The sequence below is a fragment of the Leptopilina boulardi genome, unplaced genomic scaffold (assembly GCF_019393585.1).
Source record: "Leptopilina boulardi isolate dan_hultmark-lab unplaced genomic scaffold, ZJU_Lbou_2.1 LbouV2_216, whole genome shotgun sequence".
NCBI lineage: Eukaryota > Metazoa > Arthropoda > Insecta > Hymenoptera > Figitidae > Leptopilina > Leptopilina boulardi.
Genome location: NW_026137770.1, coordinates 144,561 through 261,700, shown reverse-complemented (window position 1 = coordinate 261,700; position 117,140 = coordinate 144,561). Strand labels below are relative to the sequence as shown.

At 27.3% G+C, this 117,140-nt stretch overlaps 2 protein-coding genes across 2 annotated transcripts; one reads left to right on the top strand and one right to left on the bottom strand.

The window, feature by feature from the left end:
- The first annotated feature begins 44,675 nt into the window (after positions 1–44,675).
- LOC127279387 (proline-rich protein 36-like) lies at positions 44,676–59,167 on the top strand. Its single transcript, XM_051301708.1, has 9 exons — positions 44,676–44,834; positions 45,086–45,716; positions 46,907–47,085; positions 48,517–48,581; positions 49,157–49,428; positions 52,816–52,866; positions 54,563–54,610; positions 56,386–56,528; positions 58,765–59,167. Exons 1-9 carry the CDS (start codon positions 44,823–44,825, stop codon positions 58,783–58,785), a joined length of 1,422 nt encoding a protein of 473 aa, XP_051157665.1. The 5' UTR covers positions 44,676–44,822; the 3' UTR covers positions 58,786–59,167.
- Positions 59,168–63,943: 4,776 nt separating this feature from the next.
- Positions 63,944–96,717, bottom strand: LOC127279505 (dopamine D2-like receptor). Its single transcript, XM_051301902.1, has 7 exons — positions 96,645–96,717; positions 90,847–90,985; positions 88,512–88,764; positions 87,430–87,530; positions 83,616–83,792; positions 73,618–74,096; positions 63,944–69,619 (listed from the first exon to the last, which is right to left on the bottom strand). Exons 1-7 carry the CDS (start codon positions 96,715–96,717, stop codon positions 69,411–69,413), a joined length of 1,431 nt encoding a protein of 476 aa, XP_051157859.1. The 3' UTR covers positions 63,944–69,410.
- Between the last annotated feature and the right edge of the window lie 20,423 nt (positions 96,718–117,140).

The window sequence follows — 117,140 nt, the reverse complement described above, 5'->3', positions numbered from 1 at the left end:
CTAATTCGAATTCAGCGTTAAAATTTACCTTAGAAACAGGTTTTCGTCTAAAATCTTATAAACCTGTGTAATTATTAACGTCTTTTAAGTCGTTAAAAACTTTTTTTCCCTATCTGTTGTTACGGATATCTACTCAACATCTTTGGGCAAATTAATAAAGATTTAAAATTCTTAATATATAATTCTACAAATTTATATATATATATATATATATATATATATATATTAGGGTGGTCCTTAAAAAACAAATTTTCGAATTTTAAAGTTCGTAACCCCTCATTTTGTTAAGCATGGAAAAATAAGAGACACGTATTTTTTTTTTTTTTTTTAAATTAATATTTAATGGTGCCTCATCGCACTTGAATTTTTACATGCATTTTGCATGGGGAAAAAACGTTTTTTCGTAGATTTGCTATGAAATGATGAAAAATGAATATTTTTTTCTCGGACCACTTTGTTTTTCTTCATTTATGTTCAAAGAATAAGATCCAATAATTTATTTATGAATTTTTAATAACAAATATTTTTTAAACAGCCCCTAAAAACCCTCAAAAAATGCAAAATCAGGGAAAAATCGTTAAAAAATGTTTATTAATATTTTTTATAGTCTTTTTTGCAAGATTTTTTATTTACAAATTGAACAAATACTATTAATCGTATTTTTCAATAATTTGCAATTTGTTTAAACAATATATTGTTGTTACTGTAAAATTGTTGTTAAAAATATCTGGAAAATGATGTTTTTTTTAATTTTATAACTTTTATTGACATGAACTGCAATAAATAACAGTTTATTTAAAAAAATGTCAACAAAAATTGTTTAAACAAATTATTTTTGTTATTTTAAAACTAGTGTTTAAATGTATCTACAAAGTTGCTCTTCCCCCTTAATTTTGCAAGTAGTTCTGCTGTTTACAATTGCAATAGTATCTTAAATTTCAAACTTCATTTTCGACAATTGTTTAAACAATTTAATTTTTTAATCAATTAAATACTTTTATATTTTCTAAAATACATACAGTGCGAATTATTAACTGCGGCCCAGCCTAATTCTGACAGTATAGTTTTATTTATAATGTTGCAAGTCGATGTGCTACCTGAACAAACCCGTCTAAACTTGTCGTAGCACATCGACTTGCAACATTATAAATAAAACTATACTGTCAGAATTAGGCTGGACCGCAGTTAATAATTCGCACTGTATGTATTTTAGAAAATATAAAAGTATTTAATTGATTAAAAAATTAAATTGTTTAAACAATTGTCGAAAATGAAGTTTGAAATTTAAGATACTATTGCAATTGTAAACAGCAGAACTACTTGCAAAATTAAGGGGGAAGAGCAACTTTGTAGATACATTTAAACACTAGTTTTAAAATAACAAAAATAATTTGTTTAAACAATTTTTGTTGACATTTTTTTAAATAAACTGTTATTTATTGCAGTTCATGTCAATAAAAGTTATAAAATTAAAAAAAACATCATTTTCAGATATTTTTAACAACAATTTTACAGTAACAACAATATATTGTTTAAACAAATTGCAAATTATTGAAAAATACGATTAATAGTATTTGTTCAATTTGTAAATAAAAAATCTTGCAAAAAAGACTATAAAAAATATTAATAAACATTTTTTAACGATTTTTCCCTGATTTTGCATTTTTTGAGGGTTTTTAGGGGCTGTTTAAAAAATATTTGTTATTAAAAATTCATAAATAAATTATTGGATCTTATTCTTTGAACATAAATGAAGAAAAACAAAGTGGTCCGAGAAAAAAATATTCATTTTTCATCATTTCATAGCAAATCTACGAAAAAACGTTTTTTCCCCATGCAAAATGCATGTAAAAATTCAAGTGCGATGAGGCACCATTAAATATTAATTAAAAAAAAAAAAAAAAATACGTGTTTCTTATTTTTCCATGCTTAACAAAATGAGGGGTTACGAACTTTAAAATTCGAAAATTTGTTTTTTAAGGACCACCCTAATATATATATATATATATTGCCAAAAAATATTGCTTTAACATATGGCTAAATAATATTTCTTCAGAGTGGACATAATCACTATTGCAACAATTTAATGTTAGCAATATTGACTCATTATTGTGGCCAGATGTTGTGCTATTTGCGGGTATGTATTCGTTGAATATAAAAATTTTTCAAATTTTTATATAAATGATTTTCCAATGAATTACTTTATTATTTACGGAAAAAAGGACAAAGTAAATAACTGCTCTATATCCATTTAATGTCTCTTGCATGTAAAACATTTCAGTTTCAAGCTACTCTATAGAGCGCATGGAATTATTAAAAAAAAAAACGTGCCATTGCAAAAATGTTCCAAAGCATTTAATATTCATATTTCGAATACGTGTATATTTCGTTTGATATTATTATTTTTTAAAATCCCTTTTTTGTTATCTTTATCCTGCGTAAATGGATCATAGGCGAAAATTCCTTTGATTGAATTCAAAAAATATTTATTTATTCCAAAAGATTTTTATATATACGACAAAGTGGAATATTATTCAATTACATCCATTCTTTTTGTGAATTTTTACGGCAATAAATTTTTCTTTTATTTTCGAGCATAGTAGATAAATAAAAGAAAAACATGTATTTATAAGAAATGTTGGAAAATCCTGTTGAGTTCATGTGTAAAACTCGGGGAAAATAAACTTTCTGTAAAGTTTAGTTTCTCGTCTCAGGGACTACGACTTTCCTTCCATATACTTGAAAAGTCATTGCAATTTCAGCCACACTCTTCTAACAATAATGCTCTCGCAGTTTCCATGGAGAAATCTACTCCAGCTCTCTTAGAGAATAGGGGGTTGTTTATGAAGTGTAAGTAGAATTTCTAGGTCAAATATGTACACAGCATGTGCGGTATAGCAATGGAAACAACCAACTGGTTTAAGAGTTATAGTCATTAGATTGTAACATTTTTTTATAATTATTTTAATAAAATTAAAGTTTACTGCATTAAAACAGAAAAATTACCGTAAAAATCGTTCCTTTTACCTATACATACTCTGATATATATAAACAGAAAAAAATGATATGGTTGGGACATTCATATTGGATGGGCCAACTCATATTCATCAATATATATGGTTGTCCCAATTATTCCTTTTTTTCCATGTACATTAAAATTATAAAAATTACATAATAACATAAAAATGCATCTCGTAAGAATTATATGTAAACTGACACAACATATTGTAACGTGGCATTTTGTCGCGTACAAATGACTTAAAAATAATAAATTAAAAAAAATTTTGTAAAAAAACGACACCAGGGTGGGAATCCAGCCATAATGACTGTACAATGTTATGAATTATAAAAATCGTTTTCTTATGATACTCACTTCATTTTCTTTAAATAATCAAATTCACGTATTAACAAACCAACATGCCAAAGTCGTCCGATTAATAGTCAACCTATAATAAATAAATTCGATTCTGATTTTTCCTTCGTTCTGTTATGAAAACTCTAGCGAGGCGCTAAGGATTTTCTCCGGGTCACAAAGACATTGAGGACATTACTATTCATGATTAAAATTGGAAGTCATCAAAGGAAGAGCTTCCTGGTGTATATATTTGGATGAGTCCCAAATATTCAAGAACACCACACGGAGAAAAAATCAAACGAATATAGTAGGGACAGTAACTATACGACTTTCGTGCGTGCGCTTTCTACGATATTTGCAGAGATCTATACTCTTTTGGTATAGGACCCTGTAAATTGGGTAACACGCGCGAAACTAGTATAGTTACTGTCTCTACTATAATCGCTTGATTTTTTTTCCGTGCAGGAAGACGAAATTGATTTTTTGTTGACGATCTGTCAAACTATTATTGGCATCGACTTTTCGCTTCAATCAATTTAACATCGGATAGTGCAGGGATCTGCGTTACTGACGACTGCTATCGATTATCGGTCGCGGGTATTATATTATTGAATATTAATTATTGATCTCAAAGACACCAAGAAAAGAAGCCGTTGTTTAGCGACGCTTTGGAATTTGACTCGTCAGCCATTTTACTCTCATTCTCATCCTGGTGTTCGTAGTGTAAACTTGGTTTTGTGCCATTTTATGAAATTAAATTTAGAATGTGATAAATTTATAATTTTTAGGACTAGGCATCATTGTCGTCGATAAATGGGCGGTAATTCCCCAGTTATAATAATATGAGTCGTTTTCCATCTGAATCGATCTTATTATTATTTAAATAATAATAATTATTAAAATCAAATTGAATCTTGTAAGTTGGCCTTCTGACTCTTTCTTAAATATCAAACTTGAAGTGATTATTAATAAATAGTGTAACTGTTATAAATTTTGTTTAATTAATGGTGTTTATCCTTAACCCCCTCTCTCCGCGATTTATTGTTGCTGTAAAGTAACAATCGATTTCCTGAGATGGTTTTAGTTTTTCTTAAGTAGAATTGTAAAATTTACTTGTCGGGTTATTTAACTATTTTTTTAGGTTTAATTATTTTCCAAAAAATAACTTTGCGTCTTGGAAAATTAATAACTAAAAAGATTAGATAACGCAGATTACCTTGAAAATATAATAATAAATAATTAAAATTGAAAATAAAATCAATAATAAATTAAAATCTATGTTACAACATACTCTGATATACATTAAAGTTATAAAAATTACATAAAAACTCATCCCATGAGTGTTATATAAACTGATACAATGTATATAATTTTTGAGATAATTAATTTTTAAAAAAGTAAATAAAACTATGAAAAAATCTTGTTTTTACGAAATAGGATCATTTATCCTAATTCAAAAGTAATTAAGGTAATTCTGAAAAAGATTAAAATTCAAAAACTCTAAAAATTAAAAAGAAAACGGGAAAATTCAATATAATAAAAATGCGATTAAAAGAATATCAAAATAAATAAATACACCTTTTATAGAATATATTAAAAAATTTGGAAAACACAAAAAATGAAAATTTTACAGATAACAATTGTTTAAAATTCAACATAAAGGAAGAAAAATGAAAACGAATGGAATAATTTGCATTTAAGGGGCCGTCAAATTCTGAACGGACGCAATAACTATATATACGCTTGAAGACTGACCGGTCATAAAATGACAAAACATTAATTTTTAAAAAAATATTTTTAAATTTTGTATTGAAATATAGTTATATTTTCTTATTTGCTTTGTAGTCTTTTTTTAAATATTTCTTTTAAATACAGTAAGTAAGTTTAGAGATGAAAACTTAAGTTCTGTATATACAAACTACTGAAGCTAAAATGTATTAATAATTCAAGATTATACTTACCTGACGCCTTGCCAAGAACATTTTGTGTTCCGCGTCAGTGTCTTACATTTTATAAAATGTTATGGATCCTTTTGCCTTAAAGCAAATAAATGTTTACTTAAATCTGAAAATACCCGCGTGAAAAACGAACTATGGGAAAAAGCTATCAAAAGCTGGCAAAAGATGGGAGAAGATTTTCGCCATTGTTTTTAAGTTTTATCCCATACTTCAAAGAATTGCAAAAAGCTCACAAACCATTGCTTATGAGCCTTTCCCATACTTTTTTTTAATATCATATAACATTGCTAAAATCTTGCCAAAGTATTGCAAAAATATGGGAATAAAATAAAGTCAATTTTTTCTAACTTAATTCTTATTTTTCTCATTTTCTTTCTGAAAATCATTGCAAAACAATGGGAAAAAGATTAAGAAAGAAAAAATTTATTTTTCTCATTTTTTCATCTTTAAAAATTAGATTTTTAAAGTATTGCTAAAACCTGGCAAAAATATACGAACAAAATTAATCAATTTTTCTCGTTATTTTAGCTTTAAAAATCTGATTTTTGAAGTATTGCAAAAATATGGGAATAAGATTTTGAAAGAAAAAATCAATTTTCCTTTATTTTTCAACTTTGAAAATTTGATTTTTAAAGTATTGCAAAAATATGGGAAAAAGATTTTGAAAGGAAAAATCAATTTTCCTCTATTTTTCAACTTTAAAAATTTGATTTTTAAAGTATTGCAAAAATATGGGAAAAAGATTTTGAAAGAAAAAATCAATTTTCCTCTATTTTTCAACTTTAAAAATTTGATTTTTAAAGTATTGCAAAAATATGGGAAAAAGATTGGTAGTGAAAAAATCAATTTTCCTTATTTTTTAAACTTTAAAACTTTGTTTTTTAAAGTATTGCGAAATCATTGGAAAAAGATTGGAAAGAAAAAATCAATTTTCCTCCATTTTTCAACTTTAAAAATTTGATTTTTAAAGTATTGCAAAAATATGGGAAAAAGATTTTGAAAGGAAAAATCAATTTTCCTCTATTTTTCAACTTTAAAAATTTGATTTTTAAAGTATTGCAAAAATATGGGAAAAAGATTTTGAAAGAAAAAATCAATTTTCCTCTATTTTTCAACTTTAAAAATTTGATTTTTAAAGTATTGCAAAAATATGGGAAAAAGATTGGTAGTGAAAAAATCAATTTTCCTTATTTTTTAAACTTTAAAACTTTGTTTTTTAAAGTATTGCGAAATCATTGGAAAAAGATTGGAAAGAAAAAATCAATTTTCCTCCATTTTTCAACTTTAAAAATTGGATTTTTAAAGTATTGCAAAAATATGGGAAAAAGATTGGAAAGAAAAAATCAATTTTCCTCTAATTTACAATTTTAAAAATTTGATTTTTAAAGTATTTTCCTCTATATTTCAATTTTAAAAATTTGATTTTTAAAGTATTGCAAAAATATGGGAAAAAGATTTTGAAAGGAAAAATCAATTTTCCTCTATTTTTCAACTTTAAAAATTTGATTTTTAAAGTATTGCAAAAATATGGGAAAAAGATTTTGAAAGAAAAAATCAATTTTCCTCTATTTTTCAACTTTAAAAATTTGATTTTTAAAGTATTGCAAAAATATGGGAAAAAGATTGGTAGTGAAAAAATCAATTTTCCTTATTTTTTAAACTTTAAAACTTTGTTTTTTAAAGTATTGCGAAATCATTGGAAAAAGATTGGAAAGAAAAAATCAATTTTCCTCCATTTTTCAACTTTAAAAATTGGATTTTTAAAGTATTGCAAAAATATGGGAAAAAGATTGGAAAGAAAAAATCAATTTTCCTCTAATTTACAATTTTAAAAATTTGATTTTTAAAGTATTTTCCTCTATATTTCAATTTTAAAAATTTGATTTTTAAAGTATTGCAAAAATATGGGAAAAAGATTTTGAAAGGAAAAATCAATTTTCCTCTATTTTTCAACTTTAAAAATTTGATTTTTAAAGTATTGCAAAAATATGGGAAAAAGATTTTGAAAGAAAAAATCAATTTTCCTCTATTTTTCAACTTTAAAAATTTGATTTTTAAAGTATTGCAAAAATATGGGAAAAAGATTGGTAGTGAAAAAATCAATTTTCCTTATTTTTTAAACTTTAAAACTTTGTTTTTTAAAGTATTGCGAAATCATTGGAAAAAGATTGGAAAGAAAAAATCAATTTTCCTCCATTTTTCAACTTTAAAAATTGGATTTTTAAAGTATTGCAAAAATATGGGAAAAAGATTGGAAAGAAAAAATCAATTTTCCTCTAATTTACAATTTTAAAAATTTGATTTTTAAAGTATTTTCCTCTATATTTCAATTTTAAAAATTTAAGTTTTAAAGTATTGCAAAAATATGGGAAAAAGATTTTGAAAGAAAAAATCAATTTTCCTCTATTTTTCAACTTTAAAAATTTGATTTTTAAAGTATTGCAAAAATATGGGAAAAAGATTTTGAAAGGAAAAATCAATTTTCCTCTAATTTTCAATTTTAATAATTTGATTTTTAAAGTATTGCAAAAATATGAGAAAAAGATTTTGAAAGGAAAAATCAAATTTCCTCTATTTTTCAACTTTAAAAATTTAATTTTTAAAGTATTGCAAAAATATGGGAAAAAGATTTTAAAAGGAAAAATCAAATTTCCTCTATTTTTCAACTTTAAAAATTTAATTTTTAAAGTATTGCAAAAATATGGGAAAAAGATTTTGAAAGAAAAAATCAATTTTCCTCTATTTTTCAACTTTAAAAATTTGATTTTTAAAGTATTGCAAAAATATGGGAAAAAGATTGGTAGTGAAAAAATCAATTTTCCTTATTTTTTAAACTTTAAAACTTTGTTTTTTAAAGTATTGCGAAATCATTGGAAAAAGATTGGAAAGAAAAAATCAATTTTCCTCCATTTTTCAACTTTAAAAATTGGATTTTTAAAGTATTGCAAAAATATGGGAAAAAGATTGGAAAGAAAAAATCAATTTTCCTCTAATTTACAATTTTAAAAATTTGATTTTTAAAGTATTTTCCTCTATATTTCAATTTTAAAAATTTGATTTTTAAAGTATTGCAAAAATATGGGAAAAAGATTTTGAAAGGAAAAATCAATTTTCCTCTATTTTTCAACTTTAAAAATTTGATTTTTAAAGTATTGCAAAAATATGGGAAAAAGATTTTGAAAGAAAAAATCAATTTTCCTCTATTTTTCAACTTTAAAAATTTGATTTTTAAAGTATTGCAAAAATATGGGAAAAAGATTGGTAGTGAAAAAATCAATTTTCCTTATTTTTTAAACTTTAAAACTTTGTTTTTTAAAGTATTGCGAAATCATTGGAAAAAGATTGGAAAGAAAAAATCAATTTTCCTCCATTTTTCAACTTTAAAAATTGGATTTTTAAAGTATTGCAAAAATATGGGAAAAAGATTGGAAAGAAAAAATCAATTTTCCTCTAATTTACAATTTTAAAAATTTGATTTTTAAAGTATTTTCCTCTATATTTCAATTTTAAAAATTTAAGTTTTAAAGTATTGCAAAAATATGGGAAAAAGATTTTGAAAGAAAAAATCAATTTTCCTCTATTTTTCAACTTTAAAAATTTGATTTTTAAAGTATTGCAAAAATATGGGAAAAAGATTTTGAAAGGAAAAATCAATTTTCCTCTAATTTTCAATTTTAATAATTTGATTTTTAAAGTATTGCAAAAATATGAGAAAAAGATTTTGAAAGGAAAAATCAAATTTCCTCTATTTTTCAACTTTAAAAATTTAATTTTTAAAGTATTGCAAAAATATGGGAAAAAGATTTTAAAAGGAAAAATCAAATTTCCTCTATTTTTCAACTTTAAAAATTTAATTTTTAAAGTATTGCAAAAATATGGGAAAAAGATTTTGAAAGAAAAAATCAATTTTCCTCTAATTTTGAATTTTAAAAATTTGATTTTTAAAGTATTTTCCTCTATTTTTCAATTTTAAAAATTTGAGTTTTAAAGTATTGCAAAAATATGGGAAAATTGATTTTTCCTTTCAAAATCTTTTTCCCATATTTTTGCAATACTTTAAAAATCCAATTTTTAAAGTTGAAAAATAGAGGAAAATTGATTTTTTCTTTCAAAATCTTTTTCCCATATTTTTGCAATACTTTAAAACTTAAATTTTTAAAATTGAAAAATAGAGGAAAATACTTTAAAAATCAAATTTTTAAAATTGTAAATTAGAGGAAAATTGATTTTTTCTTTCCAATCTTTTTCCCATATTTTTGCAATACTTTAAAAATCAAATTTTTAAAGTTGAAAATTAGAGGAAATTTATTTTTTCTTTCAAAATCTTGTTCCCATATTTTTGCAATACTTTAAAAATCCAATTTTTAAAGTTGAAAAATGGAGGAAAATTGATTTTTTCTTTCCAATCTTTTTCCAATGATTTCGCAATACTTTAAAAATCAAATTTTTAAAGTTGAAAAATAGAGGAAAATTGATTTTTTCTTTCAAAATCTTTTTCCCATATTTTTGCAATACTTTAAAAATCAAATTTTTAAAGTTGAAAAATAGAGGAAAATTGATTTTTCCTTTCAAAATCTTTTTCCCATATTTTTGCAATACTTTAAAAATCAAATTTTTAAAGTTTGAAGTATGGGATAAAACTTAAAAACAATGGCGAAAATCTTCTCCCATCTTTTGCCAGCTTTTGATAGCTTTTTCCCATAGTTCGTTTTTCACGCGTTCGTTTTTCATATATACTTGATTATAAAATATATATATTTTATAATCAAGTATATATTTTTATATTTCTTTTTTAGCATTATTTGATAATAATACAAATACATTTTCTTCGACTTACAATTTAAATTGAATCAATTTTTGAAAGTAAGAAATTGAAAAAAAAAATTTTCTCCTATCATTTACATTACTTTTGCAATCCTTTGAAAAATTAATTTTTCAAAGTTAAAAAGTGAAAAGAACATATTCTTTTGCTTCCATACTTCTGCAATACTTTTGCAATCTTTTGAAAAATAAATTTTTAAAAGTTAAAAAATGAAAAAAAATTATTTTTTTGCTTCCATACTTTTGCGATACTTTTACAATCCTTTGAAAAAGACATTTTTAAATTAAATAAATGAGAAAGAACGTTTTTTTGCTTCTATACTTTTGCAATACTTTGGCAAAAGTTTGCAATGTTACGTGATGTTAAAATAAAGTATGGAAACGCTTATAAGCAATGGTTTGCTATCTTCTGTTAAAATTTTAATTGAGTGGTGAAAACTGGAAAACATTGGTGAAAATCTTTCCCCATCTTTTGCTAGATTTTTCCCAAAGTGCGATTTTCACTAACATTCTAAACATTAGTTTTGGCATCACTAAACTTTGACTAAATTGGCCATATTGGGTTGACATATTGGGTCCGCCATTTTGAATTTTTAAAATCTGACATCAAATTTGGATTCAGTGACCCCAAAAACCCCCGAGTACCAAATTTTAAACGAATCGAATCAACTTTAAAATTTTCCGCCATATCGGGTCCACCATTTTGAATTTTTAAAATCTGACCTTAAATTTGAACTTAGCGACCCAAAAAACTTTTAATACGATAATATATTTTTTAGGAAACTTTGTTTTTGGACCATTTTGGGCCCACGAAAGATGTTTTTACTAGACTGCGAAGTCTTCACTTTAATTGAAACTAATTTTATAATAATTGAACTATGACATTATTTAATTAAATATAAACCAAAAACCAAAACCAAAAATACATACTTGAATTACTAAACATGTTGACTCGATGAGGGCTGGATGGCAGGAGAGAGAGATAGTTTGGAAACTAAATTCTTAATACGTACTAAAATTGACACTAGGTGACGCAACGTTTTTTTTAAATTTTAACCAATCAGAAACATTTTCATACCTTACCTCTACCAGAATTCTGGATTACTAATACAAACTAAGCGATTTTTCCAATGCCAAGCTCGCGATAACTTGAACATTGGAATCTGTCAATAACCGCAATAAATGATTTCTTTGTTTATTAAACAAAGCCTGCCAACCTAAAACTAACCTAAACTAAATTAATGCAAAATTTCTTAAAAATGGAGCGCCAGTATTTTAACTGGACTTGTGTCAAGTATAGGAAATTCTCAAGAATGCTGTAAACATTAAATCATTACTCATAGCGATATTCAAAAAACAAGGATTTAAAAGTGCCATTGGTTGATGATTCATTGGTGCCATTGTGACGCCAATCACAAAAAATAACGTCACAATATGTGACGCTCCACGAGAAAAGAGACCTAACGCGACAAAACAGAATTATACAGAAAAGGCGTTTAAAGTCGAACGTTCTGATTGGCTGAGGCGCGCCAGCGAATATCAGCCCCACTACCTTATTACATCGTTCCTACACTGAAAAAGTCTTAAGCGATCAGCAGTTCCGACAGTGGAAATGCAGTAGCTCTTTGCTTTGGAGTGTCTGGAGCATGATTTTGAGCAACCTCTATGCTAAATGTTGGGCGAGCAGATGTTCCACGTTATTGTTACCAAGATTTGGTGATGCTGCAGCATCAGACTTGGGCACTCAGAGCACCCAAGATGGGAAACAGTTAGCCCCACAATGAAGTTGTGCAGAATCTCTTTATTTGGTGCTTCTCATACATGCGTTGGGAATTCTAAACGCCCAAGACTTTTTCAGTGTACGTCTCACGGATACAACAAGTATACTAGTAGTAGTGGTGGTGGGGATGGTTTCCGTAGTCCGTGCTGGAACGCGATTGACATGGTCATGTTTAAAGCTTTATTACAAAAAAAGTAATTAGAAAAATATTATTTTTGACATTTCTATATGAAAGAGCAACTCAAATACTATCGATTCGCATATAAAACTGGAAATTAATTTTTTGTCGCGTTAGGTCCCTTTTCTCGTGGAGCGTCACATATATATATATATATATTAGAGAACACACCATAAAATATATTTATATAATATGTTATTGTTTTATGCTAACATTATTAAACGTCTGTTTCAAACTTGAAATAATATCATTTCAAAGCGATTTGAACTTGTCACTCAAACCATAAATTGACCAAGGTGTCATTATTATTTCCGCAGTTATCCTGAGCAAAATTTGTTTGGCAAGATAATGTTTGTCAAATATTATATAATATTCATATTTCAAAATATTCGAAATTCAGACAAGTTAATCGAAATTCATCACTATCTGTAAGATTCTCTATTTCGTTTTTTATTTTATTACCTATTTGATTCAAATATATATAATTATTATATCTGAAAATGATCAATTTAAGGATACATTTTTTATCACAGTACGCGGTAAAAGTTTATATATATATGTATATTTAAATAATGTCCATATTTAAAAATAAATGAGTTTTTGTTTTCAATTTAAAAGAAAAATCCTCTAGTCGTAAAATAAATCGAAACTATGTACATTTATATTTTTTCCAATTTCGTATATCGATGAAGTATCACCGTAGATTGCATATAGTCAGTATGCTCAGAGTCCCTTCAAGTGCCAATAAGAATCGAATACCATTTTCTCTTGGACAACTGTGTGCAACGTGCCATGTGGGTACTTTTCTCTTTAGAACCGAAAAGAAGATTCTCATCGAGAGCACATGAAATAGAACCCAAGAAAAGTAAAAAAGAAAAGGGATCTTTTACCGCAACTCGTGACCACATGCATTGATCATTTGTTCCACAAAACACGTGACATTACGAAAGATTAGATTTTATGTTCTTTTCTATTCATAACAACAACCGACCTTTATACCCCACAAACAATTCTTAAGCAATATATACTTATTTCAAAACATATATACATTTTTTCATAAAAATATGTCTTCTATGAATACTTTTTACTGTATTGTATATTCATAATATGGATTTTTTATTTCGATAGTTGTTTAAATAAAATTTAAAGCTGTCTGTTTGGGGGACTCTGCACGGAGAAAAATGGGATTGTTGTGCAAACAATTTTTGTATTGTTTTCAGTAGATTTATTGATATTACAATTCGAAATGTTAATATTACAATTCGGATTGTTGTAAATACAAATGTATGTTGTTTTAACAACAATACGAATTTTTTGTTGTCAGTTTTGTTCAGTTTGCAATTCCGTACAATTGCAGAAGCGAACTCTTTGTTGATTGCTGATGGAACAATCCGGATTTGTTCAGCTGACAGGTTTATTGTTCCGTGTCACGTGGTCATCTTGAATTCTCGCAAACTAGCGTGCAGATCGTCGCATCGTTTGCTTCTGGCACATGTGCCACTCTTGCTTTTATTATTAGTTATTTAAAAAAAAATGACAAAGTGCTGTTAAATAATAAATCCGGTTAAAGTGAGAAATGTATTACAAGTGTAGTGAAGAAAAGACAATTTTATCGGAAAGTTATTCTCGGTTACTATTGAACATAACCTCACCTTAAAAAATACAGAATGTATATTAAATATTATTAAACAACAAATTTCAACTCAAAATAATTTTTTGGTTTCAGGTCAAAGAATTTGATTCAGAAGCTGCATGTTCCACAGATTTTAATGCAAATGAAACTGGTGATATGACCTACGGAAATGTGCTATCGATTATTTTAGAAGGCGAAGAAACTGAACAAATTGTATTCAAAGCTTTGTTAATACAACAAATTGTATTGACGATTTAACAATTTAGTTTTGTTATTTCAACTGTTCCATAACAATTTTCTTTGTTCATGAAACAATTCTGTATGTTCACCGAACAATCTGAATAGTTTTAATAACAATCCCATTTCAACAATTTTTTTTTGTCTTAAAAACAAATAGAACTGTTGGTTCTATATTGACAATCCGGAAATGTTGTGTGGTCTTAATTTTTAGTAACCACAACAATTCTTTTTTCTCCGTGTGAGTTAGTGAATCGTTAGTTTGTGACGAACTAAGTAATGAAAACAAATTAAAAAATAATATTATTAACTAGTGAATCACAATCTTTTGTTTTCATAACTTAGTTCGTCACTAACAAATGATTCACTGGATGCACTAACTCAGAGTCCCCTACTGAATATATTTCGAACAAATTTTTTTTTTAAATTAAATCGAACCGATTTAGCTCTAATTTTCACACAAGCTCAATAACTACCTTTTGCTGCCCTTAATTGAAGATTAAGCTGCCATTTTGTCAAAAAGTGATTTTTTTAATTCATTCGATTAAGGACTGCATTTTTTTAAACTAACAGAATATATTTAACTTCTTGATTTTAGATGATTCTGTCAATTGTTATCATGTTCACTGTCGGACACTTTTTTTGAGGACCTTTGGGAGATAAGATATAGAGGCCAAAAGGAATAATATTTTTACAAATTAAATATATTTTTTCAAACTTTAAAAGATGTAAAACAATATAGGAAAACTTCCGCTTCACTAAATAAATATTCCTTGGAAAAAAAATCCCGAAAAACTGCATTTTTTCGACCGCCTGACTGTATATAACCTCTCAAATAAATTAATATTTTAAAACTGCGCATGATCAATACGAATGTCAAGTTATGAGACCCAGGTAAACGCACAGACAGTGGAGAAAGGCCGCGATTCCCTCACCAACGAGATGCGCGTTGTCTATTCGAAACGACTGTTGCTCTGCGCATACTGTGAAAGTTTCCCCCTCCAGGCCGTCGCTCACAAGTAGCGGGTATAAATATAGGACGCTTGGAAACAGAACGGCAAGTCCAACATGAGAAATCTAAGCAAATTATGCTCATTTTTTTGAAGTTCTAATTAGGATAAAAAATAATAATTTGTCATTTTCTTTGTGAAAATGGTAAATTGATATATAAGACTAGGTAACTATACCTTATTTTACTAAATTATACGAACAAATAAGTATAATTATATAAAAAATGAAAATTACACTGAATCAGCAATTTTCTCAAGGTTACGAAAAAAAAAACGATTTGAGTATATCTGACACGTCTCGGTCCTCCGGTGGGGGTATAATTTTAAAATTTTACCCTTTCCAACATGTGACCGTCCAATCGCTCAACTCTTTCTCCCGCCTTGGTCCTCTTCGTCCGTGCGTCAAATATACCTTGAGAAAATTGCTCTTTCCGTGTAATTATTTTTCGCTCGTCTTCCTCAATAATTACACACGGTAGTATTCCCTTATTTACACCCAACAGTACAAGTTTACAGCACACAGGTATCAAATTCTCGAAAATCCAGACTCTACATTTTCCAGCCAGTGTCCCCTCTTATTAGTAAGATTACCTCACTTTGTTATTTGTACCCGACGGAACAACAAGAAAAATTTTAGGTACAGCAGAAATAAAACATTCTAAGTATAATAATCGTGACCTTAATCGTTATCGATCTAGAAATCATAGTGACCGTGATAATAAAAAAAGAAAACTGGATGACATTTTGAAAGAGGTGTGACGAATTAGTGATAACATCTCTAATTACTCTTCTAGTAAGAGTGAATACGACACCTCGTTATCATCTGAAAGTAAGTAATATACTTTATCAATACTCCCAATTGATATTTGCTATAAAATGAAAGAAAGACGGCCACGATATAGGCCCATAAAAAATCACAATGATAAAAAGACTTCGCTATATGTCTCTACTTTATAAACTGAAAATTATTCTCACAAAGTCTCGCTATAGACTTCAGAAAATCATTAAGAAAGACTAATATTATTGCTATAGGCGACACTGAGAAAATGTCACATCCTCCGGAACCACCTGTGGAGAAAACAAAGATAAACAAAGTATGGATAACAATGCGAGGGGCTGTTCACTGAAAATCCAATTGAACAATATTTGAGAATTCATTAAAGATTTTTAAGGATTGCTAGTCATTTTTGTAATTCCTATTTTTAAATTAAGGGAAAAAGTGCTTTCATTTTATTTGAAGTAATTACTTGCAAGAGTAAGATTGCAAAAAAAATAGATTAATCGTATAATTCGCCGCCGAATTCGCTCGTATGTCTCCGTAACCATTCGTGACTCGCAACAATTCTTACTGCATGATTTAGAATTTTACTGGAATCGACGAGATTCGTTTGGATTCGCATAGTATTCGACAAATTCGAACGTCCTTTTCAATAATCGTCGGTAATCTCCAATTAAAATACAATATATTCAGAATCAAGAAATTTACATTTTCTTATGTTAATTGATGAATATTCGGAAGATACCTAGTATATTCTCTACATTACAAATCGGGTATTCGAGAGTGAACAGCCCCTCGTAACAATGCCATACGGCATGACCAATTCCTAGAGAAACTCCAACTTCAAACAGCCCATGCCCTATCACCAACCGGCGTTAAATTAAATAGAGTCTTAAAATCAGAAGATCAGAAAAAATCAAAAGAAACGTGTTCAACACAGGGCAACTGCTATGCAACATGCATCACGCTATTACTACAAGCAGAAAATACCAAATCCTGCATTACTTAAATTATTACTCCAGAAAGCTGATAAAAAATAGAAGTAGGGATGAGTTCTTCTTATGTTCAAAGTTTGCTGAAGATGTTAAAGCGAAAGAAGCCGTTCAAAAAATCACAAAAGACTTAAAAATACCTCAAAAAAATTCACAAACAAACCATCCACATCCAGTCAACAGCAGCAGTCGTCGGAATATAATTCCAAGAACAACAAGAAGCAATGGGAGCATTTAAACTACCCGCTACGTCGTTAGAGTCCGAAGAAGTTCACCTCGTTCAACAGAGATCAGAATCATCGCAGACGGAGTCCAGCCAGGAAACGTTAATTGAGGTAAGCTTTCACGACGGTTGCTTAAAACATTTCTATAACAAATGGACAAATATAACTCAAAATAAATTAATTTTACAACAGATTCAGGGGATAAAAATCCCTTTTATTAGATTATACCAAAAACCAAAAGTGAAACCAAATGTTCTTACAAATTCTAATGAAAAAGCAGAATACGATTTTACGATAGAGAAGCTAAAAAATATGGGAGCAATTTTAGCAAAGAAGTCAAAGAAAAATGAATTTCTTCCAAATATTTTATAAGACGTAATAGAAAATATGGATTTGATTTAAATTTAACAAAAAACTTAACAAATTTATTTAAACTAATCACTTTAAATTAGAAGATTATAGGACAACCTCTAATAAGTAAACCTACTCAAGTTTGATACGTATTACAAAATAAAATATAAATTAAAATACCACACTGAGAAAAATAAAAACTTCGGGAAAATAGTTATATCCCAAGTGATCGAGAATTTGATTCTGTGAGTGCTGTAAACTTGTACTGTTGGGTGTAAATAAAGGAATACTACCGGGTTTAATTATTGAGGAAGAAAAGCTCAAATTATTTCGATTGATCTTCCTTATCAGGTAATTCGATCAATCTTTACAATTGTATATCAATTTACCATTTTTACAATAAAAATGACAAATTTTTATTTTTTATTTAAATGAGAACTGCAAAAAATGTGCATGATTTGTTTACACTTCACATTTTGTACTTGCTCTTAAGGTTTGTAAATAATAAATGTAAATTTACATTGATAAGTTCCTGGCTATTTTGGTGTTCGAGAAGCAGACAACAAATGAAGATCGTTTCTATAGCAACGAATAACACGATATTATCTAATTTTTTTGAAAATTGTAAATTTTAACAAGTTTTAATTATTATTTGTCAATTATTCCCAATTGTGTTTTTGACCCTTCCAAAATTTAATGTTAATAATTATATTTTGTAAATGTATTTGGATTTTCCCAATTGAGGACACCAATGCAATAACCAGACGGACGCTCGGACCGGCCGCGCTGAAGCCAGTCAACGAATGAAAAAGTCGAAAAAATTAAAATTCAAAATTTTGATTTTTGAAATATACTACGTTGTAGAAAATAAAACGGCGCATCTTTTTTTCCTTTAACTTTTTTTTGTAGAATGAATAGTTTTGACAATAATTGCAAAAAACTAAATATTTTCAATTAACAAATTTTATTGAATTTTTAAACACAAATCGTTCCAGTTCCGACAAATATTAATGAATTTACTTCAACTTTGGTATACCCACGCATTTAGGCCTAGAGAAGACGATAGCATGATGCAAAAGTTAAAAACCGTAAATTATTTAATTATTTATTAATTTAAATAATAACTTACCTGTACTTTCGTTTTCCTATCTTTGCCGACAAAAAGTCTGTGGGGAACTTTTTCGTTGAAAAAACTTCCAGTGAGACATTTGTTCCTCACATGTCGAAGAAGTTTTGTGGAAAAATTCAGATCGATTTATTCAAAACTGACGAAGATACACAATTTTTAATGAAACACACGCAACGCCAATCAAAATAACTCCGCGATCTACGATCCAACACTGCCAGACGGCATTGTCGTCAGTTTTGAATAAATCGATCTGAATTTTTCCACAAAACTTCTTCGATATGTGAGGAACAAATGTCTCACTGGAAGTTTTTTCAACGAAAAAGTTCCCCACAGACTTTTTGTCGGCAATGATAGGAAAACGAGAGTACAGGTAAGTTATTATTTAAATTAATAAATAATTAAATAATTTACGGTTTTTAACTTTTTCATCATGCTATCGTCTTCTCTAGACCTAAATGCGTGGGTATACCAAAGTTGAAGTAAATTCATTAATATTTGTCGGAACTGGAACGATTTGTGTTTAAAAATTCAATAAAATTTGTTGATTGAAAATTTTTAGTTTTTTGCAATTATTGTCAAAACTATTCATTCTAAAAAAAAAGTTAAAGGAAAAAAAGATGCGCCGTTTTATTTTCTACAACGTAGTGTATTTCAAAAATCAAAATTTTGAATTTTAATTTTTTCGACTTTTTCATTCGTTGACTGGCTTCAGCGCGGCCGGTCCGAGCGTCCGTCTGGTTATTGCATTGGTGTCCTCAATTATTGTTTAAACCCTACTTAAAAATTATAAGTGTAAATAATGTGATAAATTTTAAATTCGCTTTATTTTCGTCATGTTTCGATCTTGGAATTCCGCATGATAAATGAATGTATTAGTTATTATTTTGTTTTGCGACAAATGAAAGATTAATTAAAATTGTCATTGATTTTATTTAAATCTTGTGATTTAATTTAATTTTTGATTCGATTACTTGTTTTTCGGTTTTTATTGTGAAAACCTCACCTCTCTACCGTTTAGTTATTAAGTAGCCGAGTAAAAAATAAAGTTGTTGTATGATTTTTTTTTATTTTTATGTAATCAAAAATATAATTTTTTTTGTAATTTGACTCAGTCTGGCGCCCAACAATAAATTATGATTTAATTTTTTACTTTTTACTCCAGTGTAATCTTAAATTTAGTTTTATTTTAATAAAAATTTTAAAAAAGGATTAGAATAAGATAAGAAGAAAAGAAATTTATTTTAGATTAAAAAAATAACAGTCTGATTACGAGTGACATTAGTGGAAAATCCATTTAAATGATACCATAAATATCTTTGACAGAATTTTTTCCCCTCGTGAATATTTCTTAAAAACCAAAAATACAAATTTTAATTTACTAGTCTTCAAGAAGATCACTGGAATTGTCTTTTAGGAATCATGAATTTCTGTGTGGAAAAATCCAGAAGATGGTCATAAACTGAAGCTAAAGATCATAAAATTTTCCGGTCACTTGGGATATCAGCGGAATGTTCTGGGGGTCTCTCTCTAAAAGTTGTATGTATAGATATATTTTAAGTGGACTTTTCCTTGGCGTGGGCACATAAAACCGCACACGTTGGTTGCGGTTACTACTGCAAAGGGGAAAATTTTATGAGTCTAATTAATCAAAATCCTTTTTGTCCTTAGATCAAAAATTTTACGCAGGTACATGTCTTCTTCTCTTTATATATACGTATACTATAGAACTTTTCGCGTATAATTTCTCTCGTTCGACTTTTACCTTTCATCTTCCTGTCTTAGCTTCGAAAACACTTTTATTCCATTCAACTTCGCTGCTAGACACGTTCAAAGAGTAATGGTTTTCTGTCACGCCCTTTGTCGTCTTTACGGTCTTCTTAACTCCAAGCCAATGGCTCAGAAACTTGACTTTTCAAATTCTGCAATTTTCCTTTTGTTTATTATGATTTCTCTACTGAGAAAGTGTAAGGAGAGAGAAAATAATAAAATATATACGTGAACTATATGAATAAGAAAAGAGACAAACAGAACTAGTTGAAAATCCAGATCAAAGATCTGAGTTTGATTGTTATGTCCTCAATGTTAATTTTGTCGTGAACTTTAAGGGATACGCTATAGCCAGACTCTTGTTTATTTTTCTTTTACATTTATTATGCATCTAAAATAAAAACAAAAACATTTGAATAAGCTAAAATATATTAATAAATAAATTCTATCTCAGTAAGTAAGCAATTAAAATTGATATTTCGAAATTGACAGTCATACACTTGGTGTAATGGTGTATTTTCCTGGCGTCACATCGAAATCAGACCTTATAACGATTGTTTGAAAATTGTCGGGTAAATATTTATATAAAATATTTACCCTATGTCGATAAAAATGTTACCGACCGTAGAACATCGACGTAGTACCCGATCTCTCGCATGCGCCCTAGCACCGATCGGCTATATAAGCTGCGCTCCCGCAGAAAATCGTTACTCTCGTGCTTCACAGAGTCGAGGAGGGTTTTACCCTCAAGAAGAGGGGTCTTACCCCAGGAATCTCACTCCGAATATGTATCGTAGAAAGTATCACACTCGTTTCAACGCGGTTTCATGTAACATAAAGCAACGTAATGTAACACAACGTAACGTAAAATATTGTAATCGCGTTCTTGATTGGAAATTATTGATTCTTACATAAGTTATTTCCGTTCTTTTAACGTTTGTGTTTAAGTAGAAAAAGTCCGCAGTCAGACATCTTTTGTCTAAATATTTGACATTTTAGCATAGTGACTTTTTATACATGACTAACATTACAATTTAAATGTTAAAAGTATATCCATATTGTAGGAGAAATTTTCATAATTTCTTTATTTGAGGAGCAAGTTTTCAAAACCTGATAAATCCATATTTTCTTATTTCGAGAAATTCAAACAAATGACTTTCCACACATAACCACTAGAGTTAATTTTAAAATAAAAAATTTATAATAATTTATTTCTATAACAATGTTTTTATATTCAAGACGTTATGTTTCTAATTAAACTTTGTCATAATTGAGTGATTTACAGGTTTTGGTAATTTTTTCTAATATAAAACATACAAATTGTAAATCATCTTGGTTATGTCAATAAGTTTTTGAATAAAAAATTTGTAATTAATAAATTTTTTTCCCTAAATTTAACAGTGACAGATCGATTTGTGAGGTCCTTAAAATATTAAATTTATGGTTATCTCCATTTTTTTGAAAAATGGATTTATCAAGTTTTGAAAATTTGCTCCTCATTTAAAATAAATTTATTGAAACAAAAAGAAATTATATAAATATTTTTCTCTTAATTAATTTTCAATATTTATTAATTTACTATTACAATTAATTGAAATGGATTTAAAAAAAATTATAAATATTTTAATGAAAAATTATTTTTAAAAAATTATTAAGTTATATTGTTAAAAATTATTGTTAAACTTTATGAATTCTAAAATTATTTATATTTAAAATATGACAAAAATTTTATAATTCTTGTTACAACTGAAAGAATAAAAAAATTAAAAAAAAAGAGACAACGAGACATCAGTCGTAACATCTATAAGTGTGTATACCATGCGCCTTGTAGGTTACACGATTATCCATGTTCAGAGGGCGTTCTGCGGAAGTGGGCGAAGCAATTTTCTAATCGACTGACCATAAGTCTTTTTACCTTTTCTGCCCATCAGTCTCTTCCACAATGCAGATTTATTTCCAAATGAAAGCCCCCTTTGAAACACCTAACCTGCCTGTCTCTACTTTCTAGCATTACTGCAGCTCACTTTTTGCATATTTCAATAAATAAAAATACTATGTATAAATAATATATCATAATTAACAATAATTCAATATATTGTAATGGAAAATTTGTTAATTGTGGTAAATAAAAAGAAATTAATTTTCAAGCACGATAATTAAAACACAAAAACTAATCAATAAACTCAATTGGGCTGATTTTAATTTTAAATTTACATTCAACGTATATATATATATATATATATATATATATATATATATTAAATTATGGATTCTGACTCGATTGTTGTTGAACTAAAATTTGTTTCCTGATTTACAAATTTATTCCGTCGTACATATATATATATAACTCTCTTGATGACAAAGGGGCTTTTTCAATTAAATTATTTGATAATTCAACAGTGTGTGGTTCTTCTTTTGCAAACAAAAGAAAAAAATAATTTTGCATGTTAAAAATGATAATTTGCTAAAATGAGTGTTTATAAAAGAAGCCAGTAACTTGAATTTAAAAAAAAAACTAATATTGTTAAATATGCAATTTTTAAAAAAATATTTCCAAAAAAATAATAAAATTTCTTCTTCAGGAAATAAGTCAGTTTATATGCAGAGTACATTATATACCCTGACCCTTGAAAAAGCAAACTTTCCAATATTTGACTTTCGTTTCCTTATATATTTTGCCATATTTAAATAAAAGTATTTTCTCCAGCTTGAATGTGAGAGCCGATCTGGTTTACGGAACTACAACCGTAAAACATGAAAAATTGAATGATTCAAAATAATGGGAAAACAGTAAATCTTTTTCTTATGCATCTTTAAAAAAAATGCATTTTTTTTTATTTAAGCAACGGGACTAGCCCTTTTTGTACAAAAGAACTTCTTAAAACTAAGTTTATATATAATGAAGAATACAGTAAAAAATAATTACATCTAGGTTGGCATGTTATGACTTTGATTAAGTATTAATCTGCGTAGCGCTGAGGTGAATCTAATTAAACTGTTATCAAAAAAATCAATTTCATTAGAAATTGCATTTAGCTTCCCTACTGAGTCTAGTTACTAAGGCATTATTTCCATAATTAGTTCTATGAAATATGAATAAGAAAAGCAAATAGTTTCGAGTAATTCTTACTGGAACCGACAAATTGATCAGTGATAAAAGAGGGGGGGGGGGTCAATTAATGAAACCATTCAAAAGTCTGTGGAGAAAAATTAAATCCGCGTAAAGAAATCTTGTTGTAATCATGGGAATGTTCAGTATAGTTCTCAAATTACTGTAATCATGAGCTTGTCTTTCAATATTTTGTAATATTATTTTGAAATAATAAAATAATTTTTATTATATTTCAATTAATTAAAAGTGAAGAAAATTGATATCATATTTGGAATAAAATAAATATATTTAATCTCTATTTTATTATTCTTTATAAATTTATAAAATTTGATATCCTACAAAATTATACTAACTTAAATCCTATTGTACGTAATTAATCATGATATGTATAACTGTATAATAATCACTAATTCTTTTTTAGTGTATAAATATCGGAATAATAGTAAATAACATCTTTTTTTCGTAAACAATAATATTTTAAAAAATCTTTATGTTGAAAACAAAAATTTTGTTTATTATAAGAGATTTCCTATATATAGACGCATATAAACAAACAATATACGATTAGTCAGATCGAATTCACATATTATTGTTATATGTTTTTGTCATGACATATATTTTCACACATGAGGCGTTCAAAATATTCTTGTTATACACGTGAAAAAAAATAGATGAAAAATGCAATAAACCGATAGTATACCATATTTATGTGACGTTTTATCACAGTTTAGTTTGCTAGGTGCTTGCTTTTATTCTTTTCTACCTGCTGCTTTAAAGAGAATCATATCGGTTCTATAACATGAGAGAGAGAGAGAGAGAGAGAGATGAAATTTTTGTCTCTATCATAAATAAGTTTCAAAGGAGTGAATACATGTTTATATATTTGACTTAAAATAACATTTTATTAGTATTTTTCCTCTGCTCTAGATCTTTTTTTAATTAAAATGCATTTAAATATTAAAAATATTTCCAACTACTATAACCATTTATCTATAAAATCAAATTTTTGTTATTTACAAATAAAAACTCTTTTTTTCCAATATCCTACAAGTCAAAGTAAAGAATCGATTAAAATAAACGTATCGTAAAAGGGAAATGAATTTTTATTTACTTTTTCTTTGATTTCCATTATTACGTTATAGCTTTCGAAATACATGTCGAGAAAAAAATGAATATTATTTACATTTCAAATATAAAAGAATAGAAAAATATGACTTGTTGATATTTATTTACCATAAATTTTATTAAAAAATATTTTAGAATATACTATATGTATATAGTTTGGAAAATGCAGTCATTAAAGACTTTCATCACTGATGCTTATTGCATCTCACAGCACGTCCTCATTTGAAAATGAAAGTAACTTATTATCAAGGGAACTTGAACTTGTTGTAGTAAAAAAAAGAAGAAAAAAAAAAAAAAGATGAAGAAGGCAAAGGAAAACCAGTGTACCTCGTTTACCAGTAAGATTTTCACTTTGCCTTCCTATACTTAAAGCAGCAATTGAAAGAAGAAAGAAAAAAAAAATTCTCAACCAGAAATGGTCTTTGAACTTTGAAGAAAAATTTCAAAGCTTAAAAATAGACTTCAGGTTTATTTTATTTCATGTATCTATATATATACACTTTATGAAATCGGTTTTACAAATCATGTAAAAATTCTTCACACGTATAAACTGAAAAACGTTATACATATTATATTTTATATTCTACTCTCGTGTGTAGCAATTGTATAAAATTCATCAGAAATTCCCTGTCAATTTATATTAGATTTATAATATCTGGTATTTATCTACCTATATTTATGACTTATTTTTTCTTATCATCCTCACTTGAATTATTTAACCTGTAAAAAAAATGAGGTCATGCAATTTGTGTAATAATAATTATTATTAAATTATTAATTTTTCATATTTGTTCTTTTATTTTTAATAGTATTATTGTTATTATTATTATATCACTCTGTGAATAGTGAATAATAAATATTGCAATATGTTTAAAGCTAAACACAATTATTCAGTTTAACATAGGTTCGTTTTAATTTTATAAATTGATATTGTATGGACTATAATTTCTATCTATCTATAATTTCTTGGTTTCGAATCAGAAATCATTTATCCGAGCTTTCCAATTTTCCTTGGTGACAGAAATGTTCAATTAGACTGATCACAAATCAGATTTCAATGGCAATGGATACATGAGGTATTGACGAGAACACGGTTTGTAATCAAATGTATCACCTTTGAAGATGTGATCAATCCATATTATCCACTTATGCTATGCAAGTCAATTAACAATCTGTTATACTCATTTAATACAAGACTAATTTCAGAAAATAGTTACTAAATATTATAAATATCAAAATACAACACACATACAAACACACAATATTATTTTAATTACAAATATTTAATTATTGGGTCAATTTAATTTAATACTTATTTTAAAAGTCTTTTGTTTAAATCGGATTTCCAAATCAAATGTTATTTTACAAATGAGTTATGAAAAAGTGGACTTCATTTGTAAAATAACATGAATTAAATTTTCATCATTTTTGGTCAAATATGGGCCTTCATTATGTAAGAATTATTAAATCCATTTGGAAGATTGAGTAATATTAATGAAAATCATAAAGTAGAACAGGTGATTGAATGGATCACGACCCAATTAAAATGCAACTTAGCTAAAGTTGCATGGAAATAAGGAGTTGACGATTACAAAATCAATCCTCCAATTACGTAAACAGGTTGTGATCATTGTCACCAATTTTATTGTTTCGACAAGTTTAAAGAGTTTTCCCCGCAAAGCAAAGGGTGTCAAATGTTAATTTGTTTTTCCCGCAGAGCGGATGTAGTATTTATTCCCGCAAAAAGGAGGAAGATTATATATTGTTTATTCCCACAAAGAGTTGTAGAGTTTATAATTTATTTCCCGCAGTTAGGGTTGATTTTGGATTATTCTTAATAAAGTTTATTACAAGTGTAAAGTGCCTAAAAATATAAAAGATAAATATCGAATTATTAATAATTGAAAATAAATTATCATTGTTGAATAGCATTGAATATATTAAAGCAAATAAAATATAGAAGGAAAGACTTCCGCAAAAAGGTATCAAGTGATAAACATAAGTTATAAAAGCAATCTCATACTTATCTGGTCTCGTTATAATTATTTTATTTTGAATGAGTCTCTTTAACAAAAATTGTTTTATTTTATTGATACAGATTCTTTTAAAAGAAAATACATTCACATTACACACAAATCTCACATACACAATTCATAATAAATTTCTGATTTTTAAATAAATGTCAAAGTTATATCTTTTAAATAAAATCTTTCTTAGGTAATTAAACAATAACCCTTTCAAAAAGTGAAGTTATTGTTTGTGAGACTTACACGGAGAAAAATAGGATTGTTGCGCAAACAATTTTTGGATTGTTGTCAGTAGATTTGTTGATATTACAATTCGAAATGTTCAGTTTACAATTCCGTACAGTTGTAGAAGCAAACTCTCTGTCGATTGCTAATGGAACAATCCGGATTTGTTCAGCTGACAAGTTTATTGTTCCATGTCACGTGGTCATCTGGAATTCTCGCAAACTGGCGTGCAGTTCGTCGCGTCGTTTCCTTCTGGCACATGTGCCACTTTTGCTTTTATTATTAGTTTTCTTTTTAAATGACAAAGGGCTGTTAAATAATGAATCCGTATAAAGTGAAAAATCTATGGCAATAGTGTGGTGAATGGATGAAGAGACAATTCCATCGTTTATCGGTAAGTTATACACGGTTACTATATAATATAACCTCACCTTAAAAAATACAAAACGTATGTTAAATATTATTTGACAACAAATTTCAACTCAAAATAATTTTTTGGTTTCAGGTCAAAGAATTTGAGTCAGAAGCTGCATGTTTCACAGATTTTAATGCAAATGAAACTGGTGATATGACCTAAGGAAATCTACTATCGATTATTTTAGAAGGCGAAGAAACTGAACAAATTGTATTAGACGGATCAAAGTTTTGTTAATAAAACAAATTGTATTGCCGATTTAACAATTTAGTTTTGTTATTTCAACTGTTCCATAACAATTTTCTTTGTTCATCAAACAATTCTGTTTGTTAACCGAACAATTCCATTTTAATAATTTTTTTTTGTCCCAACAACAAATAGAACTTCTGGTTCTATTTTGGCAATTCGGAATTGTTGTGTGGACTTAATTTTTAGTAACCACAACAATTCTTTTTTCTCCATGTAACGTAAGTCAAGTAGCTTAGTTTAAATCATTTTTTTATAAAGATTTACATTGAAGATTTTATTTTAAAGCTTTTGGGAGTTTATTGAATAAACAAGTGTATTATTTTAATTCAACTTCTTTTATTTAATTCACCTTATAGTACTTTTGTCTCATATTTCTTTTTGGCATTTTCTCTAGAAATGCCGTCTATCCGTGTTTTCTGAATTGATAGTTTACTGAGATGTAGTCCATTTTTTTCTAAACATTTGTTTAGCGAAGAGCAATTTGCGCTTACCTATAAGCGGAATTGTTAATAGTAATTTTTGAACACATTTTTAAATATTACTATTTTTCTTTTAAATTATTATTTTTTGTTAAATTAACTTTTGTCTTTAACAGTTATTTAATTTAATAAATTAATAAATGTAATTAAAAAACTCCAAATTCTGATTAAAATAATTATTCTCTTTATTAAAAATTATTTTTAGAAATATATATACCAGGGAGAGTAGACAACAGTGTATAAGAGGTTTATAGTGGATCTGTTCAGTTTTTTTAGAAAATGATTTAAATACCTGAACTAAACTCTAAAGATGAATGAAATCATTTATATTAAAAATTTGGTAGAATTTTTGTAATTTATTTCTTAGAAAACAGAACTATTTAACTACAAATATAGATTTTACTCTTCGGGAGAAAAAAATTAATTAAAAACAAAAAAAAATATAACAATTTTGACTTCCAATGCAAATAGAGTTAAAAAGAAGATAAATTGCACTCTTTGTTTCTCGGCTTTAATTCTGTCACGTTCTCTCCAAGGAGTTCTAGGTGATTTAAGAAAAGACTGCAACATTGCCGAACACACTTGGAATCTTTGAAATATTCATGCTTCACCTACAATGTGTCAGTCGTCTTCTTTTCTTTCCATTTTTGCTGCGGAGAATAAAGTACGTGTAATAATGACAATAATTCAGAGAAAAAGCGCTTCGATGAAAATGCTTTCTTTCCTTCAACAAAAAAAATTACTTTTATTTTACTCTTCTGATAATATATATATATCTATATATTGTATTAAAATATAAATTGAAAATATGTAAACTAAAATTTAAATTTAAAACTAAACATTAATATATAAAAAAAGTACATTCCAAACTATTTAATTATTCATAAATTTGTAACAATATTAATATAATTAATATGATTAAAATCTGCGAAATGAGAGCAATTTTACGTAAATAAATGGGTTTAAATTGTAAATTTATTTGAATATTTATCTCATTACAGGAAATTGAGATATATCCATTGATTCACAATAAACAAATTGAAAAACTGTAAACAAAAAGAAGTAATGTAAAATACAATAACTAAATTAGGATTTCAAATCATAAAATTAATATTAAAAAAAAATTTGCGCACACAAGTTGAAGGAATAAATTTTTACTCTCACTATCGTTTTCCGACAAAAATGTATATTTCAAGCTCGAGAATCTTTAATTACCATCAGCTGAATAACACCTGGTCACTCATTAATTCTCTCTTAAAATGCAAAGCATTAAATGAAACCTATTTCAAAAGAATTTATTTTCTCAGAGAATTATATTGAACTCTCTTAAAAGAGAAAAAATTCATATTTTTTACAATTTAAAAACAGTTCTTTAGATTCTATAAAATTTTGACATAATAAAATAATTAAAGTACAATTGTATAAACCCATGTAATAATTTAAATTCAATTTCAATAATTACAATCATCTCCAACATTTAATATTTAAATTGTTCAAAATTTTTGAATTTTAAATGATTTAAAACATTTGTGAATATGAATATATAACGAATCAATAAATTAAAGAAAAAAAAATGTTATATTTTATTGAATTGTAACAAACTAGGAACGTTCAATCAAAGTTCTATTTTTTTTTGTTTTTACTGAAAAAAAGTCAAGTGAGAAGAAATATGGTTTTCAAATTTCGTGATGAATTGGATCTGGTGATAAAAATGCGAAACCTGTAAACTTGGGTAGTGCTTTATCAAAATCACTGCTAGGTCAAGATCTAAAATGAAAAAAAAAACCTATTCGACCAGCAAGAACGCGTCATTGGTAATCAATTCGGCGTAAAATATGCTCTGATTTATATTCCATTTTGAAAATCCCATTGTCCAGTAAATAGGTCCAGTGGAAGCTTGCTGAAGTAAATGAAAAATCAATTTTTCTTCGTTATATTTTTACCTTTTTAATTCTTTTTTTTTCAAATGACAGTTGGGTAGAGAGATATATTAGAATATAAAAAACATAAATAATTTAAAAGTTCTGAATATTGTCATCCAGAAATTGTGATTCTTCATATATGTATAAAATTTTTTATATGTAAAATCATTGTATAAACCAAATTGTTCTCATCAAGTTTATGTAATTTTTATTTTTTACATTTTTTATAATTTTTTTTTCAAGTTTTACAGAAATATTCTCTTGAAAAATTTTAATATATATTTTATAAAGGATAAAAAATTATTTTCTGTTTAATTTTTAATAATGAAATATAATTTAAATTTCTTCAACTTAACTTTCTAATAATAAAGTCATATTATAAAAAAATGTTAACATTGTCCATTTTTTCATTTTGTGTTCAAATGTCTAAAACCTAAAGGGTATGAAATAACTGGAAAATGTCTAACCCATGATCCATATTATTTTAATTTAAAAAATTTAACTTATACAAATATTAAACTTCACATATTTTTTATTGAATTGCATTGTACAATTTATATTATTCAAATATTTGATTACTTGACTATTAGCCAAAAATAAATATTTACTTGAAGCAAATAATTTTTATTTAAATTATAAATAAACTGTATTTGAATAAATAATTTTTGTATTTGAAACAAATAAAATTTGATTAACTCGAATAAGACTTATTTAATATACTGACCTGACCCAAGAAGCACGTAATATATCCTCAATATCAAGGTAATATTACACGTGAGATTCGTAATATAACGCTGTAATATTACAGTAATCTTACAGTGATCTTAAAATGTCCGCCTCAAGGTAATATTACCGGGAATATTACTGTAATATTAACGGTAATATTACAGTAATATTACAGACTGATTTGAGTTATTCATAAAGCATAAAAAACGTAAATATATTATAAGTCAATTTGGCTTGTTGGTAAAACTCTGGACTCGTGTGCTTTGAGTTCGGGGTTCGATTCCCTGGATGGGTAGATTTTTTTCGTAAAGAAATGTTCCCATAATATTACTGTAATATTCTCTTGTAATATTACCTTAATATTACGGTATAATATTACTACAATATTACTGTAATATTACCTTAATATTAGCGCGTAATATTACAGTAACATTACCGGTAATATTACCTTGAGGCGGACATTTTAAGATCACTGTAAGATTACTGTAATATTACAACGTTATATTACGAATCTTACATGTAATATTACCTTGATATTGAGGTTATATTACGTGCTTCTTGGGGAGTGACTTGGGGGTCACTTTTTCATCTTATCTAAGGTTTGATACTCATATTGCTAATACTGTTAACGCGGCACTTAAAGTGTTTGTCTCAATCCAAAGAAATGCGTGTCATTTTAAGAACATAGTGGTCTTAAAGTCATGATTTTTTGCTTTAGCCAGATCAAAATTAGAATTTGCAATAGCAATATGGGTCCCATACCAAGAGTACCAATTGTTAAAACTAGAGCGTGTACAAAATAAATTTCTCCGTTTTGCAGCAAGACTTGGTGTATATTACAACATACTCAGTCATGATTATACAGATTTAAGAAAAATACTAATGCACTGGAGACTCCATCCACTGGACGGCTCGAGTCTTAGTCCAGTCGATGGAGTTCGTACTTGACGCAACCTCTACGCCGAAAACTGTAAATATTCAGGGCTGTACTACCAATAAAAAAGATGGGATCTTTCACTGATACCGTAAAATATTAATAAATTTTATTTATTAATAAATATTTTTTATTCCATTAATAAATATTTTAGTTTCTGATGAGGACAGCAGTGCTGTTGAAACGTCAAAAATAATTTTTTTATTTTATTGACCATTTTGACTTTGGACTTGTCAATGATACACTTTAAGCAGATGCTACTGAATATTATTTTCTGAGTTTAGTCAGGCCCACTTTTCCCCCTCCGACGTTTTACCGCGCCGCGCCACCAACGTGTCCAATGGATGGAGTCACATTGGATGGAGTCTCCAGTGTGGTTCCAAAATTCTACTCCAAAATTATTTTTTTGGACCTACTATTATTGTTCAAAATTATTAACGGATTAAGGCCAGGCTCCTCCAAAAACCGTGTTTTTTTCAAACAAATTTTATTTATATTACAAAACATATTTATAAATCAAAGTTTTTATAAATTAAAAGACTTATAAAAGTACTACTTGAAAAAAATTTTTTTTCTTATTTTTTCAAAATGGCGGCTCCTAAAATCGCTGCCGAAACGCGTCCTTCGTGTTGGTGGGTGACAGGATAACTCAAAAACGAATCATCTGAAAGCAAAAATCAAAACGGTTTCTTAATCTGTATCACATTGGCTATGGTGTGAACTACAATAAAATATTTTCACAAAAAAAAAAACAAAATGGCAGACTTTTTAAGTTTTTTACCCTTTTTTTCACTTTTAATTGTTTATAACTTTTGTAAATAACAATGAATATTTTTGGTTGTAGTTTACACCATAGCCAATGTGATACAGATTAAGAAACCGTTTTGATTTTTGCTTTCAGATGATTCGTTTTTGAGTTATCCTGTCACCCACCAACACGAAGGACGCGTTTCGGCAGCGACTTTAGGAGCCGCCATTTTGAAAAAATAAGAAAAAAAAATTTTTTCAAGTAGTACTTTTATAAGTCTTTTAATTTATAAAAACTTTGATTTATAAATATTTTTTGTAATATAAATAAAATTTGTTTGAAAAAAACACGGTTTTTGGAGGAGCCTGGCCTTAATCGATTGTCCATCGATATTGTCAAGCATAAATTTTATTGTTCCTTCAAAAGGTTTAAGAAATCACTCGTGTATTTATTTGATAATAGTCAAGTTATACCCATTACATGAATCAAATAAATTTTTTTCCATGTATTTTCATTTATATATACATACCTATAAAAATGTTCTATGTCAAAGAACTTCTCTAATGGGGTTATGTTTATATTCTCTTTGGAATTGCGATTTTGCAGTTTAAATTTTGAAAAAACTGTCAATGCTTTTTATTTTGGACATCATTTAGAACAAATTTCACTGAAAATATGTAAATTTTTAACCCTAAATAGCAAAAAGCGCTACATAGCGACTAACGCTATTCGTAATCCTACTACTGGATAATAGAAGTAATTAATCCTATTGGAATTTTGACCCAATACATAAACAAAAGAAAATTGAATTAATAGCATTTACAATTAATATTATATTTATTTAATTAAATGAGTTTTACAAATATAAGCGCAATATAGCGCAACAATGACGTATGAGCTCGCTATATGCTCTCTGGCGATTATTTGCCCAGTAAAAAAAAAGAATTGGGAGTAAGCGATAAGAATTGGTGGTAACTTTTAAGCTGAATTCGGTTTGGCGAAAAAACAGAATTGGAACGTTACGGTGAATTATTTTTTTCTTACCGTGAATTCTTTTTTCTTAAACATTTGAATTGACGTTTGTTTATTCGAGTTTGCATTATAAATGAATAAAATAAATGCTTCGAAGTCTAAAAAAGCCGATTTGGAATAAGAAATATGTGACGCTCCACGAGAAAAGGGACCTAACGCGACAAAAAATTAATTTCCAGTTTTATATGCGAATCGATAGTATTTGAGTTGCTCTTTCATATAGAAATGTCAAAATAATATTTTTCTAATTACAATCGCGTTCCAGCACGGACTACGGAAACCATCCCCACCACCACTACTACTAGTATACTTGTTGTATCCGTGAGACGTAGGAACGATGTAGTAGTAAGGTAGTGGGGCTGATATTCGCTGGCGCGCCTCAGCCAATCAGAACGTTCGACTTTAAACGCCTTTTCTGTATAATTCTGTTTTGTCGCGTTAGGTCCCTTTTCTCGTGGAGCGTCACATATATACAGTGATGGGTTGTGACGCGTCACACGAAGTTTTGTACGTATAATACGTTTTCGACGTAATATACGTATAAAATGTATAAAACCATGTAGAAAACCACTGACATTTTGACATCTATATATGATCCTCTGATTTTTGCCATAACGAATTTTTCTTATCATTCTATTTAAATTAAAGTCTTAAAATAAAATAGAAATGGTCAGAAAAAGTAAAAGGAAATCTTTTAAAGAGGGTTTGCCCTGGGAAAGTGTAATGAATGATGTATTTTAATGAAGAATTTAAAATTGCCGCTCTTAAATCACGTGATCAAATGTAATATACATCGTGTAGAAAACTTGGCACGTAATATACGTAGTATTATACGCGTAGAAAACCACGTATTATACGTAATGTATTATACGTACCCATCACTGCATATATAATTTTAAAAAAATAAATGAAAGCGAAGTGTGACAGATTTACCGACGATTTTATCAAGTGAGTAGTGTTCATATGATAAATTTACCATATGAGTAGTACTCACATGGTAAAATTGTCGGTAAATCTATCACATTTCACTTTTATTTCTTTTTAAAAAATTATATATTTCTTATTCCAAATCGGCTTTTTTAGACTTCGAAACATTTATTCTTATTCATTTATAATGCAAACTCGAATAAACAAACGTCAATTCAAATGTTTAAGAGAAAAGAATTCACGGTAAGAAAAAAATAATTCAACGTAATGTTCCAATTCGGTTTTTTCGCCAAACCGCATTCAGCTTAAGTTACCACCAATTCTTTTCGCTTACTCCTAATTCTTTTTTTTTTAATGGGTGGCTTATAAATAATACATGTGTAAATTATTATTATTATATAAAGTGAATTTTTACAAATACCTTTGTTTTATCTTATACCAAAATGTTATTTTACTGTTATCTGTTATTTTTATATTTATTAATAATTGTATATTTGTACACCGATATTGCTGGTTCTTTTTTTTTATAAACAAATATTTTTATTACCAATGCACAAAAATATTATGTGGCCTCACATTATTATAATTTTTATAAGGCGGCCTGTATGCTGTTACGTCTCAAATAGAGAAATAACTAACGAAATAACATTTTATTTTATTTATGGCCGCTCGGTGATTCAGTGAATTCCTGTTTCATTTACAGAGCAGAAGGCTCTGAGCTAAGGGTACAGGGAAGAAAGAGAATAGTGATTTTTAATGACAAGGTTACAAATTTATTTAGACAAACATTTAGAGTTATAAAATTGATCTTTGTAAGAGAGTATCCTGAAGCAACCATTCTTGAAATAAAGGGAAGTCAGCATTCTACTGCAACAAGGAATGTAAAGGTTACTACAATTTTTTATAAGGAGGAAGGACCACTGCTATGTCTTTAAATATAAACAGCAACGGGTGGTAGCAGATATCGTTTAAGAGCTCACATGAAGGTTGACGAGCCTTGGTAATGACCACAGGTCCAGATTTCAGTTGACCGTGATGAAAACTTGGATGAGTTCTTCTTGACGTAGAAACTTTTAATACTTGACACAGAGATTCTTTTAAGTTCAACTTGAGTATAAAATTGGACAGACTACTTCTGCAAGATTCTGTACTGATGTTACGGGTTTCGAGACAATTTCTGAACTGAACTAGCAGGTACGATGGCAATTTCTGAACTGGTCTCTCCGTAAAAATGTAGTCCTTCTATACTGAATTTTCGTAACAGAATAGATAAAATATTGTCTTGCTACACTTTTTCCACCCTAATATTGCAAGCCAAAGTTGAGTCCTTCTCTCTCAGTTGAACGTTAAAAGAGAGTTTTGTACCGTTTTAATACAGAATAGAAAGAGTACGACTGCAGTTATTCGTAGCTGTAGAAGAGCGTCTGTGTGATACTATCATAAACTTTGCCATGGCAAACTATTTTTTATTTTATACAAACTAATTTTTGACTTGAATTTTAAAACAAAAGAAAGAAAGACTTGAATTTTAAAAGACACGAAACCCTAGATGAGAGCGCTCTGCGCCTGCTCCTCTTACTGATTTTTTTAAAATTATTGTTTTTAATATTTGTACTGAGTAATTAGTTGCTTTAAATTTTTGAACAGGGGTGTTTTATGCAAGAAGCATATAAAACATAAGAGCAATGGAATTCGAGATAATCTACAGGGTGTATCCAAAATTTACATGTTGTGTGTATTTGCATGTATTTTGGCATTTAAATGGACTCTCGTTCAGGTTGTGTTCTCTTTGAGCCTTTCTGTGAACTGATGCACCCATCACATATATATATATATATATATATATATATATATATATATATATATATATATATATATATATATGGATTCAGGCATTAGATAGGTCGCTAGGTACTGAAATTCCAAGTGGTTTAGGTAAATTACGATTTGCGTGTTCAAACGATACGAATAACATACATATATAGGAAATATGAAATTCATATGTATATATGACCCAATAATGTCCTTCTCTTTGAATGTTTCTCGACTTTTCAAGAAAAAGAGACAATCCTCTTTTGACTTGTTAAAATATGTTTCAATAGCCTTTAAACCTTCTCTGTTCTTCAAGGATATAATATTTCTCTGTATATACGTGGCAGTCTTCTTTTGCGCATTTTAATATACTCCTTTTTTTCTTGGTAAAATTTTGTTTTCTTTTCCATACTATTTCTTCATTCTTATTTCTTGATTTATCTCTTTCCTTTACCTATACTGTCTTCACTTTTTTATCCTATTCTTCTTTTCTTATAGTTTTTTTTTTTAAATTTATTTCGTATATATTCATTTTTTTATTATTCATTATTTATATCCATTTCTTCTCATATTTCATTTTTTTTTATTTTGATGTGGTTTCATTTTTATGTAACTCTTTCTTTCTTCTTCATTATTTTTTTTCTTGTGTTTCTATATGCAAATTAGTTTATTTTACTGTATTTTATTTTTCATTATTTGTTTGTATTAGAAAAAAATTTTGTTTTTTTCCCCCTATTTTTGTTTATTATTCATTTTCAAATAATACAAAATATTCCAGTGAGTAAAAAAGCCTTTAGAATTTTTTACAAATATCAAACTTTATTTCCCCAGACAGACGAGATAATTTATGGCACTTTTTTGAAACACTATAAGATCTGGATGATCATTATAGATGAGAGTGAAAAAGTGAATGAATTACTTACAGATACCAGAAGAAGATGTATATTTAATTTAAATAAACGTTTTTTGAGATAATTTGTACACAATATTTTGTCACCTACACACACATATATCTGAACATTTGCTCAGAACTTCATACATATTAATTTTAGATGAAAATGAGTCCATATAACCTTCTTTTGAAAAATTGAAAATCGTTACGAATGCAAAGCTTCCTCATTAGGAAGTTAATTTTTTTAAGTATACTTTTTAAACTCCAGAAATAAACAAAAAAAAAATTTTCTTAATTTTCAATAAAAGCAATATATTTTCCTCATCTGTATGAACAGGTAATAAAATGTAAAGTGACACTTATGTTTGTTGTAGAATAAAAAATGAACAAATGAAAAAAAAATGTCGTCAAATTGTTGAATTTAATTTTAAATGACTTTCCACACAGGTGCAATTCATTTACTTCGAGCTATTAAACAGCTGGATTATCACATTATTCATTACAGGATGTTTTTTTATAGTTCGCCTTTAGGAATACCAAACATGAGAGCAAGTGCGAGTGAACTTGTTTTAAAGAATGTGAGATGAAATAAATCACTCTCCATGTGTGGTTGCTTCCTACTCTGAGAAAAAAAGTGTATATATATATATATCATACAACCAAATAGAGAAGTGAACTTAGATATGGGTGTATATGTATTTCCTTTCAGGTAATAAATTTAAATTAGCTCAATCTTAAACAAAGAATTCCTTTTTCAGAAGTTATTTGGAATTTTCTTTATTGCGCCATTCTATTGTCTCGAGGGCATTCAGCCCCTATATATATATATATATATATATATATATATATATTATATGCGGTTTTAAGAATAAAATAGCTCCTGAATTATATTCACCATTCGTAATGTAATGCCGACGAGCAAGGCGTTGGTCGTAACTCGAGTCTCGGGAAATAAAATTGCCTTTCCTATTTCACCGTATAACGTGTGAGTATCATCGTTTACCTCACTTTAACTATTCACCTGCAATATTGCTCTAACGATATAGGCTCGAATTTCTGCAAAATTGCATAGCGCGAAAAGAAAGTTATTATAACGTTATAAGAAATTGAATTACCTTACAAATGAAATGTAATTTTTCAAGAAGGCTTTTTTTATTATTATATAGGAAGGATATAATTGCCATAAGCTACATCCAGTAATTTCATCTTTACACTAGGTTATTACATTTCTGCTGCTGCTATAGTTACTGCTCTTGAATTTAAATTAAGAAATGTAAAACAAAGGTAAAGGGCAAAAATTTAATTTTCTCATTTGAGCATAAGAAACTTCAAATGTGAGTAATTAAAGTATGTAAATAAGTTAATTAGTTTGAAAATAAGTAAGCATTTTTTTTTTATTATTAAAGTATAACAGAAATGTTCTTTTAAAGTTTCGAATCGATTCAAGTATAATTGAAAGAGATGGAGGATATTCTAATTTACTCAAGAAATTAAATATATAAAATTATTATATGTTAATAATTTCAAATAAAATATAGGATAGAAGAATCAGTTGTGGACACTTTAAGTAGTTTGACGTCTTTCATTAAAAAATAAATATACTAAAGCACTATATTTAATTATAACTTATTTTTAATTAAATCCAATACATATTTTGATTATGCGATAACACAGCTTAACAAAAGAATGAAAAAATTTTGAGCCTGGGTTTCTATGGTTTTTTTATTTATTATGCACCAAAATGAAAGAAAAATAAACATATTCTTTTTAAAGTTTGCTTTTGCAGTAGTTATATTAATAATAGATACAGATAGAATATTATTTAATAAATAATATGGAAAAAATTAATTAATAAATTATTTTCTATTTCTTTAGAATGATTATTGGAATTAATCGATTCACTCATTAATGAATGATTCGTTCCTTCATCATCTATTTCTATTTTATTTTGACATTCTGAAAATTTTTTTTCGAACTCGCACTCTGATTTTTCAAATATTTCGTTTATTAATTGATCGTCCAATAAAACCGCCTGTCAAACATTGTTAAATAATATTCTAACCTGAATCATTTAAATTTAAACACTGACTTTTTTATTGAACTTTAATTATATACCGGTTTCTAACATCTTTATGTTATGATAAATTGTAATACTTACGACTGAGGCGTTTTTCAAACTTTTGCAAGTTCCACTTGTTTAACTTATCTTGAACAAATTTGTTCATTTTTTACAATTAAATAATAGTCTTCTCGATATAATGTTCTTTCGCTATAAATATTTTAACTTTACACTACTAGCGCCGCCGACGGCCGCAAGCGGCCGTCTTCGTTGCTTCTGTTCCTTTTTCAATTTCCATTTTATTCATTTCATTTTAAAAAATGATTTAATTTCATCTTGTGTTTTTTATTTCATATCGATTCAAAATGTAAAAAAAATTATGAATGTGAAATAAGAGAGATTGATTTACGCTATAATCTCTCTTGCACTAATCATTTTCTGCTTTTTTTATTTATTTTAAATTATACTCATCTTTATGCTACTCCGTACTAATTTACTTATAATTATTTATAGTCTGTTGATTAAATACTTTATTAATGGATTTTATTTAAGGGTTCTATTTTATAAACTTTTTGGATAAATAATTTAAATTTCTGATAAATTGTAAAGTATAATGTAAATATAGAGAAAAGAAATTTTTCAGTCTCATAAAGTAGTCACAGAAATGGTTAATTTAAAAAATTACATTCTGTAAATCATAAATTCAAAAAAAATTTCTTTAAAAACAATATGAATAAATTTAATATATTATATAAATTTTTTAAGAAATTTGTATTTTAAATTTATCTAATCGAATTTTAACAGTTTTTTTTAATTTAACAATTTAAATAAAAAAAACTAAAAAATATTTTTCTAACAAAATAATATGATTATTTTATTTTTAAAACATTAAAATATATTAACTGTTTCATGTTTAATTTTATTTATATATCATGTTTTTAATTTTGATTAAATAGGAATATTATTTGAAATTATTAACATCATTAAAAAATTGAAATTTTGCTACTTAAATAAATAAATTTTTTTTTATATATTCAATGTCTTTTTTCTTGTAGGAAAATATATTAAGTTGAATTATACATTTCAAAATAAACGCGCGCAATTGTTTGCAGCCAATCGAGTGATTTCAATTTAGTAGGTTATGTTTCTTTACGTCATTAGAATCACAGAAACTTCTTTCAGTCAGATTTTAATAATTCTCATTATTAGTGAAATAGTAATATTTATATTTACGTTTTTAATAAAGTGTAATTAAGTGTTAACGAAAAACGAAAGTCGCCTTTTTTATTGTATTTTACTTTCTCAATGTTTATCCTTATTTCAATTCCTTATTTCGATATCTTATTTCGATATCTTATTTCGATTTCTTATTTCGAGCGAATGCTTCCATGTTTTTCTTATGGGAAAAAAAATCTTATTTCGATTGCTTATTTCGATTCCTTATTTCGAGCGCATGCCTCAATATCTTTTTTAAGAAAGGATATATAAATAGACGAGAGTCATATGTGATGACAGGCAATAATGAGGAACCACTTGGTCGGTTAAATTAACATTATATGGCAATGTGGATTTTACTGCAGACCCAAGTTAAAACTACTTGGATCTCGCGTAGCGCTATCCCAGCAAACACTGTTATATATCTGTTCTAGAACTGTTACAAATTTCTTGAGAACATGTTCTGTAACTGGTTAAGAACGTGTGAGTCACTGGTTACGCAAAACGTCGTACTCAGCAGGTATGTTCAGATATGTAACAAATCTAGAACGCGGTTACAAAGTCATTTGTAACAGTTCTAGAACTGTGTTGTAACAACTATGAAAAGTGGTATGTAACCAGTAAGGAACAGAGTTCTGTATTTGTTACATAACTAAATTACGTAACAGGGATAAAAAAAATATTATGAGGCATTTTTTGTCAACGCGGACACCCCCCTCTCGCCCAAATTCTTTTCATTTTAAATTCATGTTTAATGGCTTAAATTTTAGTTAAAGGAATATACTTTTGAAATCTGAGTGGCATATTTCCAAATACAAAGGGCTAAAAAGGCCTCAAGCATTACTTTTTGGATTGTTCAAAATGAATTAGAGTAACTTTTTATTGGTAAATTTAAAGAATAACCTTTATATTGGATCCTATATTTTGTTTTTGGATATTTGCCACTCAGATTTCAAAAGTATATTCCTTTAACTAAAATTTAAGCCATTAAACATTAATTTAAAATGAAAAGAATTTGGGCGAGAGGGGTGTCCGCGTTGACAAAGAATGCCTCTATATATATATATGTGTTACGTAAACGTATCACAGTGTAGGAACAAAAATCTATATTTGTGACATAACATTGTTTCAGTATGAATATGTATCATAGTTCTTTAAATGAGAAGAACAGTAACTTATTTTAATACCAAAATGGATTAAAATAAGAAGCGTTGCAGCTTATTTTAATACCTTTTAGTTTTCTGTGAATGTAACAACGATCTAGTGTTGTTATACATGTTGTCCCGAAATTTCCAAGACATTTGGGTATTTTGTAACGCTCTTATTTTTGAGAAAAAGAAACTTAAATGAAAGATTGTTCAGAATAACAAAATCAAATTGCACATTTTAACATATTTTGCTATTCTGAACAAATTTTTAAATTTTTTTGTCAAAAAGGCTATTATTACGAGATATCCAGACATCCCTAAAATTTTAGGACAACCTGTACTATTGTGGTGCATAATAAAGTTGTTATTAAGTTATATAATTTATATTTAACACATTCTTATGTCATTAAAAAATTAAATGTAAATGTTTATATCGAGTTAATTTGATTTGACTTTATATATTATTATTATTATATTATATACTTTATATATATTTAAGACAAGGACAGCTACATAACATTGTTCCGACACAGTTCTAGAACTACGTTGGAACATCACTTGCAGATCATTTGTGACTGTCGTGTTATAGACATGTTACATAACATTGTTATAGAACTGTGACGTTATCATAATATAGAACAGTTCTGTCACTCTTTTGTAACAATGTTCTAGAATTCAATGACAATGAGGTTATATAACAGATTCGTAACCAACTTGTAACAACTGTTCTGTAAAACTGTGACATCACTGTTATAGAACATTTATAGAACGTGTTTGCTGGGATAGCTTTGCTAAAGCTCCTGTATATTTACTTGAGAGTCTCCAGTAAGCGCAACTTGATTTTTCTCTCCGTGTATACAGGAGACCAATCTCCCATGCATGTACTTCATTAAAGTGGTGCCAAGATTTGTCGGAATAAGTTGATGACAAGTACTCATACATCCCCATAGGTGGCGAAAGATTCACATAGAGTGTTTTCGACGTCGACGCTCTGAGTGTTCTGAAAGTGTTAAGTGGTTCTCAACCAATATTAAAAATTATGATTAGCCATAACTTATTATGATTGGCTAAAGCATGCGAAAAGTGACATGTTTGTGATACGGGCTGCAGTTTTAGGTGATGTGCACAAAAAAGGGTGTGTTATTTGCATGCTTTATTTGAAATTGGATGCGTTCGGGCTGTGCTCGTGCTCTGGTTTCTCAATCTTGTTTAATAAACCGAGCGTATTTTCTGAGTGCGAAAGTAAATAACGGAAAATTTTCAAAAATGGCAAATTTAAACCCTGAAGTCAATTACGTTAACGCTATAGGAATTGTACAAAATCTTGTTGAAATATAAATAAAATAAATAAAATAAATAAAAAATATAAATATTACATTAAAATTAATACTTACTCATATCAACGTTCGTTACGTCGCATGAAATGCGACCATTATTTTTGAATAATGTTTTATTGTTCTTTAAAACTAAACCATTTAAAATTATTCTTTCCTCCATGATGCAACAGCGTGGTCTTCACCGGTCTTGAAAGCGTAATGAGAAGATTGCATTGGATTAGGTTAGGTTAAATTAGGTTAAATAGACTAAAATAATAAAATGTGGTTTAGAACCTTTTCAAGCTCTCAGAGCGCTCAGAGTGCCAACGTCGAAAACACCCATAGATACCACCAACGCACGCATGTCAAGAAATATGTATCAGTGTTTTCAATAAAATAACACAAACAGTAACAGAGTTCACTTTTAAACTTTTTCGCACTGTTTTGTAAGAAATTGCTTAAAATAATAAATTTTCAAAAATTTTGACAAAATATAATTTTTTCCCTCATATCTGTTGATAAATCTAGCATACAGAACATCTTAAATGTCAGGCGCAAATTTCATGTTGACCTGTGTAATCAAAAATATTTTTCTCCTATATTTATTATTTCAAAAATATTAAATTGCTTTAAACGACCTTTTTACCAGTTGTGGCCACTGAATCACCACTTGTGGGCCACCTTTGACCTAGTTTTGTTCACTATTTGAAAAATTGTTATAAATAATTAGAGTTTATTATATTTAATAACAAATAATTAATTTGATTTCATCAATCGAATACAATTAATTTATAAATAAAACAAATAAATAGCATGCGATAATTTATTGTTTAGAATAAATTTATTTATTATAAAAATTATAACGTGACAGCTACCTACGAATTACCAAACTAAAACCATGTCAATTTAACTTACAAAATAGAATGGCCAAATAGTGGCGTTTTTATATAATTGCCGCACCACACTTATTGTTAGCCATGGTTTTTTTAAATATTTGAGGTTATTCTTTTAAAATCAATGTCTTTATATAGTAATTTATCCTTTACATATGGAAGAGAAAATGTATAAAAATATTGCTACTATTTTTGAATAATAATTATTTACTTTTCAGTTCATTTACGTTCATTACTAAAAATTCTTGAAACTTGTATTGATTTAGCAACATTGAAAGATAAGTATGGTTTTTAATTAAACCAACTCAACTGCTGTTAAAAGCAAGTGACAACAGTGTTGACAAATTATGTCAGAATTCTATAAATGTCCCTATAAATGTTATGTATAGTTACTTTAGGGAATTTAATAATACAAACATTAATCCTAAAGTGTCTACAAAATCGGTGCAGAGGCCATAAACGGTACTTCTACCCTATATTAGGTAGAAAAATTGTAATTTATAAATAAATTAAATAAATAATTAGAAATAATGCTAATTAGTACTTTTAACTTAAACCTTAAAAAATCTTATAAAAGTACAAAGAATACTTTTTTTTAAATTCATTAAAATTATTTTGTCACAATTTTTTGGATTAAAAATGTGAAATCAAAAAGTTTTTATTATCTAATATAATTTTTGTTTCATTTTTTTCAAAAAAAAAAATACGGACAACCTATAAGCTATTATGTATATATTTTTAAAAGTCTTTATATTATTAGAATAATTTTGCATTTCTTATGTGATTTTATGTTAGTTATAGGAAAAAAAAGAAATTCAAGTTGAACTATATGACTTGTCATTCATAAAAATATTTATTAACTCTCTTTTAGAAATATCGCGTAGAAGCAGTTCACTTTACTTCAGTCTGTGTATTTATTAGCCGTAAAAATGATAATTTATTGTTATATAACTCAAAGGTTGTAACTTAAATATACAGAGAGGTATACCTATTGAAGAAAATGTTATGTAACACTTTGAAATGACTGTATAAATATTAAAAGAAAAATGTGCAATAATGAACTTGGGTGATAGCTTTTAATTTGCAATTAAACTATGGAATTCAAGTAGTTTTTAGAAAAATACAACTTTTTTTTCATTATGGTAACTGGTAGCAAGGTGAGAGACGACTCGACGACATAAGAGGAGAAAGGTTGAAATGTCCTGACTTTATCTGGCTATAATTTAAGAGAAGGAGAAAAATGTATAGATTTCCAGATAGCTATATAAAAGTCTGTCACATAGTGATCGAAATCAAATCGTTTTAATACTCGCGAGTGCCCTTTTTCTTCCTGTCTGGGAGTATATAAATCAAATGAAGATCTTGGTTAGTTACATATTTACACTAATTTATAAAATTCTCTTCTGTTAATTATTTTTAGTTAATATTTTAGTTATTTTCATTGTTGTTACTTATTTAAATTTCATTAAAAACTTAATTTTATTTCTATTTTTTTAATAATTTTTTACACATTTTGTATTTATTTTTGATTTCTATTTTACTTTTGTTCACTTTTCGAATGATTAATATTGTGATCTGCAACAACAACAAAAAATTAAAAAAAAAAAAAATCCCAGGTGCTATTAGTGGCGACACTGGTGGTCGTCAATGGTTACCGAGACGTACGATTTCAAAGATCACCCCAACATCGAAGACCTTTTCGATCGTATCCACAGCATTATGGAGTACAAAGTTTTAAAACGCGTCGATCACCACCTTGGGATTCATTGCCACCTTTTATGAAAGCAGAAATAATGATGGACGAGCCGCCAATGATTATAAAATCAAAACCAACAATATCATTTCCACCTGAAATTGATATTGAACTACCGTCAATAATTCGTGAACTACCATCGATTCTTCGTAAGCCAACGATAATTATTGGTGACAAAATACCAATAATTCATGGATCATCGATTATTATTCGTGACTCACCACCTGCAAAAGCTCCTGATGCACCAGCAATGCCTGAACCTGTTGCAATGATGGCGCCAGCAGCAATGGCGGCACCTGCACCAATGGTGGCGCCAGCAGCGATGCCAGCGCCTGCAGCAACAATGGCACCAGCAGCAATGCCTGAACCAACTCCACCAATGGCGATGCCATGTTCCAAACCTTCAATACCATACCCTGGACCTTGGGCTGAAAAAACTTTAAGTCTACCACCAGAATTCTTTTTATCCGATGAGTCTAATCATTTAAGTGCTGGTTAGTTATCAATTCAAATTTTTTTTAAAACAAATTTGAATTAATGAGAATTTGTTCACTCATTTAAATAAGAAAATTTTTCACTAATTTTTTTTTTTGTAAAATATTACTATTTGATTTAGTAATATTGTTTTTACTTATGTTTTAGTGAAAAATTAGTCGAAATTTTCACTAATTTAAATTAGTGAACGAATTGTGGATTAAAATGTGCAGTCATTCACAAAAAATTAAAAGACATTAAAATAATAAGCGTTGCAGCTTATTTTAATGCCTTTTAATTTTCTGTGTTTTTTTAATTTTCAAAAAATTTAAAAATATTTTTTAATAATAATGTCAATAAAATACACTGGAAAAAAAAATTAATTTAATTCAAATAATCTGTTATACTTGACTATTATCAAATATATATAAATATTTATTTGTATTATAAAATAATTTTTAATTAAATTCAATTCACTAATTTATCAATAAATTTTATCAATTGAAACCAATAATTTCTGTATTTAAAAGAAAAAAAATTTAATTGACTCAAATAAAAATTATTTGTTTTTAAAGAAATATTTATTTAATAAGAGTCAAGTAAACGATTATTATTTGAATGAAATAATTTTATTTTTTCAGTGTATAAACAATTTTCACTCACAACAATCCATCCTCATGTATATTTTATAACAATTTCACTATGAAATTCTAGCTCAATTTATTTTGTGTATTTTACGAGAAATGTGTCCGACAAATTAACATTGTGACAATCATGTGACCAAACAATCACATATGCTTTTAATATTTGTAAATCATTTACAACTAGAGAAACTCTCACAGCATCCGGATATTCAGGATATCCTGAATATCCGAGTACTATCAGGGAATACAGAAAACAATTTATCATATAGAAACAGTTAAAATATTTACTGAAATAGTTAAATATTTACAGGGGACGGAGTGTATAATATTTTTGACTTTTTTTTAAAAACGTCTTATTTCGACTTTTATAATGTAAAATATTACCTTTTTTAAATTAAAGTAGTTTTTTCTATTTCAAATTAGAATAGAGTAGTTTAAACAAAATATTTGTTATAATAATAAAAAATATAATTAGCAATAATTGTACTTACTAAAAAAATATAGTGAAAATTAAATTATAATTTTAAAATAAAACAAAAAAATATTTTTTTTTATCAATTTCTTAGAAAACAATGGAGCTGGTATTGCTTGGGATGCTGCTCCAATTTCTCCAAGCATAAATCCCTGGGCATCGATGCCGGAAATGCCAACAATGGTAGAAATGCCAAGTACGGATGCACCAGCAACAGAAGCACCTACGACAATTCCACCACCACCTCCCCCACCACCGCCACCCCCAACAATGGTAATTGCTGACATTTGTCCTCTTATCAAATAACATTTCTAATTAACACCAAAATTTTATTTAGGTTTCTTTTTCAAATATGTCAAATTTTTTTACAAATATTCATTAAAAAAAAAAAAAAAAAATTCTTTCTGAAAAAATCTCCTTTTATAAAGAATATCTTTTTTTTAAAAATAGTTTCTTTTGAAATTCACTAAAAATTTTGTTATTCGACAAAGAATATTAAAACCGCTGCCAAGTTGAAGTATGTATTTTTGTGTTCATTCCATGAACACTTTGCTTCCTCATGGAGATATTTTGCGATCAGTTTACGATTTTTTATTTATATTTATTTATAAAAAAAAAAGCTTTCTACTCTAATTATAATGATTTTACAGATACATAAAGATTTTTGAACAAAAAATGCAAACAGGTTTTTATCAATATTATTTATTTTTAAAATGTCAATAACTTTGGATAAAGTAATCGTAAAATGTTCGTTAATAGGTCAAAAGATGCGTCTTGAAAATCTCTACAAAATGAAACTAAAAAAACTGTAGGTGTCATAACATTTTTTTAAAGTTATGAGCAAAAAACGATTTTTTATGATTTTTAAAATGTCAATAACTTTGGATAAAATTATCGTAAACTGTTCGTTAATAGGTCAAAAGATGCGCCTTGAAAATCTCTACAAAATGAGACTAAGAAAACTGTAGGTGTCATAACATTTTTTTAAAGTTATAAGCAAAAAACGATTTTTTATGATTTTTAAAATGTCAATAACTTTGGATAAAATGATAGCAGATTGTTCGTCAATAGCTCAAAAAATGCGTCTTAAAAAACTCTACAAAATTAAGTAAAAACATCCCAACTTTCAAAACATGTGTTTCAAGTTATGGGCAAAAAACGATTTTTCAAAAATTTTAAAAGTCAAAAAAAATATAGTTAATATGTATTAATTTGTCCCAAAGTTTTCTCATTTTATGTCCCCAAGTGAGATCTACAATTTAAAAAAAAATTCAGCCCTAAAGCTCTTATAGAATTTGAGATATTTATGAAAATGTAATGTATATACACACACACACACACACACATACGGAATGACATTTTCTAAAAATGTCATTTTTGGATTCCTGAGGTCAAAAAACATAAAGATATGTCAAAAAAATGAGTTCGAAAAATTTCGCGAAAACAATACTTCCTCCATGAGGAAGCAATAAACTACTGTCTGTTTATTTATTAAATAAATAAAGAAAAATTTAAATTGAATGATAATGTATGAAATAAAATAGAAGACGGAATAAGATAAACTTGAAAAAAAATTAGCAACTATATTTATATATATATGTAGATAAGAAACTATTTTATGGTTCATTAGTCGGCTGTGAGTTTTCCCGATCAAGTGGATAATCGAGTGTGTAAATAGCGATGAAAGTTTGTAATTGTTTTCAGGATGCAGCACCTGAAATGACAAGTCCACCAGCCAAAGAGCAACCGGACGTGGCAATGGCTGCCAAGTAAGTGGAAATACTTGTTCAGTTTCCTGAAAGTTTTCTTTATGGATATATATATATACACGATAACCTGCCTTGAATGGAATGAACTAGTAGAAAATTCTATTCTTAGCCTACAATGTAGTTCCAGTCATTTAACTATATACATATATATCTAATATATAAATTATTTCTAAATATATAATATTTTTAAAAAATTCTCATTTTATATTTACAATTTTTACTATTTACTTGTTTTCAAATTTTTTATAGAATGAAAATGTTAATAAAAAAATTCATCAAGTTTTTAAACCAATTTGGTAAAAATAAAAAAATTTACTTGTGAAAAAAAATGAAAAATTATTGCCATTCGTTTATCGGAGAGCAAAAAAAAATTGTAAAGTCACTAAAAGATAATAAAGATTTCTTGGATTTTTTTCGTTCATGTACAATATATATATATATATATATAGAGTATAGGTTTATATACCTATCGAAAATTTCAGTAAGAATTTTATGACTTTTTTTTCTGCAACGTAAGACTTTTCTTGTAATTTATTATTATTATTATATTTTTTTCTGTTTTAAAATACTTGCAGACCAGCTGCACCAATGATGATGCCAGAAGGTATGGGCTTTATGATTGCACCTCCAAGAGCAACGAAGAGCAATCTCATTTTCCAACAATCGACACTGCCAGAGACTTTCAACATTGTTTCTTTGCAGCATCATCAAATCAGCGCTCCGTTCAAACTAAACTTGCCAAATTTACCGATTTCCGCAATGTCAGCTCCTTCCGCTCCAATGGAAATGATAAACATGCCAATGATGGCTGCTATGATGCCCGAACCTACTACTGCAGCTCCCCCAGGTATATAATATCAATTTTTTTCTCTATATTCATTTTGCATTCACAAATTAATAACGCGGTCATCAATAAACAGAATTAAAAAAAAAACAGGACACAATAATAAAACAATTTATTTGTAGTTTATATATTTTTGCATTAAATAATGTTTCCATATTTCTATAATTTATACGTATTTAAAAATTTTAAATATTTATTCATTATTGATTTTATTTTAAATATTTTTATTATTAACGTTCATTTTTAAGGGTGAGATTAATAAAATTTATTTTAATTTTAATTAATTTATTATATTTTTAATTCAATCTACGTTATCTACACTTTTTAATTATTAATTTGCCAAGACGCCAAGTTATTTTATAGAAAATAACTAAACCTAGAAAAATATATAAATAACCCGACAAGTACATTTTATAATTATACTTAGGAAAAACTAAAACCATCTCAGGAAATCGATTGTTACTTTACAGCAACAATAGGTCGCGGAGAGAGGGGCATAAAGATAAACACCATTAATTAAACAAAATTTATAACAGTTACACTATTTATTAACAATCACTTCAAGTTTGATATTTAAGAAAGTGTCAGAAGGTAAACCTACAAGATTCAATTTGATTTTAATAATTATTATTATTTAAATAATAATAAGATCGATTCAGAAGTAAAACGACTCATAGTATTATAACTGGGGAATTACCGCCCATTTATCGACGACGATGACGCCTAGTCCCAAAAATTATAAATTTATCACATTCTACTTTTAATTTCACAAAAAGGCACAAAACCAAGTTTAAACTACGAACGCCAGGATGAGAATGAGAGTAAAATGGTTGAAGAGTCAAATTCCAAAGCGTCGCTAAACAACGGCTTATATTTAGGAAAAACTAAAACCAGCTTAGATTACTTTACAGAAACAATAGACTGCGGAGAAGTGGGATAAGAATAAACACGATTAATTAAAACCAAATTTAATACAATTACACTATTTATTAATAATGACTTCAATTTTATTAAAATGAAAGTGTCAGAAGGCCGAATAAGAAGATTCAGATTCATTTATTTAATATTATTATTTTTAAATAATAATAAGATTGATTCCGAAGAAAAACGACTTATAAATGAACACTGGGGACTCACCGCTCATTTGACGATGACGCTTTGTCCCACAAATATATATTTATTACATTTTTAATTTACATTAATAGAAGACACAAAACAAAGTTTACTCTACGGACAACAGAATTAGAATGAGAGAAAATGGTGGACGAGATATGCTCGAAAGCGTCGCTGAACAGCGGCCTTTCTTCTCGGTGTCAATTAGATCAATGAATATTCAATAATTTAATATCCGCGACAGATAATCGATACGCGGTCGTTGGTAACGTAGATTTCTGCACTATCCGTTGTTAAATTGATTGATGCGAGAAGTTCATAGAAAAGCCAGTAATAGTTTGACAGATCGTCAACGAAACAGCAATTTCGTCTTCCTAGTGTTCTTGAATATTTAGGACTCTCATCCAAATATATACACCAGGAAGCTCTTCCCTTGATGACTTTTAATTTCAATGATAGATAGTGTTGTCCTGAACGTCTTAGTAATCCGGCGAGAATCCTCAATGCCTCGCGAGAGTTTTCATAACAGAACGAAAGAACAAATCAAAACTGAATTTATTAATTATAGATAGACTATTAATCTGACGACTTTGGTAAGTTGGTTTGTTAATACGTGAATTTGATTATTTAAAGAAAATGAAGTGAGTATCATAAGAGAATAATTTTTATAATTCATAATATTTTACAGCCATTATAGCTGTATTCCCACCCTGGTGTCATTTATTTACAAAATTTATTATAATTTAATATTTTTAAGTCATTTGTACGCCGCAAAATGCCGCGTTATATATATATTTCCTTGAGGGTTGGTTGGGTTTTGTATATTAGATCCACGATTAAAATTTTTTTAATTCTGCCACTTCATATTCGTATTCAGCGACCCCGAAAACCCTCAAGTAGAAATTTTCAAGTAGATCTGATTAATTTTTTAAAAATTTATCCACCATACTCGATCCGCCATTTTGAATTTTAAAAAAGGTCATCTGGAGGTCGATTATGTAATTCCATTTTCAATTCCACTGATATTAATTTTCATGTATATTTTCATTTTCACTTCCACTGATTCTAATTTTCCCTTTTAATTTTATTTTCACTTACACCAATTTCTAATCAGTAGAAGTGGAAGTGAAAATAAAAATATAAGTGAATGTTAGAAACATTGAAAGATAAAGTATGAAAGTGAAAATGACAATATGAGTGAATATAAGTGAATATAAGAATCAATGGAGGAAAAAATGGAAGTGCAAATATAAATGAAAATTTGAATCAATGGAAGTAGAAGTGAAAATGAAAATATGAGTCAAAATCAGAATCAGAGGCATTTAAAGGGGAAATAAAAGAAAAAATGTAATTACATGATCTACCCCCAGATTTTTACTCGACGATCTCAAAAACCCTCAATTAACAATTTCTAAGCAGTTTAAATCAAGTTTTAAAAAGCTTATCCGCCATTTGGAATTGTGAAAATGAGATCAAATTTAGATTTAACCTTTCTAAAAACAGTCGAGTAATATATTATCAAAATTTAAATATTCAAAATTTCGGCTTTAAAATTGCAACAAAAAATAATTAACCAAAACTTATTTTTTCAAATTAATGAATTCGATGAAATTTTGAATTATTAAAAAAATTCCAATTCGTTAAGTTTAAAATTTTTTGTCGTCATTAAAAATGGATTTGGACCACAAAACATTCGAATTTAGTGATAGAAAATACAAACGCTGTGGTATATTATAAGTAAAATGTTATATCAAATAGAACTAAAATACTAAATGAAATAAAAATTTTCAAACGGAAATTAATATAAATTTATTAAACCAGCAATTAATTTAACATATTTATTAAAATTTAGATTTTAATAAATGTTAATTTTATAATTGTTCAAATTTATGTATATTTATGTATATTTATATATATATCAATTTTATTAAATTAACTTTATGAACTTTAAATTATTAACACAGTCAATAAAATTTGAAAGATTAAATTGAAAATTTCGAAACCTAATTCAATTATCATAAAATACGTGTAGCTTTTAACTTTCTTTTATTAGCCACTCTATCTCATGAGTGTCTTTATTGAGTAAAATTTAATAATTCAATTTATTTTGATGTAATGTTACAAAAATGAAAAGTACTGCAAAAAAGTTGAAAAATCAATAATAATTTGATTATACTAATCAAATTTATACATATTGTATATGCTACTTTTAAAACAAATTAAATTATATTTTCTGTTTTAGATAGTTATTATGCAAAGAAAATTTTTTGTTAACAGTTACATTGGCACCTGTTGTGGCTACAACAAAAGCAGAAACTCCAGCTCCGGGTAAGATTATATTTTATTTCAATTAAATCCTTCAATTAAAAACGTTGATTTATAAAATGATTCTCAAAAATATCTCTTTAAATAAATTTATGGAAACTTTAAATAAATTCTATTGAACGTGATATGTGTCTGTATAAAATCATTCTAGAGAAATGTAAATAATAAAATAATACACATTTAAGTAAATATCAGAAATAAATTCAATACAAATTTATAAACTTTTTTCTAATTGGTTAATTCTTCAATTATCCATCACAAAAAATATTAAATTGTACAAATATCTATTTGCCAAATATTCGCCAATGAAATTGTTTAAGCGTGTACAATAAATCTAGATTAATAATTATTTAAAATATTCCTGGTATTTTAGAAAATAAATATGAAATTTACTATACGATACTATGATTGTGTGTTCAGATTTACTACATAAACATATTTGGAAATAAATTAGTTTAATTAATTACATTAGATGGGGCTTTCTCACTTCGAAAACTAGACCAGGTGTTTCTGACAGGTACATGTGGCCAGGAATGGATAAATTAACATCCCACAGCACATGAACTTTCTTGACCCACGTACTGTACAAATTTATCTGATGGACATAAATTAAATTTAAACAATAATTACCTATACATTAGGATATTTTTTTAATATTTTTTTTATTGTTTATATTATTTATTTACTACATGTACAATTTATTTATTTTATATACAAAAAATTTATTTATTTATATAATAAAAATTATAATATAGATATAAAAAATCATTCTTTCTGAGTCAAGTAAAAAAGAACAGTTCATTTATTTTAAGTTTCGTGTCCTCATCAGAAACTAAAAATTTATTTAAAAATTCTTTGTTAATATATTAAACAGTAGTAAAGTATTGTGAAAATAATAAAAAATAGAGGTAACGAACATAAAATACTGAAAAATGAATAAAAAGAAAAACTAAAAAAATTAAATTAAAATTTTTAAATTAAAAAAAATGAATAATAATAATAATTCTTAATGTGTAGAGCATTTATTTAAAGATAGAAATCAAGTACAGTTTAACAAAGATTTTATTCTTGTCAGTGGAAATAGCTTTGAGATCAATGTATTTTAAATTGAAAGTTCTTTTTAAGTATATATATATATATATATATATATATATATATAGATTAAGTGACTTTCACCGGATACGATTCGCTTTTAGTAGAAAATTCAATCTTTAGCGAGACAAAAGTTGTTTGTTTTATCACTGAAGTGACTAGTTTTATTGTCGAACAGAATTTATTTACTTAAATACGTATATATATATATGGAAAAAAAAATTTCAATAATAAAAAAAATAAAAGTAAAAATAAATAAAATGTATAAGTAGAAAATTATGTTTAGGTCAGACCAAAACTTGTTCGTTGTCAGTAGAAAAACTGTTTTTGGTCAGACGTAACTTGTTTCTTTCATACGCTAAAGGAAAAAATGTTTTTTTTTATATAGAAATGTATTCTAGATGCAAGTAAAAAAAAGTAATTCGTTCTTTTATGAGAAAATTTTTTCTTAAAATTCTTAAAACATTGACGTTAAAGATTGTTTCTTATTGTTAGTAAAATAATTTTATTTCTCAAATAACTTTAAATTGAAAAAAAATATTTCAAAAGATTTAGACTTGTTTTATACATAAGATTAATGAGAATAAATTTTTGCTTATTATTACAGTTGTGATGCATAAAGGATATCTCCCCAAATTACCTCCCATTCCTGTTGGTAAGAATAAATATTTATCTCTCTCTCTCTCTTTCTCTAGAATCAAGCTTTCTCGTTGAATTTCAATTTGAATAGAATTAATTAATTTATTTCAAAATCTTGTTATCTTGTTTACATTTTAAACAAAAGAAATTATTATTATTATTATTAATTTAATCTTGAATTAGGGAAACAGATGTAAATAAAATAATAAGTATTTTTTTTTAATTTATAATTACATAACATTTTGTAATATGAAAAATTTATATAATAATTACAATTATAAATTGTAACGTATTTTTACACTCAATAATTACTCTTAAGTTTAATCTCTAAATTTTACTGTTACAGCTATCAAATATTTTTTATTACTAAAATCACTAAACTTTGACTAAATTGGATCTCAAATTCAATACAAAACGGCGCGATATTTTGAACTTAATTCCACGTTAACTCAAATCTTAGAAAAATCAAATACCAAAAACATTAGAAAACTACAATTGACATAAGCAAAATGTTACGGTGCCACTTAACTTTTTATTCTTCTGGACGATCCCCGGTATGGAAAGGCGCCAGACAACTTTTGTATCGCTGGTATTCTCAACCGTATTAAACTATAATCTAATTCTCAAATGTTATCTCAAAACTTATAACTAATCAAAATACTAATTAAAATCGACCAATAAGAATTTTTAATTAAGTCTTTTGCACATGCTGGTGCTAGTCAGTTATGCAGATCGTGGAGAGAGGGCTGGGTTGTTAACAAAAAGAGAGTTCATTGTAACAATAAATAATTCGTAAACAATAAATTAATAATAAAAGAAGATTATATTTTTAATAGAATAACCAAGTGATATTATAATATTTTAAAGTGTAATTAGACTTTATTCCGATATTATGAACAAAGCAAGAGGGTGAAACATTATTATTGATAATTATTAAAAATGACGGTACAGTTATGCTCTGCATCGATGAATGGACTCATGACAGAAAAACGAATTATTGTAAATCGATTTGCACTTTAATTTAAACTAAATTTATAATAATTGAACTAAATAATATTGTACTTGGATATAAATTAGATTTTATTAATAGGACTGTAACTAGAAACACGTATCTAAAAACTATTGAAAACTAAACATGTTAACTCGATGAGGGCTGTATGGTAAGAGAGAGAATTTGAAAACTAAATTCTTAATTCACACTAAAATTGACACTAGATGGCGCAACGATTTTCTTTAATTTTAACCAATCAGAAACATTTTTCTACCTTACTTCTTCCAGAATTCTGAATTACTAATACAACTAAGCGACTTTTCCAATGTCAAGCTCGCGATAACTTGAAAATTAGAACCTGCCAATGACTGAAATAAATAGCTACTTTGTAAAATAACCAAAGCCTGCCAACCTAAAACTAATTTAAACTAAATTAATGCAAAATTCCGTAAAAATGGAGAGCCAGTATTTCAACTGGACTTGTGTCAAGTATAGGGAAATTCTCAAAATGCGGTAAACATGAATTATTCGTTATTCGTAGCGAAATTCAAAAAACAAGGATTCAAAAGTTTAATAACGATTAGTGCCATTATGACGCCAATCATAAAAAATAACATCACAATATATATTATATGTAATATAATTAATAATTAATTTTCATTATAAATAAAAACTTGTATATTTTTTTTCGTTTTAATTTGTGATTTTGTAAAAAATTATTGCGATGAAAGATTAAAGAGAACTGAAATATATATTTTTTTTAATATAATTAAAATAAATGTAAATAATTTATGTGACAGGGTGGCAGCTTGGTGGTTTAGGTGATATAGATCATGGTGCTCAACAAAATAATCCTGTCTGGAAGCAAATGGTGTCAGAGCCTGCAAAGTGGAGTTTAATTCTGCCAGAACAACATCGCCCACCTGTATCCACTCCTCCTAAGGTGAATATACTTATATTAATATCATTATTTCCATATGCGGCTTTACTCCTATTGTAAAATAAATTTTTTAAATTCTTTCGTAAAAATCTGTTTAAAGCTGGAAATTTAGTTTTTATTAAATAATTTAGAAAATAAGTAGCAAATAAATTGAAGTATTTAAAAATTTTCTATTAAAATTTATAAAAATTTGAAATCTTCTAGTAAAATTAAAATTTATATGAATTTAAAAAAAAAGTTTCAAGTATTTATAAAATTTTACGAATTTACAATATTAAATATTATAAATATATTTATAATATTAAAAAAATATATAAAAATTGATTTTTAACTCTGGTAATAGAATTATTTTTTATTTGACAATATTGTAAAATTCATATACAGGTTTTATAAAATCTCATTTTCCTTTCATAACACAATTTTTCTTCTAACGCAAAAAAGTAATTTATCTCTTCGTTGAGAAATAAGTTTGTTTATAAAAGAAACAGATTAATTCATCTTCCTATTTTTTTTTTTTTTTTTTTGCTGATATAAGGAACTGTAATTTTTACCCTATAAAGAAAATTAATAAAATAGTAAAATATGCTTGGTATTAAGAAAAAAAAATGATTTTCTTTAAATTAAACTTTGAATTTTATCCTTCCGTAATAGAGTTTTAAAGTGAAAGTTTTTATACACTCTCGATACTTGAGTTCGAAAAGAATTTCTCAGTAAAAACTTTGCTTGTTTATATATAAGACACTTACAAGTTATATTTCTTTCACGGCGCGAATATGATTAATCATGAAGGATTTTTTTTGAGATTAAAGCTTTGCCATATCTATATTTAAAAAAGAAATTGAGTACGACTATAAATCATTTTGCAGTAATATATGGGCAAATCCACAGAACCGGCCGATTTCATGTTACTCACATATTTTTCTATTTTAGAAGTATTATATTAATTATTTTCATACTTCAACCATTTTGTAATATCTCTGAGAACCTATTGAAATAAGAAAATTGAATAAATGTGAACCTTCTAGTCTTTTATAAAAAATAAAATCGAATTAAGTAACTTAAAAAATAAAATATACGGTGTTACTCCAGGTATAAATTTTAATTCTTATAGGTATAACTTGTTCGGCATAGATCCGAACAATTCCAAACTGTGGTGAATTATAGTTTACTTATTGAAGAATGTTTTGAAAGTAATAAAAAATATGTGCTCTTAAATAAAAAGAAATGATAGTCGTTGAAAGTAGCGTTACTCATTATTTTATAATAATGAAATGTCTATACATTTTTGTAAATATCTTTTGCGGCGATTATTCGATTTGAATTTTTCAAATTGGAGCTTATTGCTTGTGAACAGACGAACAAATGTATGTATCATAGAATAGAGTGCAATCAGAATTAAAGAAAATATTCCAATAATTATCACTCTATGTTTAAGCGTGAACCATTTTCAACTTAGCCTTTTTTCAGTAGCACAACTACAGGATAAAATATGATGAGTTGAAAACATGTGTGATTATATAAAGACATTATTATAATTCTTGTATGCAAACGCCAAATTATATTTTCAATTTATAACGTCTAAAAATTAAAAATAAAAAAAAATTTATCGAAATTTAACTAGTTAATCGTGAAAAATGAATTATCCTTTCATTTGTTTTATTTTCAAAGTTATATCAAAATCGATGTCAATAATGTCAGTTTGTTGGTTAAAATAGTTAATATCAAAATTAGTAAGTAAACAATTTAATTTACAGAAATAAAAAATTAAATGCTAATAAATAAAATATCTAATAAAATATGATAAAATATAAATAATTTATTTTTGATAATTAAAAAATTAATTATTTGTATTTTATCATATTTTATTATTCAAAATGTTTTGCACATATTTCAAATAATATATAAAAAATACAAAGAAATGCCATTTTTAATTATAATTTCCAGAAGAAAAATAATATTTTCGTTTTTGGCTTTTAACTCAAACGGCATTAAAATAAAATGAATCACGCAAGAAGATAATTGTTCTTGAATATATTTTAAAGAAAGTAAACCATAAATAAAAGGTGTGCTTGCTATTTGGAAAATTTTCATCTTGATAAGTAAAAATCGGCCGGTTCTGTGGATTTGCCCATATATGAGTTGACTAAAATAATGTAATATTTTCTTCTTTTTATTTAATTTATTTTTAATTTTCACAAAATGCAGAATAATTTTTAACATATTTTTTCATTATTTTCAGAATGGAAACGGTTGGTGGTAAATCTTTCAAGTTACAAAATGTGGAAATACTTTTTAAAAAAAACATCAAATTTTTTTAATCTTTAGAGAAAAAAGTCAATTACTTTGAATAAAGTACCAAAGGATAAATTCGAAGATAAATTTTCCTTCGATTTTTTAAAACTTTTAAAATGACAAATTATGATGAATTTAAAAACTAAGTTTTAAAATTTTTTTGAAATTTAAGTTTTAAATTGTGTAAACATTGTATATATTACGATAAGACTGGATATAATTTTATATATTAACTATTGATATAATTATTGTTATTATAGGAATTGTTTAATAATGTTTAGAATTATTGATTATTACAAAGAATTGTTAATTATTTTTAATTAATTAATAAATGCATTGTTTAATTATTATCGTTTTGTTTGTTTATTAATCTGACAAGTCATAGATCTGGCTTTAGCCATTTCTACGTATTGTGCAAATATTTTTATAGCGCCAATCCTACAATAACTTTAAAGGTTCTAGAACTTTGTAGAATAAATTGTAACCTTGATCTTTAACGATGTTAAATATTTTTAAAAAATTATTAAAAATTAATTAATTAATCAAGATTACAAGGGAAGACTCGAATAAATTATTTTTTGACGCCAGTCCTTTCTTGGGACAAAATAAAAAAAAAATAATGAAGGGACAAAAGAATTAAATATCAAATCAATTAATCAAATAATTTCAATATTTAAATGTCAAATTGGTCCTACATGAACAAGGCCACCATGCTAATAACGTAGCAATGGTCAATTTTGACAGATAAACAAAATCAAATCTCAATTAAATAGATATTTCTTTAATTGTTAAACTAGTCTGGAAAATACACAAGGCGCCACCATTATTAAAATTCAAAATTCGAGAAATCAAAATAGTCTTCCTTTTACTCGGCCTGCTGCAGTCCCAATATTCTTGGTTAACGGTAGAGAGGGCGGTTCGTGATAACATATTCGAAAAGATTTTTATTTTATATATTCAATAAAACATGAAATTTTAGAAAAAGATTAATAAATTTCTTTATTTAATTTTTAAACATGTTAAGAATTTAATTTAGACTCAATATAATATCAAAATATATTCATAACAAAAAAAAATTGTTTACTTATTATTATTCAAGAATAAGATTCTTAAATTCGGAGAATGGAAAGAAAAATTGAAATATAAATCAAATGAATGATATTTCAGTTAATTTAGAAAATTAAATTCATTTTTGAAAAGTTTTAAACTCAATAATAATTAATTAAATTGAAAAGAAAAATTAAATCAGATTTATTATTAGAAAAATCAAGCAAAGAAAAATTTTGAAATAACATTCATAAATGTAATATAAAATTTTACTAGAGAATTCCAAAATTAATAGAATCAAAATGGCCGTTGGCAACGAATTTCCAATAGAGATTTCCAAACAATTCCTTCTTTTTATTAAATTAATTTCCTTATTTTCTTTTTTTATTAAGTATATTAAATTTTCTTTTTTGAATTGATGTTATACTATATTTTCTTCTAAATTATTATCAAGATTCCAATATTTAAAAGAAATGACTAAGACACAAAAAACGTCTGTTTTATACGAGATGACATTAAAGAGTGATCAAAAAGATGTTGTTTGTTTTTTCTCCAAGGAGATTTCGTTACCAACCAAAAAAATGATTAACAAAAAGAACATTAATAAGTCGCGACAAAAAATGAATTCGACGATCGGTAAAAAGGTTTTCTCATGAATCTTGATGCTGATTGGGCCAAATTAAAAAGGTGCGAAAATTTAAATTTGATAAAAAAAAAGATCTTCATAAAATTAATTTTGTTTTCTTGAATAAAATAATATTACTTCTTCTGGATTAAAGATTTTAATACGTTAATCCAACGCAAGATGGTAAATCCTTATAATTCTTCTCCAATATAAATATTAATTTTTTCTGACACTCAAGTAAAAATCTCCAATCTTCAAATTTACATAAAACCGGTAACATTAAATATTTTACATGGGCTTTGGCTATCTTTTAAGGTCTTGTACGATAAATTTTAAGATTTTAGAATAACATTTAAAGTTGTAAAATATTCTTTAAGGTTGTAAAACAAATATAAAGGTTCTAGAACAAATTTTAGGAATGCAAATAAATTTTAAATTAATAGAACAATCTTAAAGGATGTAAAATATATTTAGTGGTTTTACATTATGAAACTAGCTTGCACGTGTTTACTTACATTATCATTATCTTGGGATTGTAGGATGAATAAAAGGGTAAAAATGAAAACACATTTTTCTGATATTTTTATACTATAATTTTTAGATTTTAACAAGTGTCTCGGTCCTGTTATACCATGACATGTGTCTGACTGCGTGTGCGTTTTTCGCGTGAATATGTGTACGTATTGTTTTATTTGCTTCTTGAATTAATAGTATTTTTTTGTGTTTGTTATTTTCGTACATCACTTTTCATGTTTGTTATTGTTAATTTTTTTTAGCAAACTAAAGATCACACCTTACAAACTATGCCCTGTATAGACCATTGGTAGTAATTAAGAAATTCATATTAGGAAAAACTTAGCGCATGTTCTACTCTCGCACAGACATGTTTTGTAAATGTTTTTTTTTTAATTCTGTTTTTATTTTCTTCTAAAGTTTCTTGATTATTCTCACATCGCATTCAGACATTGTGTACAGAATTTTACAGTCGAAGGATACACATCAGAAAATTTCTGAGACTCGGGCTCAGTTAAGAATCTGCAGAAATTCTCGTCGATTAGTATTTTTTTTCTTTTCATTTTTTTTTATTAGCGCTCGCATAAACATATATTTACACATTTAAAAACTATGGTTTCTCTAGGATGGTCCAAAAGAATGTAGAAGAAAACAAAAAACACTTGAAATTTTTGTATTCTCACTCCAAAGGGTTTTTAAGATGAAAAAGATATTTTTCAATTTTAAAATTTAAGAAAATTTTTATATAACAACCTCTAAAATAAAAACCAAATTATTTACAAATTATAATTTGATTGATTCTCTTTAATTTTAATGTTGAATTTACAATTTAGATAAAATTATTTACATTTAAAATTTTCAAAAAGTGATGTAAGTTTCTATGCTCTCATAAAGTGGAAATATGCGAAAATAATTTTTTTCTCAATTTCTACTAAAGACAGCACAAAAAATTCGAATTTTTTTTTTATAATTTTGAACCATCCTAATGGTCTCGCTTTATCATCTTTTCCATCACAAGAATTGTGACTATCGCGGAGAAAAAATGCATCAGGATAGAAAAATACAGCGATTTTATGAGCAATACTGTTTTTATTAAGAAATATTTATTTTCAAAAAAATTCAATTTAATTTTTTAATTTACTTTTGCTGAATATAAATAAATTACTTTTCTTAAAATCAGTAAGAACAATATATTAATTTAAATAATATCCCGCGTGGAAATGAAACCATGGGTAAAATCATAAAAACCATGGGCGAAATCGATTGCCAAGGTAAATACGAGTAGACCCATGGTTTAAACCTTGGCAAAAATCTCAAAAACCATTGCTTATGTCCGTTTCCCATGGTACAATTTTCCATAGGAAATTTTTTTTAATTTTACGGATTTTTAACCATTGCTAAAATCTTGGAAACCTTGAAAAATTTTTTTTTAATTTTACTGATTTTTGACCATTGATAAAAACTTGCCAACCATGGGAATTTTTTTTTAAATTTACAGTTTTTGGACCATTGCTAAAATCTTGAAAACTATGGGAAAATTTTTTTTTATTTTACGAATTTTGGACCATGGCTAAAAACTTGCGAACCATGGGAAATTTTTTTTTTAATTTACGGTTTTAAACCATTGCTAAAATCTTAAAAACCATAGCAAAAAGTTTTTTAATTTTTTTGATTTTAAACCATTGCTAAAATCTTGCGAACCATGGGAAAATTATTTTTCTTAATTAACGGATTTTTGACCATTGCTAAAATCTTTCGAACCATGGGAAAATTTTTTAATTAAATTTACGGTTTTAAACCATTGCTAAAATCTTGAAAACCATGGGAAAAAGTTTTTTAATTTTTTTGATTTTAAACCATTGCTAAAATCTTGCGAACCATGGGAAATTTTTTTTCTATTTTACGGATTTTGGAGCATGGTTAAAAACTTGCGAACCATTGGGAATTTTTTATAATTAATTTTCCATATTTTGCATGATTTTTGCGATGGTCAAAAATCCGTAAATTAAACATAATAATTTTTCCATGGTTCGCAAGTTTTTAGCCATTGTCTAAAATCCGTAAAAAAGAAAAAAAAAATTTCCCATGGTTCGCAAGATTTATGCAATGGTCAAAAATCCGTAAATTAAGAAAAATAATTTTCCCCTGGTTCGCAAGATTTTAGCAATGGTTTAAAATAAAAAAAGTTAAAAAACTTTTTCCATGGTTTGCAAGTTTTTAGCCATGGTCCAAAATCCGTAAAATAAAAAAAAAATTTCCCATGGTTTCCAAGATTTTAGCAATGGCCCAAAATTAGTAAATTTAAAAAAAAAATTTCCCATGGTTCGAAAGATTTTAGCAATGGTTAAAAATCCGTAAAATTAAAAAGAAATTTTCTATGAGAAATTGTACCATGGGAAACGGACATAAGCAATGGTTTTTGAGATTTTTGACAAGGTTTAAACCATGGGTCTAATCGTATTTACCTTGGCAATCGATTTCGCCCATGGTTTTTATGATTTTACCCATAGTTTCATTTCCACGCGGGATATTTTAATTGCCTAATTACATAACAATTATTTTACAAAATACAAAAAAATGTATTCAATTACATATGTATAAATAGAAACTATGGGATTTTTTAAAAAAACAAAATTTTAAATTTAATTATTTTAAGAGATTCATATTTTGAAAAAAGTTGATCAGTAAATAATTAATATTATATTAATAATAATAATATTAATATTATACGCTAACTTTAAAAAGAATTGGTATTTTAATTAAATACAATGCAGAAGTACACAACATTTATGATCAACGATTAGAAATTAATTCTTATTTAATATGAAAAATTAAAAAAGTTGTTTACCTAAAAAAATATTTTTTTTATAAGTTGTTGATTAATAAAAACTACAAGAAATATTTTTTAGGCAGAGAATTGTAGAATTTTTCATTTAAAAAAATTATTTCTTTAAAAATCGTTTATCATAAACGTTGCGTACATCAGCTTCGTATTAAAATTTATAAGTTTGCTGAGAAAAATGTACAAACGCGGGACAATCAATTAACTAATTTACCAACACGGTATTTTTAATTCTATAGAAACTTTAGGCAAGTTTTCAAATATTTTCAGTCAATAAACTCAATAATTCAATAATACACAAGTTTGAATTTATTTTTTTTTTATTTTTAATATTTAAATTCCTAATACGTCTTTATTAAAACATTTTTATATTTACAACAGTCGATATAGAAATAAAGTTTTATGTAACGCCCTAACCACTCGGTGCCCAACATTTTTTTTGTAATAAAGAAAAATTAATTAAATTATATATGAGAAATAACTGTACAAAACTATTTGTAACATGTAGAATATTCAGTGTTAAACTCTTTTTTTATCATTTCAAATTTTCCGCTACTATATGGAAATATAATTAATCATTCTAACAATAAATTTTAATTAACAAATTTTTTCTGAATAATAAAATTTTAACTAATTATTATATTAACATTTTCTTCCCCTTATATAATAGAATTTCAAATAATTTCTTTTATCGTTTAATAATATTTATACAATATTTTATACGAAAATGATTTTAATTAAGAAAATTTTGAGAAAACATGGTTAATAATTTTTTTTGCAACAAGTTTTGGATTCACAGAAAGAAAATACCAACTTTTGTTATTAATATTTTTTTACGTATTTATTTTATTTAAAAAATTTTTTAAGTTAACTTAATATTACAAGGAAGGTTTGACGAACACAAATTGGAAATGGTAACCTACATACTACGACATAAATATTTGCTACATCGACATTGACTTTTATAATGACTTTGATTTTTACCTTTATTTTAACTTTTACTGAAATACATTTTTTAATTGAATTTCAGTAAAAGTAAAAGTGAAAATCAAAGTCAAAATAAAAATAAAAGTGAAATAGTAGAGGAGCCCAATATGTTTTTTGGGATTAAATTGAGCGCGGTAGATAAACACAGGGGGATACCTTGCATGTTGTTGAGTACATCTTCCAAGTATTAACTCTTTTTATCAAGACTTGCGTCTAGGATAGTCCATCAGATTAGTAAAAAAATCGATAGTTGGAGATATTGAAGCGCGTTAGATTAAGGTAAGGTGTGTTAATTACTAGCTAAAAAATGTGTCGATGTGAGCGTAACGTAAGGGAGCAAGAGGGTTAGAAATTTGCAAAAAAAACGTTGTCTTGACATTATCGAGCGCGGTTAAATTTTTTTTAATTTGAAGGAAATAACACAAGAATCACGAATAAAGTATAATCTAACGATTTCCAAAAGGCAAAGTAATGAAAATCGTCTATGTAGAGTAGAGCGCGCAGTTGGAGTACAACACGCATTCCCCACTCCGTGCCTGACCTTCCCTTTCACTTTTTCCCTATTTCTGACTCTCTCACACAATCCCGATTCTTGACACTGCTCTCCGTCGCCATAACACCATTACAGCTGATCACAAAACAGCTGTCAGATTAACAATATTCCTCAAAATAATCGTCAGATTTTCGGCTATCATGACTGCAGCATCAAGTTGAACCATCAGTATAAAAATCTGACACGCTCGAGTATTTCAAGATGGCGATTTTTTTTTGCATTTTCAACATTTCGTTACGAGCTTGCGTCACTTCCGAAACGTCAGTTTTTTGAATGGGAGCATATTTAGGGTTCATTTAACATTCTCCCTAAATATCTGACGCGATCGAACAAAATTTTTTTCTATTTTGTATCTATCCAGATTGCCACCAGCACCACGCAAACCGACAGCCCACACAGCACATTATATTTCCTAAATATTTCATGAATATTTCATTGAAAGATTTGAAATATTTCAATGCAAGGTTCGTGAAATGTTTATGAAAACAGGAAAATGTCCGCCTATAAGAAATATTGCCGTACAATTTTGCTGAAATATTACACTTTAAGACTCCTGCAATATTACACATGAAGACTCGGCAATATTCAGGAAATATTTCAAAGAAAGTTAGAAACTTTTTTAAAATATGTAATCAATCGTTATTTTCTAACATGTTCAACACCTTAGGATACTAGAAAATTAAAAAACTACTGCGCAGCTGTACAGGCCGTAATTTTTTTCTATAATATTTTAATGAAATATTTCAGCAATATTACACGGCAATATTTCTTATAGGCGGACATTTCCCTAATCTCATGTGCTGTGTGGGAGGTGAACATACATTTGGTATCAGAGACACGTTGGGGTATCAAAACTATTAATATCTGACACGCTCAAATATTTCCATGTAATTGGTTTTTTTACATTTTTGAAAATTTGTTTAAGTTTAACGTACCACTGAAAGGGAAAACTTTACAGAAACTTTTATTTTCCTTATCATCTAAACTAGAAAATATCATCATCCCGACGACGCTCAAGTAAGTCCCCATTTATCATCATGGGCTCCCCAACTAAAAGTGAAATTGATTATGAAAGTCAATGTCGATGTTGAAGTCAAAATTAAATTACTTAATTGCACCCCCGTTGATCGTTGCATATTGGTTAGCGTTTTTAATTTCTGTACGGCTAATCCGGGTTTATTTTACAATATAGAGTTCTAAAGTATGTTCTTAACGCCAACTGGTGGTAACGATTTGAAGCTACATTCATTTAAAAAAACTTACTATTTATTATAACTCAAATATTATTATAATGTATGAATGATTTTACCTACCTCCCAAATCAGCACGAAAACTTTCAGCAAACTTGCACGAAGTTTGTCGTGCAAGATTGCAGTGCAAACATGTAGCAAGTTTGGTGCAAGCAACAAAATGTCCTTTTGTTGCAAGGTAGTTAAGCAAGCTTGCAGCAAACTTGCAAAAAGCTTGCTGCAAGCTTGTATAATACTAAAAAAATTTTTCAAAACAATTTGCTATTAAATAAACATAAAGGGCACTCTGTTTTGGAGGTTAAAAAACGTATTGCACAGCCGTAGAAGCTTCCGTTTACAACTGCGCATCGTATTAAGTTTTGCAAACTTGCACCAAACTAGCTACATGTTTGCGCTGCAATCTTGCACGGCAAGCTTCTTGCAAGTTTGCTGCAAGTTTTCGTGCTGATTGGGTCAACTTTAAAACACTATAAAAATTAGAATTAATTTTTTTTCTCTACCCGGTGTTTCTCTTAGAACAGTTCCAGAAATAAACTTTTTTTTCATCAATTGGTTGAGTCACGTTACTAACGTGACTACTTTTTAGTAATCCGTCACCTTTTGCAAGGCTTTCTTTTCCAAATATAAAAATATTAACTTCTTGAAATCTGCTTTTGATTATAATAAAAGTTTTTTCACAAATATTAACAATAGTTAAAAAAATTCTTGTTTATAAATTAACTTTTGTCACGACATGTGTACAATTGTCAGATTAAGCTACCCATTATTTTGAAAAAAACATCCTCTAGAAACGCTTCGAGCGACTTTATATATAGATACTTCAGAACTCTATACCTCCAACGATAAATAAAAAAATCAAAAACTTGTTGCAAGCAGGATAAAAAATAACAACAAATTAGACAATGATAAATAGAAACCAATATCAATTTAAGAAAAAATGAAATTTAATTAAATTCTTATCTCTAACGTTTGCAGTTCCCTTAGGCCTTTGATTGCGATTCTGAAAGTTGAATACCTGTTCGAACATTATATTTTTACGTATACATTGTGTACAGTGTGCGCACACGATCATTATTAGGATCGATAAACGTCTTTGAAAATAGTCAACACACAATGATAGACATTTTTTTTTTAAATTTCTGTCGCTTTTATATTATTTTAAACGCGAGAGTCTTTGTTACGTCATTCCTTATTTACAAATATTATGTACATCATTACATATAGTCTATATATATTTTTTTTTTCACTTTTTGTTCATAGCTTTAAAAAAAATTGTACAGTAAAAAGCTTTGATTATACAAATATTATTATTGCAACAGCACGCATTCAGTGTCTGAGAAATATTAAGTTTTCATTATTTAAATGAAAAAACTTTCCATTTTTTTTGTGTGTGTGTCATTTTTTTTTCTTTTCCCAGTTTATTTTATTTTCTACGAAAAAAGTTGTTTTTTTTTCATGGACTTTTGAAACTTTTATACTGATATGTCTCGGAAATTCGGTCAATGGGAGGTTGTACAATTATTACATAGCCGCGTAAAACATCAATGAATTATTTTAACAAGTTTCACTATTAATTAAAATAGAAATAATTGGTAATTAAATTTTCTTTTGCAATAAATATTACAATTACACATGTATATTTTTTTTATGTTATAGAAAAATAAAAATAGATTTTTTATTTTGATTTTGGAATGCAAATTTTTCGATTTCTCGAGTATAACTCAGAAAAGAATGGAAAACATTTGGAGCACAGTGGAAAATTGAATTTCAAGTTAGAAAAAGGTGAATTCGTGAAGAGAAATGAAGTTTTGTGAAAAGGTTCAAGTGACAAAATCGGAACAGAAAATTTGCATGATTACATGAAATTCACAAAGGCGTGTAAAAGATAAAATATTTCTATACTCGTCATCCACGTGATGATATTAAAGGAAAATTTTGTTTGTTTGAGATTTTGCACCTAGCTCTCAGAATTGGGGGCATTTATATATGTATAGTAAAATGATATATTTATATTTTTTTTTTATCAAGGAGGGAACGGTATGTATATAAATATATCGAGTTATACGCGACGCGTGAATACAGCTATATAGGAAACGCCTAAAAAGACGACTTGTATTTTTTTTCTTCCGATTTTTTTTCTTTACAAGTTTCTTGAGCGAAAAAATATTTCTATATATCTTAATGCCTATATAATATAATACTGCCACGGTACGTCATATGCACTAATATTCCCCTCGACTTTTTTAATTCTATATATAATTTTTTTTTTTAATCAAGCAGCTTTTCCAAAATTCCAACTTCAAATTAACTTTTCGCTCGCACATGATTAAAAAATTTTTTTACATCTTTTTCTTTTTTTACATGATTCATTATTATTGAAGCTCGATTTTTGCGACAAGGAAAAGATTTTTTTTGGTTATGAAATAAATTTCCTCAAGCGGAAGTAAAATTTTTTTTTTCCATAAATTTCGAAGACGTTTTGGTGAAAATTATATATAGAGATATAATTATGTTTCGGCAATAGTAATTTGGTCCTGAAATTTTAGATTAGCTATAAAATTCCACTATTTTGAATAATTCTCAATGCAATATTCTATAATATTCATTTTAAAATCCTATTTTTTTTTGTTTTTTTCCAAGATTAGTCTTTTTTTAAGAAACCGAAAAAGCGTATAGGTACTTTCTCCTTGTTTATTTAGAGAGAGAGGGGGGGATGATTTAAATGCAAAAAAAATTCGATGACTTTTAATATATATAGATAATGGAAAAAAAATGACTAAACTCGAATCAGCTTACGGAAGGCCTTCCTGAATTCGGGATTGAACACGGTGTAAATCACGGGATTGACGAAACTGTTCATATAACCAAGCCACGTGGTGAGAATAAAAGCTGTGACACCTGGTTGACAATTCCCATTCCATTTCGTACAGAGTGCATCCGTTAGATTACATGTGAAAAAGGGCACCCAACATATCAGGAACACACCTGTTAATAGAAAACAAAAATTACATTAAATCAATAAACTAATTAAAATAATTAAATTTTTTTATAATTTTTATAAGATAGATGGCAATTTTTTTAAAATAAGTAAAAACTTTTTTTTCAGAGTGACTCTACTTTTTTTAATTACATCGATACGTGTGATGCTATAAAATTCTTATTAATTTTATAATTCAAATTTTTTTCTATTATTTCTTATTTAAATTAAATAAATTTTTAAATTTACATTAATTATTCGTAATTTTTAAATAAATTTTATTGTTTTTAGAGGTTACAAAAGATATTCAAAGATTGATCAATTTAATGTTAACTTTAAATTTAATAAAGCATTCATAAGTTCTCAGTCCGGGGATTTTTCTAATATTATATCTTTTCTTATTTAATTAAATTTATGTAATACATCGATTCTAAGAAGCAAATGAGTTCAAACACGTGGTTGAATGATCATAAACATAAATGTTTAGGTAATTATCACCCACGTACTACCAATTTCCAATACAAAGAAAATGATAGGTATTGTCCAAATTTAGAAATCGGCCGGTAAATATTTGTACTAAACATTATCGCGCGTCGATAAACATGTTACCGACCGCGGAGCACAAAGACGTAGTACCCGATTTCGCCGCGCGGGCCGCATCGCCGAAGCTCACTCGCGTACGCCCAGCCCACCGATCGGCTATATAAGCTGCGCTCTCGCTGAGGACCGTCACTCTCGTGCTACGTATGTAAAGTAAAGTAACGTAATGTATAGTAAAGAAATATTGTAAAATAACGTATCAAGAGGTAAAGTAACGTAACATATGTATAATAAAAAAATATTGTATTCCCGCAGTTTTAAGTAAATTTTCCGTTTTATTACCGTTTGTAGATATACTTAGAGTTTTACTCTTCGTATTGGGATCTGACATTCGTACACATGCCATCTGGTGTTGAAAGATGTAACTAGTTTTGGATAACTTTTTGTGTCACTTGCAATTGTAGTTCCGCTGTCATTGTTAATTATTTTATCATTATGAATGAAGCTACATTTTTACCGGGTGAGAAATCTTCCTGCAGAATTAAGTGTTTTGTGAGAGGCTGTGGCAGTACTGTAGCGAAAAATTTAAGCGTAATTTTCCATAAATTTCCGAAACCAAAACCAAAATTACACGATTTACACCACACTTTATAATATGCCCGGCTTGCAAAACGCGTTCACCTTCAATAAATTTTCGTTGAGCAGGATTTGTACCTGCCCATGCGCAAATACTGTCCATAGAAATGAACATTTTCTGCATCCCATGTTATTCCCATGTAAATTCACTAAAAGTGTTACCCAATTTACGCCATATTGCTTTAGGCCCCGCCCCCATGTCAGATCCCAATAATTAGAACACGAGTTTTACTCGTAGTTCACCAGAATATCGCAAATTTTGAGGCAGTATTACAATTGATTTCACCGCTCATCGCAGCGAGTTGAAGCCGATTTCGTTATTGCGCGGCTCAAATAAGCGACGTTACCAGATTGATGCCGAATTTCGATTCCGCGGCTAAACGTATCGCGATAGACGCCGACAGAAGTATCTTTTCATGACGGACATCCCTCTAAGACAGGGTAAACTAATTGCTCAGCTGAGATTAATTAATAAATTTCAACCAATAATTAAAATGGGGGGGAGATCTTTTAAATTTAGTCTAAATTGTTATTGTGACTTTTGCTGTCAGAGGCTTTATGAATTTGATGACCTGTTGTATCATGTTCTGGTAGATTGTGCGAGATTTTCTTTGAACAGATGGAATATAAGCGAGAAATCGGAATCGAGTGAGATAAGAGATGATTGGATGGATGTATTAAACACATTAAATAAAATCAATGTTAAAAAAATAGTATCGTTTGTAACAGAAGTTTTAAACACCGATGTAAAGCCTCGATAAGAATTAATATAAAACCAAAATATTGCGAAGAATTATAATTGAATAACTTTGTAATAGATAAATGTAAAGCTAAACCTCTTTGTACAAATCTGATGATTTAAAACAAATAAAATATTATTAATTATCCAGTTATCATTTTTGTTGGAATCAAAACGAACCCTAGCTCAGCGAGCTAAAATATTGATTCTTACAATTACAAACGTTATAGATTTTGAAAATATTGATTCTTACAATTACAAACGTTACAACATGACCATTTGAATCGCGTTCTACCACGGACTACGGAAACCATCCCTACCACCTCTACTACTAGTATACTTGTCGTATCCGTGAGCTGTAAGAACGATGTAGTAGTAAAGTAGTGGGGCTGATTTTCGCTGACGCGTCTTAGCCTATCAGAACGCTCGACTTTAAACGCTTTTCCTGTAAAATTCTGTTTTGGGAGCTAAGGTGCTTTTTGTCGTGTATCGTCACATTTTTATTATTCAATATAATGAAACGCGTGAGATCAATATCATCAGATAAGATTGTCAAAATATAGTAGAAATTTATGAATGAAATAAACTTCTTATAAGTTTTTTTTGCTTATTTCTTATTCTATACTTATATTTTCTTATCTTCTATTTTTAAATTATTTGTCGCTTTTTCAAACTAAATTAGAGGAATCTTTCTAATAATTATTTAGTTTTTTAGCTTTTGTTATTAACCTTTCAAAATTCTTCTAATTATTTAAACAATTGATTGTTTATCGTTTCGAAGGATTTGATGCTAAAGAAAATATTAATAAATAAAAGAATTATATTTATTTAGATTTTTCTTGAAAAAAAACGATTAATCTGACGGTATAGTCTTTATTATTTTAAATGCTTGTTAATTCTCAACAATTTATTTCCCTCTATTCTGAATAGAATAAAATTTATTTCTAGTCTATTTTCTGTTTATAAATAAATTATAATAAAATAAACACACCTTGGATTCGTGATTTAATCACTTATAAAATTTTAAATTGTATTGAGAAATTTCTTATGATTTTGAATCTAAAAAAGTATTAAAATAAAATTATTTATATAACAAATAATACAAAATTTACCTAACCTAAATTTAAGGGTTAGTTTCTCCTAAGTCTATGCTAACTTTGCTACTCTTGTATATAAAAAAATTAAATCTTAATTCTTAATCATAAATTAATAATAAATTGTCAATTTATGAGATTTACATTAAACTTCGATTGATTTACCTCTGAAAAACCTTGTTAGATAATTAATTTAACTAAATTAATTATATCCTGCACTAACTAATTTTTAGGGCTTGTTAGGATCATCTCTTGAGTTAATCTTTCAAACTGTTATGTGGATCGCCTATTGAAATGTACATGACATATAAGAATACTAAGAAAGAAAGAAAGCTCCTGACCATTAATTCTCCGTAGCTTGACTTTGAAGATTTGATTTTTGTATATTGTTGTTGAATAATAAAATTTATTTATTACTACTTTGAAAAATCAATCGTGTTGGTAGAAATCTTTCAAAAGCTCCTGACGTGTGATTTTTCTCCGTGAGTAATTTCTATTATTAAAATTGCTAACCAATCGTGTTGGTAGATATCGTCAGGAAGCTCCTGACGACTGGTTTTACAAAATTAATAATTTTAAAAATTATTTCTTTTACGATTAGATCTTTTTCTCCCAGAACAACAATGTAATAGCGTTTTACAATACAGTGTTTTAATATTCAGAATAATTTCTTAAAAAATATTATTTTTTATTGAGATAATAATGTGAAATATTTGACGTCTTCAGTAAACTTACAAAAAAAATAATTCTTTGAAGTATAATATAATTAAAAGATTTTTCAATAAATAAACAAATTTATGGTAAATTTCAAATTTCCATTATCAGATATACAATGAATATTGTAATTTTGTTCTTTTCTTGTAACATTTTTTTTCATAAATATTAAAAGCATCCTTCTAATTGCATTTCTTTGTTGAATAGAAGTGAAAATATGTATATATATATGCGAGTTAATTTTCCTTTAGAAGATAAATTAAAGAAATAACAATGAACTGACCTAGTACAATGGCTAAAGTTTTGGTCGCTTTGCGTTCCTTCTTCGCTGAACTTTTTTCCCGTTTCTTCTTACTGGCCTTATTTGCTTTATATATCGTAAACCTAGAGCCTGAAGAAGCATTTTTTCGATCTTTTTTGGATGATGAACAACCTGTCATGACACTCGGTGACCTTCCAAGTTGAAAAGGAAAAAGAGTTGCCGAACTCTTGAACCTCTTGAATTCTTGTTTATTTGTGCTATTTCCATTTCGTTTCGGATGTGAATTGGAAATTGGTGGTGGTGGTACACCACGTGGAGGTGGGGAAGACGATGTCGATGAAGATGGTCCAGAAGTTCCCTTTGGATTTGGACTTGGACTTGAATTCATTTCTATCGTCTCATGAAGTAACGTGCTACTTGCTGCCCCATCGTAACCTGAATCTTTTCTCGATTTCGTCTCAGAATTTAGTTGTGCCTGGGCAACGACACTAAAACGACAACTAAAAAACAAAAATATTAAAAATTATATTATTTTATTAATTACATTATATTATATAAATAATAAATATAACAATAATTTAATATTAAGGGATTATGACGCTCTAGAGGCCGAAAAATAGGTGTTTTTTGTGAATTTTTTTTTTTTAAGAAACTGAAGCCAATAAAAATTGTGATCTAAGGACTTCATTGTACATTTATCGAAGTGTAGAAAAAAATAATTATGATTAAATTTCATAATGTTTTGCGGCGCTGCAGCCATTTTCCGTAAACTCGTTCTTGGCGGGAAGAAACCGCGGCCGCACCAACCGTTCCTGTAAATTTTGAAATAGCATAATTATCAAAATTGTTTCTTATTCCTTATTCAGTAGCTAAAAAAAGCGTAGGATTTTTTGAATATATTGATTTTTGGCCAAATGGAGTATCTCTAAAATTTAGCTATGAAAATTGAGCAGTAAATTTTTAATAACAGAAGAAATATGCAATTAAAAAAAAATCCTATGCTTTTCTCTAAACAATATAATATTAAAGATGTGTGCAAAATTTGAACTTAATAGGTTGAAAATTATAAAAGTTATTGGTGTGATAGCTCGAAAAATGTAGTTTTGAGATAATCGTGTTTAAATTTTTAAGTTGTAAAAAAGCGTACATAATTTTTAAATACCTTTAATCTGCAATTCCTGCACCATATAATTGGCCTTCCTCATTAATTGTCCTTATTATCCATTTCATTTCTCTGAAAACATCTGCTGTATATCTGCGTAGACCTTTCAAGTATCCCTCCCCACCGCAGTGACAAAATGAGTTCTCCGCGCGCTATAAAGCCTTGCATGAAACTTTGAAAATGAGCTATTTAGTTATTTCTTACTGCCATAATCTTTCAATATGTTACTTTTGAGACCCCAAGGGACCATTTAAAGCACAAGAAAACATCGATTTTTTTTAAATCCTAGTGTCATAACCCCTTAATATATTATTAAATATTATTTTATAATTAAAATCATTTCTTAAAATAAAATATTAGAAATTCTTTGATTTGAAAAACTTCTTTCACTATACATATATCTTTTTCTATTTTCATTAAAATATGAAAATAAATTTCTTATAATGAACTATCATATACTGGGTATTTAATTATCTTTGACTAAGGAACAGTGAGCTTGTCCCCTTTGTCCTCACTATTGCAATTAGACATAGAGTACACGAGCGTATATTTCTTTGTGGAAAATTTTTTCTTTATTTTACGGTTGGTTGGTACATCACTGAAAAGCTTTACGAAGTAAGTTCGGAAATTACTCGACTTTTAATTTTCTTCTCACACAGCAACAAAAAAAGAGTGACTCACTTTCTGTTCACGTTTTAACAAAGTGCCCATGACAGGAAAAAGTGCCCAGTGAGAAAGAAAAAAAAATGAGAGAAAGAAGGATATAAAAAAAAGACAGGAAGATGAGAAAAAAGTCTAGCGTTACATGTGGTTCTCTAGACAGCTTATTCGAAAGAAGAACAAACTGCAATTATTTCCACGAACAAACAAAACTTACTGCAGCTGAAAGAGATAAAAGCAAGTAGAATAATATAGATATAAAGTATTAGTAAAGAAAAGAAATGAAGATTCTAAAAAAAAATTCTAATTCGTAAACCAAAAGTAATTTTAGTTTAATTAGAAAATTCAACCAATTAAAACGAAACCGAGATGGTGCAATGACCTCTTGAAAAGTATTGTCTATATTAACCCTCCCCCTTGTCCGTGATGTTGCCCAGACTTGAAAATAATTACCGTGTCATATTCCAGGAAGAAACTCATCTCCTAAGAATCACGTAAATGTTATAGCGCGCTCATTCGGAGTTAAACTATACGAGTGCACTCTGCACCTGAAACATTTCTTATTCTTCCCAGGATCCTTTTCATTTTTGTGTGGTGTACAATTTTATTTCATTAAATTAATCCCTTGCGAAACGTTTATTTCTTTGTCACGTCTCACACACGTCTCACTCTCAGTATATAAATTTTTTCTTTCCAGTGCATTTCATTTAGACAAAATTAATTTTAAAAAAATATTGCGTGTTTTCCCAAGTAAAACAATTATTTTTTTCTGATAAACAAAATAATGATTTTTATTCTTTTGTGTTTTTTTTTTATTTTTAAGAAAAGAAAACTATTTTTAAATCCAACGAAATGATCGCTTTCTTTAAATTGGAACAAGTGCTTTAAAGGTTGGAAACGATTTACTTGTTTTTCAGGAGAAAGACTACTTTGTGGTCAGGCGAAATAATTTTCTTTTTAAGTAGAACAATTACTGTTTGATCAGCCAGATGAATTATCTTTTCTTAAGTAAACCAACTACTTTTGGATTAGAACAAACAGACATTTTCTATCTTAGACATTCGTTTCTAAGATAAAATAGTTTTTCAAGTAAAACAGTTGTATATTATACTTAAATTAGAACCAATTAATTTGGTTTTTTAGGATTTATATTACCCGGTAATGCAAGGCTGAAATTGAATAAAATTAAAATTTTTGATTCCATTTAATTCGGTAACTACCCTTCTTTCTTTAATTCCACATATATAGAATAGAAATATATGAATTTCTATTCCTTTTAATTTTATTCGAGAAAAATAAAAAAATGACAAAAAATAGGAATTGAACACAGATTTTCTTGCTACAAGTCCGTGAAGCCACGGAAAGTTAAAAGTACATATATATTCTTCTTATATTCGCAACAACTTCTTAATTTAATTCTCTACTGCTTAGAATTTTTTAACTTGGAATAAAGTCTTTTTAATTTCGCAAGTGGAGTTCTACAGTTTTGTTTCTCATTTCCAAGGTCATCTTCAGTTTCAATTTCTTCCTTATCAGAGTCAGAATTTATGAACTGGCCCCCCTATTCACCAACATTCATAAAAGATCAAAATTAATGTACTTTCTTGTAGTATGAGGTGTTAGAAAAGATATCCTAAAAGGGTTTAAAAAAATTTTTTAAATTGACAAAGTTATAAATAATTGAAGTTTTATGCACCATATTTTTAAAAAATTCACAGTTTCGAGAGATTATATTTAAAAAATATGTTTGAACCGGCATTTTATCAACAAATGTATGTAATTTTTAGTACTGTATAGTAATTTAAAAAATTTTTTTTTTTAATGCAAAATTCTGTATTTTTTTATAAACAAATAGAGATATTTTATTGTTCCAAATTGCTAAATGAATTTTTTTATACATTATAATTCCTTATTTATTCAAGATGAAGTACGAAAAAAAAAATTTGGTATTCGTTATTTTTGAGAAAATGACAAGAGTTTTCGTCAGGCGCTGCACGTCATGAGACACTGCCACGCCGCGCCGCTGCTTGCCGGCGCGCTACACTTTTCGCGCCTTACATCTTTGAACAGGTTGTAAATTCGTAAATTGGTTTAATAATACATTGTTTATCTTTTATACATTGAATTTAGAAATATGTCTAAAATCCGAATAATCTAAATATAAATTAAAATTTTGTATATGATGGTAAATATATATATGAGGCATTCTATTTCAACTCGTTCCACCTTCAAAAGACGATCGCTAGCAGATGGTTTTTCATGAGATTTTTATTATATAAAAAACAAAATAATCTTATAATGTTATACACTATTTCGAAAGAGAATTTAATGATCTTTCGATTGGTCTTAACATTTTTTTAATTTTCTAACAATTTCATACAGAAATCTTGATTTGAAATATAAAACTCATGATATCTCAAAACACCCCCCCTTCAATTTTATTTTAATATATATATGAAAATAAAGCTTAGTTTTTCTAGTTTCAAACTCCGTTTGGTTTATCATGGACATTTGTGAGGATTTTTGGATAACAGTGATTCAAAATATGTGTTTTTGAAAACTTTGACACGAAGTATGAAGTTGAATCCTAACCCATTCAACCTACGTCACACACGAATTTCATTGTTTTGAAAAAAATCACAACCTGTACAATAATTTATTTGAAATATTTATTTATTTATACAATAATTATCTTTAAAGAAATAATTTGAATAAATGTGTTCTAAATATTTTAAATTTAATCTTCTAATAGCTTTTATCTTTCATTAGCATAATTTTTATTATTTATAAGAGCAAATTAAAAGCAATATTAGTACGCAATATTGCGAATTTTTGCACCGTGATAATAATTGTTGCTATATGAGAACAATTTTCCTAATTTTTTGTACTTCTGAGATTATTAAGCAAGAGTCAAAGTATGATTTACTCTGAAAATTACAAAATAATTTTAATGAAATACAATGAAAATTACGACATATTTTCAATACTGCTTTTAAAGTACTTGTTTGTTTAAAAAACAAAGTTTTGAAAATATTTCTAAATTTTTTATTTTAAGTAATTTTTTTCTCCAAATAAATTCACTTAATTATGCCAAACATTTAATTAAGTTATTTGAAAATATTTAGGAGCTGTTTTTTAGACTTCTTTCCAAAAACTCCTATTTACATTTTTTAAGTGAACCACAAAATTTATTTTACAACAAAAATGTGAGCTGTTTTTCAATTTTTTAATTTAACCTTAATTTTCTGGTATGCTTCAAAATAATCTTTTAACAGTTTGTGAAGAAAAATAACTAACAGTTTACTTCAATAATTTAATTTAAAATGGCATTGCCTAAATACGGTAAATGTGTGAATCCATTTGGAGTAAAAAATCATGGAAAAGGAAAAAATCTTAGAAATATTTCGAAACACCAAAAACTCAAATTGCCTGAATTTTCAAAAGCAGGATTAAAAATTTGTCATATCTGCCGAAAAAAAATAGATTTGCTACCGCAATTTGATTGTTTCATCAGAGAATCTATCACGTAAATATTTTTACTATTTTTAATTAGATTCCATTTTTAATTTTCGTCATGAAAAATAAATATTGTCCTTACAGCCATGGAAGAAATAGAACAGACATCAAACATTCTTGATGACTCCAGCATTCACTGCATAGAGAATTCTAGTGAAAAAATTGAATTTCTATCCTCTGAAGAATTTTGTCAAGCGGGACGTGAAGTTTTGGAGCAAATAATAGAGAAATTTCAAACATCTACCAGTGTATCCGAAAAAATCTTACTTTTGACTCTTGCTCCAAAATCTTGGGGTTATAGAAAATTAGTAAACGTGTTTGGTGCAACTTATTCGCAAGCAAAAAACGCGAAGAAACTTGTTAGGGAACATGGAATTTTAACTTCACCAAATCCGAAGTCTGGTCATCCTATATCGCCTGAAACAAAAAAAATTGTCACAGAATTTTATGAATCTGATGAGATCAGTAGATTGTTGCCAGGAATAAAAGATTGTATTTCTTTAAAACAAGATGATGGCTCTCGAATTTCTGTACAAAAACGATTGCTCCTATTTAATCTTTCAGAAGTTTACGATCTGTTTAAAGAAAATTACAAAAATGCTAAGATTAGTCTTGCTAAGTTTTGTCAGTTGAGGCCACCATACTGTGTCTCGGCAGGGTCAAGCGGTACACACGTGCTATGCCTTTGTGTACATCACGAAAACTTTAAGTTGATGATAGAAGGATCATCAATAAAGAATTTGACTAAAGACTCCGAAGAACAATTATCTAATTACAAAGAATGTATAAAATTAATAGTTTGTAGTAACCCTCAACCACATTGTTTTTTAAACGAATGCGAAAAATGTCCCGGCAAAAGTAGAATGGAGAGAATTTTAAGAGTAATCTTTGAGGAACACGGAATTAACAGAATAGAATTTCAAGTTTGGCAAAATACAGATAGAACGACTCTCAGAACAGAGGTAATGGAAGTCGATGATTTTATTGATGAATTTGGAGAAAAACTATTGTCTTTGAAAGTCCATGATTATGTTTCCAAGAAACAATCTTCTTTCTTGACGAATTTAAGAGATCAGTTGCTTCCAGATCATTTTTTGATTCAATTTGATTATGCGGAAAATTACTTATTTGTGGCGCAAAATTCTGTGCAAGCTTTCTATTGGAATAATAGTCAGGCGTCATTATTTACTGTTGTCATCTACTTCAAGAAAAATGGGCAACTCATGCATAAAAGTATGATTATCATATCTGATAATTTAAATCATGACACAATTACGGTCTATCAGTGTCAGGAGCTAATAATTTCCTATCTGAAAGAAAATTTTGAACCTTCGAAGATCATTTACTTTTCTGATGGTGCTCCTCAACAATTTAAAAATAGGAAAAGTTTTGCCAATCTATTGTGTCATCAAACCGATTTTAGGATTCCAGCAGAATGGCATTTTCATGCCACAGGTCACGGCAAAGGTCCTTGTGACGGTCTTGGAGGAAATCTGAAACGGCAAGCTCTTCGTGCAAGTTTGCAGCGTAAAGGGAGTGAACAAATACTTTCCGCGGAAGCATTGTTTAATTGGTCCAAGCGAAATTTCCCTGAAACTGAAATTCAATTTATCTCCAAAGAAAAGTACTCCAGGACTGAAAAATTTCTTAAAAAAAGATTTAATGAATCTAAAACAATTTCAGGAACACAAAAATATCACACCTTCATTCCTGTTTCTGAAACACAAATGCTTTTAAAAAAATATTCTTCGTCCGAGGAAAGTAAATTTTTCAAAACTAAATAAAGAAAAAAATTTGTTATTTAAAAATTAGTATTTTTTCAAGGACTATAATTCTTCTGTGTTTAATTTTTGCTGAAATAAAAAATGTTTCGTTTAACCTACAAAAAATGTCTTTTTTTTCATAAAATAAAAGTATTTATTTAAAATTTTCCTGCAATAATAATTGCATTTAATATTAAAAAATTAATTTGGTGAGTAATTTTAAATTTAAACTTAAAAATCACTTAAAAGCATTTTATTAAAATAAATACGATATTATTAATCTCCTTACAGAAAATTTTTATTATTATAGGTTGCGATTTTTTTTCAAAACAATGAAATTCGTGTGTGACGCAGGTTGAATGCGGGTTAGGATTCAACTTCATACTTCGTGTCAAAGTTTTCAAAAACACATTTTTTGAATCACTGTTATCCAAAAATCCTCACAAATGTCCATGATAAACCAAACGGAATTTGAAACTAGAAAAACTAAGCTTTATTTTCATATATATTAAAATAAAATTGAAGGGGGGGGGGGTGTTTTGAGATATCAAGAGTTGAATATTTCAAAACGCAATTTCTGTTTGAAATTGTAAGAAATTAAAAAAAATGTTAAGACCAATCAAAAGGTCGTTAAATTCTCTTTCGAAATAGTGTGTAACATTATATAAATTATTTACTTTTGATATAAAAATATTAACTTAAAAAACGCTCTGCTGGCGATCGTCTTTTGAAGGTGGAACGGGTTGAGATAGAATGCCTCATATATATAAATAAATAATATGCATTTGTTTTTTTTGTATAGAGGCGATTGTCTTTTGTTTTTCAAGTCAGCTGACAAATTTAATAATAATAAAAAAAAATAATTTATATTTAGATTATTCGGATTTTAGACATATTTCTAAATTCAATGTATAAAAGATAAACAATGTATTATTAAACCAATTTACGAATTTACAACCTGTTCAAAGATGTAAGGCGCGAAAAGTGTAGCGCGCCGGCAAGCAGCGGCGCGGCGTGGCAGTGTCTCATAACGTGCAGCGCCTGACGAAAACTCTTGTCATTTTCTCAAAAATAACGAATACCAAAATTTTTTTTTCGTACTTCATCTTGAATAAATAAGGAATTATAATGTATAAAAAAAATTCATTTAGCAATTTGAAACAATAAAATATCTCTATTTGTTTATAAAAAAATACAGAATTTTGCATTAAAAAAAAAAATTTTTTAAATTACTATACAGTACTAAAAATTACATACATTTGTTGATAAAATGCCGGTTCAAACATATTTTTTAAATATAATCTCTCGAAACTGTGAATTTTTTAAAAATATGGTGCATAAAACTTCAATTATTTATAACTTTGTCAATTTAAAAAATTTTTTTAAACCCTTTTAGGATATCTTTTCTAACACCTCATACTACAAGAAAGTACATTAATTTTGATCTTTTATGAATGTTGGTGAATAGGGGGGCCAGTTCATAAATTCTGACTCATCATTACCTTTGTCACTTTCATTACAGCTACCATCATCAGTTTCGACAATTTCCATCTCTTGATAATTTTCATTTTTATACTCAACACAATTATCTTTTAGTTTAAGTTCCTTTAACAAATCCTGGGCTGCTAAATTCAGGATGTGAGCATAACACTAGAAATGCTGATTTTTATAATCAAAATTAATCAAGGACGATAATTCCTTTATAAATGTAGTGTTCGATGACGCATTATCAACTGTGATCCCTTGAATTTTTTCCACTAAGCCATAATTTTGAATAACTTTATTGAAAACTGATGCAATATCTTCGACCCGAGTGCTCACCGTTTGCAGGGCAAAAGTCAATCAGAAGTGACTGAAGACTCTAATCATCATTAATATATAAAGTGAATGGTAATAACATAGTATGATCTACCTCCAACTGTCCAGCTATCGACTGTAAAGGATATTTTTCATTTATTATTTTGGACAATTGACATCACAGCTTCAGGCATTTTATCGAAGCGAGCAGTTATCAAAGATTTCAGTTCAATCCCTCTCGGAAATTTTGCTGAGTATGGCATCTCATGGAATACAAGTTGCATTTGGAATAGAATTAAATTAAATTGTTCAAAATTCTATCTATTTTTAGGGTATTAAAGAAAGAGGTAATTTAACCAATTAAATAGAATTAATAAATTCACAAGTTTATCGAATATCAGGTATTTTAAATTATTTTCAATTCAAGCCTTTTTATTGTAATTATAGGAATACACGGTTCTGGACTCGAGAAATAAATAAATGTTTTTAATGTAATTTTTGACGCTGAATTCAAATCCGTACACTGAGAGAAAAGATTGGTTGGGATTACCATTTTTGAGGTGATCATTTTTAGTTCGTAAACTATACTGCTGCTAATTTATTAGCTGTAGTTACTATTTTTATTGGCTGGCATAAGTATTTTATTAGTTAGTTTAACTAATTAGTTTGTTGGAATAACTATTTAATTAGTTACCTTATTAACGAAATGGGTAGGCAGACTAACTAAATCCTCACTAATTACGATTCCAATATCACTTTTTTAAAATACGAAATGCCTGTTCAAATATGGCGGACATTTTTTTAAAAATCTATTGGAGTTATTTAAAATTTATTACTCTGGAGATTTTGTAGACGCTGATTATGAATTTGAAGTTAGATTTGAAAAATAAAAATGTTGGATCAAATTATGATAGTGAATTCTAATTCAGTATGAAAAAAAACGTTTAAAAATTATTATCTTTTCTTTTTGGTTTTAAAAGTTGATCCAAATTTGTTTTCCTGTGTTATAATTAAAACTAAAAGTATAGATTTAAATATAAACTAAAAGTTATAATAATACGTAATTTTATTTTTGTTTTTAAATTAGAAGAAATTTAAAATTAATGAAAAAAATATCTTACGCTGCTTCCTCGACGACAGTGGCTAGAAAGTATTCGGTACTTTTTTCATTAGAGATGACCACTACAGGATCTAATGGTGTTTCGTCCTCGTCCTCGTTACTCCCAGATGCCGTGTTTGTTGGCTCTTCAATTCCTGGTGTCACGAGTGCTGCTGCTCCTAGTGCAGTCTCCGCAAACCTTGCCACAGAATACCCACTACGTGACCTTAGTCAAAAGTCTCTAAAAAGCTTCTACAGTTACAGGATCCTTAGCGTTTTCTAGCTTCATGCTTCTTGTTACAATAAACCCTCATCCAAACTAAAACTTCTACGCTTCTATGAAAATACTCTAAATACAGTGTTTAATTTTTACTATATATATATACATTATATTGCTAGCAGAAATTTCCTTAGTTTTAAATTATTTTATACAAATACATATTTATCCTCTGGGTGTAGTAAATGTCACTTTCAGACAGATAAAACGTTTTACAATTGTGTAATTTTATTATTAATATCAGTGAATTGTAAATTTATAAATTATTGTAATATTGCTTCAGTTAGTAAAAACAATTTTCTTTTGTAAATCAGTTTTGATAAATTAGTAATAAAAAAAAAACTTTTTGCAAGAAAAATATGTTTTATTTTCTTCTACATTAGGTATTTAGTAGTAATGAAAGTAAGTTCCACTTAGACGAGTAACATTTTACATTCGTCTAATTTTGCTAAAAGCAGTAAAAGTCAGTTTTAGTAACTTCAATTTACGTTCTCTATTCTTCTATGTCTATAAAACGTTTTAAATTCTTTTAGTACTTAGATTCTTTTAAAATTTTTAATTGACTATTTTTTAATTTAATTTTCTGAACTTATAAATTAAATTATTTTTTCTCATTGAAGATAATTTTCTGCGAGCAATATTTCGAAACAAAAACTACAAATATGAAAAAAGTTAACTACATATTTAAATTTTAAAATTTATTTATAATTTGAAGGATAGTTTTTATTAAAGAATATTTACATTTGTACTTTATAAATTTGAATTATTGAGAATTCGTTCACTAATTCTTAGTAGGAAATTTTCACTAGTTATTACAAAAATATTACTATTTGATTTAGTAATAATTTTTTTTTTTTACTTAAGTTTTAATGACCAAAAATTAGTAGAAATTTTCACTAATTTAAAATAGTGAACGAATTATTATTAATTCAAATTCAGAGAGTAAAATGTAAGGTTCTAACTCTGGTTTTCTTCACTATTAAAAAAATATATATATGAAAAAATAAAAATCAAATTATTTTAAATAATTTTTTAAGTATATATATGCAATTCAAGTGAAACGGGCATTTAATATTAATAAAGAAATTAAAAATGATTGACAAAAATCATTTTTAAAAGTGACTGACAAAATTCTAATTAGGAATTCTCGTTAACAAAAAGTAATCAGCGTTTAAAGTGTTTTATTTAAAGAGCTTTCATGCGTCAAGTTTTATTTAAAAACTCTCGGTATGAAAATGTACAAACGTTTTCATTCAAAGAGAATTCTGAATGAGAGCGGTTTTTATGCTAAAGAGTGCTTGTACCTATATATATATATATATATATAATTACTATTAAAGTTTTTCAATGAAGAATCTTCAGCATTGTCAAAATTACGGATAATTTTTATAAAAATAAGTTCATAATTTAATAATTAATTATTTTATTATTATAAAATTAATAATTTTGAAACTTATAAAAACAATAAAAGAAAGTAATTTTAAGTAATTTTAAAATAAAGGGTAAAAAATAAATGTTCTCACTATCATTCAAAATAAAAAAATTTTGGTAGATTTAACATTTGCTACACTATACAAAGTAAATTGAAGCTCCTCAAGGATATAATGTCACATTTTCTCGTGCATCTTTATATATAAATGAGAAAACTCACGAAATACTAAAAAATGTAGGACATATAAACATCAAGTGTAATTCTTTAGTTATCGATTGACAATATATTTTAATAAGAAATCATCAATGTATAATTTATCAATTTTCAGTAGATTTTATATGGTTTCCTGGCATTGAAATTATAATATATATATATGTATGTGTCGATATTATATACGTATGCGGCATGTAATATCTTCAGACAAATTGCCGTAAATAAATAGTGTTAGAACACGCTATATATATATAGATATATACATTTCCTGTGATTGTGTGTGGAAGGTTAGGTAAAATATTGGGAATGGAAAGCATTTGAATCTCTGCCAGTATGGAAAATTGTCGGTGTGCATGGTCCCGAGAGAAAAATTGACGTTGATGTTCTGACTTCTAAAAGAAGTAGAAGAGAAAAAAGTTTTTTTTTTCTTCTTTTTTTTTTTATTATTATTCTCGTATTCCAGCATTGACATTTTTGTGTGAACAATGTGCTTAAACAACATAGAAATTGTCAAATTTTATTTACCAACTTCACTCGCATAAAAGTTCAAGTGAACAAGAATTTCTTTATATAAAGAGTTTGAAAAATTATACTCGAAGAAAATAAAGAAAGAAAATTAGATTTTTGACATGTTTACAAAATTTTAGATCAATCTATTTAATATTTTAGGAGAAAAGTTCCCGATAGAATTAACATTGCACACCTAAAAATCACATGCTGTTTATTTTAATATATATAATTAATAATTATTTTATTTCACTAAAGACTAGATTATCCTATATGTGTATATAATGAATTCATTATATATATATATGATGAATCTGTTTTAATTATTAATTAATACAATGTATATGTAAAATTAATATTTTGAAACAGGAAATTCAAGTACCTACATTTAATAATTATTAAGCAAATGAATAAATTTTATCCGTTATTAATTTGATGCTTGTATATATATTTGTTTTTTATATAAATGAATATTGTAATTAAACTATTACATGTGATACACGTTTTTCTCTTTTGAATATAAATTAATTGAGATTTGTAAAATATGTTTAATTGTGATTTATATGTATTCTCATTGTACAAAAGCAGTGAAATAAATGGTATATCATTGTATTTGTTAATTAATTATATTTAAAAAAAATCCTTAAAAGTCATTATAGAGGAAAACGATGAGTAATGTAATATTTCAATTGATTGAAAAGTGATGAGTCGAAATAATTTTACATTCTATTCAAAATAAATATAGGTAGGTATGCTGTAAGGTTTTATAAAAAGTTTCATTGTTATTTATCTATTATTATATGAAAAATATGATGCGAAATAACTGAATTTAATATTTCAAAGGAAATTTTCAAAGTCTTTATTCTGTTGTCAAAACTATTTTTAAAAATACTTTTAACAATGAAATGAATATCATGTTTTGATTTTTAAAATATTTCAATTGAATTTACTTTTTTTCAATATTTTTTATAATACTTAAAGTTATTGTAACAAAACTTAATTTACAATAAATATAAATAATAATATTTGAACTTTTTAATAATATTACTCACGTGCCAATTGACACATTTCAATAATTGAACAATAAAGAAAACTGTCCTAGAAAAAATGTACGATTTTTTTTTATTGTTTAATGAAAGCTGAAATGTTAAAAAGAAGTTTTCTGAACGATAAACTTTTAATTAATGTGAAAATGACAAAGTTAAACAATAAAGAATAAAAAGTGTGCCATTTTACCCCAGTCTTTTTTTATTCTATACTAATATAATGAAGTCAAATAAAAGGCATGCAACGCGTCTTCATAAGAAAAGTGAATTATCCATGGGAGCTTCTATCCACTATCACACGAATAATGAGAAAGAACACAGCAATAAAGTAACAATATAAGAACAGAAAATTTTTATTCACCTCCTAGTGTGCGTGATATTTTCAATTATACTCCCCGATTTTGTATCCACGGTGTTTGACTTTCTGTTGGCCCTTTGCTTTTTCAGTCTAATTCGTAGCGCCTGAAATAAAAGCAAATTAATTACTATTTTTATATTTTAATATCGAAATTAAATATAAAACGTAAATAATCATTTTTTTTCATTAATTAAAAACGCGTAATTAAACATTGTCTATTATATATACCTATGTTTAAAAAAAAACAATTATTATCATTCTTCTTAATTTACAATTTGTTTTAGTTAAATTTGATTAAATTAACATTTTAATAATTATTAGTTTCTTAAAGTAATAATCGTTAACGTTCTACAAACGTTTTCCTTGTTCTTAATGTGATCATAAAAACTGTTGGCTTTAACTATGAAATTGCTATATAGGTAGCGGTCGAGCTTTTTCGAGGGCTTTCAAATTTATTACATCCACCTGTATTTTACGACTTTAGTTACTGTTAGGTGCTTAATGCAACTTTCAATTGTATACTAAGATTCTCAACAGTTTCCTTCTACAAGTTCTAAGTAATTCTTTACCTATAACGAATCGTCAAGATTTTAGAAAACATTTAATTACAATGAATATATGTATATTTTGACGTTGTATTTACAATTTTACAAATCACAAAAGTTTATTTATTTTTCAATATATTAAATCACTTTGCTTTATTATTCCTGAAAAATAGATATTTCAATATAAAAATTTACTAGACGAAATCACATTATAGATTCGAGAAATGGAAAAATCTTATTTAATAATAATTTAATTTTAAGAATTAATGTCTGTAATCCCTTTTTATTTATGCATTTTCGAGCCAATATTTAACTGAAACAAGAAATTAAGAAAAAAATAATAATAATAATCGAGTTATTTGATTAACCTCCTCATTTTGGCCTCATAATGTCAGTGAGACTGCAGTAAAATTAAAAATCAATAAGATTTTAAATATTTATATTTTCAATTGAATTTATTTATTTGAATACAATCAGAAAATTTTTAATCCTCACAGTATGAACAAAATTTAAAAAAAAAAACAAAAAAGTTCTACTCACCTTAAATATACTATAATATAAGAAGACCATGATGATGCAGGGAATTAAAAAACTAAAAAGGCTGGAGAACATGATGAAATCCGTATTGTAGAACATGCAAAGATCCGGCGTTCGATCTGGAGTATTATTCAGGCCGAGAACAATCGGGCTTCCGATCGCCACCGATATCGCCCAAACCAACAGTATCGTCAACCACACTCTCCTATTGTTCTTGTGTTTGGCGTACTTTATCGGACGGGTCACCGCCATGTATCTGCAATTCAAATTCGAGGGCGTACGTTCAACGACGAACTCGTAGGCAACGCATCAGCCGATTAAAATATCCTCCCTCCCCTGTATACCCAGATACTTTTATATATATATATATATATATATAATTCTCTATAAATGCTACTGATGAAGCCACTTGCAAAAATTAGAAAAAGCAAATGCTTTTATAAAACCCTCTCTTCAAAATTGAAAATTGATGTTTTATCTTCAATCTGACAAATTGGAAATTTAATTTCAATGTATATATATATATAAAAAAATTTGTTTTCTCTTTATTTTTACGTTCTCTACATAGATATCAATTTTTCTTTTAGCATTAATCAATCTAAATTTCAAGCGCCGAATAAAATTTCATATTCATATTTCACATTTTGCATACACTGGATGGATTACATTTTTCAATTAGGTTTCAATCAATTTGTTTTATCTTTTATATATACATAGTACAAATATAATTCTTCTTTATCATTATTATTAATTACTTCTGTTAGTACCTTTAAAAATTTTAACAAGTCATTTTTTATTTTATTAACGTTATTTTTTTTTTATGTTTGATACAAAATTTCATTCCTGATGAAAAGGGGAAAAAATGTCCCCTTTATATACTATATAGAGAAAGATGAAAGTATTATAATGATAAAAATAAACAAAAAAATATTTTCAAAGTACACTTTTAATTTTGTAAAAATAAAATGTAAAAGTTTAATGAAATTTATTAAAAATTAAAAAAAGATAAAAGAACATCAAAGAAAAAGCTTATTGATTGAGATTAAAAAGTTTATGGAAAATGTGAAGTTTTCGATGAAACACGTTCATCTATGCTTGTATGGAGCAATATATGAAGAAGCAATTAGTCGCTCGTTAGATATATAGAGTTAATGGAAGTATATAAAGAGCTTAATAAGGGTGAATTCTGAAGAGGCAAGGTACATCGATTTAATTCATTCAAGCATCGCCTTCGTTATTAGAAAATTTTACGGGTTTTTATATTATTTTCATTGAAGAGAGAAAATCATTTTTATTTTCAAATCTCTTTAAATAAAAATTTACCATTTCTATAAGAATATAGTTTAAAAAAATTCAACTTTTAAATATCCTCTCTATGAAATAAATCCCGCCATTAAATTGATTGAAAATTATTATTATTTTTTTTTTTTAATAATTCCCTACACTAAAAGTTAACTCTAAAAATGATTTCAAAAAATATCTTTGATGAAAAATTTAAATAAAAAATTTACTGTAAACGAGAAGTTAAGCATTTGAGTTTCTTTTTCTTTTTTTTAATATACAAAGTATTAAAATTTCTGATGTTTACCAATTCAAAAAAAAAAAAAAATTTCTTATTCAGATTGGGCTGTAACTTAAACAACATTTAGTACTGTGGGTGAGTACTTCACCCATAAATTATTAATAAGTTTTATCAATAACTGTATAGGGGAAAGAGGATTAAAATTTTGGTCAAATATGAAAAATAAATTTTTTTAAAATCATAACTATTGTATTTTTACCTTTATAAAAAGAGGTAAATTTTTAATTTAAAAAAAAAACTTTTTTAAATTTAAAATAACGCCGATATATATCTGTAAATGGCGCAAGTGTTAAGAAAGAAGGAGCTTTCCTGCGCATAAAGGCACTCTCACACCTTTTTGGCTCCCTGCCTGCCTACAGGTTACCATGGCAACGCACAAGTGTGAGTGAGACAGAAAATTTGAATATTCAAATTTTTAAATTTTCTGTCGCACTCACTCTCATGCGTTGCCATGGTAATCTGCAGGCAGCCAAGAAGGTGTGAGAGTGCCTTAAAGTTTCAGTTGTTTGGCAGACGCAATGTAAAGTACACTATTATTCTGTATCTGTATTTTTAAAATTCTGATAAAATAAAGTTAAATGTTCAAATTATATATTTCGTACTTTACATAGGTCACAATTTTTTTTCACCCTTTTATACAATAGTTATAATTCTTTAAAAATTGCAATGTTCATTTTTTTGCTATTGGATAACTTTAAAAATTTGGCCTATAAAATTCTATTGTCGACAATCAAAAGGAAGAAAATGAGAACTCACCTGTCGATAGAAATTGCTACCAAATTAAAGATCGAACTCGTGCTGCACATCACGTCCATTGCTATATATAAGTCGCACACAAATCCTGGAAGACTCCATGCTCCATTATTTACCTGAAAGCAAAAAACAAAAAGATTTTCTTTTTATTTTTCAATTTCTTGTCTCTAAAACGTATTAAAGCTTTTTAATTAAAGCAGAATAATTTTACAATCACAAATAATGTTTTCAATCTCATTAAGAGTACCATTTCATTTCCTTTATTCGTGTGATCTATTTCTCATTAATAAGTTAAGTTAATTAGTATTTTAATTAATTGCTACTAATTCATTAACTTCGTTATCTTTTATTTATTATCCCTTATATATTATACTACATATTGCCATTCGTTGCAATTATTTTAAAATTTAAATAAAATACAAAACTGCAGGGCCGGATTTAGACCTACGAGGGCCCTATAAACACACAAAAGTTATAGATCTTATTAAAATGCATTTTTTTATATCTGATGCATTTTTTTCAATTTTGAATATTTTACACAATAAACGAAAAAAACCATAAATTTTGGAACTTTTTTTATGGTTTTCACCATAAAAAATCAAATTTTCGGGTATTGTCACTATGATTTTCGTAATCATCGCATCAAAATACATAAAAGTACGTAGTATAAAAAATACCAATAATATTTTTAAAAAATTCAAAACTCAAAAATTTTTGAAAAATTCCAAAAATATTGTAAAAATTGTTTGCCTATTATCAGGCAAAATAATTTTTTAAAAAATCGACCATTACGTGAAATGAGAAAAATGACTTTTTATCATTAAAACTCAAAAATTTGATAGTAATATCGTTTAAAAAAAAATTAGATTTTTTTTTGAAAAGTCCGTTTAAAAACACACATTTTGAAAAAAACTTTTAAAATTGATGCATTTTTAAGGAAGTTATAAGAATTCAAAAATTAAGAGCCATGAAAATTCTCCACTTTCCAGAATTCCATAACTCGAAAATGGGTTGCTAAAAAAATTTGAAAAAATTCATGGAAGCTAGTCTCAATTAGTAATAAATGAAAAAAAAATCGGAGATGCAATTGCAGATGGACTTTCACTTTGGCGTAGAATACATCATATGTATTTTAATTTTGTTTATTTTATAAAATTTTAATAAAAAACAATCTTTTTTATGTACTATGTAAAATTTAAAAAGTATTTTATATTCCGCATACAGTTCTCAGCGTAAAACCGTTGAGAAAACAATCATACATGTAAAAAAGTTAAATAATTAATTATTATTCAATTATGTAATTATGTAATAATTGAATAATTAATATTCTTTATTGAAAACACAATATGCAATCAGCATTCAAATTCATACGTCTCATTAAACGTTATTATTAATTAATATTTATAATAAATAATAATGTTAGCATTTAATTATTATTCGAATAAATAATTATTAATAAATAACTTTTTTTCTAATTGAATCATTTTTTCACAACGGTTTTATACACAGAAATTTATAAAGAATAATAAAAAAAATTTAATTTACATAGGACATAAAAAACACATTTTTTTAATTAACATTTTATAAATAATTTAAAAAACTATTTAAAACAACATTTTTTTCGAAACTAAAATTATTTTTAAATACCACATTTGAAGACAAGAAAAACCTATTTTTTTGTTGTTGACCGATAAATAAAAAATAAGTGTATAAAAAAGTAAAAATTAATAAAATTAATTATAATAATTTCTAAAAATATTATTATAAATTATTATTAATTTCATATATATATTCATTTCCATCATAAAAAAAATTTGATTTTCTGTAATAAAAAATGAATTTTAAAACCTACGGATCAAATGTAGGTAAAATTTCTTTATAAAGAGTACAAATAGAACAAAAACTAGAGCTTTAAATATTCAGCATTTATAACTGCGGTATTTTTCAATATTGAAAAATAAAAATATATGAAGATAAAATAAATATCTTCGAATACAATTCTCAATATAAACAGAAGGAGAATTATTTATTTTTTTCATTTTTCCAAGTTCAAACAATTGAAGTTTTTTTTTGGAGTTTAAAATAAACCGCAGTACTATTAATTTTAGAGCAATAATAAATTTTAATTGTGATATTTATAATCTGTATATATATATATATATATATATATATATATATATAACGATGCAATATACGGTTTTTCTTTTCTTTTATATATATAGTATAATGAATTATTGTCTCTAATATTATTTTTCTTCTATCCAGGTTTATAGAAACGAGAGAAACTTATCAAATATAATAATGAACAAAAAATAAACTCTCTAGACGTTCCTAATTCGAAAAGCATTTTTCGCTAATAGTCTTGAAACTTCCAATGAAAACGATAATAGTCAGAGTGCATATATCATACCCCTTTTGTCAGATATTCCCATAAAGTGTATCTGTCATCTTTTTTGTTGCATAGAAACTCCTCTGCACCGATTCAGCAGGAAACTAAGAAATCTTGATTTACTGCTATTTCTAATTTATATCACATTTCTGCATACTTTACACAGTATATAGTGCACTATTTGCAGTTATCACTTGACAATATTTCGAAAGAATACATTTTTGCTATTTTAGTATGGGTATAATAAAAATTGTATTTTTTATTAACTCATCAATTTCTTTTTTATTATTAAATGTTTTCGATAAAAATTAATCTTTATTTATGATACTTAATTCTAATTACAATTTCTCCTTATTTTGATTTTTAATTAGAAACTTTGTATACTATATGTAATTTATTAAGAAATAATTTGAAAAACAAACATAAAACTGAAATATGAAAACTTCAATAAAACAGTGAATTTTGTGTGATTATTTTATATATATATATATATATATATATATATTCGAATACTATAGGTGTTAGGTTGAAAAAAAAAGTGTGACAATCTCTAACAGAGTCCATGAATCAAAGAAGTATAAGCCATAGTGTTAGGGAGATTCACGAGGGTTATATTCTTTTTTTTCCATTCATCTTTTCTTTTTATTTCACAAGAACTAAGCAACTTTCACCGCAGTTGCTGCTTCTTCACTGCAGAACCAGGAAAAGCCTTGATTTATTTTCATTGGCCGTGCTCTGCTTGCCAATGGGCCTTCGAGGGTGGTTTTATCCCTATTCCAAATATAACACGCACGTAACACTTCGTTTCTCTCCATCTTCTTCTTCTTCTTTTCCTTTTTCTCCTTCTTCTTCTCTCAAGTCCATATAACATATTAAATTTAAACACCTTCGTTAACACAAAAATCTTTTACAATTTAATTTCTTAAGGATACGCAAGATTTAATAAATTATGTCCTTTATAGCATAGGGTATGGATTCAAAATTATTTCTATAAGTCGCTCAACTGAATGCTATTCACATACACAATCTAATAAATGAGATATACATCCTACTTATATACGAAATTATTGGGAATTCACAGGAAACTCCATGACAACTTATTACCTCAATGCGCTTCCAATAAGTTTTCATTGAGTTTCCAAGGGGTCTGTATATATTGGTAGGGTAATTACTGTAATTGTAAAATATTAACAGATATCATTCAAGGAGTTTGTATTTGTTTTTCCCTCAGAGCGGATGGGTTATTTTTTTTGTCCGAAAAATGGCGGATGTGTATGTAATGATTGTTATGTGATAAATTTTAATAGACGGATGCGAGGAATCTGTATTTAACGCATAACCGTATCATTGAATTTATAGTAAAAAGCGATCCTCCATAATCGTGATTTGCTTACAACTAGCCACTTAGAAGTTTTTTTGGGTTACTGATTACGAATTTGAAGTCAGATTTTCTAAATTCAATATGGCGGATTCAATATGACGGACAAATTTTTTAAAAACCGTTTAAATTCTCTTGAGTTTTGTTTTGTTACTCGGGTGTTTTTGGGATCACTAATTACGAATTCGTAATCGATGTTAAATCGAACAAATCAAAATTCGACTAGAAAAATTAATTTAACTTACAATATTCTATGTAATAAAGAAATTCGATTAAATACTAATTCTAATAAATATGGATATGATAAAATAATTTTTTTTTTCTGATGCTGCTGCATCACAATGTAAGGATAAAAAGAATGTTAGGCATTTTTTGTATGTCGTTTCCAAGACTTTTATATAAAACGAAGTTTAGTGATATTTTTTTAAGCTATATCTTCCATGGAAAAAGTACTTGCGATGGAATTGGTGACATAGTAAAAAAAAAAAAGTACGCGTTAGACGTGAAAGTTTATGAAAACTAAACCTATTTCATCTATTACAGCATTTTTCCATTTAAATAAAAATTTCAAATTTATCACTCTGTGATAAGAGGCGGAAAAAATTAAATATAATTTTTAAATAGTCATTATATCTAGTAACAAGTTAAAAATTAATAATGCATAATCTATTAAAAAATTATGCATTATTTTTTTTAATGGTAAATATAAATAATGAATCAAAAATTTTCCTGAAAACGTATGAGAATTTTGTAAATATCCTTAAAATTAAAAAAATAAATCCAATATAATTGCATTTATTAGAAATATTTTTGCTTTAGTAATATTTTTTCATTCAATAATTAAATTGACTATTCAAAAATTATAAATAATTTTTTCGCCTGAGGTATTTAATAACGAAGGTGTATTAATCACTCCCAAGTTAACAAAATAGAAAATGCAATTAAATACTTTTGAATATAAATCTTTTCAGTTTATTGATATTGAAGAGAATATATTTTATCTCTAAAGAAATTAGAGAGGAATCAATGCCAATATCTAGATTATGCCAAGGAAAATGAATTAAATTGGTAATTTTCCAAAAAGGTAGACATATAGTGGATATAGAAAAGAATATTCTTATTTACTTTATGGAAAAGAAAAAATAGAAACAGTCTTTCTGGCAATCAATAGATATTTTTATTTAAAAATAATTTACAAGGTTCATATTGAGTAAAGGGAAAAAAAAGTTCACGTAAATTATTACAAACGCAAACATTGCAAATTCCTCACTGCATACCCATGTATTCAGTTAAAATAGAAACTAGTAGACCGCATATAAAATTAAAAGTTAAGTTAATTGTTAACTGAATTGTAAAAATAATTGAAATGTCCAAAGAGCAATATCCTCGAATATACTTTGAAATATTCAAGGATCTATCCTCGAGAAAAGGTTCTATCAAAAAATTTAATTGGGCTCTTCAAGTAAAGGAAAACTTTTTTTTTCATAAAGTAAAACCAAAATGTCAGTGATCCGTACTGTTAAAAAAAAATGGATTCACAAAAGTATATAGCTCAAATAAAACATGTAAAATTAGAACACAAAAAATCTTGTAAGAATTAATCGTAATACTTTTGTGACAAAGTGCTTCAAAAAATATAACACCCAGAGAAAAGATATATTTATCTTAAAGCCAAATAAATTTTTATTTATTTCACATAAATATTTATTTGTTGCAAATAAATTTTATTTATGCGACAAATAAAATTTTTATTTACGACAAATAAAAAAATTATTAGGTTCTGAGACAAATATATTATTTATTTATCCGTATTACACTAAAAAAATTCTGATTAGAAGTCGATCGTTGATTTACAATTATAATGTGTCATCGTTTAAAACAGGTGATAAGTTGAAAGATCAATGTTTGATGAATACATTAGGTATGATATAGGATTTTTAATTTCAGCATTTCCAATTATTTTTTTCTCTGATTTTTACAACATATATGTTGCCAAGTGTTGTTATGCTAAAAAATCATTTTTTCATGTCCCACCCTGTCTAGGTGGTCCTTTTTTCTTCAATGCTCGACTTAAAAGCATCAATTGTACTCGATAGCGATCTTCCATGATAGTTTCGTTCGGTTTGAGAAGCTCATAATAAATTACCAGCAACTGATCCCACCAAATGCAGACAGGAAGCTTGGAATCATGGATATTCGGCTTTGCCAACGATGTTGATGCATGGCCAAGCTTACCCCACTATTTTCCGCACTTTGGAATTGTCATAGCGTATCCACTTTTCATCGCTAGTCATGATAGGGGAGCAAAAAAAAAAAAAAAAATCTCCCCCCTTCTGTCGTTGAACGTTTCTGTTAATATATGAAAAGATGCAACAAACACAAAAACTTCTTGCTTTTAAAAATATCAACAATAATGGAAATAAAAAAAACAATGCATTTCATAGCTACAATTTGAAAGTAATCTTCAGCAATTTATACTTCCATTTTTTCACCTTCAAACATTTTCGATTAGCCGGTGCGTTCTTTATCTTCAACAATATAAAAATTATTATGAAACATCTAAACCAATCTCTCCATATTGTTTATGACATAAGAAGGTTGCCGTAAATTTTAACTCAACAATTCTGTGTTCTTTATTTGTAGCTTTTTTTTTTTTTTTAATAAAGCACAGCCGTAAAATTCTCCAATTTGCCGGAATGACATAATATATTGAATTTAAAGCTTACTTACAAAACTTCTTTACAGATATGTTACCATTTTAAACTACACTTAGTTCTAGTTATGTGTTATCTGTTGGAAAACATCGAGAAATTATACAACTTTCCAGTTTGTTATAACTGTAATGAAAAATAAATACAAATAATAAAAAAATATATTGGCGTATAATATAATATTGTCATTATTATATTTTTGAACTGTTAAATATACAAAATGAAATGAAGCTACAAACAAATTAAACCTTGTACTGAACTAATAATTTAAAAAAAAAAATATTAGACACAGACGTAAATTTTAAAGACGCCATAATACTTATTCGTTTTATGATTACCAATTTGGTTAACAGTCTGGTATGAATTTATAAACGTGCGGATAATAGTTGACAATGCAATAAAAGATACGTTTATTTGCAATATATATTCTTCATATAACGAGATAGTTTAATCGTTAAGTCATTGCTCGATTACAACTGCATTGAGAAGATTATTCAACTTTAATACTTGTGATAGTATACAGTGCGATTAATAGACCATATTCAATGAAACTATTTTAGATTTCAAACTTTGATTCTCTATATATAAATGCAATATACTTTCTCATCCTTTATACCTCTCAACGATACAGATAAATAATTATTGCTCATCAATTTGAATGAATAACAATTTTACTCGTTAACTGAAGAGTAAAAAAGAAAATTTAATTTTAAGTCAAGTGAATGGAAAAAATATTCCAGGATGTTCGGGGGGTCGATTATGTAATTTCATTTTCACTTCCACTAATTTTAAGTTTCACTCATATTTTCATTTTCAATTCCACTAATTTCTAATCATGAATGTGAAAATAAAAATATAAATGAATAGTAGAATCATTGAAAGATAAAGTATATGGGCAAATCCACAGAACCGGCCGATTTCATGTTACTCACATATTTTTCTATTTTAGAAGTATTATATTAATTATTTTCATATTTCAACCATTTTGTCATATCTCTGAGAACCTATTGAAATAAGAAAATTGAATAAATGTGAACCTTCTAGTCTTTTATAAAAAATAAAATCGAATTAAGTAACTTAAAAAATGAAATTTACGGTGTTACTCCAGGTATAAATTTTAATTCTTATAGGTATAACTTGTTCGGCATAGATCCGAACAATTCCAAACTGTGGTGAATTATAGTTTACTTATTGAAGAATGTTTTGAAAGTCCTTGAAAAATCTATTTTCAATTATTTTCAAATAAATCAAAATACTTTGCATATATGCTTTTAGAAAATCTTACAAACTATTTTTATGTAACATCTTTTTTCAATTTTAACCCGAAAAGGGGTTATTTTTCAATTTTAACCCGAAAAAGGGTTATTTTGCAATTTTATCCCGAAAAAGGGTTATTTTGCAATTTTTTAAGAATTTTTTGATTTTTTCAATTTTTTATTATTATTTTTTATTATTTATTGTTGTTTTTTCAATTTTTAGTTAGTAACCTATAATATTGTGTCTAATTTTAAGTGTCACTAAAATCAAATGTTTTTAACTTAATAATTTTAACATTTCTTAATTTAAAACGAAACATCTTCTATTATATTAAGTTAACAAATTTCGAAAAACGACACCGACCCCGTGACCTCGACACCGTCCTTGAAAAATCTATTTTCAATTATTTTCAAATAAATCAAAATACTTTGCATATATGCTTTTAGAAAATCTTACAAACTATTTTTATGTAACATCTTTTTTCAATTTTAAGATAAATTTTATACAATATTAATAAGATATTAATTTAAAACATAAATTATATATATAATATACATAAACTACAATAAGTAAACAACAATAAGTACAATTTTAACCGAGCGAGGAATACATCGCTAGTTATTTTATAATAATGAAATGTCTATACATTTTTGTAAATATCTTTTGCGGCGATTATTCGATTTGAATTTTTCAAATTGGAGCTTATTGCTTGTGAACAGACGAACAAATGTATGTATCATAGAATAGAGTGCAATCAGAATTAAAGAAAATATTCCAATAATTATCACTCTATGTTTAAGCGTGAACCATTTTCAACTTAGCCTTTTTTCAGTAGCACAACTACAGGATAAAATATGATGAGTTGAAAACATGTGTGATTATATAAAGACATTATTATAATTCTTGTATGCAAACGCCAAATTATATTTTCAATTTATAACGTCTAAAAATTAAAAATAAAAAAAAATTTATCGAAATTTAACTAGTTAATCGTGAAAAATGAATTATCCTTTCATTTGTTTTATTTTCAAAGTTATATCAAAATCGATGTCAATAATGTCAGTTTGTTGGTTAAAATAGTTAATATCAAAATTAGTAAGTAAACAATTTAATTTACAGAAATAAAAAATTAAATGCTAATAAATAAAATATATAATAAAATATGATAAAATATAAATAATTTATTTTTGATAATTAAAAAATTAATTATTTGTATTTTATCATATTTTATTATTCAAAATTTTTTGCACATATTTCAAATAATATATAAAAAAACAAAGAAATGCCATTTTTAATTATAATTACCAGAAGAAAAATAATATTTTCGTTTTTGGCTTTTAACTCAAACGGCATTAAAATAAAATGAATCACGCAAGAAGATAATTGTTCTTGAATATATTTTAAAGAAAGTAAACCATAAATAAAAGGTGTGCTTGCTATTTGGAAAATTTTCATCTTGATAAGTAAAAATCGGCCAGTTCTGTGGATTTGCCCATATAGATGTGAAAATGACAATATGAGACAAAATTGGAATATATTAAAATAAATACATTAGAAGTATTATTTAAAATTTTTCGTTTGAAGATTATGTAGAGTCATTAATTGTAAAACTCAAGCTCTGTGGCTTTCTCTGCAGGGCAAATATGTATTCTGAAATCTGCGTTCATAAATCTCTTTAGAACTCTTGTCGGCTAATGTCATCCTCACTCTCAGGTTTAGTACTAGCTTTCTCTTCCTGTCAACTCCAACGTTAACTATGTATGTTAAACTTAGTCGTTTCTGTAGCGTCTGCGTTTTGGAACTTTTTTACTGCCTGTGACGAACAATTATTTTAATGATTGCCCATGTATATCTATCTTTCTTTATTGCTCACTTTATTATATACTTGGATTCAAAGTATATATTAATTTTCATCAACTTTTATGTGGCTAAATACGTGGCAACTGTTTTACATATATATATATATATATATATATATATATATAATATTTATAAATTTTTAAGGCAATTTATGTTTAAAGTGTTACATCCTTAGTGTAAGGCGAGATTGAATTTAATTTTAATTAATAAAATCAATTCTAAAATTTTTGAGGAATGGTAGGCTGATTACAGTCAAGTGGTACAGCTTGACCATTTATATTTATGTGAGAACGTTTGTTTTCTATCGATTCTACGGGGGTCGTCTTTTAATTTATTTTACTATTAAATAATTGCCTTTCCACTTATAGTTGTTAAATTTAAATGAATTTTGGTATATGAAAATTTCAATGAAGAATTTTATTTTCATAAATTTTGTATAATTTATTAATATAAATGAATGAAATCAAAAAGGTTACAATAATGTTTGATGTTAAAAAGTGTTTTTACAAAGAACTGTGAATTTTAAAATGTTGTACTTACAATTACATTTATTCAGAGGGCAGAAACAATTATAAATTGCTCTAATACCGAACAACGAGTAAACAAAAACTGTTCGAGATGCAAGAGTTACAGTCGTAATAATTTTAAAGTAATCAAAGGGCCAAACTCACGATGGTTAATCACTAGTTATAACACGAACTATGAATTAGACCTAAATATCAGCACTACATAAATTATTGGATTCTTCAAGGGTGTCCATAACCGGGTAAAATTTTTTTCTCAATAAAAATGGTTACTTCAGTAAATTTTTAATAAAATATTTCTAGTTGATAGAATCAATTTATAGTACCTACTTTGACAGTTATCTATGAGCCATAAAAAAAAGGGTACCGGCACACTTCCTCTATGATTAAAAAATAATCTGTAGAAATTAAAATGCAAATTTAGTGCGATGATTATAATTTGTACTATAGACAATTTACTCGAAAGCAATAAGTTTGTTTAACATCAACATTTCTGTTGAGAAATTAAACAGGATTTTGTGGCTGGCAAAAGCCTGAGGCAACAAAAACAGAGGACGTTCTCTGGCACGAGAGCAGAGTAAAGTATTTCGTAAACTATTCAACCGATGACAGCTTTAAACAACTGGCAATATAACTTGAACCAAGTATTTCACGACTGACAAACAGACAGTGTCAAAAGTTTATGTACATTTTCTAACACATTATTGATATTTACAAGAAAACTATTTATACTATGCTATGGGTATTTGCAATAAAATTTCAATTACATTATAAAAATATTTTTTTTTCTTTTTTTTTACAGCAGTTCTTTTTATCTTATATAATGCATGGAATATTTTTTATCATATTAATAATTTTTCTTTTACTTATTAATTTTTCAACTAAAGTGCTTTTTTAATTTTCAAATAAAAACACACACATATATGCGCAAAAATTTACAAAGCTAAAAGCATTTTGTTCTCTGACTAAAATGTGTTTTGGTTTTGACAATTGCCAGTGAATTAAATAATAAATGAAGATAAATGAATGATAATTGAGCGCAACATCAACAGAGCTAATTAAATGGTTAAACGTGTGTAAATGGAAAGAGGACAAATAGTTCCTGTCTCTGTTAATTGTCACACTCGGTACCTAATATTGGAAATGTAATTCAATGATTCGTGTCACCTGATAGTAAAATCGATTCAGAACTATACACTATAACCACGAAAGTTTATGGAGTTTCATATACTCAAGGCAAGCGAAGTGCTCACAGCATATGAAGGGAAGATCGTTTATAACGTGAAACATCTATTTTAAACCTTGGAAAAGCATTTTCGAGACGAGAATATTTGAAAATTGATTATAGATTTTCCTCTTAAATAGATAACGAACATACGTAGTTTATTAAACTAGTATGTGCTCACATAATAATAATAACTATATATATATATGTAATCTATAAATAAATATAAATTAGAAAATTTTCTTTATTTTTTTAAGATAAAATACATCCAATAAATTAGTTAATACGATAAAGTTGAAATGAGGGTATAAATCGAAAAATGTACTTCCACTTCCCAGCTGATAACTTCATTGATAATATTAATAGCAAATGGTTTCATTCTCTTGACAGTGATCGATGAATATCGAAGAGAGCTTTACAGTTTCACGAACCTCCAAGCTTTAACTTAATTATTCTCAATCAAATGATTTCCGCCCACTTTGTTCTAATATAAAAAGATATTTTAATTATAAAACTATACTGAATTAAATAAATTTAGTTGTAGTACAAACTCTTCAATTGAATAGAATTTTTTTTTTTATATTTACAAATTTCAATTTAATAATCCCTTTTTTTTATAATATACAATAACAAACAAATTTTCTTTTTTTTTCTTAATTTTTTCAAATCAAATTTTAAAATTACAAAAGTAAAATATATTAATTATCTTTAATATAATAAGTGGAATAAAGTAATTAGATATTAAGAAGCAAGAACCAAGTTTCCTTCAGCTTAATGAATTATCACGGGTCAATAGTAGACATTATTTTATTTTCCAACAGCGAAGCTTTTATTTACTTCATAAAAGCTTATCATTAAAGTCATAAATTTGAAAAGCATGAAAACGTATAAAAAAAAACAATTAGACACAGACAGCGGAAAAAATATTAGACTCATAAAAATTTTTCGCAGATTCTGAAAGGTAATAGTTTAAAGAGCTCGAAATTTATAGAGAAAATGAAAAAAAATAAAGAAGACGGGTATATAAAAACAAAAAAAAAAATTCAGTAGGTAAGTGAAGCATAAATAACGTGTGCTTAGTTACGAGTCACGTGCAAGAACAATAAAAATTTTGAAGGATCTCACAGTTGATGCTCTTCTGAATTTTAAGAAGACATTAAAAAGCTATTAAGAGCAAAAGTGGATTTACAGCATGATCTTTGGAATATATAATATACGTGACTGTTTGATAGATGATTTTGAGAAAGAGAGAGAGAGAGAGAGAGAGAGACTGCTCATGAAGAAATCTTAAATCGAAATCAACCTTTCACTGACAGGTTCCACCGTTTGAGAAGAAGCTTACGCTCCTGATATATATTTTTTTCTCATTTTATTTTCTTCTTGCCTCTTATAACCTCGTTGACTCGAAAGATCCTCACCTACTAGGTTACATATAGAGTAAAGCTTTACGTCGAGAGTTTGTATATGATATCTTGAGACGTTTATGTAGGATTAAACGTGGCTTTTTTGCTTTTAAAATAAAAAAACTTAAATGTGAAAAAGATATAAGTGACTTATCTCTTATTTAAAATGATTTATTTTTAAAAATGTAAATATAATATGTAGGAATCAAAAATGTTTTACGTAATTTTATTTAATTAGATAAACTGCACTTTTACTTAATATATATTTAAACGTGACTTCCACTGTCACATTACAGCAACAATACCCAGGTGAAACGATTCTACGGAAATCACTCCACGGAAATTCCATACGGAATTCCGCAAAATTTTGAAAGTATTCCTTTCGTAATTTTGCGAATTTTTTTGGAAGAATTCCATACAGAATTGCACAAAATTTTCAATAAAATTCCACAACTTTATTTTTTGCTGATTTTTTTGTGATTTTAAAATAACTGCTGCTACTATAACGAAAACTAGTCGACGATGATGTTCCTGGTGGATATAATATAGAATTTATGATAGATTAATTAATATCTAGTCGAACTTATTTGAGAGGTCAATAAAACGTTTTCCAAAAGAAATTTACTATTTTTCAGTCAACTAACTAACGGTAGTTGAATTTCTTGACTAATTTTTTTCAGTGTATCCACCAGCACTTATTTTAAAATTACAAAAAAATCAGTAAAAAGTACACTCAATAAAAAAACTAGTAGATTTGACTATTTTTTAACTACCCTGCATAGTTCAATAGGTCCTTAACTAAATTTAAAAAGTTGTATAGACTATTAAAAAGTAGTTAAAAGAACTAAGAATTTAGTTGGGTCAAGGAGATTTTGTAATTGTTCTAATTTTTGAAGTTGATTTAACTACTTTTGTTAAGTACAATTAACTACTAATTCTTAACTTCATAAAAAATAGTTAAATTGACTACACGCACATAGTTAAAATAACCAATCAGTTAACTAAAGGTAGTTGAGGATTTCGGCTAAATTTTTTTCAGTGTACAGTTGTGAAATTCTAACAAAAATTTTCTGTAATTCCAACAAAAATTTTGTGCAATTCTCTATAGAGATTATGTGTGTAATATTCTTATAAAAAATTTGCAAAATTACAAAAGAACTTCTTTCAAAAATTTTGCGGAAATTTTTGCGGAATTCCGTATATAATTTTTACGGAATTCCGTGTGGAATTTCCGTGGAGTAGTTTCCGTAGAATCGTTTCACCTAGGTAGACCGCGGAGAGAGGAGGATAGGGATAAACACCATTAATTAAACAAAATTTATAACAATATAACTATTTATAAATAATCACTTCAAAATTTATTAAATTTTATGAAAGTGGCAGAAGGCCGACTAACAAGGATTCAGCAGTGGGATTACTATTAGCGCTAGTCGCTATGTAGCGCTTTTCGTTAGTTAGAATTAAAAACTTACATATTTTTAGTGAAATTTGTTCCAAATTATGACCAAAATAAAACATCGTTGACAGTTTCTTCAAAGCTTAAACTGCAAGATGGTAATTTAGAAGACAATATAAACATAACCCTTCTAGATAAGGCCATTGACATAGAATTCATGTCAATTTCCTAAAATATTTTATCTACGTAGCAAACAAATACAACATGAAGGTGGAATCAATTCTCTAACTTCATGTTTGCCAACTGTTAGTTTCAAATAAAATAATTAACTATAGTGACGAAATAAATTATACTTTATATATATATATATATATATATATTATAATTATATAATAAATAACAACTTTAAAAATAATTTATCTAGTTTAATGTTAAAATAATTTAAAAAGGAAATAAATTTTTTTTAATTTAATTTAATAAATAAAAATTATGAAAATTAATCTTATTGCAAGAATTAAAAATAATAACTGCATGAGATTTAAAATTAGAATATTCTTTACCAGCCTAAATTTAAAAATTGATAAATTTTTTTAATTAAATTTTCATTTCTTGAAAAACTCTTTAACTCAGAAAAAATGCATACATTAAATTTTTTCCCCATTTTAGAAAATGTTTCATAGAAACTTTTAATCCTATGAAAAAGATAATAAATATAAATGCAATAAATATTTAATTATTAATATAAAAAAGAAAAGGAAATAGTTTATTATTAATGGATAAAGTTGAATTATTTTCTTGATTTTTTGTAAGGATAGAAACTGGAAACAAATGTCTCCTTTTTTTCTTTATTATCATTATGTTTTATTTAGTTTATAATTATTAATTATAAAAAATTTAAGGTTAAAATTTTAAAATAAAAGTGTTAATATAATAATATTAATAATCATCGTTGCCTCAAATTGCCTTTTTTATAACTTTTGAGATTTGAAGTGTTACTGTTACGTCTCAAGATAGAGAAATAACCTACGAAATAATATTTTATTTTATTTATGGCCGCTTGGTGATTCAGTGAATTCCTGTTTCATTTATAGAGCAGAAGGCTCTGAACTAAGGGTACAGGAAAGAAAGAGAATAGTAATTAATTTTATAATTAGATTACAATTTATTCTGACAAGTATTTTTAGTTACAACAATTTGTTCTTATGAGAGAGAGGCAATCTCAAACCAACCAATCCAGGAAATAGAGAGTTCAGCATTCAACTGAAATAAGGAATGCAAGGGTTACTACGGATATACGACAAGTTTAGAAAGTTAGGAGTGAAAATATAAAACACTTACCTTGAAATTCAGTAGTAGATGTGTTGCAAGAAAAAGGACCACTGCTGCGTCCTTTGTTGTCACAGGAAAAGAGCTGGTACCTGCGTGAGTTTATGACGTCAGGTAGGTTGACGGGCCCAGGTATAACCGCAGGTCCGGAGTTCTATTAGGCGTGATGAATGTCCCAATAATGATTTTTTTCCAAATAAAGGAAGAATAGATAATTGCCCAATGCAATAAGAAGTAATGATCCTCGTTTAATGTAGAGGGTTTTGACACTTAATTTTCACTTGCGTATAAGAGAATTATGCACTTGAACTAGAAGACGTCGACTGGTACCAAGAATGAGGTTGATGTTATACGTATGAAGATAATACACGACTACGGTTATTCGCAGCTGTACAAGAGCGTTTATGGTCTTCTAATGTGGTGATACCACAGGGGTTCGTCGCATAGGAAAATTGGAAAGAGAGCATTTATTACATCATCTGATTTTAGCACATAGGGAAAATTAGAAAGAGATCATTTTGTTTTGTGGGGGTGTGAGCTCTTCTAGTGTCATAAAAGATTTCTCGCTTCTATTTGTATGTTTTAGAAATACAGTATATAGACGTAGAAGTATACAAAACGCAGGGGTCTTTTTATATATAAAAGAAAGATGTTTAGTTGCGCAACAAAAGGGCGGAAATTGAACATTTAAGGTAGTATTACACTTTTCAAGCAGTAAAAAACGGGTTTAGAAAAAAATTTAATTATTTATTAATTTATTTAAAGGAACAATTTTTTTTTTATAACATTATATGGCATTAAAACTTTTGTAATAAATAAAAGAAAATTTTTTTATTATCTCTCTTTGGTCACTAGAGGGCCTTAAAATCAAGGCAAAAAAAAAATTTCGGCAATCGGCGGACAGGCTACAGCCTCTCAGGGACATCGGATCTGAAAAAACAAAAAACCGTTTTGAAGCTGAGACATGTCATTAAGCATCCCCCCTAACCCCGATAAAAAATATTGAAAATTAACGAAATGGCAGCGATTTAAAAAAAAATGTCAAAAATTAGGTCTTTTTTGGTTAGTTTTTGGATTGTAGCTAAAATCCAAAAAGAAATAGATAATTGGATTTAGGGGGGATGCTTAAAGAATTTAATTACGAAAAAAATGATATTTTTTTCAAAAAAATTGGTTCATTAGAACTCGAGTTATGCTGTCCACCAGTTTCAAAAACAACGTTTCGAGAAAAACTCGATTAAACATTTATCTTCCGAAAGCAAACAATTTTGTCAGAGTTTCACACTGGCTTTTTACACTTTAAATCTATAAAAAAAAATTTGGAATAGACATTTCTTGTGTGCCAAAAAATACTCTTTCGAATGGTGTATACAAAAATTGTTGAAAATTTTAAATAAACAAATGACACTTGTTTTTTTAAACAAAATACATAAATTTTTGCACTGAGCGCAAAAGTGCATTGCGCTACATTTTGTTGTGTAACTTTTTTATTTTTTCAAATTTTGATCTGGAAATTGAGGATTACCCTCCTAAGATGATTTCGAACACGAAAATGCAAAAAAAAATCGATTTTTTGGTCGGTATAAAGTGTAATACTACCTTAAGAGAAAAGTATTTAGATGCGTAACAAAAACACGGGTGTTTGTCGCAGAGACATACAATTCGGTATTGATTAAAAGAATTCTTATAATTATGAATGTAAAAGTTACGGTGACGTGACATTACACTTGAAAAATTTGTCAGGCAAATGCAGATCCCTGCACAATCGGATGTTAAATTGATTGATGCGAGAAGTCCACAGCAAATTGTCTGCCAGTAATATTTTTACAGGTCGTCAACAAAACAGCACTTTCGTCTTCCTGGTATTCTTGAATATTCGAGACTCTCGTCTAAGTATATGCACCAGGAAGCTCTTCCCTTGACGACTTTTAATTTCAATGATAGATAGTGATGTCCTCAACAACGTCTTTGTGACCCGTCGAGAATCCTCAATGCCTTGCGAGAGTTTTCAGATTTTAAATGAATGAATACACAGAAAATTAAAATAAGCACACAAAAAAAAGTTGTCTGTTTCTTTAACTAGACATATATTTCCTATAGTATTTTGGCCCGCTGAAACCGAATCTGAACTCAGAATTGCTCCATCACCCTCAGTTTTTTTTTTAAATTGACCAAAAACACCCTTAAACGGACAAATTCACACTTCGGAGATAAAAAATAAATCAACTTATTTTTTTAAAAAACCGAATTTTACATCTACGAAACTTTGCTCCACTAACTCAAAAACAAAGCCAGCATTGATCCAGCACCCCCTGAATTTTTTTAAATCGAAAAAAACTACTCCTAATCTGAAGAATCAATTTCAGGAGGTAAAACGATTAAACGATTTAAAAAAAAAACTGAGGGTGATGGAGCAATTCTAAGCTCAGATTCGGTTTCAGCGGGCCAAAATACTATAGGAAATATATGTCTAATTCAAGAAACAGACAACTTTTTTTTTGTGTGCCTGTGTTATTATTTTAATCCAATTTTGCTTATTCTAATCCAATTTGGTATTAAAATAAGCAAAATTGGATTAAAATAATAAGCGTTGCAGCTTATTTTAATACCTTATAATTTTCTGTGTCTATGCGTGAATGTTAAAAGAGAAAAATTTATTTTACATCTTTAAACTACTTATATAGTCTGGTCAAAACTGGAACAAGTTTTTAGTAGTAAAAAAATTTCGTTTATATCTCTTTTACTCTTATGAAACTGACGTGGGACACAAGTTACATACACACATCAACACATGACATGTTTAACGCGATGTCCCTTTTCTCAATGCATTAAGGTATTACTGCCGGTACATCACATCCTTCTCTTCTTTCTTCACCCCGCCACTATACCTCTAAAGCCTACAAGCTTCGTATACAGCATAATTCCGACAAAAATAAAAACACGTGCTCTTGGATTTTTTCACATATTATACATTCGAAAATAATGTTTGAAAATAAAACAACTAAATCCTAATACTGAAATATATATGCATTTTACTGGGAATTCTTGCAAAAGAGTGAAAATTCTTAATAATATAATATGTCGTCGTTGTAAACATTTTCATATTTTTTAATAAATGTTGAGACTGATTAATTTTAAACAAAATCTGTAAGCCTTCTTCTTGTTTGTATAATTTCAATAAATTTAAGAAGTAATTATTTGATTCAGATTATTCTAATTTTGGCGATTGTAGGCTACAGCTTTACCAGAAAATCAAATAGATTTAGTATTTTAAATTTATAACAATAAATTTAAAAAAAAAATCAATTCGAACTAGAAAACAATAAAGAGATACGCTTTTTGGACATTGAAAATAATGGATCACATATTACGATTAACCTTTTACTACTAAATTAATCTTGATTGTCATATCATCAATACTCTAAAATGGTTTCTTATATCTCTAGTCTCGCGAATAATTTAAGTTTTTATTATATAAAGTATACTGACGGATTTTACAGATCAAAGTAGTCAAGTTAAATCTAAGTTTTGATGTAAAACTGATAAACAATAGAATTTATATCCGAAGGAGTTTTTTTTTGATAACTTTTAAATCATACCTGTTCTTACATTGAGAAGAAAACGAAACCTTATGCTGTTAATAAAAATAAATAATATTTTTAATTTGGTAAAATTCCTTCATCTAGGGTAACTGCACCAGTGGTGGATCAGTTAAGCCCCTTAACTTTCTTATTTTGACTTTGAAGTTCTGTATAGGTTGCTTTTAGACAAATTCGAGGTTATTCTTTATGGTATTATGGACCAGATAGTTCCAATAGACATTTCCTTCAAGGTTGGATTTGATTTTGACACCTACGTTTACTTTAATGCTCCATCAAAGATAATTTGTCAATGATCCTATTCTGGATCACTGTTTGCACCAGTCATGGTTATAGATTGCTCCAGTGGTGGATCACTTAAAAAATCATACTAAAAAACATTTGCATTTCAAAATTACGAGACTGAAACGTTTTGCAACTTTTATAAGGCTTTACGGACAGATTTTCAAATTCACTTTTCTATCCATATCCCCTCCTCTTTCATTTCTATAGGTATAATGTGACTAAATGTTAATTAATCATCTTTTTATTAGAATTTTTGGTAATAAATAAATAGAAACTCTTAAAGCTTCAGTTTCAATGATAAATAACATTTATTAATTCTGGGTATTTTAATTCAACAAAAATTTAACAATTTGAAATCAGGTGTTAACAATTAATAAACATTTGAATTAGTGTTAACTAAAATTTAACTCATAAAATTTTCAATAAAACAAAACTAAAAGTTAAATTAACGTTAAAAATTTAAAAAAAAAATTAAATTTACAAATTTTTTAATTAAACAAAACTAAAATTTGAATTTATGTTAAAAATTTTAGAAGATAATTTAATTCATAAAATTTTCAATTAAACAAAATTTAATTTTATGTTAATAATGTGGAGCGTCCACAATGCGTCAACAGGCGAAAAGTAGGACTGATCCACCACTAGATTTTGTTACTTTTTTGGTTCCAGTCGTGGATCACCCCAAAACAATGGACACGCGCTACTTAAAGACGTAAATATTGTTCTCAGGGCTCTATGGGGATGAAACGAAATGCCTCCTATTGTGAAAAGAATTAAAAATTGTCCTAAAATGGCTCCTAAGCTTTCTATTCCAAAATATACTCTTAACTTACATGCTAAGGAAAACTCTTGTTTTCTGTCACCACTTTAGTAATTGTTGTCTTGCTTTCTTCGCGATGAATTTAAAAATTTTTTTAAATTGTAATATTGATCTGTATAACTTTCTTAACAATTACCGACACTTGCGGTTCATTCACTTACAAACGTGTAAACACAAATGACCATTTTTCTCGCAGTTGATCCACCACTGGTGCATGATCCACCACTGGTGCAGTTACCCTATTGCAAAAGTATTTATGGCAAGAAAAATCCGATTGCAAGCATTTTCTTTATTAATTTCGATACTTTGTGTTTTTATTATACTAAAAAAACAATTCTTTTTTCAAGCCTTAAAATTATTCAAGTTAATTTGCATTTTACTATGTTAAAAGTAATATCATGATAGCTCTCGTAGAGCTGAAGTAATAACGTGTAACACAAGACTTACCAACTTGCGTGAAACTTGCCAACAACTTCTGAAGTACCATTTCGACTACATCAAGTCTTCAAAATTCATTATAAAAGTTAGAAAATGACTGAAATAATTATTAGATATATAAAAAATAGTTAAAAGATGAATTTAAAATTTTGAAATAGGGCAATCGAATTTCAAAGAAATCAATATATTTTCTTAAAATTTTTTATCTAAGGGATCGCTATATTGGATTCTTCAATTTGAATTTTAAAAACTGACTTTAGACTGGTAATCTGCAGCCTTGAAAATCCCTAGATATAAAATTTTAAAAAAATGGATAAATTTTTTAAAAATTCGCTCTTGTAGCAATAAAAAGTCCAAATTTTGTCCACCAGTGTTATTTAAAAAAAAAAATTGTTTAATCAATTTTTTAACATTAGCATGAATAAAAGGGGATTTTTTTTGCATTGAACGATGAAGTGCAAGTACTAGTGGAGATCATGTTCAAACTATATATGGCTTTATTACGTTATGGAGTAAGGATTTATTACTTGTACATAAATCCAGTTTACTTTCACAATGTAACCCGAGTTTGTCATTATGGTACTTTGCATGCTAGGATATCCACTTGCGGTTAGCAGTATACAAACCACGAAATTGGTTTCGGGAATTACGTACATAGAGATGTAGACCGTATGAATATCAGTGTATATACCATTGAAGTTTCACATTAAGTTTGTATGCTTTTAAGCTTAATCCACATTCACATGGAAAGCAGGCATTGCAAAATCACCTTCGAATATACGAAAACGAAACTCGTGCTTTTACATTTATGATGTGTCAACTTATATCAGAATATATTGTGTCACATTTGTGATACTGCTTTCCTGAAGGGATTCTTGTTTTATTAGACTAACACTCATTGGTTAGAGTTACTAACGAGTTTTCATCTAATGTTACAGTATTTCAGTTTTGATCCCAAATTTCAATATTGTATTATTAAAGACTTAAATATTTATGATTGTGTGCTGCAAAATTATATGATTAAAATATTCAGTTTGTCTATTTACATTATTTTAATGTTTTTTTTTTTAAAATAAAATTTATAATAAAAGAGTATTTTCATTATTATTTATTATCTTTATTCATTTTCTGCTTTTCAATAAACGACCACAGTTCATTGTAATCGTATGCATAAACACGTACCTTTTTTTAAAAATTTTATTGTCATTTTATTTGAGTATAAAAAATTTATAACAGAAAGTTAAAAAATTTTGCTACACTCAATTTTTTTAAACTCATGCATCTTGTATTTTTATTCACTTTAGTTAGTAGATTTTTTGAACAGAAAATTTTTCTCTCAACTTCTGCGATATCCTTTAACTACCTGAATTTTTATAATATAGTAAAAAAATTTTAGAAGAAATTAATTTTATGGAACTGTGAAGCTGGTAGTTCAATTTCTTATAATTCTGATATATATTTTCTCAAGAATTTACTTTTATGGGGTTATAAAACAAATTTCACGTTGGCGCCAGGCCAATAATTATTGCAACGACCAGGCCACACATGGGCCAACGAATTTGGCTCAAGAATTTCTCTCTATTGCCACAGACACACACTACTAAACTACAAATTCATGTGGCCTTTTTTGACATTATTTTAGAAAAAAAAAAACAGTATTAACGACAATATAGGTAATAAAGTTTTATCATGGCATTTGTATGAATAGTCTATAAAAGGGGCATTTAGAGAAAATCTTGTTTTCATTTCGTTTTTTATTGTATGCCATTATTTTGTTCAACTTTGTGGTTGTAATATAACTTTTAATATAACAGTTTGATAATGTTCAATTTACAACATAATCCGTATATTCAGAAAAATGTTTAAATCGGATATTGACGGAGATAAAAAGGATCCACAAATTATCGGCATGTCCAGGGAAATAGCTCTGCTTATATCAGCAAAATTGCCACTGCCTTCTAAATGCCGGTCCCAAAATTAAATATTTTTATTTTATTATTTATAAACTTTAATGATTCAAATTGTATTTATTGAACCAGTACTGGCAGTTAGTACTGCACCAGAGCTGGCAGGCAATACTGAAATGGTATTTCAATAGTCAAAAATTTAATTATAAAATTATTATAAATTATTTAAAAATTATAAATTAATAAATATTAAAAATAAAATAATTTTAAGAAATAAATTTTTAATTTAGAATTTAGAGAAATAGAGTTTCGGAAATAATAGAAAAAGAGAGAAAATATTCATAGGTAACACAATGAGAAAGTAAACAGGAAAAAGAAGGAAGATATAAATTGAAATAAAAAGAATTATTAATTAAATTTAAATATTTTATAATATATTAAAGAATTTATATAAATTATTACTCAATTAATAAATTATAATTTTACATTTTTATATATTTACAAAATAAAATAATAAAAACTATTTTATTTAATTGCTAAAATTAATGGTAATGATATAATAAAATTGTATTTAATATTAAAGTAAAAATTATTTAAAAATTAATGGTAAAAGTTAAATAATCCTAAGATTATTATGTTTTGAGAAATTAAAGATTTTAAGAAATAAAATTCAGTTAATGGTGTTCCAATATTGAACTGAGAAAAATTTTAAATTGTTTTCTGATTGGTTCTTCTAATGTGTGTGTGCATGTGAGAAAGAGAGAGAGAGAACAATAGGAAAATGTCTGTCCGCTTTCTGACTAACAGTTTTGAAGAATATATTTCAGCAAGACAAATTTTTTTCGCGAAAGAGTAAGAAGTCAGCGCCATTCCTTTTTTGGATAGTTTTATATGTGCGCGGCTGTATCAAAATTTATCATGTCAGTGAGTATCAAAAAGTATTCGCGTAAAACTGTTTTCTCGATGACAGACAACATGTGAAGCAGCAGAGACATTCACCGACTCACACACCAGAACATTTTGAATTTTACTATCCCCGTAAAAATAAGGGTAGGGACCAGGAGTGGGATTACGAATAGCAACAGTGCTACGAAGATTTCGCTACGTAGCGATTTGAAGCTACATTCACTTAAAAAAATTTTTTGTTACTCAGTAACTCAACAAAATTAAACCAGTTTCACAGAATTAGGTTAGTACAATTGTTTCGGTGGTAAAATTCAAAGATATAGAAATTATATTATGAGTACTTTTTGAAGCGAAAAGTATGAAATTAAAAATTATGGATTCAGGTTAAATTTATTCAAATAATCAAAATGTTTAATCAAATAATTTTTCGTAAATTATTTTATTGTAAAGTAACAGTTGGCAAACATGAAGTTAGAGAATTGTTTCCAGGAGTGGGATTACGAATAGTAACAGTGCTACGAAGATTTCGCTACGTAGCGATTCAAAGCTACATTAACTTTAAAAAATTTTCTTGCTATCGGGTGACTAAAAAAATGGTATCATTTTGATAGATTTAGGTTGGTACAATTGTTTTTCTGTGTATCTTTTTCTCATATTTGCTTTATTTTATAATTTAACCATTTTTTTTAGAATCAAGAATGTATCAAATTCATAAAGATTACCCACGATGAAGAAATGAAGCAATTAAAAGAAATATCTAAAAGCCTGACAAATTTTTCAAGTGTAACACTTCAAATCTCAAAAGTTATAAAAAAGGCAATTTGAGGCAACGATAATTATTAATATTATTATATTAACACTTTTATTTCTAAATTTTAACCTTAAATGTTTTTATAATTAATAATTAAAAACTAAATAAAACATAATAATAATAAAGAAATAACGAAAACATTTATTTAAAATTTTTATCCTTACAAAAAATCAAGAAAATAATTCAACTTTATCCAATAATAATAAAGTATTTATTTTTCTTTTTTATATTAATAATTAAATATTTATTGCATTTATATTTATTATCTTTTTCATAGGATTAAAAGTTTCCATTAGACATTGTCTAAAATGGGGACAAAAATTTAATTTAAAAAATTTTGAAGATATAACCTCGGAAATAGAATTTTTGTTCTCACGCAAGGTTTCACTAAAAAAATGTATAGGGCATTTTTTGTAAGTTAACCCCTTGACAGTCCAGGGCCCATATGTGGCCAGAATAAGTCGTGCCACCTTTGTGCAAGTGGCCATATATGGCCATCGCAAAAAAATAATACTAAATTTAATTTGATTCGCCATGAAATTTGTTACTCGGGGGTTTTTGGGGTCGCTGAATCCAAATTTGAAGTCAGATTTCAAAAAAACAAAATGGCGGACCCAAAATGGCGACCATGAAAACTTAAAATTTATCAGATTTACATGAAACTCGTTGCTCAGGGGTTTTCGGGGTTTCTGATTACGAATCTGAGGTCGGTTTTTCAAAATTCAAAATGGCGGATCCAATATGGCGGATAATTTAAAAATTAATGCGTTTTGACCACAAATTGTTACTCGGGGGTTTTCGTATTCGCTGAATTCGAATTTGAGGTCAGTTTTTCAAAATTCAAAAAGGCGGATCCAATATGGCGGACAAATTTTTAAAAAATCAATCCGATTTGTCTGAAATTTGTTACTCGGGGGTTTTTGGGATCGCTGAATTCAAATTTGAGGTCGGTTTTTTGAAATTCAAAATAGCGGATTCAATATGGCGGACAAATTTAAAAAAAAAAATTTCTAAAAATTTGTCCGCCATATTGGATCCGCCATTTTGAATTTTGAAAAACTGACCTCAAATTTGAATTTAGCGACCCCAAAAACCCCCGAGTAACAAATTTCAGGCAAATTGTATTGATTTTTTTAAAATTTGTCCGCCATATTGGATCCGCCATTTTGAATTTTGAAAAACTGACCTCAAATTCGAATTCAGCGACCACAAAAACCTTAAATATGATGAAGTCATATTTTTTTGGAAACTTTTTTTTCGGACCGTTTTAGGCCCACCAGCGATTTTTAACTGGACTGCGAAGGGGTTAAAGAGTTTTTCATGAAATGAAAATTTAAATCAATTTAATTAAAAAAATTTATTAATTTTTAAATTTAGGCTGGTAAAGAATATCCTAATTTTAAATTGACATATATATATATACATATATATATCAATGGCCTTATCTAGAGGGGTTATGTTTATATTTTCTTCTAAATTACCATCTTGCAGTTTAAGTTTTGAAGAAACTGTCAACGGTATTTTATTTTGGTCATGATTTAGAACAACTTCCACTAAAAATATGTAAGTTTTCAATTCTAAATAACAAAAAGCGCTACATAGCGACTAGCGCTAATAGTAATCCCACTGCTGAACTCAAAATGATAGCGTATGCTACTCATTTTGATATGCACCAAAAAGAGTCAGGTTGGTGGCGCCACTGTCAATGTCGTTTAGCATTGACTCATTTTTGCTGCATATCAAAATGAGACTAAGTTTTTTCTGTGTAATTTTCTTATTATCCATCAGCGGCGTAAATATGTTCACGTGTCGACTCATTCTCATTGTGATTTCCAATAAGTAAACTTTTCTTTTATAATTTATAGTGTTAAAATCAATTTTAAATAATGTAAATAAATTCATGACAAGGCCACAGTAAATTAATGGTGCGAGTCTCTCTCTTTCATTTAGTCGTCTCTCGATGGATAGATGATCTTTGAAAATTTAATACTTGAATTTTATATAATTTTGATTTTCAATGTAATCATCATCATCATCATCATCATCAATTTTTATTAAAAGA

What these genes read in the sequence shown, in the direction of transcription:
- LOC127279387 (XM_051301708.1), top strand. An exon ending in CACCGCCACCCCCAACAATG is followed by an intron (nt 47,086 to 48,516) that starts GTAATTGCTGAC and finishes AATTGTTTTCAG; the next exon opens with GATGCAGCACCTGAAATGAC. An exon ending in ATTACCTCCCATTCCTGTTG is followed by an intron (nt 54,611 to 56,385) that starts GTAAGAATAAAT and finishes TTTATGTGACAG; the next exon opens with GGTGGCAGCTTGGTGGTTTA.
- LOC127279505 (XM_051301902.1), bottom strand. Translation starts at nt 96,717, where the DNA reads ATGGAAGATCGCTATCGAGTACAATTGATGCTTTTAAGTCGAGCATTG. An exon ending in AAAAGGACCACCTAGACAGG is followed by an intron (nt 90,986 to 96,644) that starts GTGGGACATGAA and finishes AAAAATAAAAAG; the next exon opens with AAAATCTTTTTGTTTTTTGC. An exon ending in GTAGCAATTTCTATCGACAG is followed by an intron (nt 88,765 to 90,846) that starts GTGAGTTCTCAT and finishes TTTGAATTGCAG; the next exon opens with ATACATGGCGGTGACCCGTC.